Below are 144,179 nucleotides of genomic sequence, written 5' to 3' on the forward strand. Positions count from 1 at the left end.
TTCTCAAATTTGCGGCTTGTTAAAGTTAATTAATTAATTAGTTCATCTTGTACACAATTCATAGACCGATTCTCAAGATCAGGCTAGCTAGCTAGCTAGGGTTTGGTCGTGCAATTTGTGCATGCATGAATTGCTGTAAAGGGAAAAGAATATATCATAAAAGAAAGAAAGAATCATATAAAGAAAATATTCATATAAAAATAAATTAACGAATAACACCAGAGGACCGTACATCTGGTCGAGGATAATTTCATACACCTCATGATGCAAATTAGACAGCTTGGTTCGAATTATCTTTCTATCCATCCATACGTCCACTTATCAAAAGATCATATATAAAAAGTAAATTACTAATATAAATAAATAAAGAAACATATTATTTACGTGTTAGAATATCATGTATGCATGCATGTGATTTAAATTATTAAATTTATCTCTTCACATTATAAACTAAAATGATCGAGATCAGGGAATTTGGTTCTAATACTTTTTTAAATTAGCATATTATAAACTTGTCTAGCTAGGAATTAATGGATATTAATAATACTGTTTGAACCAATAGATGAGTACCGATGATTGACTGATTTTTGTTTTTGTTGTTTTTTTTTTCCTTAAATTTCTTAGTGATTAAGTAAGAAGGGAATATTATTGAGTTTATGTATTTTTTGTAAAAAAAGTATATTTAAAGATGTTAAAAAAAGAATAAAAAAAAAGCAAAAAAACAATTTTGAAATGTACTTATCGGTTGGATTGGTGGTAGGGACATCGGTCACAATAGCATCATCCATATATTAATACTTTCAACATTGAAAGCATTCCTAACCAACTTATGAGCTACTATATCCCCCTCCCAATATACATGTGAAAAGTTACTAGACCCAAAACAAGAAGACAATTTTTTAATTTCCTGGTATAACACACCCAGCATAGAGTTATTCATATTATCAACCTATAGAGCTTCAACAATGATCAAGCAATCACTCTCCACCACAAGTTTTGAAATTCCCATTGTAGCACATAATTGCATACCTCGGAATATAACCAAAAGTTCTATAGCCTCTATATCTTCAACCTCACACTCAGATTTGCTTGTTGCCATTAGAACCATTCCTGTTGCATCCCGTAGAACAGCACCAACTCCAGTCCGCCCCAGCTCAGTAAATACTGCACCATCAACATTAAGTTTCAGCCAATTCATAGGAGGGTGTTGCCATTTATAATGTGTTTGAAGTTGGGAGCAATTTTTCTGCCGTACTTTATCAAAACTGTGTAGCAAAGTCAAAGCCTTGCCTACAACTTGCTTTGGAGTGAGGAGTATCTTCTCATGCACAAACTTATTTTTGCTGAACCAGAACTCCACATCATACCAAAGAAAATTGCCAACTTATCATGTAGTTTTCTATCACATAACTGCAAGGCCATGTCTAGAGCAGACTGTTGAGGATCAATAGAAACTTCTGGTAAATACATACCCCACATATGTTGAATGGAGCTGCAGCTCATCACAACATGTGTAAGTGTTTCAACTTCTAAGAGACAAAGACTACATATGTCATCAAATAAAACATGTTTTTGCACTAACTTCTGTCTAGTTGGTAAACCATCCTTACAGGCACACCAAACAAATATTTTAACCTTATTGGGAACTCTCATCTTCCACAAATGCTTCTAAAAAACATGTTAAGTCTGCCGATTAGAAGCATCTGCAATCTGGATACCAAACTGAGAGTAAATATATCTATAGCAACTTCTTACACTGAACTGACCACTCCTTTCATGAGACAACCATTCTAGCTTCCATGTCAGTAGCACTTTCAGAATGTCAGCCACTGTACTTGGATTGAAGGGAGATCTAAGCTTATTGATATCCCACACCTTCTCATTATCCACAAAGAGTGAGTCAACTGTATCAGTCCTTGAGCCTTCCACCATCCCAACCCCTTCTGACAATAAAGAGAGATGACTTGGAATTCATTGATCATGCGAAATACTCACTGATCTGCCATTTCTAATTCTCCACTTACACCCTGCCCCTAGCCATTTTCGAGCCTCCCAAATGCCCCCTCCAAGTGTAAGAGAGACTTCTACCCAACCCTGCTTTCATGAAGCTAGTATGAGGAAAATATTTTGCCTTTAGTACCCTATGCAGTAGAGAACTCTCATCATGAGACATCCGCAAACCTTGTTTTGCAAGTAGTGCTAAATTGAAACTCCTAATATCCTTAAACCCCATCCCACCAAGGACCTTCCTCTGACACATCTTAGCCCAACTAACCCAACAGATTAATTACTTGTAATTAGCGAGAGTACTTGCCACTCATAAGTATTTATGTATAATAACTAATATAGTTTCATTGTTTAAAACCTAATTTATAGATAGATTACTCCCGATGTATTCAAATTAGAGTAATGTTAGATACAATGATCTTAAGATGTTCAAGTACTCTTGTGTACTCATTTTAAAAAAAGTAGGATCCATTATTAAATAATAGATTTATTCATGTAGGTCTCAAAACTTTTTTTATAAGAAATGCGCGGGCTGCTTGCATACGTATATATGTAAAAATCATTTTCTAACAAATTATCTAATCGCATTATTAACTATTGGTGTATACCTTTGCCGTCAAATGCTTATGTAGGATCATGTACAGTACTAGTAGCTGTATTCAAATATCTTCTATGGATAATATAAAATGCATCATGTATTTATTTCTTTCAAATTGAATCGTTAAAAGAAAGAAAGAAAGAAAGAGATGATCTCGATGATCTATTCCTACAACATTATCTTAGATTTGGTTGATCTAATTAATTATTAATTAGATTTGATTATTGACGTTTAGGTTTTGACATAATTATAAGTAACTTATTGATCTGATCATCCTCAAAAGGCCGTCTGGATTTGTACAGCATAAATGCATGTATGCTGGGTGAATGGGGTCCGCAGTACGACTCTTCATGTTCATGAGATGGATGGAGTTATATTTTTTGACGTTATCCATAAGAGTTTGTGCTGTTTGACGATATCCATGCCATCGCTCTGATGATCTGGAATAATTAGCTGCGCACCCCAAAGACTGTAATATTAGCAATTAAAATACATGGGTCAGATCAGACCACCTCGTTCGTGGACTTGAATGCATGCAGGGATATATATATATATATACATATATATGACCATGGAACGTCACCACTTACCTCTGCGCCACCATTGGTTCTCGATATATGGACCATATAATTGCCTTTTCAAAATGGCCTGAAATCACATTGCTAGCTACCCTAGCTACCCTAAGATCTCTTATCCTATCCTTATTTATTGTTAATATTGTGGAGGGATAAAAGGCATAAAGTCTATAATTTGGATCAGCCCACTAAACTGTCACTAAAGATGAGAGGGAGACAATAAGAGACCATGAATAGCAAGTCAGATACACCAAAAGGCATATAAAGCGCACAGCCAGAAAAAGGGACGACGGCTACTTCTCACACTGACTCAACGCTCCCTCAATCAGATCATATTCTTCTTCAGCAGCCTCTCGAGGAAAACAGCGTCTCTAACAGGAAGAGTTCTAACCTTCTTTATACAGTAAGATATGAGGATCCATGAGTGACTGTAAACAGATATATTATAGTGGAGACTCCCCTTCCCAAACCCCCGTGTACGTAGGTCGGTTGCCGAACCACGTAAATCTTGGTATACATCTCTCTTTACTTTCTCTGTACTTATTTTTCATTCACCACAATGGATGTACGAACCGTCACGTATAGTCCCATCGGAACACTGCCGAGGGCTCCAAATAACACATATCGTAGCACTGTCAACATAGAGTTGCCTAGGCCCGCAAAATACGATATCAACAGTGGCACCGTCTGTGGGATCTCTGTTGTCACATAACAAGCATGTCCTTTGTATACTGGCAACAACACACTCTCACAGCTCGCGATGTGAAGAAGAACAAACTGAAGGGATGTTGTGCCCCCAGAGCCGGAGGTCTCTGGCTCCAAAGTCACAGCCCCCACCAGGGGATCGTGAACAGTGTGTCCCATGCACGCCGTGCGCACGGAGACCAGGCCGTAACCTAGAAGCGACGCGGCAGGTAAGGGGGCCGGCCCCCACCATGTGGCTCGCCGGCCCCGTCTGTCTTGTCGGAGCATCACCGGCAGCCCCTCATCCCCAAGAAGTGGCCCCGTCGAAAACAGCCACATACGCAACCTTGCGTGCAGAGGAAAACTCTAGAGCCCAGTCCCAACGACTCTTTGTAGGGCTGCTTGCAACCACCTGGCAACTCGTTGGCATAGTTTGCTGCCTGTAGGGTGGTTCCCGAACACCAACCAACGACAGAAGTTGGTCATGCATACCAGGAGCACGCTGTGCGGGTTGGCGCACGTTGTGTGCACCGTGTTTCCGTCGGCGACCACCACATGGGCCGCCAATACCTTTGGCACCCTAGAGGTGGTGCCCCGAATGCCTTGGTAGGCGTAGGGTGGCTCCCCCTCCAGCAACAAGCTTGCATGAGACAGCGTGGGAAACTCTTAGCTCGGTAAAACTACGTGCATGGAGGTAACCACATGCACAAACTCTTCAGCTCGGCGACTACATGTATGGGGTCCCTCAACTCGGTAAAACTACACGCACAGAGGTAACCATATGCACGGACTCCTTGGCTCGGCAACTACATGCACGGGGTCCCTCAGCTCGGTAAGTATCTACACAGAGTTCCTTAGGAAACCACTGCACGTGAAGCACTTGCAAGTGAAGCACTAGCTCGCTACGCTTTTGTGTTCTACTCTTCCACTATGCTCTGTTATGCGTTGTTCTGCTCTGCCGCTTTACTATGTTGCTATGCTTTGTTGCGCTGCGCTACCCTGCTACTGCGCTAGTCTGCTGCTGCGCTAGTCAGCTCTACTCCGCTGCTCTGCTTTGTTAAGTTTCCCTGCTCTACTACTATGCTGCTTTGATTTGCTCTGCTCTGCTCTGCTACTCTACTCTGCTCTGTTGCTCTACTCTGATGTTCTGCTCTGCTGCTCTCTCTGTTGTGCTACTCTACTCTATTGTTTTGCTCTGCAGCTCTGCTCTACTGTTCTGCTCTGCCACTCTGCTTTGCACTATTTTGCTCTGCACTACTACACAGGCAAGCACGGACTCCCCCTAACTAAACAATAACTCTCGATTTGTCACTCTCAAAATTTATGTGAATTTTATTTCTACTAACAAAATTATTTCTTATGGCTCGAAATGGCAAACACCGGCAATATGGGTCATCTGGGCACCGCTTAGTACCTAATATAGATTCATTGGAACGAATTTTTCGAGAGCGAAAGGTCAAAGACCGCCCGACCTTCACCGGGTAAAAGCCCAGTCTCTAGATTGGCCACGAAGTATTAGCTAAGGACTAGAGTCATGAGCTCTGTCCTATTAATGGCTATTCGAAACACAAATCCCATGACTTGTCGAGCTTAGTGTAAGGTTACTGCCTGCAATACATTGGCTAGGGAACAAGGCCATCGGGCTCTGCCAACCTACAACAGCCAATCGGAATATAAGTCAGTCCCTAGATTGGACTTGCCAGCCTTCATAGGGTACAAGCCCAGTCATTTGACTGGCCACAAAGGAAATGAAGAGAAACAAAACAAAAAGTGGTAAAACAAAAAAGAAGTGCAGCTCGAAAAAGCACCATGTGCATGGACTACTCATAGCTCAAACTTGACAAGACTCAGTTCGAACCAATCACCAACGGTGCTCGGGCAAGGCTTGAACTATTATCCTTACAAGCTCTCCCAGCAGGCTCGCCCAGACTCCCTCAACGGGCTCTCCCTAGAGAGCACTCCCAGTGATTTATCTCTCTCAAAACTTATAAGAATTTTGTTTTGCTAGCGCCATTATTTTCTATGGTGCGGAAATTAACAAAATCTCCATCAACAAAATCACCATCAGCGGGATCTCCATCAAGGAAATCTCCATTAAATGGAATCTCCATCAACAAAATCTCCACCAACGGAATCTCCATCAAAATATCTATTAGCGAAATCTCCACCAACAGAATCTCCATCAAACGGAATCTCCATCAACAGGATCTCCATCAACTGATCTCCATCAAACAGAATCTCCATCAGTAGAATTTCTACCAATGGAATCTCCATCAAAATATTTATCAACAAAATCTCCACCAACGGAATCTCCATCAAACAGAATCTCCATCAGCGGAATCTCCATCAACAGAATTTCCATCAACGGCATCTCCATCAACGAAATCTCCATCAAACACAATCTCCAACAGCGGAATCTCCACCAACGAAATCTCCATCAACAAAACCGACTCCCTAGACTCTCGCGAGCATCGCCCTTGCACTCTCTACACGGTCAATTCCGTCTCTCGCCTTAGTCGAGCTCCGTGCTCGCCTCATACTCAATCGAGTACATCTCCTGCCACATTCGAGCTCCGTGCTCAAACCATACGCAGTCAAGTACATCTCCGCCACATTCGATCTCCGTACGCAGTCGAGTATATCTCTCACCCCATTCAAGCTCTGTGCTCGAATCATGCACGGTCGAATACATCTCCCGCCAACATTGGAGCTCCGTGCTCGCATCATACGCCATCGAGTACATCTTCGCCACATTCGAGCTCCACACTTGCACCATACGCGGTCGAGTATATCTCCCCCCACATTCGATCTCCGCGCTCGCACCATACATGGTCGAGTAAATTTCCAGCCACTTTCAAGCTCTGCGCTCGCAGCATACGCAATCGAGTACATCTCCCGTCCCATTCGAGCTCTGCGCTCGTATCATACGAAGTCGAGTACATCTCAGCCCCAAGCTCCACGCTCGCATCATACGAGGTCGAGTACATCTCCCGCCAACATTCGAACTCTGCGCTCGCAGCATACGCGGTAGAGTACATCTCCCGCCATATTCGAGCTCTGTACTCGTAGCGTATGTAGTCGAGTACATCTCCCGCGACATTTGAGCCCTGTGCTCGCATCATACATTGTTGAGTATCTCCTGCCAACATTCGAGCTCCGCGCTAGCACCATACGCCGTCAAGTACGTCTCCCACCACATTCGAGCTCCGCCGTCGCATCATACGCAATTGAGTACATCTCCCACCAGCATTCGTGCTCCGTGCTCGCAACATACGCGTACTCATTAATGCTGGATATCAGTTTGCAAACCCATTCACCTTCAACATGCCCGCCCAGGTCAGAAATCCTTATAAATTCTCTCAACCAAAAAATTAAAAACTCCAGCCCACAAGTGTGCTAAAAATTTTCGGGGTTCTGTGGAGGGATAAAATGCACATAACCCATAATTGGGCCCAACCCACCAAGCCACCACTAGAGACAAGAGGGAGACAATAAGAGACCAAGGAAAGCAAGTCAAATACACCAAGAGACAAGTCATATCATGGTAGGAAGTTTCAGAGTATGCAGATAGAAAGTAGGCCGAGAAATGAAGCTGACACACAACAAATGGATATATATATATATATATATATATATATATATATAAAGCACAAAGCTAGAAAAAGGGACAACAGCTACTTCTCACACCGACTCAACGCTCCCTCAATCAGATCATCTTCTTCTTCAGCAGCCTCTCGAGGAAGACAAAGTCTCCAACAGAAAGAGCTCCAACCTTCTCCCTATAGTGAGATATGAGGATCCATGAGTGAATATAAACAGATATATTATAGTGGAGACTCCCCTCCTCAAACCACCGTGGACGTAGTCCTATTGTCGAACCATGTAAATCTTGGTGTCTATCTCTCTTTACTTTCTCTGCACTTAGTTTGCATTCACCACCATAGACGTATGAACCGCCACCATACAGCTACATCGGAACACTGCCAAGGGCTTCTAATAACACATATCGTAGTACTGTCAACATAGAGTTGCCCAATTCCATGAAACATGACATCAACAAATATTGTTAGTACTGTGGTAAATAGTTATATATATGACACATGATCAGCAAGAAGGGACTTGGGGCTGTCACAAATGTATATCAGAATCGATCGTTAATTCCTTACAATATTTTTATCCAATACTTTAATTTTATAATTGGGAGAGAAATAATCATATATGTGGGGGTAAAATACATTAGGCCCAGCCCATCAAGGAGCCATAACTAGGAGACAAAATAAGCGAGATGGAAAGGGGACAAAAGGGTGAAGGTATCAGGAGAAAGTAGGAAAGGAAGAGACGGTCAGATATGCAAGACAGACATCTCTTGCCCCTACTGAGGCACACGTGTGAAGAAGGCCAGATAAAAGCAAGCAACCAAACGACTCAAAGGGGGCGGCTTCAACTTCTTCTTCAACCTCTACACAGAGAGCTCCACAGAGAACCTCTTCTCCAGCCAGTAAATCTTCAGCTCTCATTGTACAATGAGAAATGAGAGGCTATGAGAGATTATAAACAAGCATATTATAGTGAAATTTCCCCTCCTCTAACCCTATGGATGTAGGCCTAGTGCCGAACTACGTAAATCTGTATGTACATCCCTTCTTATTTTCTCTGCATTTAAATATTGTTCACCGCTATGGATGTATGCACAAACACCGTACAGCTGCACCAAATCACTGCTGGGGGCTCCACACCTCACCAATCAGGCCCTGCCCACCTTAGCACGTCCAGGAATGGATCTTTTCTCCCTTCCAGGCTGCGCCATTTTTGGGCGTTAATAGTGGTGTTGTCTATGGGATACGATTGTTTTTGCACCAGAAGCAGAAAAATGACGATTTCTTGGTGCGCTAAATAATCTCCAAATGAATAGATGAAACTCTTCCAGATAATTTGTCTCAAGCTTTCCTACGTATACTCTTATTTTTATTAATGACGCCTTCGCAAAAATCGAGCGAGTAAACTCTTCCTCGCCCCTATAGTTGATAATATTGTACACTTAAGTGCCTGCACATGGCACTTGCAGCTCAAGTGACTAGGTCACTCATCTTCCCGACCCAAGGGGTGTAGTTTATGCACGGGACACATGCACATAGCATATGCATTGGCGAGCAAATATGGTACACTTAAATGCAAAGTGCTTAAATCCTTAATGCAGTGCGTTATGCACAGTAAATACATAAACTGTGCATGGCACGCACAATGCCATGCACTATGCACAACGGGTGCACGTCGTCGTGCACCCAGGAGCCTCATGCCACCCCATCATGAGGCCCACTGACCCATCGGCGATCACCACACGGACCGCTGGTAGTTTCTGTCTCCACCACGTCGGTCTCTGACCATGAAGGTCGTGCTCACATTGACCTGTGGGTACATGTCCCTGTGCACCCTTGGCCCATCTGCAGAGACCAGAGGTCACCATGAAGGCCGCTGGCATTTTCTGTCGTGGCCATTGAGGTCCCCTACAAGGAAGATCATGCACGCCATGCATCATAGGTAATGGGTGCACGCTCCCCCGTGCACCCTAAAAAGGAAGCCCTAACTCTCGTGGCTCCAGCAAGTCGACAGGCAGTTGCCCGCCACCGCCATGTGTACTGCTAGCGAAGTTTGTCTCGGCCTGACTGCCTCTGGCACGCCCCAATGCAGGAGGGCGACAATGGCCTTCGGCCATGTACTTCGTGCACGTAGCAAGCTCACGGTGGACCTTCGTGAGCCTCTTAACCCTATCGGCGGTCACCACTTGGACCATCGGCATCCTCTAAGGGGTGGTCCCCGACCACCACGGCTGACCCTAGTGGCCCCTTGGCCATGCACCCAGTGCATTAAACTTGCATTGGACTCCTTGACCAACTCACGACCGAGGTCTCCCCTGGCCCTCCAAAAGACCTACACTCCTCGACCATGGAGCATGGTCGAGGTCTCCCCTCGGCCGATAACTTCCACAGCCATGGTCACCACGACCAATACATTTGTCGCCGAGCAACTCATCAGCCAAAGACCTCCACTCCACAGCCATGCACTCGTTGGCCATTCCACTCCATGGCCATGAGCTCATCACCTAGTCTCCTAGGCCAACCAGTCTCCTCAGCCGGTGACAACCCAGCCAGTGCCCATGGTCAGAGATCTCCTCGACCAGTGACGACTCATCATCCAGCTCCACGACCATGCATGCTCCTCGATCAAGATGCTCATCAACCACTTGCTCTTCACCCATGAACTCACCTCCTCTGCTCGGGACTCATATGCTCAAACTCACCTCCTCTGCTCGGGTTGTAAAAAATAAAAAAATAAAAAAAAAATAATGAAAATGAAAATAAGGAGTAGGAAAAAGCAGAAATGACAAACAGCAGTGGGCAATTTCGGTCAAGCAGCGGGCAACAACAGTGGGCAAAAATCAGCTATAATAGCTAAACACTATGATTTTTCTCCTTCAAAACTTATGTAGATTTTGTTTTCACTAACTTGATTGATCCCTGTAGCACGAAATCTTCATTGACTACTTACCTCCCCGTGAGACACCAAAGGGATGAGTGTAATGCCTAAAGATGCTCTATCCCTCTCGAGGAGGAGTGCGGGTCAGCTTTCAGCTACCCGAAGATAAAATCTCCACCAACGGAATCTCCACCAACGGAATCTCCATCAGCGAAATCTCCATTAGCAACTTACCTCACCGCAAGGAAAAGGGATAGGTGTAATGCCTAAGGCTGCTCTATCCCTCTTGTGGAGGAGTGTTGATCAGCCTTCAGCTACTCGAATAAAGAATATCAACCAACAGAATCTCCATCAATGAAATCTCCATCAGCAACTTTCCTCCCCACGAGGCAAAGGGAAGAGTGTAATGCCTAAGACTGCTCTATCCCTCTCGCAAAGGAGTGAGGGTCAGCCTTCGGCTACCCAAAGACAGAATCTCCACCAACAAAATCTCCATCAACAAAATCTCCATCAACAAAATCCCCACCAACGGAATCTCCTACAACAAAACACCATCTCCAGCAACAGAACTCCAAATGGATAGCGCCTCAGACCTTCCCCGCACCTCGGGAAGACAGCTCAGGTTTGCGAATTTCACGCTTGTGATCGGAAAATATTTGCACTAACATGTTTGACTTTTGCAACATCTCCTACTTACCTTCCTGTGTGGATCAACAGGTGGGTTTAGCCATGAGGCAGCCTAACCTCCCTCACGGCGAAGTGTGGGTTCAGCCTTTCGACTGCCCAACATTACTTTTGAGACCGCATCTCCACTAGTGAATACTGAGTATTTGTACTCGTGCCATAACTGCTGCCAGCAGATTACCTTCAAGAATGAGCCTTCAGAGTTAACGTGCCTCTGAGCTCCACAACCACCTAAAGTGGACCCAATAGGTCAACGGGCTCCTTGACCACTTCGCACGGGTTACAACAAACATACTCTAATATTAACCGTAATTTACATATGAAAAGGAAATTTCACCAACATCATCGAAAATAAAAATTCCAGAAGACCATAGCTTTTCGACAAGACTTAAGGTGAGTCCAGTCTTACAAGCTGCTCGACCCTTTTTTTTATCATTTTTATAAAAAGTCAATAGGCGGGAAAAGTCAGGGACCACCCGACCTCCCAGGTGCCCAGACAGGCGAGAAAGGTCCAACCACCGCTCCAACACCCTAGCATGGCGAGCTACTCAGCCATCGCCGCATGATCGAGAAAAAGAAGCTCCAGCCCTTCCCAATGCATGGACAACGTGAACTCATGCCGAGATTGTCCACACTAATAGCCTCTCCTCCATCATGAACAACCATGGGAACAACCAACGGCAAACCCACAAAAACCACCTCTGTTTTACACCACCAAAACAGAGCACCCACATGGTGCTTATGGATCCTTGAAAATTGTTTACCCTCTCACACCGTTATGCCCATCATGGAAAACCACCATGGCTCCACCTCAAAGCCACTGTGAAGAGATCTTGCATTGAGTGGAGTACAGGCCAGTGCCTCAAAATAATGAAACCATGAAGCTTTCTCTTGCTCCCAACATTAAAATCTCTCTCTCTCTCTCTCTCACCTCACAGCTCCACCGACACACAATGGAGGACACTACCAACAGGAAGCCCATCACCCTAGATCCGTTGATCTCCTCCCTCTCTATTGCGAGTTGCACTCTCTCTAGGTGACAGTTAATAATTGTTCGACACAGTTGCGAAAAATTTCTGAAAAGTTAAAAAGTCCAGGTAAGCGGGGTTCGTATGCTAGACTTTGCATAAAAAGAAAATGAACTGGGGTTGATTTTATGAAAAATGTGCATGATATGTTTTGGAAAAAAATGTGGAAACAACCTCAGTTATTTGTTCTGTATTACTCATGAAACTTGTATAAATGGGGAAAGTATTTTTTGGCATAACTGGTGTATACATGAGCAAAATTTTTGGCATTCTATTTTTGAACTATGTAAAAAGAGCGAATATGGAATTTATGAAAATTTGTGCATGTGATGCAAAGATTTTTTAATCTGTTTTTGAATATGTGAAATGATCTGAATCTGTTTCCGCACTCTGTTGTGATATGATGTGGCATCTAAAAACCTTTGGCATAACTTTTTGAATTTTTTTTTTTGGTTCTGTTCAGTTAAGGCCCCGCCATGGGTGATAATAGTAGTATACGATCCCGCCACGGGTGATAATAGTGGTATACGGCCTCATCACGGTATAATAGTGGTTTATAACCCTACCACGAGGGTTAAACATAGTCTCTGTCCCAATGTAATGCTCTGATATGATATGAAGATGACGTCTCAGATTATGATATGCCAAAAGATTTTATTTTTGAATAAGAATGTTTATGAAAGTTTTGCTCTGACATTTTTTATAACATGTTTTGATTATGCATTCTGAAAGAAAATGTTCTGATTCTGCATTTTGAAAGTAAATGTTTTATTCTGCATTCTGAACTCTGTAAATGCTCATGTTTACATACTAGTATATGTTCTTTGCTTACTGAGTTGTTGATAACTCTCCACTTATCTCCATAATATTTTTCAGATTATTTGATTGTTTCAGTTGAGAATCTAGAGTATGGAGCATGGACGTGATTTTTTTAAGCATAGAGGATTAAGCACAGAAAGATGACATGGTTATAGAAGAATGTTTTTCGTTAATTTTGTCATATTCTGATGATGCGGTAGTGAGAGGTTGACTTTTATTTTAAGACTTTGTGATGCCTTAGATTAATTATACTGGAGTAATTGATGTGAAATAATGAGCATTTTGGATAGAGAAATTTGGAGTATATACCATGTGGTTGGAAGATGATTTTAAGTGATAGGAGCTAACTCTCCGATCCATCCGGGACCGAGGCGTTACACCAATCGAGGCTCAACCCAACTCAGTGCGTTCAAAAACAAATGAGTACTTATTTTAAACGAAAAATATGGTCTAGTAACATTTCTTTTATATATAGTGACACCACGTAAATTTTACTATATTAAATGTTGCTTAGCTGCATTAAATGCTGTAGATATAGTGAAATCTACATACTGTATCTATCTTTCTGGATTATAAAAAGTGTAAATTGTAAGAAATCTTACTCTCCATGTATGGTTAGGCAATGTGAGATCGAGGTTACGTGAGCCTCACTCTCTACATGTCCCATCCTACGAATCAATTATCTACAAATTCACGTCCCATTAATAATATATATGTATACTTTATTCTTGGTATATAGTTAATTATAATTAGCCATGAAATTATCGGAAGAAAAATCTATTTATAACTGTCATTTGAAAAGATCTACACGGAGTACTACTCTTCATTAATATTAAATAATCATCCTCCATGCATATTTTCGGAGAGAATTTTGAACAAATCAACAGGTTGTTTTGTATTAGACAAAAGCAAAACGCATGCATGTAAATGATGATCATATATGTATAACTGTACGTACGTACATTAACGGTCAATTATCTTTCGTTTCTCTTCTTTTTAATGGTTATAATCTAGGAAATGATAGGCTAATAACTCATATTTTAAATATAATAATATTTGTTATTATATTTAAATGCATTAAATCAAAAGTAAAAGTTAAAATTAAATTTAAAATAATATTATTTTATTATACAAATTGTTATTTAGTAATAATTTTATCATTTTCCTATAATCTAACGCATGCATGTGATCTTGACAGCGAATGATCACTAGAAAGGAAAAAGCTCTAGCTGTCTCGTTGATGGGCGGCCGGGAAAGAAGTACAGCTAGCAAATGGGGGGGGCCAAAGTTGGTCGGCTGGCCAACTTGGTGATCGGAGCTAGTACGTACAACAGCAGATAGCACGTGGATCTTCTGCAATAGTACTGCAGGAATCTCGGCGGCACAGACACTTTTTGGGTTGGCTGGTGCATGGCTGTCAATCATCACTCGTCGACGTCGTGCCATGGTGCCGGTATCATGTCCTGATCTCTCGCATCAAGCGATCAGCGGCCTGCAGTTACAACGTCATCGAACATAATTACCAATTACGCAGGTTGCATTAATATTAAAGGCAAAATAAAACGAGATGGGAAAAAAAATGAGAAAGATGAGATGTCGGCCGTGTCCAAAACAGATCAGTTTGAGTAAGCCAATTGTGTATGCAGGTTATGTTCGTGTCGCGTTAAGTTACGAGCATTTGACTATATAAATTAATTTTAATTTGATCTGTTAAATTAAACGTATCAAATTTTTAGACTTAAATTCGACTCATTTAAATAACAAGTTGTATTGTGTCATTTATTTTAACTCGTTTAATAATTAAAAGATAAAAGTATTTTTTTATACATATGAATATCTTTTATATATATATATATATTATATATATATATATATAAGTGAATTTCTAACGAAAAATTTTGTGCATGCATGGAAGAGTCAATATTGGTTGAACAAAGAAGACCATTCTGGGTAAGATTACAAATTTGCAGGCAGCAGTGGGAGATCGAGCATGCATGCATCTCTCTCGGATTAATCGGGATATTGTTGTCGGACGCCAAACTTGATAGCCAGATGCAAGCATTAGTTACTATATCATTTTCCTTCCTAAATTCGATCCCCATGAGCTATTATTGGATTACCCATTTCCTGGCGTCATATATCTTTGAATTTAGCCTTAGCTTGATCAATAATTTATCTTTCCATCTCGAACAGCTTCTTGTCCTTTTCTTCTTTATTGATAGTCAATAAAGGCATGCAGTCACTTTGAGCAAGAAAATTTTAAAAAATCTATGGATTCTTGCAGAAATGGAGGTCAAAGATTTGGCAGGTGTTGTCAAATGATGTCAGTGGCTTTGTATGTTATGCCTGTATTTTTCCTCTTGTGCCATTATTCTTGAATTATTGGATAATCATGAGATGAAATTTTAAAAAGTTAATATAATAATCATTTTTTTACGATATTTTTTTAAAATAAAATAAAATAAAATAAAATAAAAAAACTTTGAGAAAAAAAGGAAACCAAAAGTTTTAGATATTTTACATATAATAAATATTTTAGACATAAAGAGATTTTTTAAAAATAAACTTACAAATTGATGTGATTAGATGCGGTACATCATATGGTAAAGTCACTTTTATTGTAAAGTAGATCTAACGTATCGTATGAAGTCACGTCAATTTTTTTATAAAATCTTTTTATAGTTGTAGCACTTTCTTTATATCAAATGAATTAAAAATATTTTAGAATAAAGACTGTGAATTTTCCTTTTAGAAAGCTTTTCTAAACTTTAGAAGTATGCTTCACTTCAGCATCACTTTGTCACCAACATCAAATTTCAGTGATGTTCTTCCTTTGTCAGCATGGATAATTCTCCATTCTTCTTTGGGCCATTGCAAGGTTTGTCTTGAGGCATCTTCAACAAACTCTTGCTTTATCCCTAGCAAAGAGCACTGACCCCCACACACCTTTGTATGTGCAGCTTTATCAAGGGGACTTTCTGGTGATTATAAAGTATTAGCTGTTGGTATTTTGATTTGTTGGCATATTTTGTAAGATAGTAAGGCTTAAGCCATGTCAATTATTGTGAAGATCAAAGATTCTACATGTAATGACAGTGAGAGTAAAGCCATGTAATGACAGATATCTTGAAGATTTCAAGCTCTCATCATTCCATGTAAATTAGCTTTGTGTGGCATATGCCGCTGGTCTCACACACCCCGGTCTAATGCCCAGTAAGGTGCAAGGTGCCACCGCCCAACACCACCTATGCCACCCACTCATTAGGCTTACTGCTATTCCCAAAACTATATTATGAAACCCTAAATTGGGACATGTACAAGTAAACTGAAATTATAAACTTAATATAGATAAAATCTATTTGCAAATTTGTCTCACTTGATTGATATTGAAACCTACCACATCAGCTCAAAAAAAAAAAAACCTAACATTTGTGTTTTGAGTTTTTTAATAATTGCAATAGGTTCCACAATAAATAGTGTTTATACATCAGTTTATAAATAACAGAACTCAAGAACATATTCGCTAACAAAATGGAAGAAATCACATAGGGATTACCGGTCCTTCAAACTATAAAAACTTATAAATGAAAGGTAGATTTTCTCTTAAAAAATTAGCCTTCTCTCTTAAAAAATTAGCCTTTGGGAAGATTTGTTTTCAATCTACAAACTTTCATCATTGTTTTCCTTTTTGGAGTTCTGGGGGTGTGCATCCAGACTAAATTTTTTTGGAGTCCGGTCCGGTCTGAAATCCGGTAATCCAGACAGTTATCCACCCGGATCTAGTTAATTTAATCGGTTATTCATAACCAGGTTTTTTTTTTTTTTTTTTTTTTAACAGAAGTTTGATTTCAAAACGATGTCATTTTTGTACATTGCATATACAAAACTAGAGTTAAAAAGAAAAACTAAAGTTAAAAATAAACGGCAGAGCTAAAACCGGACACCGATTACAATCCGAATATTCGGTTCTAAAACTGAATACCCACCCGGGTTGTAACCAAGTTTACCCGGGCGAATACCCCACCCGATCTTAAAATTCTGGGTACGGTTCGGATATCCAAATGCACACCCCTAGGACAAATTACGATTGGCATATGGGGAATATAACTTTCATAGATCTGTGTTCATCTCTTACCATGTAAAATTGCTAATAAATGATTTGGTATTTCCGTCTCTGATACCAAATAATTTTTGAAGCCTATCTCAATTAAATAACCTAATTGATGTCCATTCCTGTTGTTTTTTATTCTAATACTATGCCATCAAGAATGTGAACTGTTAGTTTACATCTACATTCCAACAACAATCGTGTGGCTGCTGCACAGAACAAAGACAACTAACATGCATAGAAAAGAAGCAGAACCATGAAATTTTGATTATTATAAAATGCTAGTCTGTACATATAGAACTAATACGTTCCATCTCTACAACAATTAAATTACCAACTCATTATCACCCTAACTTTTCACATTCAAAAAAGTGGTGACCTATATCACTCATCATCTAATTTGTAACTCACATGAGATTTTCCCTTGGCATAATGGATGAGAGCACCCTAGATTGGAAAATGCAGCAGATGTACCCAATACACAAACACAAGGTCTCCTTTGCGGTGCATCTTGAAATGTAATATAGAATTATAGACCACGCATTGTGTCCACTCGGTCGATGACATCCAAGGCCTTGATCCGGTCAATATCAAAGTCGATGATAGGAAGAGAAAATGGCCTCCTAATCGGGAATGGATCCTTTTTAATTTCACTTATTGGAGAGTGGTTGCTACTCTTGCTCAGCCTATGGTGCTTGCTTAACCTGGTTTTTGCAGTATCAAATTCCTGACTCTTGCTTATTCCAGGTGTCAATTTCCGCTTACTCACATCCCGGAGCATCTCTTGGTCTTCAACCGTCAACATAGGGGATTGAGAGTTGGGTGTGTATGTAGATAACTGAATTGTCTTCTGGCTGGGTGAGCGAACTGGGGATTTAACAGGAGACCTGATTCCACCATTGCCAGCCCTAGCTTGGCTGACCAGATGGTGAAGCCATACTACTAGTTCGAGAATGTAAGTTTCAGTTTTCTCCTTATCTGCATGGTGTAATGTTTCGATCCTGAGCAAGTCAGTCTGGCCAGCAGGTTTACGATTCATCTCAGACCTAAAAGTAATAGGGAACGCTTAGTGAATCATGGAGGAGACAAGATTAATGAAGAAAAAGCACCCTGTTAAGAACTCACCCTGTATTTGCCCATTCTCCAACCCACCCAAAGCCATGGTGAGCTCTAAGTAGACCAATATGCAAAAGCAAACCACATGATTAATCATTTACTTAAAAAAAGAACTAAAAAGAAAACATTTGGAAAGATGAAATTGTCACATATTTTTCCTAAAAAAAAAAACATATAGCAGACATTTAAAAATCAGCACAGTAGCCAGATCACAGTTTGGAAGGGCATCTCAGTTATATTTCTTAACAAGAAATAATATTACTGCTACAGTACCCATGCTCATACATAAGGTACGACAGTGTGCACTAAGTGTTTTTCTTAACAAGAAATAATATTACTGCTCTACTACCCATGCTCATGCTCATGCATAAGGTACATAACAGTCCACCATGTGAGGGTAGCAAAAATTACTTTGTTGTGTTAGTGGCAATAGGAACAAGCCACTGTAAAGTTTTCTCCATCTCAGCTTTAATTTGTGGGATAGTAAGCTGCAAGAACACCATTTGAAGAACTGTTAATAGAAGATATTCGAAATGAAAAAATCTGAAGCATACTTCGAAATAATTTTTGTACTTCAGCAAAATTTAGAGTCAAATATATAGATATTATATATATATATATATATATATGCTCCAATGTTTATGTACATAAATAATACAAAATCTTCCAGAGTCGGATTATTCCCTGTTGCAATGAGTATTTACAATACAAACCTCTTCCTTAACGTGAAATGATTGTAATTTTGACCGCAACGATGCCTTTATGCCAGGCGGTAGCCCTTGATATAAAGCATCCCTTGTATTTGGAGGTACAGAACTTGATCGAGACACCTGATTATAATTTGATGTTAAAAAAGCAAAGCGCCCATATTGAAAGTAAAATGAACATAAGCATCAGTTCATATTTGTTTAGTCGAAATATAACCTCCAGATTGCAAAGTGAGATTCTTGTGCAATAAAAACAACTTTTCTGCTTATAATCTGGATATATAGCAATCTATTACACCGACTGTTAGAAACATCCAAGCAAACAAAAAAAAAAATAGTATGCCAATATCCCAAATATCATCACCACAGCAAAATACGTCCAGTATATGATTTTCTTTCAAACATAGCTTTTCATTCCTCACATAGTCACATGCTTCTCATGACCAATGCATCCTAAAGTTACACGAAAGTGCCCAACAGTTCGATACATCCAATAACTACCCAAGTACCTAAGAAATTAAGAAATTCACAACAAAAAAATTAACCAACACACAAGTAAACTCCAGTGGGCCAACCGTTGGGTCCAGGCAGGTAATGGTCAGCCCAAAACTGCTCAAAAGTGGTCCAATATGCTTTTCAACTACCCAAAGACCCAAACTGAACTATTAGATTCTTAACTATAGTGGCTCGAATTTGGGTCTAAATATTTTAGAACCGAAAGGTTAGTGCAGTGATTTAACAGGACAAAATCCAAACTGCAAATTTTATATTGATATATTACATTTTGGGAAATTAGTTGAGTTGCATCGAAGAAATTACTTGAACTTATTAATGATTTGGATACATAAAGAGGTGTGTTAATTCTCTCTATACATAAAGGCACATTTCAATAGAACTCAAAAGAATGGGTACTTAAATATTTAAATTTTGTTTAAACCTTTATATATATATATATATATATATATATTTATAAGTATTGTTTAAACCTATATTACATAAAAGAAATCTCTTTATTAAAATTAGGCTTGCAATATATTTCCTAGACGCATTGGGCATTTTGCTGGTCATTCTATAGAGATGGTGCCGCACAGATCATTTAATGCATGTGCTGTCTATCAACACCATTCATAGTGATGATAACACTGCAGGGGTTGATGTCAAAATCACGCCTAATCCTCTGTAGTTAAGGCAGAGCAGAGTGATCAGTCACTGTTACCAATTACAAAAGGTATCACACATAAAGAGTATATAAATTGCATTTCTTTAGTATACTGAAGGACCAACATCAATTGACTATATTTCTCGAAGCTTCAACTATTTATTAAAGGACCAAGAACAGTTTAAGCAAAAGAGACTACTAGCCCATTACATCTACAAAAGTTTAGCAAAAAATGGAGCCTGAGCAATTGAACCTATGCACACAGTGTGCAGTTTAAGTGGGTTAGATGAATTGTGAAACAGGCAAGCCCACAAGCACTATGATCACTTTTTTCCTAATGACTGCGATAGCAAGAATATCTGGTTTGATAATAGAAGACGATATTTGAACTACATATTCTACCAACAGAGGTCTTTTTATGAAGTAGCACTAATCGAGGTATTTAAGTTGCTCTCAAAAAGAGAAAAAAAAAATGATTTTACATTTATGTTGAGCCAAACCATCATGTATCTAGGATCACCATACAAGGAGATATTGAGATGTGAGCCACAAGAATAAGCATTTCAACGAAGTTCCAAGAATACAGGTTAACACACCCATAAGCTCTCCTAGAAATTTTCTTCCTCTCAATTGGTTTACATGCATAAGAACATTCTTCTGACTCAATAGAAACTTTTGATTTGCCAACAAGAATATCATAATGACACTAAAAATGAAATAGGTAAAATAGGAAAGGCGAAGATGCTCATAATGACACTACACATGAAAAACAAAACATATAAAATAGGAAAGGTGAAGATGCGTCAAGACTGGATAAGTCATAAACTTACAATTGTATCAATTTGAGCAATAATACTGGCATAATGCAATGCAAGACCAGCAGACCCCAATTTTTTATGGTTGCTATGACAACCCTTCACTAGCTTGTCATCATCTGCAATGCAAAAGAGGACAGAACACAAGAAGTTTACTGAATTAATAAAAGCCAATTAATAGCTTGTAAATAAACTACTACATCAAAGTAAGATGCATTGAGTCAAGAAATAAACAAGTTGAATATAGCATCTATAGATGAATATAAGCAAAAGAAGTTTGTGAATAACTTCTTCAGAAGAAGCAATCAAGAAAAAAAGCTATCAGATAGATATGCAATCTAATATGGAAGTGCAGGCCTTCTCACAAGGTTCAGAAAGAAGAGCAAGACAAGCCTTGACATGGCCATAATCTAAATTTTCATTATTGTTTTCAATGCATACCAGCACTACCAAAGGCTTCATGAATCTCCGTGTGTAAGAAATGGACAACTTCTACAAGTTTCTCCATCACCTGCAAAAATAAGATACATTGATCTTTTGTTGAAAAGGAATACAACAATGAGAAAGAAGTTCAAAGATAAGTGGCAAAGAGATTCATTGAGCGAGTATTCTTCAGAATGATGGAATAAGAACACTGCATACTGTTTATTTTTTTAAGTAATAAGAATTTCATCAAAAAATGCAAAAGACACAATTCAAGTACAGAACGCTGCATACTGTGTATGCGGCTGCCAAGCACAGATAGTATGAGAAAACAAATAAAAAAACAAGATTTTATTATTAATATCTTGGAACACAATTCTATTGCTGCACATTCTCTCCATATGCACCTTTAAAGAACCTTATATAGAGCAGCAATGACTTACCTCTTCCAAGATCTTGGACCAGAGAGATTTTTTCTTTAAACTTTTTACATGCTTCTTTTGACTCTTCAACTCTCCCCTTAAAATTGCAAGGCTGTCCCCTACTTGTCAAAAATAAATAAATAAATAAATAGAAGTTAGACACACAAACAAAGTCAAACTGTCGAATAATGGTAATTTTGATAACAAAGAAAACATTTAAACAAAACTAATCCTCATAATCTATCAGGATTTATAATGAACAATTACTTTGAAACTGGGGCTGATCTGTATATTTCAATTCAAGAATAACCCATAGGCTAAATGTAAGCAAGTACAAGATCTGAAGATAAGAAGTAAAATGTTATGTTAGTTGTTACCATTGGACTAGCCACACAAAAGCATCAAAACTAAATCCTAATTAGATAGGGGTTTTCTATTTTTATTTTATGAGTTTATATTTTTATTTTATGGGTTTATAAGTTACAAACACCTAGTCTTTAGTATAAAACTACAATAAAAGTCATTGTAGTAGTAGAAAACTACTACAAAACTCATAACAATGAAAGTTAGTAAGGCTGGATATAAACAAAGCAAGAGAATTACCATGACCCATTTGAGTTAGAGAATCAACAGGACTAGACATCGAAACATCCGGGCACTATGGTACAGAAAAGTTTCTATCGTTTATGTATTGATAAGCTTACCCATCATGTAAGAATATTTTTTTCTAAACTAGAAATAAGCTGTGTTACCTTTTTGAGCAGCATTTGAGTTATCCTCTTCCTGAAGCTTACGCCGATAATCCTGCTCAAATCTGTCTAAGGCATGCAACTCATGATATAATTCCTGAAACAGAGAGAAGTTTGTGTTCCCTTCAGTAAAGTTCCAAGGTATAACATCAATACAGATTGGCCTTTTAGATCTAATCTGTCCATCTGAAATGTGAAAATATCAAAAAAAGCATAGAAGATAACAAAGCTACTATGAAACAAACAAACCCCAAACAGGAGCAATCAAATGTTATGGAACAAGAGAAATAATTAGAACTAGAAATTTGAAAATCAGGTTGTACATTAATTTCACCAGAGAAAGCAGTGAAATAATGCAATAATTATCATATCTGTACCCAGACACAAACACCAAAGAAAATAAAGAATAAAACTTGCACATGGCAGTAAAAATGAATATTTCCCAAACCAAAAGAAGAGAGGAAAAAACTCTCCTATTCATACCATTTTGATTCAAACTGTGACACAGGTTTATTATGCTATTATAAATTTACATTACTGGGACTTATCAAAAAAAAAATTTACATTACTGGGACTAGTGCAGTGATCTCTTTACAACAGTAATACTCACAGCCGTATTCTGAACCAAAGTCATCAATTGCTGCATCACAGTCTCTGCTTCATCCTTCAGTTGCGTTTGGGGGGTACGTTCTGAACCCAACCTAAAATATCATAAAGATAATACAGGCACAACATGAAAACCTCCATTGAGAGGTTTAAAGAACACATAGGAAGTATTATAGATAACTACTATATCAATTACTTTTCAAAATAGCGATCCAAATGGTGCCATTGAGGATCTTTGCAACGATTTCCAAAACGCACCACTTCTCCAGAGAAAACTTTCAATTCGTCTCTGCCCAAAATTGCAAAATAAAATTAGTAATTGTTTTGTTCTTGTAACAACTATAAGAATAATTAACCAGTAAAATGAAGGCAATAGCAAAAATGCATAAAAGCATTTGAACTCTTTCTGCCTATACACCTCTTGTCGACTGCAGCAATTCGCAGGAGCTCATCCATATCTCTCGAAATTAAGTTTTGCACCCCTTCAGATGGAAGTACCACCTCTTTTAAATGTTTGATGTTCTCCTTTGAAAGGGATTGCATTAGATTGGCACCCTTAACAATTGTGTTTGCAACTTCAAAAGCCAAAATTGAAATTTTATTCCCTTTTGTTGTCACCCCTGAGGTAAAACCACTGCTGAGATTCAAATTGGTCATGCTACTACCAAGTGTGTCCAAAACTTCTACTGCCTTCCCAAGCCCAGCAGTACCAGCTCTGCCCAAAAGTGAGCTCACCTCTGAAACCTATAAAGCATAATAATAATAAGCCTATTCAACATGCCACCGTAATATTTACAATATTTATATAATTATTGACAATTTTATATTTTATCATGCTAAAATTCACATTACAAAAAGTGAGGAAACCAACAATTGAGATTTCAGAAACCATGGTAAATACTAGAACACTACGTTGCCATTATATCACCGAAAGCACAATTTAGCATATTTGCCTCAATTTATTTGTGAAAAATCTCAAATAACTTCAAACATCTAGCAATAAATAATCAAGTGAGATAGCTAAAACATACAAGTTAGCTGCAACAAGAAGAAGCAACTGGTAAGAGTAATGATTGATTTGCAGCCACCAAAGTTTGAAATTAGCACAATTTTCCAGTCACAATTTACCAAGGTGATATATATACTCTTTCTTTAAGAGACCATTCCTTTCAGATAATTAGGTTTTATATATGCCATAATTTTCCTTTTCACATAGAACCTATCAAGGTGATATAGCTCATTTAATGGTCAAATAATACCCATTTAGAGTTAACAGCAACCAGCATTTAAATAATCCATCAAAGTATAGTTCATACTAGGAGTTTATTCTGTTACAGTTTCCTTGTAAACAACTTTGATTGGGCTGGACTATCAGCTTATGATGTGTAAGCCATAATTGCCATTGTCTTTAATACCTATCATCTGAAATATCCCAAAGTTATCCTTTGCATTGTGACAGGTGAACTGTGAAATTCATTGACAGGCCAAGGTCAGATCCCCCCCATGAGGTTTCTAAAAAACCCCTATCCTACCTGTGCTATCCGCCCCATCTATTTTTCCATTGAGAAAAGTTATATACAATGGTAGGTACCTTTCTCCATCCAAATCCCATCGTCCAAGGGTAACATCCAACAACTCCCTCCTTATGAAAGGAAGACAGGTAGCCCTATCCTTGATTGACCATAAATAAAACTCATCACATCACCTTCACGGCCGTGATGGCAGGAGGCAACCCAGAAAGGTCCAACGCACCCTTTTGTGCCTAAAAGAGCATCGGGTGGTGTTCTTATCATGTTCGACAAAGGGGTGGTGGAAAGGTTAGAAGAATGTGTGGGTCATTTTATCGTGGCTTGCTCCTTTGTAAATGTAGAAGATGGGTTCCAATGGGCATTTGCAGGAGTCTATGGCCCTAATATCGATGCAGAAAGAAGATCATTGTGGGAAGAATTGGCAGGACTTCTTAGTTGGTGGAAGTTACCAAGTTCTATAGGGGGTGATTTCAATGTATCTCGTTTCCCGACTGAAAGGTCAGGTATGTCCCACATCACACCCGCTATGAGGGAATTCTCTAACGTCATCTCAGAACAAGCGCTTATGGATATCCCATTAACAGGAGGTACGTTTACTTGATCCAACACCCACGAACTCCCATCTTGGTCGAGAATTGATAGATTTTTGCTAACTCCAAAATGGGAGTTACATTTTCCGGATGTAACTCAAAGACGACTACCTAGGGTATGCTCTGATCATTTCTCTATCCTCTTAGACTGTTGAGGCATCCATGGAGGCAGAAAGAATTTAAATTTGAAAATATGTGGCTTAAATCTGACGGTTTTGTAGACAGGGTCAGGCAATGGTGATCCTCTTATGATTTCCAAGGCTCTCCAAGATTCATAATGGCAAGAAGACTAAAAGCGTTGAAACACGATTTGAAGCAATGGAATGAACAAGTGTTTGGCAATGTGATTCTACAACAAGCTCCCTTCTAGAGGAGTTACGTGATTTGGAGGGTGAGGAGGAGGTGAGAACTCTCTCTGAATCCGAAAAAACTCGCAAGAGTCAGGTAGTCACAGAACTTGAACAAGTAATATTGATGGAAGAGATCTCTTGGAGATAAAAATCAAGGGCACTATGGCTCAAGGAGGGAGACAAATGCACAAAGTTCTTTCATAGGGTGGCTAATTCGCATTGGAGGAACAACACTATTGATACATTGATGGTAGATGGAGCAATTTCTTCGAATCAATCAATTATCAAGAACCATATTGTATAGTATTACGAACATCTCCTAGCTGAACAACAACAATGGAGACTAACAGTAGATGGTTTGACTTTTTCAGCACTAGATCAACAGTGTGTAGGGTGGCGCAAGAGGCCCTTTGAAGAAGAGCAGGTATGCAAAGTCGTTCGAGGTATGGCTAGTGACAAGGCCTCAGGCCCTAATAGTTTTACTATGGGTTTTTTCCAAACCTGTTGGGAAGTGATAAAGGGCGACCTTATGCGGGTATTTCAAGAGTTCCATAATAATGCCAGCTTTGAAAAAAGTCTCAATGCTACTTTTTTTTTATAGTTAATTAAGAGTCTCAATGCTACCTTTCTAACACTCATTCCCAAAATGGTGGGGTCAGTGGATGTTCGAGACTATCGTCCCATTAGCCTTGTGAATGGGGTCTACAAGATTTTTTCCAAAGTGCTAGCAAACCAATTGAGTACGGTGATGAAGAAGTTAATCTCGAAGCCGCAAAACGCATTTGTCAAAGGCAGACAAATTCTAGATTCGGTCCTAAAAATGAAGTGCTGGACGGATGACTCAAATCTTGAGAAACTAGGTTACTTTGCAAACTAGATACGGAGCCTATGATCATGTAAATTGGAAATTCTTGCTTTATTTACTTGCAAGATGCGGTTTTGGAGAGAAATGGCTGAATTGGGTAGAGTTTTGTATCTCAACAGTCCGCTTTTCTATCTTGGTGAATGGTTCACCAGTGGGTTTCTTTAACTCCCATGATTTGAGACAAGGGGATCCGCTCTCTCCCTTACTCTTTCTATTCTCTACGGTTTTTCAGTAGGGAATGGTAATTATGACTCTTGTGATAAAATCTCTTGGTAATAAAATCTCTTATTAATTATAAAAAAAAAAAATTATGACTCTTGTGATATTTCTCACCTGCTGTTTGTTGATGATACTCTCATATTCTGTGGAGCAAATCTTGGGCATATCCAATCTTTGAGGGCTCTACTTCTCTGTTTCGAAGCTGTTTCGAGTCTAAGAGTTAATCTCTCAAAGTCTGAACTAGTACCGGTGGGAATTGTTCCCAAAGCGGCGGCTCTAGCATCTCTCTTGGGATGTAAGGTATCTTCTCTACCCCTAAAATATCTTGGCTTACCTTTAGGTGCTTCCTTTAAATCAGAGCAAATTTGGAATGTTGTGATTGAAAAGATGGAGCGCAGATTGGCATCTTGGAAGAGGTTGTATTTATCTAAAGGTGGTAGGCTCACTTTGATTAAGAATACACTCTCTAACCTCCCCACCTATTTTTTGTCCCTGTTCCCGCTCCCAACAAAGATTGCCAACCGTATTGAGAAGCTACAACGCGATTTCTTGTGGAGTGGTTTGGGGGACGAGTTTAAATTCCATCTGGTCAATTGGTCCATGGTTTGTACTCCATTTTTTGGAGATGGATTGGGAATTCGTAATTTGATGAAGTTCAACCAAGCCCTATTGGATAAATGGTTGTGGTGATACCAACGTGAAAGGGGGGTTCTGTGCAAGTTGGTTATAGTCTTATAGATGCACAGGTTGGGGAGGCATGGGGTGGTTGGTGCTTGAATGAGGTATGAGCCACACATGGGGTGGGTTTGTGGAAATACATCAAGAAGGGTTGGGAGCTCTTCTAGAGACATACACATATTGTAATGGGTGATGGCTCTCGTGTCAAATTTTGGTAAAACAAATGGTGTGGTGAACGAAGTCTCGAAGACACTTTCCCCGCCATATTTGAGCTCACACGAGTAAAGAATGCAGCGATAGCGGATCTCTTAGCTTTTTCTAGTGGCTCCCCTCAATGGAATGTTCATTTTAGTAGGGCTAGGAGTTGAAGGTTATCACAGAGTTCTATGCGGCACTATACTTCTTATGTATGACCGAGGGTACCATGGACAGAATGATGTGGAGCCCTTCCAAGAAAGGTAAATTCATGGTCAGATCATTTCACAAAGTTTTAACGAGCCCAGGCATGCCCACATTCCCATAGAAGAGCATTTGGTAGACGACAGCTTCCTCAAAAGCAGCTTTTTTTGTTTGAACAGCAGCGTTGGGAAAAATTCTCACCACAAATAACCTAAGAAAACGTCAGGTAATGGTGTTGAACTGGTCTAGCATGTGTAAAAAAGATGGAGAATTAGTCGACCATCTATTTCTACATTGCGAGGTGGCCAGGACCATGTGGGATGAGTTTTTTACAAGACTTGGATTATCATGGGTCATGCCAGTTAGATTGGTGGATTTCCTAGCAAGCTGGAGAGGTCTTCAAGGTAATTCACAAGTTGCAACAATCTCGAAAATGGTCCCTATATGTATGTGTTGGTGTATTTGGTGGGAGCAAAATGATAGAAGCTTCGAAAACCACGAGAGAATGGAGGAGTTGAAAGTTTTTTTCTTTAAAACATTGTTTTCATGGGTGGGGCCATTGTTTGTAACGGACTAAATGTCCATGACTAAATGGCCATTGTTTTCATCAGTTGTAAACTCTAGGTAGGTACTTCTCATATATACGCTTTGTGTACTTGGACTTTGCCTATTCTTACGAATAAAATTGCTTGATTACTAGAGTATCTACATAGTTTATTGAGCTTAATAGGAAACATTGATTTAAGCCTTGTTTGTGTAACAATGTATTATAAGGTATTCTCAGATATTTTAAGATATTTCATTCCGAAACATCACTTAATCAATTTCAAATTTTAAAATTTTCAACTTTTTTATCTAGTTATTACTTAATTATTATCCAAACACAAAACCCAATATTGCCATGCAACTTTCCCAAATTTCCAAACAAAACACAAAAAACAATACAAAAAATTTAAAAAAAAATTATATTCAAACAATTTTTTAATTTTATCATATTTTATTCAACTTTTTCTCTATCTTTTCTCAAAATCCAATAAAACATCCTAACTCAAACCATTACACTACTATTTATAAATAATTTCACTACTATTCACAATTATTGTATCCAACAGCCCTTAAAGATTTCAAACTTGGATGTTACAAGTTATTGTTCTTACTTTCCTATCTTGGGAGTGGAGGCTTCTCCTTATGAACACCTCTTTAAAACCCTAATGTTCTTATAGTGGATCTTCATTTATGAATGTTATTACATTTTCAAATTCTCTCTTGTTTACTTTGAGGAACAAAATAAATAAGATGTAGGAAATTTGAACCCAATTACACGAATGCACAATAAAAATGAGAAAATAGATATGCATACCTTCAACTATATTTGTCTATATGTAATGATAAACATTGAATATAAAGAATTGACCTGAATTCTGAAATGAGTTTTATACTCTGTACATCTTTATAAGCTCTCATAGATGGAATACTGAGGCTTGTAATTATCATGCTAGGCTACAAACTCTCTCTCAATCTTTATTTATAATATAATAGTATCCGCACCCTATCATTGAGTAATGTCAAATACAATCTTATTTATGTAAATCTCGTATATTCCCTTGAAAAACTAGGAGAAATCTGGGACCCACAAAAACAAAAAACAAAAAAAAAAAAAAAAAAAAAACTTTTTATAGTGGATCCCTTTTTTTTTTAAGGGAGTGAGTGAAAATTGCACTCCCTAAACTGTATCTAGTATTACTCTGAAAAATGATATTTACAGTCAGACTGTGCAAGCACCGCACACTCGTTTTGAAAAAATTGAATAAATATGGGACCCACATGAAAAAAATAATTTTTTTAATGGTAGACTCCATTCTTTTATATATATATATATATATACAAAATAAAAAATAAAAATAAATAAATAAATAAAAAGTATACGGCGCTTGCACAATCCATGATTGTATTTAGTATTACTCTTACTCATCCCACCTTTCTAGGGGAGGAGGGGTTGAGGGAGAAGAGGTGTTGTGACCCCTCACCACCTCTAGGTGGTTAGGATTGACAATATTAGATGGTCCGAACCACCCTAGAGGTCGGCTGCCATAGTTCGTTGAGGTGCGTAGGGGGTCCATTCCCCTCCCTGCACAAGATGGGTTTTTTCTTTAAAAAAAATAAAAAAAAAATTCTGTTAATTTTGAAATTTAATCTTTTTCCTAAAATATTTTTATTACATTTTTTTAGAAAATGGACTTTTAAAATAGTTTTTGGATTGTTATGCGGGTTTTATTTTATTTTAGTTGTTTTTTAACAATATGACTAACACGATTAGCTTATTATTAGGCAGCGTTTGGATGTTGAGCTGAGTTGAAATCTCTATGAATAACAGCGAATTTAGATGGTAAAGTGAGTTCTATGGGGTCCATCTAAGATGAGTTTCAATGTGTTTAGATGTTAAGATAAGTTAAAATGTATTTATGGGAAGTTGAAAAAAGTTGTGGGCCCCGCGTGTAAATATGTGTTAAGTTGAAAAAATGTTATGGGTCCCACGTCTAAAGAAGTTTTGAGTTGAGATGAGTTTAGTGATTTGAGAGTTGGGTATTTAAATATTATAAGAGGTCTAAATCTGAACCGAACTCAACTGAGTTGAGTGCAGTTAAGGAACCAAACGAGCCTTAAAGTTGACAAGTGACTCTAATGCCATGTGGTAAGTGAGTAACTTGAAATTTTAAAAAAAAAAAAAATTGATGAAATGATTTAATTATTTGAGCTCGCACGATTAAAGGATGCAGCGATAGCGGATCTCTTAACTTTTTCTAGTGGCTCTCCTCAATGGAATGTTCATTTTAGTAGGGCAGCCCAAGACTAGGAGTTGAAGGCTATCACAGATTTCTATGCGGCACTATACTTCGTATGTATGACCGAGGGTACAATGGACAAGATAATGTGGAGCCTTCCAAGAAAGGTAAATTTACGGCCAGATCATTTCACAAAGTTTTAACGAGCTCAGGCATGCCCACATTCCCATGGAAAAGCATTTGACGAAAGCTCCCTCGAAAGCAGCTTTTTTTGTTTGGACGACAGCATTAGGCAAAATTCTCACCACAAATAACCTAAGAAAACATTGGGTAATGGTGTTGGACTGGTCTAGCATGTGTAAGAAAGATGGAGAATCAGTCGACCATCTATTTCTATATTATGAGGTGGTCAGGACCATGTGGGATATTTTTTTACAGGACTTGGATTATCATGGGTCATGCCTTCCTAGCAAGCTAGAGAGGTCTTCAAGGTAATTCACAAGTTGCAGCAACCTGAAAAATGGTCCCTATATGTATGTGTTGGTGTATTTGGTGAGAGCAAAATGATAGAAGCTTCTAAAACCACGAGAGAACAACGGAGGAGTTGAAAGTTTTTTTCTTTAAAACATTGTTTTCATGGATGGGGCCATTGTTTGTAACGGACTAAATGTCCATGACTAAATGGCCATTGTTTTCATCAGTTGTAAACTCTAGTTAGGTACTTCTCATGTATACTCCTTGTGTACTTGGGCTTTGCCTATTCTTACGAATAAAATTTCTTGATAACAATTAAAAAAAAAAAAATTATGCAAACTATATATGGAGAAGGCATATGATCATGTAAACTTGGACTTCTTGTATTATTTACTTGGGAGATGTGATTTTGGGGAGAGATGATGTTCTTTAATTGAGCATTGTATTTTAACAATCTGTTTCTCAGGTGAATGGATCTCCAGTGGGTTTCTTTACCAGTTCTTGGGGGCTGAGACAAGTGGGTCCTCTCTCTCCTGTTATCTTTGTCATTGTTACGGATGCTCTCAATCATATGCTGGATGTTGCTGTTGGTGGTGGATTTCTTTTAGGCTTCTCAGTGGGAGGTACTAATCTTGGTCATGTCAATATTTCTCACCTTCTTTTTGCAGATGATGAGTCACTCTTCTATGAGCTAGACCATGGTCACATTCATTATTTAAGGGCACTCTGTTTTGAAGTTGTCTCGAGATTGAAGTCTGAGAAGGCACATGTGGATCCTGTGAGTAATATTCAGAGTTTGGCAAGCATTCTGGGTTGTAAGGTTGCTTCATAACCTATGAAATATCTTGGTCTTCCTTTGGGGGCTGCTTTTAAGGCAAAGGAGGATGGTGTGTTAGAAAAGATTGAAAGAAGGTTGGCATGATGGATAAGACACTACTTGTCAAAATGGGGCAGAATCACTTTAATCAAAAGCACACTCTCTAATCTCCCAAAATATTTTCTCTTTTTCCTTTAACTGCAGGTGTGGCAACTTGCATTGAAAAAGTGATCCGTGCTTTTCTTTGGGGATGAATTGGGGATGAAGCCAAGTTCCACATTGTTAGTTGGGACAAACTTTGCTCCCCAATCTCTTGTGGACAATTGGGGGTTCGAAACTTGAGGAGCTTTAATTAAGGCCCTTCTTGGGAAGCGGTTGTGAAGATAACATCAGGAGGAGGAGGCTTTGTGGGGGGTTGTTGTATATTCTAAGTATGGGTGCATTAGGGGGAGATGGTATTCTAATGAAGTTAGGGGTGCTCATGAGCGGGGTTGTGGAAAAATATCTGAAACGGATGGGGGGTTTTCAAGTACTTCAAATTTGAGGTAGGAATGGGCTCTAGAGTTTGTTTCTAGCACAATTCTTGGTGTGGTGCTAGGGCCTTCAGAGTGCATTCTCTACGCTCTTTCAGATTGCACGTGATAAGGAGGCTACAGTGACAGATTTGCTGGATAGCCCCAATGACTCATCATGGTGGAACATCTATTTTCCTAAAGCGGCTCAGGATTGGGAACTAGGAACGATTTTTTCAGCTTCTTGTATGCTATGAATATTGGTGATGTTGTGGAGGATAGGATGATCAGGACTCAGGCTGGGAGTAGGAGATTCACAGCTCGATCTTTTTAAAACGCTTTATCAGTTCAACATAGTAACCATTTTACTTGGAAGACCATATGGAGATGTAAGGTACCTCCCAAGGTAGCTTTTATTTTTGTTCAACTGCTTCTCTTGGGAAAATCCTTACAACTAACAGCCTGAGAAAGTGTGGTCTTCTTGTATGGGCTGGTGTTATTTGTTTAAGAAAAATGGGCAAACTATGGATCATTTACTATTACATTGAGCGGTGTCCAGGTTTTGTGGGATGACATATTTAGCCTGACTAGAGTGGCATGAGTAATGCCTAGAAGGGTAGTGGATGTTTTTGTGTGCTAGAGAGGTCTTCAGGGTAACACCCATATTGCTGCTGTGTGGAAATTGATAGTGTTCCTTGGATGAGCTTAAGAAATTCTTCTTCAGCATGACTTCAGCGGGGCTAGTTTTCATAATTTCCTTGTATCTATTACTAGTTCTTAGTTGTAGCTAGGTGTTCTCCTTGTATACCTCTTGTGTACTTGGGCTACGCCTACTTTTCTATCAATAAAATATTATCTTACCTGCCAAGTTACTGCTCTATTTGAATTCACAATAACGAAATCTAATTTGCAGCAATTAAAGTTTAATGGTCATGTCATGGAAGAACACCATCAAATGTTGTGAAATCTGATATATCATATCATTTATAAAGTAGGACAAGACAAGTGCAGCTAAATTCAATTAGAAATGGTAAAAATAGCAACCAACAAGGCAAACAAGAGAGAACAGAATAAAAAAAATACCTCAGAATATAACCAACCATGAACATTTGGATTCCATGCCAATGAACTCTAATGCAAATGACAACTCGTCACTTTATAAGAACAAGGCAAAGGTTGAGGTTGTAGGTTCAAGATACACAAATTATGAGTGATTTACCAATATTCTTTGGCATTTCACTTAGTTTTGTTTTGACTGGTTTTGAATTTCATTACTGTTTCGACCGAATTGGCAGATGAGCTCTTAATTGGTTAAAGTACTCTCCATGGAAGCCCAAGTCTAAGGGAATGAGTCCACGCCCATATCTAGGCCCAAACTAATGAAGTAATTCTTTTACGTCTAAGGTCAAGTGTCCATGACAATTAGTTCTTTAGTTATGCATAAAAGTGGATTAGGAATTTTTTTTAAAAGAAAAACAAAATACGCAAATCAGGCAGGACTAACTATGTCTAAGGGTTAAAATCAGTTTTTTTATGAAGGTCTTGAAATTTATAAATTATTTTTTTTATATAAGGGATTTTTTATTTTCACTTTTTTCATGTCAATTTTATAAAAAACGAAGGGGGGGGGAGGGGGGTGCAAGTTGGCAACCTAAGTACACAAGGTGTATACAAGAGAAAGCACCAGACTAGGAAGGAGAAGGAAAGCATTCCTTAACATTACTATCCTATAGTTCTAATCATCACATGGCAAGAACGTTTACAAATATTCAGTGATTAGTACTTCTGCTCAAAATGGGAATGGGCACAGGTGGTAATCAAGTAAATTCAGTGATTATACATTCATCACACGCTGAGACTGAAAGGAACAGGATTAGGATGTGTTATATGCTTCCAAATATTAACCCTCAAACGTTTACACCACTTTTACTAGTAATATATGGCACTTGCTTGATGATTGTATTTTTTTGTTCCTATAACATGTTTCCAAAATGTTTATTCAACAAAAAGCAACCACACTGCACAAATCCAGGAATTGAAAAGAGCTCTGGAATTTCCGAATCTCCTTCTAAACAATGGAGTTCACAACATTGGAAGGAAAATTTTCAATCTTAGTTCCCGATCACAAAGTCCCGCAAAACAAGGTGATTCCCAATGGGCTTTGGTGTTCAAACTCCACTGACAAAGAAATTTACGATATGAACAAGCTCGGGGTCTTAGACTATTTAACATTGCATCTCGAAATTTTATTCCAAGTTAACTATGATTAAGGTGGGTTCAATTTCTAGTAATGGGCTCCTTCCAAAGGAATAGTCTAGCTCCAAATGCTTGAAAGCAAGCATAAATAAATGAAACCTTCCTCTACTAACCTATCATACCAAATACTGTTCAATCTAAAGAAATATTATCAATTACACCAAAATCATAAAGCAAAAGCATGCCAAGAACAAATCCAGCTCAAACTTACCTTTGCCACTGCTGCCTGCTTAGACTTGGTCGATCTAGATTTGTGTGATAACACCCTAGACAAGCGTGGTATGCCGTCATTGATATCATCCGGATCCAGTCCATATGTAACTACATGCGTGTCCTGATACGAAAAAGGTCCTCCTAACTGTTTATCCACGCTTTCACCAACAGGTGATGGGGTCAAATGGCCATTTATTTTTGAGGGGAAAAAGACTCCAGCCCCATTATTAGAATGACCATTAGCGTGTGGAAAGCTTCCTCTAGGAGCATTATCTACAGTCAGATCCTCCACGGTGGATCTTCCCGGCCTCGAGCAAATCCCACCCATCGTATTGATGAGCACAAACTATAACTCACTTGTTATTCACAAATTCCATACAAAAGCCAGGAAATTGGGCTATTTACAAGAACTAAGAGTAGCCCTTGCGTCCAGAAATTCAAAACCGGAAGTATTAGAGGAAAACCAGAAGCTCCTTCAGTTCCCACAGCTAGGAATTTAATCACACTGGTTTGAAACTATTAATGAAATATCCTAGTTAATTCCACTGATACATCCACAGCACCAATACCGATTACTACTGAAGCTCCAGCCCATTTAAGTCCTAGATCACCAAACTGTGAATCAACAAAAATCCAAACCGCAAATCAGAACCTGCAAATCATAGAGAAAGTAAGAATCATTAATTCTATACGAAAAATTATGACAGAATCGTCTAAATTGATTTTTTTTTTAAATTAAAAATAAAATAAAATAAAATAAACAGTTTGATTGAAGGGGAGATCAAAATAAAGAAACCCATAAATTTTATTACATTAAAGAAACAAAATTTAAGGCCAATCGCTATTACCAAGAAACAGAATAACGCTGCGGATAGATGCATAAAAAAAATAGAAAAATAAAAAATAAAATAATAATAAAAAGGAAAAGAGAAGAGATAACAAGGTAGAGAGACGGAGAGGGAGAGAAGTTCACCAGCTTGATAGAAAGAGAAGGGTGGGTGAGTTGGAGTTGGATCTGTTAGAAAAACGGAGGATATGAAGATGATGGCGAAAGGCAAAGGTAGGAGCAGATAAAGAAAGTAAGAACCCAAAGCCCAAAAGGCAGAACAGAGAAAGGGAGGCACAACTGAGGAGTCAGTCAAGACCAACAAAACCTTCTGTTCCTCTCTCTCTCTCTCTCTCTCTCTCTCTTCTCTGGGGCTGGATTTTGATTATGGCAGTAATACTTGCAAGCTACCAAAGCCACAGCCCCAACGAAAAAGGACAGACTTGGCTTGCTGCTGTGGTCAAAACCTCTCTAGTCACCACACTCTCACCCTTTTACCATTCTCCTTCCCTCGCGCGTGCTCTCCCTATCTCTCCCTTCCCCTTAATAGCAGTCCGCTCAACAAACTTTAATTAAAATTTGACTAAAAAATTTACTTTTATAAATTTAATTAATTATTTTTCAATAACATCAAATAATAAACTCAATAAATCTTTCACTATTATATTAAAATATTAATTTTGAACTGTTTATTTATTTTAATTCTAATTATAATTTATTCTTGTAAATTTTTTATTTTAATTCTAGTGGATATTCTTTATTTATTTTACTTATAAATTTTTGTTATTTGGAAAACTAATAGAAATTTTATCTATAGCATATATTCTATTATATTAATTGAGCTAACAAGTGTTGCGAAATTGAAAATCGTAGTAAAAATTTTAATATAATATATATATAGAGAAATTATCTTAAAAGTTCATATTCAAAAAGTTATCACAGTGGCTAAGATGAAGCAAGCAGTAGAAAATAATACATTTCTATTTGCACGGGAGAGAAGCAAGCAGCGGAAACATAATATTTTAGTCCAAAAATAATATTTGGCCAGTCCCTTTGTCTCAACAAATTTAGTTAGTGATATAATCTGAAGTTAAAATTATTGTTCATTTGTTAAGCCCATTGTTGCACTTTAGTTAATGTTTAACTAAAATTTAACTTTGTTGAGCCCACTACTAATACTCTTATTAGCCCAAATATAAATTCAAAATTGGCCAAATTATTACTAATTTAGTAATTTATACCTTTTAATTATTGATTTTATTGAAGATAAATGATATTTATAGTCATAGATTGTGTAAGTGTCACATATTTTAAAAAAAATGAGTAAATATGAGATCCACCTAAAAAAATTTATTTTTTAATGGTGAATTTAACTCTTTTTTAAAATAAATGCACGGTACTTACACAATTCATAACTATATATAATATTATTCTTCTTTTTACTTTAAAATTGACATAAAATTTTAATATACGTCGACCTTTTGTCTTAATTTAGAGAAGAGTAATACTACTCATTATCTCAATTCTCATCATCATTTAATTATCTCATGATGTGGTCTTATATGATTGGAGACTATTTATTATATTTCACTTGTGAATCTATCATCTAATATCACATTATTAGATGATGAGAAAATAGATGATAAATAGATTTTTTCTTTAGATAAATATGTGATAAAATTCACATAAACCGCAATACGAATTTATAAAGGAAGATGATTACTACATTCACAAAAGAATTACACAAAAATAATTTCACAAATTGAGATGACTTCATATGATTCGTTAGATCTATTTTATAATAAAAATAATTTTATAATCTAATAAATCACATCAAATCACATTAATTTATAAAATTATTTTTATATAATTACTTTGTAGCCAGAATATTTCTCATAAAGGAACGTATTAGAATTTGCAATATCCCACACAACAATGCTGTAGTTTTAAAAGACCAACAAATTGCATGAATCAAAGCTTAATAAAACCAGTTTGACAATAATCAGTCAAACTTTGACAAAAAGAAAAAAAAAAAGGCTTCTCGTACGTATCATTTTATATTATTTATTGAAACGGAAGAAGAAAATTTAAGATGGTAATGACAAACTGAAAATAATCAAATAAAATCTTTTGACTTCAATAAAATAATTTTGCCCCAAATGAAAATATTGAATTATTTTTTGTGTTTTATATAGAAGTTTGAAAAAGTTGTAATGATCAAATAAAAAAATATGAAAGAAAAATTGAAAAATGTTTATATTTGAGTTGTGTTTGAATGTTTAAATGAGATGAAACGAACTGTGTATCCAAACGGAGCATTTCGCTCACTTTCCTTGAAAAATATAGAAAAATCTGAATACACATAAAAAATTTATTTTTTATTGTGAATTTTACTTTTTTTTAGAAAATACAAAAAAAAAATCTATTTTTATGTGCCTCAAAAGACTGTATCTAACATTACTCAAGTTTGAATACATGGATGGCCTCCATTTTTGAAAAATCAATAAATTTTAATCAATTCCATTTTTGAAAAATCAATAAATTTTAGTTTCCCTAAGCTTAATCAATTTTTTTTTAATGTGGTTGTTATTAGTGATTAAAAAATAGGATCGAGATCTCTATAGATCACACCGTATTTAACAAGTATTTATTTATTACCTGTATGCATTTATTGAACAATGTTAATAATTATAGGGCTTTGAATTTTAGATATTGATCAAGAAAAAAAAAAATATATATATATATATATATTTATATATATTGCCTTCCCTCTTAGCTATTTTTTCATGATATCATGTAGAGGTGATTATAATTTCATGGGGGTAAATGCGAATAATCACTCAACATTCACCAAAAGAGAATTCCGAAAATTTTAATTTTCATATAGTACTTCTTGAATTTTTCAGAATTTATAATTAAATCATTTGGTCAAAATCTTTTTTAAAATTTCAAGTTACTCACTCACCACGTGGCATTAATGTCATTTGTCAACTTTAGGCCTCGTTTGATTTCTTAACGGCTTAATTAAGTTCGTTTCAAATTTAGATTTTTTTAATATTAGAATACTTAACTCTTAAATTATTAAATTTATCTCAATTTAAAACCTCTTTACATATAAGATTTACAATTTTTTTCAACTCAGCACATATTTACATGCGAGATTCATAATCTTTTCTAACTTTCGATAAATACATCTAAATTCATCTTAATATCTAAACATATCTAAACTCATTTTAGATGGACTCTACAGAACTCACTTCACCATCTCAACTCACTATTATTTATAGAAAATTCAATTCAGCTCAATATTCAAACGTAATCTAATAATAAGCTAATCGTGTTAGACATATTGTTAAAAAAATAACTAAAATAAAATAAAATCAGCATAACAATCCAAAAACTATTTTAAAAGTCATTTTTTAAAAAAATGTAATAAAAATACTTTAGGAAAAAGATTAAATTTCAAAATTAAAAGAATTTTCTCCCATTTTTTTTCTTTTTCTTTTTTTTTTTTTTAAAAGAAAAAACCCATCTTGTGCGGCGAGGGAATGGACCGCTTACCCACCTCAGCGAACTATGGCAGCCGACCTAGGGTGGTTCGAACTTCGAACTAGCCTTCGAACCATCTAATATTGTCAATCCTAACCACCTAGAGGTGGTAAGGGGTCAAAACACCTCCTCTCACTCAACGGCTCCAACCCTAGTGAGTGGGAATGAGTAAGAGTAATATTAGATTCAATTATAAGTTGTGCAAGTATCGTGCATTTTTTTAAAATAGAGTCGATTATCATTAAAAAAATATTTTTTTTACGTGAATCTTATATATATTTATTCAATTTTTCTCAAAATGCGTATACAGTACTTGTATAGTCAATGATTATAAATATCATTTTTTAAAGTAATACTAGATACAGTTTTAGGATATACAAATTTCGCGTATTTTTTTTGAAAAAAAAAAGATTCACTATAAAAAGTTTTTTTTTTTTTTTTTCCTTTTATATGGGTCCTAGGTTTCTCCTATTTTTTTAAATGAAAATATACAAATTTACATATATAAGATTCTATCTAACGTTACGGGCGTCGATACTATTATATTATAAATAGAGATTGAGAGTGTGTTTGAATGTTAAACTGAATTGAGTTGAGATGATAAAATATTGTTAGAATATTATTTATTATTATTATTATTATTTTAAGATTTAAAAAAGTTGAATTGTTTATTATATTTTGTATTGAAATTTAAAAAAATTGTAATGATGAATTGAGATAAGTTTACTTTCTAAACGAAGCCTGAGAGAGTTTGTAGCCTAGCATGATTACAAGCCTCAGTATTCCATCTATGAGAACTTATAAAGATGTAGAGAGCATAAAACTCATTTCAGAATTCAGTCAATTCTCTATATTCAATGTTTATCGTTACATATTGACAAATTCTATATTCAATGTTTATCGTTACATAGGAAAATTTTATACACCGTACTATCATCTCACTTTCATCTCACTAAATAAGATCTGATACATTTATCACCATTAAATGATCATTTATTACATATTTTTTTATCATATAATGGTGATAAATATGCCACATATTATTTAGTATGATTAAAATAAAATAAAAGTGTGGTGCATAGAATTACATTCATAAATGAAGATCCACTATAAGAATATTAGGGTTTTAAAGAGGTGGTCATAAGGAGAAGCCTCCACTACAACTAGGAAAGTAATAACAATAACATGTAACATTCAAGTTCGAGATCTTTACGGGCTGTTTGGATATAATATTTGTGAATAATAATGAAATTATTTATAAATAGTAGTGTAATGATTTAAGTTAGGATGATTTATTAGATTTTGAGAAAAGATAGAAAAAAAGTTGAATAAAAATCTTATAAAATTAAAAATTTGTTTGAATATAGTTTTTTTCTTAATTTGACTTTTTTTTTTTTTTAAAGTTTGAGAATGTTGCATTGGTCATATCGGGTTTTATCTTTGGAATAATAACTAGATAAAAAAGTTAAAAATTAAAAAATTTGAAATTGAAAAAAGTTTTGCATATAAGTGATGTTTCAGAATGAAATATCTTAAAATATTTGAGAATACCTCGTAATACAATAAACTATGTAGATACTCTGGTTATTTTCTCCATTGACTTCAAAATGATAAGAAAATATCTAGAAACATATGGTATTTACCAAAAAAATAATAATTAATAACTTTTATGTTGATTGGAATATAATGATTATGAGAAATGATAAACACACATAACTTTTTACAACATTTTACATAAAAATATTTTATGACGATTATCTTATAAAAATAATATTATTTTATAATATATATTGTGAAATATATTGTATAGATATCATTACTATATGACTCATATAATGATACAAGAACAACTATATTACAATCTAATTACAACCAAGTATAAAAAATATTTTTTCATTTACTTTGAGCAGTTGCAAGGATAGAATTTCTTAATTAAAGTAGAAAAAAATTAATATTTTAATATGATTTAGTAGTTGAGTTGGGATGTAGTAGATGTTGTATGATTGTCCTGCTCTCGTACCTTGCAGGTTAGAGTAAATGGCTACACCAATACGCTTAACCTATAGAAAAAAATTTATTTATTATCATTTTATCATCATCCACTCAACATTTCTTAATGTAACATTAAATGATAAGTCCAGAAATGAATCATAATAAATAGTTATAATTATTTAACAATACATCATCAAAAGGATGATAATAAAAGAGATGATGATTAGCCTTACTCTAATATCTAAGTTAGTTTATAATAATAATAATAATAATAATGCTAGTGAATAGCTAGAAAATTGTCATGTAAAATATACTATACACTTTTGGATTATTGATTAAGATCTGATCGCCAAGTTGATCCATAATGAACTATTTTACGTCCACAAATAAAATTAGACAGAAATATCATATTTGAAAGCAGATTAATATGCCAATATCTCAAAAGTGATAGTTTAGATATAAAAGAAGAGGCCAAGAGTCTGATAGGCGATACATATGGCCCGGTTCTCTAAATGAAAAATTTGAAACTCTCCAACTCTTTGTATATACAAAAATAAAAAATAAAAAGATACAATAAGGAGATGCAAAATATAAGATTCTATCTCAAGCGTGATTTGCGGGTAATATTATCATGATCAGATACTTGCATTGCTGATGGTACCACTCAACAGAAAAGGTTTAATCGAACAACTTGACAAATGCTTGTGTGCTTTGTATCCTTCGCTGTTTTTGTGTGGTATCCATTGTCCCATTACCCAATTTCTCAATAACATCTTCACAATCTTTGTTCCTAATATTTATGTTCAACATCGCTCTCAATATTTATGTTCTTTGGTTGAAAAATGTCTTGTTTTTTGTTGCAATGCATCTAAAGGTTGTTTCATTGTCTGTCCTTTGAACTGTTTTTTCTTTTCTTTTCTTTTTCTTTTTCTTTTTCTTTTTTCTTTTTTATCTAGTCATGTTACATTATGTTGATGTCAAATTTTGGCTTCATCAATCAACAATTGGTCGGAGAATTCAAAGATGATGTCGACGAAAGAGATGTGTAGTCATGACATGATAAAATAAAATAAAATAGCAAAAAACAAAAGAAATACCAAGATTTACGTGATTTGACGAATCGATACTGAAATCTAAGATAAGCGAGAGAAAACCCACTATTAAGACTTTTGCATATTACAAGATATAATGTATTTCTCTTTGTTTACATAATCTCATAGAGAATGGGAGTAGAAAAGTAAAGGAAAAGAAGAAAAGAAGAGTCAAATGAATTGAAGTGTTCACGAACTCCTCTAAGGTGGGGTTTGGATAGTGAAATGAGATGAAATAATTTTAGATGAAAGTTGAAACTTAAATAAAATATTGTTAGAATATTATTATTATTATTATTATTTTGAGATTTGAAAAAGTGAAATTATTTATTGTATTTTATGTAAAAATTGTAATGATAAGATGAGATGAGATGGGTTGAGATGATTTTGATATCCAAACTCAACCTTAGAGATGTGGTAATTCTTTTTTGCTTTCATCTTTTGTTTGTTTTTCCCCATTATTAGTATACGTGCATATTCTGTTCCATCACTTCTTTTGCAAGTTATAGATTAGAGTGTGTTACCCTTTAAGCTTTCACAAGAGACTTATTCAAGTCTTAAGATTAACATGATTAACATGATCCTTTGCAAATTCCATGCATCTTCCAAACTCAGAAGGAGTCAAATAGTTCATACAACCAAACCTAATATCAATTAATTTAAGTCCATATTTCTCATAGACTAACAAACTATATATTATTGTCTTAATCAATTCGAGTAGAGTCAAAACCAAAGAATTTTCAGGGTCAGCAATGAACAACAGAAGGCGTTCTATTATTCTCCAAATTCCCACTATTTATCTTGAAAACAATGTCAAACATGGCAATCATTTGCATTCTGTATGAACACTAAGAAATTCCTCATAGCAATTTGAGACCAAGAAAACAAACAGATATGCAATGAATACTCAAACAAGAATATGTTTGTTTTTTTCTTTTCTTTTTTTAAGGAATTTGACCAGCAAATATGTATGTGTAAACAACATGATTGGTCTCTGCCTACCAAAAAAAAAAAAAAAAAAAACATGATTGGTCTCTGAATTAGTTGAATTAATCCTATGATGAGCTCTTTTTTGGTCAACTTATAAGTCATGAGAAGTAGGGCCCAATTTTTTTTATGATGATCACAAAGTTCACATCCCATAAAATTTAAAAAATATATATATATATAAATAAATAAATATATATATATATATCAACAGATTTTTTGATCCAATGGTCAGTGTTGGGCTAAGCATTTGTGGCAAAGAAACCTCAGAATATTGCAGAAAGAACAAAAGATGGTATTTCCTCTTGTGATAGGGATGTGATCCTCTGAAAAAAATTAAAATTTAAGGTAAAGGAGACCAAGTCAAGGATGACTGTTTTGACGATATGCACAAGACTTTTAGAGCTTTTGTTTTTATCCAAACAAAAGCATTGAGATTATCTATCCATAAAAAATATATATATATATATATATATATATATATTTATCTAAGCTTTAAAAAATGTGGGAATGCAGATGTTTTACTGAAATGTGAATTTACTGTTTTGGCCTTCACTTAAGTGTTATTACATGTAATATTCTGTCTGATGTTGGATAATTTCATCTTTTCGATAAAAAAATAGAGAAATATTTTATTCACAAAGTGATTACACAAAAGTAATCTTATAAATTGACATGACTTGATGTGATTTGTCAGATTATAAAATTACTTTTATTATAAAATATATATAATAGATTAGATGAAAGTATATCAGTTCGTAAAATTGTTTTGCGTAATTTTTTATAGATGTAGCAGTTCTAAAAAAAAAAAAAAAATGGCCAGGATAAGCCGAAATGCAACCAGCAGGATTCTACTTGATAGTGAATATACTTTTGGATACCGCTACACTGCCAAGCGTTAAATGCTAGGCATATCGTTAGTGTAATTGTTTTTAAATATTTAAAAAAAATATAAATTTAGTAATAATTATTTTTCATAATTAAATAAAAAAATAAAATATATGAACAATCAAAATACAGAGATAAAATCACAGAGGATGTTAGCATTTTCCGTACGTTTTTGTTCGGTGCTCTTTTGTTTTGGGCCGTTTGTATCGTGTGATATTTTACGTGAGATTGGGTATTCTATCTTGGGATCAAAATGGTAAGGGGGACTTGTAGTTTTGTTAGGACTCGTATGAACAGTAAAATGAGATGAGATGAAATGATTTTAAATTAGTTGAATAAAATATTATTATAATAATATTATTTTAAGATTTAAAAAAATTGAATTGTTTATTATATTTTGTGTAAAAATTTAAAAAAATTGTAACGATGAGATGAGATGATTTCTATATAAAAACGAGGTAGTGTCTAGAATTTTATGAAAAATAATATTATATTTAAATTAGAAATGGGAATTTTAATTTTCCAAAATTTTTTGATCGCCAGAGAGCAGCCCAATTCATAGTATACACTGAGTTGGCAAAATAGAACAATGATTGAGAAGATGACACTTCTTGCTCTTACATGCAATGTTTTAAATTTTCCGCCGCTCATCAATTTGGTTTAAGCAGTGAAACAGAATATTTACAGTTTCGGGATTAAGTGTGTGTAAGTGTGTATATGTAAGTGTGTGTCATGTATTTTTTATGCGTATGTCTATATAGATAGATATGCATGTGGAAGAATTGACTATTTATAAAAATGAATATATGTTTAAAACATTAAAAAAAAAAAAAGTAGATATAATGGTTTTAATAGATATATTAAAAAAATCACAAAACTCGGTTTGTATTCGCAAGTCATCTCAACTCATTTCAATTAATCTCAACTCATCTCACTACTATTTATTACTATTCATCAACTTTAACTCACAAATCTCACTACTATTTATTACTATTCATCAACTTTAACTCACAAATCTCACTACTATTCACAATCTATCTCAACTCATCTTCGAATCCAAAACGACAAGTTGAAACATACAAGAAAAACAAAGAAAAAAAATTTAAAAGAGTCGAGAATTATTAAAAATAGTGAGATTTAAAAAAAATAGAGAATGCGAAGACATATTTAGGCTTGACTTGAATAGTGAGTTGAGATGATTTGAGTTGAGATTATTTGTGAATAATAGTGAGATATTTAAGTTGAGATGAGATGAATTAGAAATGATTTGAGTTAAAATATTTTTTGAGAGTTTGAGAAATGAGAGAAAAAGTTGAATAATAAAGTTAAAATATTGTTAGAATATAATTTTTTAATATAATTTTTGTTTTGGTATTTGAAAAAATTGAATTATTTTTTGTATTTTATTTGAAAGTTTATAAAAATTGTAATAATTGGATAATGATTAAATGAAAAAGTTAAAAATTTGAAATAGAAAAGTATTTGTGTTTGTAGTGTTTTGGATATTGAGATGAGATAAGATGGGATGAAGCATTTCTCTATCCAAACAAGACCTTAAAGTTACAAAAAAAATTAAAATTATATAAATGACTTTTAGATTTTAAAATTAATTGAATATCATCTAGATTTGAAATTTATAAATATGCCATCCAAACTCAAGAAAACCACAAATTCATCATTAAAAAAAAAAGCTTTTAGAGGTTTTGTTTGTTAAATGTTCAAATTTTTAAATAAAAATATCTTTTTATAAAAATATTATTTGTTACTTACTTGAAATTTTAATTTATTTTTGCAAGAAAAATTAAAATTGACACGTCGTAACTCGTGAGTCAGTCATGAAATTTTTTTATTAACGTTGAAAGATAGGAAAATTAATCGAGTTTATTTTTAAATAATTCATACCCTAGAGCTAATTCAAAAAAAAAAAAAAAATTGCATAAAGTGATGAACCCAAGTAACCTCATAGGGTGTTTGACCAAAATTTCCTCATTTTTTTTAACATTGAAGTACTTGATTTAAAATTTTCACACCAAATTCAATAAATCCATCTTTGCTAAATTCCCAATCCAATTCCCATTTTTCTAACTTATGGCATTGATTTAAGAATAATGCTACATATAATCATAGAATACGCAAGTGCCGTGTAGTCGCTTTGAAAAAGAGTGAAGCTTACTATTAAAAAATTAATTTTTTTATATAGGTCTTATATTTATTTACTTTTTTCAAAATAATTATGCGATGCTTGTATATTCACGATTACAACTATCATTTCTCTTTATTTAAAAGTATCACAAATCTCAAGTTAGTTGGGCCCGTGAAAATGCAAATAACACCTGACAATCATACTTGGTGTCAAGCACAAACCCCGCTAATTGAGCCACGAAAAAGAAAATATTGGAATGATGCAGAGGTATATGAGAATAGAAGAACCACAGTACTTTTCATATGAACAAAAGCTCCTCGAAACAAGATCAATAAAGAATTGGAATCAAGAAGACAACATTGTGTTTAGTTTGTAGTCAAACACAGAGAGAGAATACAACTTGTTACTCATTGAAGTTCAACAGCATATACATACTACATTCAAATGACAATTATACCCTCATAAGTTACACTAATTACAACCCTGTACTCTTAACAGTTCAATTACAAATGGCCATGGCCCATTGTCAACATAGAGGAACTTGCAAATCATTCCAGTTTTGCTATTAATGACCATTTGAACATGCATATTATTCATAGTTATCTAAGCATTCAATGGACTTAGTTGGCCTCAAAGGACAACAACCATTTTGAACCTGTCCATGATGAATGAATCAGAATCTTGCAATGGCTACAAGTCAGTTATTTTTTCTAGCAGTCTGTGGGAAACCGATATAAAGATGAAATAGAGGCCATTTGAATCATTCATCTCCTCAGTTCCCTCTATGGGGAGAGAACCGGTCGATTTGAGGAGAAATTCATTATTCAGCAATGTTCTGGGTTCTGGGTTCCACCATTATTGTGGGAACCAGACAGCTGAAGAACTAAAACATACAGGGAGAAGCAGGAAGCTGGTCTTCTCGTCTTCTCTCTCTCTCTCTCTCTCTCTCTCTCTCAGCCTTATTCAGCATTGGTATTAATGATGAGCAATAGCTATTAATCTATCTGCCAAAGCATAAAACAAAAGACATCTGGATTGAGAGATATCCTACAAAACAATAAAACTATAAGCTAAAATATATTTAAAAAGAAAAAAAAAGTGAATCTATCATTTTGGCAAACGAATTTTCTATGAGTAATTTTAGTTAAAGCATTTTACACCAAGGTGGTGCAAAATCTATATGCAAAGCCAAAAAAACTTCAAAACTATGGACATACCATTTTGAGGTTCGAGAATTGAACTCCGAGATTAGGTCTTCTAATTCGTCAATGATAGCCTTATAGCAGAAAAGATATTGATCCTACCAAACAGAAAATTAACAGAAAAGGCACATTAGAAGTAGAGAAGGCTGGGCTTGGTTTTTAAGAAAAAAGAGAAAGGAAAGGGAGAGTGGGCAGGTGTGGAATGAGAATCACATTAATCTATCCTGCATTCTTGGCACAAAATTTAAAGCTATCTCTCTGAAGAAGAGGGCTTGGACAAAAACTAAAACAAATACTGAATCCCGACAATTTTAGTGTGAAACCTTTTTAGCCAGAGAATCAACCAATCCAAACATCGTTGGTTTGACCTTTTTTTTTCTGAGTCCTTTGTTTAGTTCTGGCATTTAATAGTGAGAATTGGTTTTACTTGGTTCAAACCCGGGATTAGTAGAGACTTTGTTCTCGGACACCCGGTGCCAATAAAAAAATCTGCGGTTAGGAGTCAGTTCAAACACGCAAGCTGTCATCTAACCTGAGCCATAATGCAAGGAATAAAAAAAAAAAAAAAAGGAATTCACGAGGGGCGAGGAAAAACTTAATCCCCAGTACACAAAGACAACTTGCTACATTTGTATCAAATAAAATGGGGATAACATTTCTGCTGGTCCTCTGAGCTTGCACAAGTCCAAAATCAATATTTGCACCCAACCCTGATCCTGTGCCATGATAGAAATCTTTTTGGGCCAGCAGAAGTCTATTAGTATTATAATGGAGTAAGTTAAAAAAACATTACCATGCCAATTATTTACATATCATTGGAAATTAGCAACTTTACCTGGGTTTGGACCATTCCAATTCTCTGAGACCTGAACATAGTTACGGTATTAACAAGATCTAAAGCAGACATATCTCCATCAAGGATTCTTTGGATTGTGTTATGGATGGCGCAATATGTTCCAGTTCTCCCAATACCTGCACTGAGAAAGAGAATGCACGCTTGTATTTCAGACAAAAGTCTATAAAATATTTTTAAGCATCATCATGGAACATTTAGATAAACGAGAGCTTAACCTGCAGTGCACCACTATGGGACCAATATTAGGTGGTACATGGTATATCCTTTTCAAAATTTCACGCACAGCAAATGTGTCCTTTGGAACTCCATGATCAGGCCATTCAGGGTACAGAATATGCAGAACATATATGGGTGCCTCCTCCGACTGCAAAATAAATGACATGGCCAAGAGGAAAACACAATCAGACACGTTTCCATCTCAAAGGCAAGACACAAACTACAAATGACACCAAGAACACCAAATACTTGACAAAGCTTCCTTGTGAGCTATACATGAATAGTATAGCTAACACCATAGAGGATGACCTCCACATATATATATGACAAGTACAAGGACCTAGAAGTATGTCAAGAAAGCTAGACACTCCTAAGCACAAATACTCCGTTTAATAGTGATAAAAGGAGGAAGTGGGTGTGAGAGGAGTTAGAATCCGTGGCCTCCATTGATTAAAAAACCCTAGAACACGTGGATCTTACGATCAGCTTTTCACACCTAAAACATGAAGAAAAAAAAAGAGTAATCAAAGATCATATATATATGCATAAAGCATGGGAGAAGCATGCATTCTCATCTTTTTCATATAATCTGTCCACACCCATATCTTGGCGGATCTTCCCCATATATGGCATGCCAAAAAATTGATAAAGCATCATTTGCACAATGTAAGAGTTATTCTCAGAACAATCATCTTACCTCCCTATTGTTTACCTCCAGAAGGCGTAACACTAATGAAGTTTCAGTAGTTCTTATCCATTTAGTGGCTATATATATATTACCAAATTCTCTGGGACCATCCTCTGCCTGGAAGTAATCCCCACATTTTACCATCTGCATATAAAGTTCAAACCCAGAAACAATCTAATGAATAAGTGTGTTGTAAATGTAAAGTTACATTAAGATGTTGCACAAGAATTATTAATTGTTTTTTCTCTTTCTAATTTCTAATAAGGTATCTCTTGTATGCAACCCATGGACATATTCTTCCATCATCATCATCATCATCATTATCATCATCATCATTATTATTATTATTATTATTATTATTATTATTATGTTTAACTTTTTTATTTATATTTTTATTAGTATTTCCTTTTAAATTATAATATATATTTTCTTTTTAAATTATTTATATAATTTTTTTCTTATTTGGTTATATCTAATTTATTATTATATTTGGTTCTTATTTTATTTTATTTTTGTTACTTTTGGGGGTTTCTAATAATTTCTGGTTCTTAAAAAATATTATTATATTATTTATTTTATAATACTTGGTTCTTAGTTTTATTTTTACTTTTATATCTTATTTGTTTGGTTTTGAAAAAACTTGGGATTTTAAAATAATTTTTTATGCTTATAAACTTATATTATTCATTTTATTTATAATATCTGGTTCTTATTTTCTTATTATTTTGTTTTAATTGTCTGCTACTCTTCTTTTTACTTTCTGGGGATTTTTTAATAACTTTTGGCTTATAAAATCTCTTTAATGCGCTCCTTTTTTTTAATGGATTTTCAATGTTGTGGCTAACGCGGAATTGATAATATACCACGTATTAGTTTTTGATTGGTATACACGTTTATTAAATAGACTTAGAGATTAAGGCTAGATTTGGATAATAAAGCATTAATCTCATCTCATCTAATTATTATAATTTTATTAATTTTTCACACAAAATATAATATACAATTAAACCTTTTCAAATCTAAAAAAAAATAATATTAAAAAAATAATATTATAATAATATTTTATTTAACTTTTAATTTTCATCACAACTCATCTCATCTTAACTCATTATCCAAACCTGCTCTTATTATTGACTTTCTTAAGATTATGTTTGGATAGTGAGCTGATCTCAAATAACCTATGAATAATAGTGAAAAAATAATAAAAAATAATAATAAAACATTAAATAATAGTAGAGTGATCGACTACCTAAACACAACCCAAGTCTTAGGATTGTGTTAGAGAAAAATAAAAAAAGTTATTGTTAAGAGGTGGCTTGAATTCAGATTGAACAGTGCATGTGTCGTAGGTTCGCTCGAGCGAAGTCAGACAGAGCTTCGCTCGACATTCACTCGACACTCAGCTCGAGCGAATTTAGACAGAGAGCTCCGCTCGACATTCAGCTCGAGCGATATGAAGACAGAGAGCTTCGCTCGACATTCGTTTGACACTCAGCTCGAGCGAATTCAGATAGAGAGCTTCGCTCAAGCATTGCTCGTATGTTGGCTTGAGCGAAGTATGCAAAACCTACGCTCGCTCGACACTCGCTCGACGTTCGCTCGAGCCAATGTTCACAAAAGTGAATTCTCACTTTTCTTATAAATATCAAACGGCGCCTCCTCTTCTTTGTACAGACTTCAGAAATCATTTTTCTCTTGTTTTAAGTGTTTTCTTGAGAGAGAAGTCTAGAGTGAGTTTGAGAGATAACTTCCTTCTGAAGTTTTGTTGTATTCATCTGTACTCCATCTCTATTGATAGTGAAATCTTCGATACCGACCCCACCAGTGGACGTAGGCTCATTTTGAGTCGAACCACTTAATTCTTGGTGTTCTTTCTGTGTGATTGTCATCAATTTCTTTCGTTTAGTTCCGTTACTATACTTTGACTTAGTCTTAGATGTACAGTTATTCCCAACAGTTATGCAGCTTTTTTCCCAAATGTGATCTTAAAGAATTGATTTTGTAATGGGGATGGCCTGATTAAGGACACGTGTTGATCTTTATATGGAATTGAACTTTGACATGATACTTCGATGGATTTTTGGATGGTGAATCGCTGATAAAGGAAAGACCATTTTTTTTAAAGTTTAGTTCTACTACATACTGTTTGATATTGTTGAAACCAAACTCTTTGGTAATCATTAGGAAATGGAATTAATTCTTGATAAAATGTTTATCTTTCTGAATTGATACAACAATTTGTTTCAAGTCAGTGTTTGTTTTGGCTGCATTCTTAGAAAGGAAAATAGAAAACAGATGGACATCTTTCCCTGCTTGGTGGATGTTAAGCTCTGTTGGAGTATGTGAAAAAGAGATTATTTGCATGGTGGAAGAAACATGCAAATGGAATCAAGGTGACCACATACGTGTTTGGGCCTTTGGGTGGAGCCTGGTTGTGTTTGTGGCGGCCTGGTTTATGATTCGACCCGACAAGGTTCTGTTGCAGTTTTTTGGTGGATTCTCAATGAGGCTTCGACCATGGAGTGGAAGCTTGAGCCGATAGGTCCAAGTCGGTGACTAGGGTTTACTATATTTTGTATATTCACTTGTACGTCCACTGCACTGTATTTGCTTATCATCTGAAATAAAATTATTTGCAACTCCGTGGACGTAGACACACTGCCGAACCAAGTAAAACTTGTGTCGTGTGCGATTGATTATACTTTTTATTTTACTTTTTCTCTTGTGGTTTCTAACAATACAGAAGAGCTAACAATACAGAAGAGCAAAACACAGATATTGTTGGTAACTACTGTATATGCACTATGTTCATGTTACATTCTGAATGTTCTGTTTTGCAGTTGACATCTCTATTATACATCTAACTTCTAACCCATGAAAGTTAAACTTCCCATTTATATATATACTAAGATTGGATTATGTCAAATTAGTAATATCCCAATGTTCTGTGAAACCTAGGATTGCCAAACCTTCTAAAGATTCTCTGCCTTATTCAGACTTGGTAAGTTAGCACAGACCTTAACAATACCCATCATCAACAACAATTAGCCACCAGCAGTGCCATTTCCCTGTCCTTGTTCGTTGCCGTCTGCGTTGAACTCTTGAATTTCCAGAATTCCGACTCTACGCTTCATCTTCTTTTGTATCTTTCTTGCCACATCCGATGGTTTAAATATCCCACACACACACACCCTGCACTGCTGCTGCTCTATCAAATTTGAATCTATTTCTGCAGTATGAAAGAAAGGTTCATAAAAGGTGGGATTATGCATGGAACTTGCATTTTAATAAAATAATAAAAAGAGAACTAGCCTTTCATGTTTAGAATGATTCTCCTTAATTTCCTGCAGCAAGCATTGCAGTCAACATTGATCCTCATCAGCATGCAATAATACTGCAAATTGTGCAAAGAAAATAGAAGCTTTATTAAAAGCTTTTGTTTTTTTTCCTAGGATTTAGCATTGAAAAAGCATTCCAAGAAAGAGAAAGGGAGTTTATAAAGATGCTAAAGCACTTGCCTTTCCTGGCGTGAACATGGAATTGACAGGATTTGATAGAGGTGTACACAGGAAAGAAAAAAAAATTTATTTTGATGGAAGTTGATGATATGGAAGAGCATCATGGACCAGCTGCTGCTCATATTTCAACTTTTGGAATTGTCTTTGGGAAATTCTTCTCCTTCATTTTGGAATCTGATTCTTTGCAAGGTGCGAGGAAAGAGGATTTTATTTCTTAGCTACTAGCTTGTTATCCCTAACTTCATGTTCAAGCTTTGTTTATTTCATATCATAGTGACAAGGGCAAGCATTACTTTCTTCATTTGCTTTGGTTTTGCCTTAACTTATGCAACACAATGAAGCATCTCTTTCTTGTTTCTAAAGGTTTTATGTTGCACAAAACAAACTCATCTCTCCCTCTCTCTTTCGTCGCAAGCAAACGCAGAAACCAACGAAACCAACTGCATAATTGACTCAATCATCCAAGAAAAAAATACATATTCGATTTATTCGACATCAATGTACATTGAAGCTTGTATATACATGGCCTTCTCAATCTCAGGAGTATTATGAAATATAGGTTTTCCTTGGCTTGTTGGATCCTCTCTGTTTGTAATCACCGAGAAGAGCGGAATATCCGCTTGATCATGGCAACTTTGCCAAGAGGTTTTCTGTAGATGGTAGCAATTTGTTGTGTGGATGCTTTACCAACACTAGCATACCTACATGTTAGTGTCACCTTCTTCTCCAATAAACTCACCACCACTGACTGTATCTCTGCAAAAAAATGAGCACATTATGATGATTTCTATACTTCTTGAAAGAAGATTTCATTATCGCATTCAAGATCTTCGATTTTTGAAGCCATAAACTTAAATTTCAGTTACTCCACCCAACAAAAAAATATCATATGTTCTTAAGACAAAAAGGAAGAATGATCAGTGTCACATTTCTGCATTCAAAACTTCCAACCGGCAACCAGTCACTGTACTCAATGAAATACTTAATTCCAATGCATAAATTAATGCTCAATCATATAAAAATATTTCATTTTTTTTTCTCAATGCTGGAAAATATCCGCCAACCAAATTGAGAAACACATGTTTAAATGAGGATATGATAAGACTAAAACAGATGCTTCCTGCAGAAACAGTTCTTGTTACCTCATGCCTAATCATACGTTAATATATTAGAGGCAACAGTAGATTTAGGAAAAGGTTAAAGGTTTTGTTACTCCCATAAACAATAACATGTCTAATCATAACCTTTTGCTTTTGATATTCCCTTAAACAGGGAAAAAGTAAAAAAAAAAAAAGACAACGAAAATCCTCTTAATTAAAGAGCAATATCTCAAATGTAGAAGAACTTGTTGGAATTTACCATTCATTCTAGACATTATGTCAGCTACTCTCTTTTGACATTCTGCACATCCAATATCTGCTGAGAGAACAACATCTTGGACCTGTTCTGAACAAATCACCAAACACCTAAGACCATGCATTCATCTGTAAAACCTATGCAGCAAACGAGAGAGAAAGGGAAAGAGAAGAAGAGTACGAACAAGAGGCAAGGATAAAGATTCAACAGAGGCAAGACTGTTTCCCGAAAGAAGTAAGTTGCTCTCTGACTTTCTGATTCCAATTCCTGGAATCATCTCTTTTTTAGGCCGATCAACAACAACAACAGCCATGTCTTTGTTATGAAACCATTCGAACAAAGAAGGGATAGCATATAAGGCAATAAGGTGAAAAGTTCAATCCCAAATCATAACCGAAGTAAGAAGTGGAAAAGGATCTAGGAACCACTCTTGCTGTGCTGAAAGAGCAACCCCATCTTTTGAGATGCTTCAGCTTTTTGAGTTGTTGGAGAACAAGATGGAGATAGAACATGGCAATAAACAGCATAGAAAAGTGAAAAAGGTCTTATGCCTAGTGTTGACAAAGATGCTTCATTCACACACGCATGCAGGCCCCACATATATATCAGTGTGTTAGGTAATATTCTTGTATGGAATTATTCCCAAGAGGTTGCTTATATGACCAACTCTTGAGTTCAATGAATCCACCATGTCAAAGAACGCCTCAAGTAGGACACTGACATTGACAATAGTTCCACTACTAGGCATGGAATTTTAAGTTTTAACCACTTTGCATGTGTAGTGAAATTATTATAATTTGTCTAAAAAATTTATAATGATAAAAGAAGTAAATTTAATCTTTTATATTTGTCTTGACACTATTCATGTGTGGTTTGACTCTTCAATAAGTAGACTCAACACGCGAAATATTTAATTAAATAGAATAAAATCTAGAGTCAAAATTTGAAAAGATACATTTAAGACTCGTTTGGTTATACAGATGAGATGAAAGTTAAAAGTTAAATAAAATATTGTTAGAATATAATTTTTATAATAATTTTTATTTTGAGTTTTGAAAAAGTTAAATTATTTTTTATATTTTATTTGAGAGTTTGAAAAAATTGTAATAGTTATATAAGATGAGATGATTTGTAAAAATAAATTAGGCCTTAAGTTTTATATATATATATATATATATATATATATATATATATATATATATCTTCAAAGTAAGAACATTTTGTGTCAAGGGTGACAATTTAATTTCATTGAATTAAATAAAAACTATTTTCTTTTTCAGATTTTCTAGATTTTATTAAGGTCTGGTTTGGATATCAAAACCTCACATCTCAATATTCAAACACTATAAATACAAACACTTTTCAATTTTAAATTTTTAACTTTTTCATCTAATCATTACCTAATTATTACAATTTTTCCAAATTTTCAAACAAAATACAAAAAAAAAAAAAATCAATTTTTTTTTTAAATCACAAAACAAAAATTATATTTTAACGATATTTTAAATTTATAATATTTTTATTCAAATTTTTTTTCTCTCATTTTCTAAAATCTCATAAAACATCCCAACTCAAAAAATTTTACTACTATTTATAAATAATTTTACTACTATTTACAGATCATCTAATCTCATCTCACTATTCAAACTAGATCTAAATGAAAATGGCATATCTAACTACTTTCCTATGAAAAAAATTCTAAAACTTATTAAAATAATCGATCAAATTGGGTTGTCAAATTGTATGCTTCCTACAAAGATCATTTGGAACAAAGCTTGTTTCTAAGGGCCACTTTGCAACCCAACTATTCCCATATTCTTAGATATTTTCAAATATTTCCTTTTCACACATCATTTAAAATAAAATATTTTTTAATTTCAAATTTTTAATTTTTTTATCTAATCATCACAACTTTTCTAAATTTTAAAAGAAAACACAAAAAATAATATTACTTTTTTAAATTTTAAAATAAAAATTATTCAAATAATTTTTTAATTTTAATAATATTTTTATTCAATATTTTCTCTCTCATGTTCTAAAAATTCAATAAAACATATGAACTCAAATTATTTCAATGCTATTTACATATATGATATGATATTCTAAGTATCTAATCGGGCTCTAAGTGTTTACAAGTTACCAATAATCATCATACCTAAACAATGAAAATTTTAGCAAATTATAATTAGTTTCTTATAATTACAGTTAATACCCTTAATTTTTTTAATAGGCAGATAATACCCTTAATTACTTTTTTTTTTTTTTTTTTATGATAACAGACCGCATTTCATTCATAAAGAGGACATACAACTATGACTTAAAAAAGTCAGTTACAGACGATAAAAGCTCCCCAGCATACTTTTGTGGCTGACAAGGTCTAGTCCAGATGGCAGATATCTGAAGATCTAAGTCCAAGAGATCTGTCGTGCACAGTAACAGTAACCGAGCGACAAAACCCATACCCCGACTAATCGGAATAGGGTGCACCAAATCCTATACAACGCCTAAGCGGAGAGGGGAGAACACACTGTTCGGACCGAGGTCCGAAGGGACATATTTTTAAATTTTTATTTTCTAAAAAGTAAAAACAGGACACGAAATAAATACAAGAAGACACAGTAAAAGCAGGAAGAATAGTGCTCCAATGAGGCTGCTGTGGTGCGTGCAGTACACGCGCCGCTCTGGAAAGAGACCGATAGTCGATCTTGGAGACTCCGGACTCACAGACCCCGTAGGCGCGGCCGTGACGTTGGTAGAGGGCCTTCTGGTGGAGCGTGAGAGCCACTCGCTGGACGTCTCCGAGAGCTTTAGGCCGCGTGTGCGAGCGACTCGCCACTCCGATTGGCGCCACATTCGGTGGACTTGAAGATCGGCAACTGGGCATCACCATGGAGGGCGCGTGCTGGTCTATGGTCGCCGGTAAATCCAGATCTGCGAACTCACCCTTATTTAGCCTGCAAACACACAAAATACAAAAATGGAACACTAACCAGAGGAGAAGGGAGTGGGAAGGGAGGGAGGGGTAAGGGAGCCGAAGCTCCCACCCCCTCGAGTCAGATCTGTGTAAAGGTTTGGGAGAGGTTTGGAAAAGCTTAGTATGAGCCCTTATTTTCAATCCATTATTTCCAAAGTTTCGGATTTGGACAACCATAAGCGTAATTACTATACCATAAGCGTAATTCACGGACTCGGAGTTCCTTCCACTTATCTCTTATGCTAAGTCAAAACCAATAGACTTTCGACACATGTCCACTAAGCCCTTAATTGTAAAAAACTGACCATTTAAGAGCACTGGCCAAGGCTAGGTTTAAATTGTAGACAAGAATGTAAAAAATTAAGGAAGATAAATAAACTGAACAATATTATAAAATATTGTCAAGCCTTGAGTCTTTGAGGGGAGAAGTCAACAAAATGTTAAGACCTCATTTATTTTTACAATTATTTTCATCTAATTATTACAACTTTATCAAATTCTCATACAAAATAAAATAAATAATTCAATCTTTTCTAAATTCTAAAATAAAAATAATATTAAATAAATATATTATAATAATATTTTATTCAACTTTTAATTTTTATCTCATCGAATAAAATATCATCGTTTGCATTCAAAACTCACATCAACTCATCTCAACTCATCATTACAACTTTTCTAAATTTCCACATAAAATATAATAAATAATTCAACTTTTTTAAATTTTAAAATAATTTTTTTAAATTTACACATAAAATATAATAAATAATTTAACTTTTATTATACTATTCACAATCTATCTCAACTCATTTCTGAATCCAAACTCATTTACGCTTAAAGATAGAGCGAGGTTGTGTCCCCATAAGCCTCAATATCGGCTCAGGTCGGGGAGACAATCAAGAGTGGTTTTATGCTCTGGACTCCACCTTGAGAAGCCTCCAAAAATTGAAATGTCGACAAAAATTATTTTCTGCTCTTTTCATTGGATGAATCATAATACTACTTGTTATTATGATGACTCCAAGTTTAAATTGCTTATCATCAAATCTCCAGGTTCTATTTTTCTGAAGAGTAGAAAAATGTTGTCTAGTTGAAAATATAAATACGAGTATGAAAAGTTTAAGAAAAAACGAAGTATAGAAAAATTAATTCAATATAAAAAGGAGCTCTTGAGAAACTTGTTATTAATAATAGACAATCAAATCCAAACAAAAATTTAACGACCGAGAAATCAAGCTTAATAATAAAATTAGAATATGATATTAATATAGCAAAGAAAATGTTAAATGTATTTAAGAAAAACTTATAAAAAACTTACTTCTGTACATGTATGTTATTGATATGTTAAAATCATGAAATTTGAATTTTTTTAAAAAAAACTAACAAAATGAGTCTGATAAGTAAAATTATAAGCACAAAATGATATTAAGATTGTATTCCTAATGGTACTAATTAGATGTGTAATTCAACAATTAAAGCCTTGTTTGGGAATCCATTTCATCTTATCCCATTTCCAAATACCACTCAAATACAGACGTTATTCAATTTCAAGTTTTTAACTTTTATCTAATTATTATCTAATCATCACAATTTTTCCCTTAAACACCACAAATACAAGCACTTTTCAATTTTAAATTTTCAAAATTTTTATCTAATTATTACCTATTCATTATAACTTTTTCAAACTTCCAAACAAAACATAAAAAATAATTCAATTTTTTCAAATCTCAAAACAAAAATAACATTAAAAATTATATTCTAATAATATTTTAATTTAACATTTTATCTTTCATTTTCTAAAACCCCATAAAATATATTAACTCAAATCATTTCACAACTATTCATAAACTATTTCATTACTATTCACAGATAATCTCATCTCACCTCACTATTCAAACGAGGCCTAAGTAAAATGCACTATTGGGAGTTCATAAAATAATGCAAGGAAGTGCTGTAGTTGGCAAGGAACCTTACCCGACAAGACTTATTTTGTGAGGGTTCACATCAACAAAATAGGTCCCTTAGAGATACATCCACTGGTGGGACACTATCATCTTCAGTGTTGTATCCACAAGGAAGACTCCACCATATGAGGCACCTTGAACCTTATAAACACACCTCCAAGTATGCATTGCAAAGATTATTATGAGACTGATTACAAGATTCTAACTTCTCTCTAACTTAACCATCGAAGGCATCCCCCACTAGGATCACTCGATATTGATTATTATGAGAGTTGCAGGTAGTGCTAAGAATTGCATCAACCTCTCATATTTTCTCACTTCTCTCTCTCATAAACACCTACACTTAAAAGTGCCAAACTACAACAACTCAAGTTAGCTGCAAGAAAAGGAACATGTAGTGCTTGATTGGTCTAGTTTATATAAGTTTCTCTAAACCTTGATTTAAAGTAGGATTGAGGTTTATAATATTAAATCTTTGAGCTAAACTGAGTTCTGTAATGCAAATGATGATAGGAAAGCATCTACGTACGGCCAAGAAAGTAAATTTAGAAGCAAAAATGAAAATCAACAACCAAATTTTGACAAAGAATCAACTTCCAAGGAAGGGAAGACGTAAATAAAAGATCAATAATGGAAATATGTCAGTCTTTCTCTCGAGTGTGGGGCTAAAGTTTTTCTTCTTCCTGCCAAGTGAAGGTTTCAGTTTGCTACATGCAACGTGATCTTTCTCTTTTGAGATCTGGTGTCTTTGATTCATTGTTTGATCACCTCTAGCCACTGATGGTGGAGGACATTACTACTTTGTGGGATAGACTGTCTTTAATGGAAGAGGAGGCTAAGGATGTAGTTGTAAGGAAAGATGACATACATGCAACATTGGAAAAAAGGTAGATTCTGTTTGATTGACAAGATTATAACAAACAAGAGAGTGAATCGTGAGGCTTTTAAGGTTACTATATATGTTGAAGATATGGAAAGTGGATACTACTGTAAACATTATTGACGTGGGTTTCAATATGTTTCTTTTTGAAATTGCCAATGAGACTGCACTGCAAAAGGTGTGGGATGGTCAACCTTGGTCATTCGATCAGTGTCTTCTTTGCTTCAAATATTTTGATGGCCTTACTCCTCCCTTTGCTATGTCATTCACGCATACTTATTTTTGGGTTTAGTTGCAAATTTGCCATTTGCGTGCATGAATACTGAGATTGGTGTTCAACTGGGTAGTTTAATTGGGAGGGTGTTTCATGTGGAGGCTAATGATATGGGTACTAGTTGAGGTCGTTTCTTACGTGTGCTTACTGAATGGACTTTACTAAGCCTTTGATTCGAGGGAAAATACTTAATATACAAGGGAAGAGGTCTTTCATACAGTTTAAATATGACAGGGTACTGAGGTTCTATTTCTATTGTGGTATGCTCTCACATGGCATGAATGGATGTTCTCATAAGCTTGGGGTTGGTTCTGACTGGGATGTTTTTGGACTGTAGTATGGAAGTTGGTTGAGAGCTTATGCTTCAGTTCCATTCATAGGACCGAGTCAATTTGTTTATGCTATTCCACAAGGATCTTGTTCTTCTGCAGATGTTGGGAAGATGACAGTTACTAAGAACTTGCATGAAAATGATAACTGATCTAGATAGTTACATAGTGTTTTTGAAAAAACGCCTCAAGGATTGGTTGAGAAGGTAGTTATGTCCACGTGTCCAGATAAGAACATTATGGTATCCTCAAAGATTATAACTAACAAAATTGTAGCCATAACCCCTACTGCTATAATTTCACTTTTAGCTTCAATAAGTGCAACAGATGTTGATATGGCAAAGGAGAGGGAAGGGTTGTGTTTTAATGCTTCTCCTTTAACTCAGATGGATAGTATGGGCAGTGGCATTTCAGGATCAGATACAACTTCTGGTAATTCACTATTGAAATGAAAAAGGTAGATAACGGAGGGTGGTAGGCTGGGTGTTGCTAACTCTTCAACTCTCAAGGGTGGTCAAAAGAGGAAGTCCTCTCTCAAAGGTTCTGATTTGCCCTCTAATTTTCCTTCCAAAACTCTTAGAAAAACTAGAGCACATAGTCAAAATGAGAATGTATCAACAGAGGCTGTGGTTCAGTCCCACCGAGACAAATGAAACTCTTAAATTGGAACTGTCGAGAGACTGACAACCCTTGAATAGTTTGTGATCTTGATTGCATGATCAAGACTCATAAGTCGACTATTGTTTTTCTAATGGAAACTAAGGTGCTGAAATTTAAACTGGATATTTTAAAAGTTAAATTTGGATTTCAGAATTTATTTTCTCTGGATGGGGTTGGGCAGAGTGGAGGTTTGGCAATTTTTTGGAAGGAAGAGTTATCTCTTTCTATTCAATCTTTTTCACATAGACATATCAATGCTTGGGTGATTTCTGAGGAGAACACTAAGTGGATGCTGACTTATTTTTATGGACATCTCGTGACTGACTTAAAACGGTTGGGTTACAATATTTTAAGAGCTTTGAATGATTTGACTCCAAGTATGTGGCTTTTTATTGGTGATTTTAACGAGATTTTGTATAATCATGAGAAATGCAGTGGTGCTGAGAGGCAATAAAGTCAAATGCAGCCTTTTTCCCACGTTGCAGGATTGTAATTTGTATGATTTGGACTTTGGTTCGGGATTCTTTACTTGGTCCAATAATAGACAGGATGCTAGTTTTACTAAAGAAAAATTAGACAGAGCAATGACTTCAAAACAATGGTGTGAAGTTTTTGGAGATGGAAACATTTAAGTCCTGCCTATACTATCATCAGATCACTGTCCTATCATGATTTCTATATTGCCATAATTGCAACAGCAAGTGCCTCACTGCAAAATTGCAAGATATGAAGCAAATTGGTCTTCTTATGATGATTGTGGAGATGTGGTTAAAAGAATGTGGCAATGTTCTAATAATTTCCAAGCTTCCTTTTCTTCAATCATGCACAAGCTCAAATAAGGCATGTCTATTCTAAGAAGGTGAAGCAAAGGCAATGAGCCTCTTACCTAATTCCTTTCTGTAGGCCAAATTGGATAGATTGCATTTTCTACAGTAGTCTATAACTGTTGCTTCTATTGGAGAAATTAATCAATTATAGAGAGAGATTAATGACTTATTGGAGAGAATCAACATTAGATGGCAACAAAGAACAAAGGTGCATTTGCTTTAGAAGGGAGATCAAAATACAAAATATTTTCACTTTTGTGATACACAAAGGAAGAGAAAGAATCATATTATGAGTATTACTGATGAGAGGGGGAATGTGAATACCAAATCTGAGGATATTGGGCAAGTTTTCACTAGCAATTATCAGTCACTTTTCACTTCATCTAATCCATCTAACATTGACTTATGTCTTGCTCATTTAACAGAGAAGGTTTCTGTTGAGATGAATGCCAAGTTAAATCAACCTTTTATTGCAAAGAAGTTGAAAGTGCCATTTGTCAAATGGGTCCTCATAAAGCCCCTAGCCTTGATAAATATGGTGCATTATTTTTAAGATCATTGGCCAACAGTAAAAGAGGACGTTTGTCAAGCTGTTTTATCTTTTCTAAACTCAAAGCAATCAATAACTGAGATTAATTTCACATATCTTGTTATGATACCAAAGAAGTTCAACCCCCAATTTTTAACTGAATATTGACCAATTAGTCTTTGTAATGTGATTTACAAGATAACTGCAAAGGTTTTAGCTAATAGATTGAGGTGTATTCTATCAAGCTTAATCTCTCCAACTCAATGTGCTTTTGTGCCTGAGCGTTTTAATCTCTGACAATATATTAGCAGCATATGAAACCCTTCATACAATGAATAGTAAAATGTATGGCAATAAGGGTTATATGGCATTGAAACTTGACATGAGTAAAGCCTATGATCTTGTGGAATGAGTGTTTCTCAAGGCTGTTTTGACTAAGTTAGGCTTTGCACAAAACTGGATTCAATTGATCATTTAATATGTATCATCTTCCAGTTTTTCAATATTAGTGAATAGCTCCCCTCAGTAAATTTTCAGACCATCAAGAGATTTAAGACAAGGCTGCCTTCTCTCACCATACCTCTTCATTCTATGTGCTGAAACTTTGAGTTCGCAACTCTATGCTACTGAAAATCAAGGATTAATTTCTGGTGTGCCTATTGCTAGGTGTGCTGTCCATGAATTATCTGTTCTTTGTAGATAATAGTTTGACATTTTGTCAAGCAAATATGATGGAATGGGGAAGACTGAATCACATTTTAAGCATATATGAAAAGGCCTAAGGGCAGCTGCTTAATAGAGATTCTCTATTTTTCAGTAGAAATAAAAAATCCTCAACAAGGGAATATATTAAGGAGATTGCTGGTTTAAATGACTCATCCAACATGGAGAAATACTTGAGACTTCCTAGTTTGGTGGGTACATCTCAATTGAGCACTTTTCAGAATATTGTGAACAAAGTGCATAGCAAGATTGAGAATTGAAAAAATAGATTTCTATCTCAAACTGGAAGGGAAGTTCTTATTAAGGCAGTGCTCCAATCAATCCCAACATACTGCATGAGTGTGTTTCTTTTGCCTAAAACCTTATGTCAGAATTTAAACTCCTTAATTTCAAATTTCTAGTGGAGGGGCATGGAAGATAGATATAAAATGCATTGGAAATCTTGGCATGTATTATATACTGGTAAGCAGAAAGGAGGGTGTGAATTCTGGGATCTAACTGGTTTTAATATGACCTTATTAGCTAAATAGGCATGGAGATTTCTTACAGCCCCAAATTCCCTAGCTAGCAGAATTTTTAAGGCTAAGTATTTTCCTTCATCCTCAGTGCTGCAAACCAATTTGGGGTCAATACCATCTTTTGTGTGGAGAAGTATATGGCAAGCTATAAGGCTTCTTAAGGATGGTCTTATTTGGAGAGTGGGTAGTGGTAGACAGATTCATATCCGGTAGGATAGATGGATTGCAAGGGAGAGTTCGTGTATGATTCAATCTCCAATGCAGACTCTAGGGCCTAATGCTTTGGTTGAGGATTTAATTGATAAACAAATTGCTAGGTGGAATGTTCAATTGGTTCAGTCTGTTTTTAGTGAAGTTGACTTTGCTGCAATATTACAGATACCTATTAGTGTGTTGGGTAACCCTGATAAACTAGTCTGGAAAGGGACTCATAATGGCATCTTTTCTGTTAGAAGTGCCTATCACATGTATATGGAGACAATCTAGAGTCTTAATGGCGAGACATCTAAAAGAGCCAAGTATGATTCCTATTGGAAAGAATTGTGGGCTCTACCTGCTACTAATTATGTTAAGAATTTTATATGGAGAGCATGTTCAGATTCCCTCCTAACTAAACTGAATCTTTACAATAGAAATGTGATTGTTGATGCTTTATGTCCTATCTGTTTGCTGGAACTTGAATCTACTGGGCATATCCTATGGTTATGTCCTGTTGCTATGGATGTTTGGATGATGAGAGATAAGAATATGTAGAAAATGACATTTACTAATCTTGATTTTGCTCAAATTTTTAAATAGATGGTTGACATATTGCAAGCAAGGGAGGTAGCTTGTTTTGCTTATGTGGCTCGATCTTTATGGCACAGAAGGAATTCCTTAATTCATGAACAAAAATTTACTCATCCCTCATTTTTATTTCAGCATGCTGTAAATGAATGTAATTCATATCAGCAAGCTATGGAGGCCATTTCTCATCAGTAGAATTCAGTTCCAAATGCTGCAGTTAAATGGGAGTTTCCACCAGATGGATATATAAAGATCAATTGGGATATCGTTGTACAGAAACAAGCAAATAGGATTGGAATTGGCATTGTGCTTCGAGATTGGAAAGGGGTTGTGTTAGTGAGTTTGATGAAACCCATGCATTTTTGTTCAGATGCTGATATGGCTGAAGCAATGAACTTATTTGAAGCTGTAAAGTTGTGTAAAGATCTTGGCCTGCTTAACTGCATGTTTGAAGGTGACTCTTTACATGTTGTGATTGCCATACACAATCAGAAAGAAGAAGTGGACAACTACAATCCTATTATTGCAGATATCAAACAGATGATGCACGGAATTGACTAGAGGGTAGGACATGTCAAAAGGGATGCAAACTGGGTTGTACATGGGCTTGCAAGGGAAGCAGTGTTGTTAGATGAAGAGAATATTGATATTGACCTTGTTATGCCTTGTAATGGTTGAATGCCAACATTATCCTTAATATATTACAAGTATTTCTATTTCAAAAAAATAATAACACAAATGATGATGAAAAGTTAGGGTTAATGTTTAATTTGATAAATCATGGATTTTATTTAAGTTTTTGTGATGTTATGAAGTGTATTAAGTTAGATTAATCATTTACTGATGATGAAAATTGAGGAAAAATGGAGTTAGGGTTTTGGTTTAGCTTGGAAGCTAGGGTTAGATTACTAATTGAATTTATTGTGTTTTGACAAATATATTATATGATTTAAGGTTAATTAAATAGATTGAACATGATTTGATGAAGAAACCGAGAAGCAAAAAGCAGGCCTCATTTGGTTACATAAATGAGATGAGATAAGAAATTTGTAAATATTAGTGAGATAATTTGTTAATAGTAGTTGAGTGATTTGAGTTAAGATTTTTATGGAGTTTTGAGAAATAAGAGATATAAAATTGAATAAAAAAATTATAAAGTTAAACGAGGATTAGAATATAGTTTTTTAATATAAATTGTGTTTTATTTGAAAGTTTGGAAAAATTGTAATAATGATCAGGTAATAATTATATGAAAAAGTTAAAAATTTAAAAATTTGAAATTGAAAAATGTTTTTGTTTGAAAGGTATTTGGATGTTGAGATAAGATAGTCTGAAATGTTTGTGAAACCAAACCAGGCCTGAAGGTTCAATTTTGAGCTTAAAGTTTAGGGTTACGTATTAACTTTATATGATTATGTAGAGTGATGAGATTTATGCCTAGATTTGGAGTGAATTGTGAAAATTGATCTTAAATTGTGCTATTAGACATTTGGGTTCAAGAAGGGAAGCAAAGAATTTGAATATAATTGGTTTCGGTTAAGGTATTATACAAAACCTAAATTATGGAAAACACTAAGATTAAGTGGACTAAGTGAAGTTGTTGATAAACTTCTGAAGATTGAGTGGTGATAGGACTTGACCATTATAGATTTTGACGGGTTAAATGTATTAAATAAAAATAAGAGCAAACTTTGAGGCAGGTTGGGTGTGAATATTAATTTCGCACCGGCCAATCAACAAATGCCATGTAGGCATCCTAAAAAGAATTGAAATGGACCAGCATACACCCAAAACCTCTCCCTCTCTTTCTCTCTCTCCCTCTCCCTCCCTCATCTGCACTTAAGAAGCTGACTGTCCCTCTCCTTCTTTCTCTCCTTCTCTCTCCACCCCCATCTACACTCAAGATGTGGCTAGCAGATATTTCTACCACCATTACCATATTCTTCTCCAACCTTTTCTTGCTAATTTATTTTTTTCTCAATGTCAATGATTCATTTTATTCTGATTACATTGATCCGCTTTGTCTTTGGATTCAGATTCTATATAATAGAAAGGTCGAAACAGAGCAAGACATGGTCGCAATGGAATTACAGGGGATCCAGGATTGTATTTGGCGTCGTCGAAACAAAATTTTCTTGCATATGGAGGAGGTGAGTGAGAATCCAACAGATAATCTCTATCCCTCTCCCAAGGCTTACTGGTTTGACACATAAGCTTGAATGGTTGTTTGAGCTCTCAATTTCACATAGTAGCAAAATTCTTGGATAATATTCCTGTTCCTTATGTACTGGTTAAGAAATTTATTCAATCCAATTGACTTTATACTGGGTTGAGAGGGAGAGATAGAAGGAGAGGGACAGTCGACGTCTTGGTGCAGATAGGGGAGGGAGAGGGAGAGAAAGAAGGAAAGGGAGAGTTTTCGAGTGTATGTAGGTCTATTTCAATTCCTTTTGGGATGCCTACATGGCACTTATTGATTGGCCGGTGTGAAATTAATCTTCACACCCAACCAGCCTGGAGCGCCACTCTAAAAATAAATATAAGAATGGGTAAGAAATGGAAAGAAAATGAAGCGTAAGAAAACTGGTAGAAAACGGAGTTAGAATGCATTTTTTATAAAGTTTATGAGTCAAAATTTAAATAATACAAGTTTAATAGAAAAATCATAAATAATAAAAAAAGAAGTGCGGAATTGCAATTTAAAAGAAGTTATAAGGTTTAGAAAGTAAATATTAAATTAAATTGTATACAAAGAAATCACACATTGAATGGAACTGAGAAATGAAAATATAAAGCTAAAGGAGTTATCTAAGTAAAATTTTTAAATTAGACATGATTTTTTTTTTTTAACCAAAGGACTACTGGCCTTAAAATTGATTGCATTTGGAATGATTGTTTCCTTACAATTTATAAAATGATTTTGGAATACACATCGTGTCTTTCTGAGAAATGATGAATTGAGTTATGAAAAGGAAAAAGAAAAATTTTTGTTGACCCTACAAGTTAGGAAGGGAAGAATCCCAGTAAAACTATCTTTGAACAATCTGGGATCAATAAGATTGGAGTTGTTGATGCTGAAAAACTTGCATAACAGGTTGGAGGGGGAGAAAGAGTTATTTCCCGCCCGCTATGACGACTCAGACCTCGATCAATGTGGTCTAGAGCCCCCGGCAGTGGTCCGGTGCTGCTGTACGGTGTTGGTGCGTATATCTATGACATTGAAAGGAAAATAAGTGTAGAGAAAATAAAGAGAGAGACATACATATTTACGTAATTCGACATATTGCCTATGTCCACAGGGTGTTAGAGGAGGAAAAATCCATTATAGTATTCTTGTTTTACAATCTCTCTTAGTCTCTCATCTTCTTTGTACAATGGAGATTTAAAATCTATTTGATGGATGAAGTCTTTTCTCTGGAGCCTCAGTTGAGAGGTTGAAGAAGTTACTAAAGAAGAAGTCCCTTTAGAGTCGTTTGACCATCCTCTTTTATTTGATCTCTCTTTCCGCATGCCCCTATAGTTATGAGAAATGGCCAACCTTCCCTTTGCGTGTCTGAGATCTTCTCCTCCTTTTTGCTTTCTCTCATTTTTTTTCTGACACGTTCTCTTCCTTTGTCTCCTCTTCCTCTTTCTTCTTTTGTCTTATAGTGAGGGCCCTTTAGTGGACCGGGCTTGGGATATTTTATCCTCTTCAAGAGTGATATTCTTCGGGTTAATGACTAACAATCAACGAAATCGGACAATGGGTATAAGTTTGGAGCTAGGAGAATTGACCTTAAGCTCAAAATGGTATTACTCGGATGGGGCGCACAAATCTCAAGCTGATAGCCAAAATAGTATTATTAGAGTGGGATGTAAGGGCCTTGGGTCAATTAACAAAATTAGTAACCCTTGAGAAACCATGGCAAGAAGACTTTAAAAAATGATGCGAACAACTAAGACTTCGTTTGGATACAAAAATAACTTTTTTAAATCCCTATGAATATCTGATTTGAAAGACTACTTGTAGCTTTTTGCCATCTAAATCCCTATCGTCTAGTTCATAAAAGGTAAGATGCTATTATGGTCGCAGTCAGATAGAAAAAATACTTCCAATCCCATTTGGATAGTGAAACCGTTTCATATTATCTCATCATTACAATTTTCTTAAATTTCTACACAAAATATAATAAACAATTCAATTTTTTCAAATTTTAAAATAATAATATCAAAAAATAATATTCTAATAATATTTTATTCAACTTTTATTTAAAATTATTTCATCTTATCTCACTATCTAAACTGCACCCCAGCCTCTCCTACCCTTAATAAAAAAAAAAAATTCCATAACCATCTCTCTCTCTCTCTCTCTCTCTCTCTCTCTCTCTCTTGAAGCGAAGCCATCTCCTTGATAGGTAGGTACAAATTCAAAAAAAAAAAAAAAAAAAGGTTCAAAAACCATAAGAATACATAAATATTCTAGTGCGGGGATTGAATTCTTTATAATGAACTTTGAAGTTTCTTCGTATAGGTTCTTGAGGAGAAAGTTTGTTTGTGCCTTCACTTTTGGGTGGTAGGCGGAATGTTTTTAGTTTGTAATTGTTTGTTATCCTTTCAGTTTGTAATCATTTGTCAACATGGCTAAGGATTTTATTTCGCATTGGAATAAACTAAGCCTTACAACCATTGAAAGGGAGGGTGTTGTTGTCTTGGACAATGAAGTGGAACATACTATTAAAAAAGGTCAATTTTGTCTTGTGGGAAGATCATTTATGAAAGGAAAATCAATTGTGAGGTCTTCAAGTCAACGATGTTTATGTGGCTCCCCCAATCCCCCTTATATAAATACACAGGGATCGAGACGCCAGGATGGTGACAACACGGTCACACATCCCAACGAAGTGCCAGTGTGTGTACATGCAACAGTGTAAAATAACGCAGCGGATAGTATAAATAAGTCAACTAAGTACCAGAAATTTAAATACAAATATTCAACACAATTTATCTTTAAAAATTATACAGTCATCCCAAATATAATACAAAAGGTAAATACAGTAATTGATAAAAATATAACTCACTAAATAGGAGCAATCCCAGATCACTCCTCCAACGGAGCCAAGCTAAGGCTCGTCATCATCATCTGCATCAAAATCTGCGATACCATAAAATGGTACCACAGGTAAGTATAAACCAAACAACTCTCGGGATAAAAATACATTAATACAACCAACAATATAGCAAAATACATTTAGCCATAAAATACCATTTTTTTCCCAAAAAATGATTATTTCCAATACACGCCAAAAATCCCATTTTGGCCCAAAATATCCGTAAAACATTTTCCCATAAAATGATTCACACAAACAACCCATTTATCGGACACTGTAGGCGGGAATCACAGGCGGGATTCTACCACCGTCCCTGCTTACCACCATCCCTACCGCGTGCACCGTAGGCGGGAATCACAGGCGAGACTCTACCACCGTCCCTGCTTACCACCATCCCTATCGCGTGCACCGTAGGCGGGAATCGCAGGCTGGACTCTACCACCATCCCTGCTTACCACCATCCCTACAGTTCCTTTACACATACTTAACAGAGCACTGTAGGCGGGAATCACAGGCGGGACACAACTACCATCCCTGCTTACCACCATCCCTACAATCTCTTTTCCTTTTACTCACATGAGAATCCAATTCCAATAAACACATGAACATGTATGCAATCATGCGAAAACTCAGTTTTCTTTACAAACATGATCATGCATGCAATATGCGATGTACATGAACAAGCCATAACCAACAACCAACAACCACAATTCACAATGCAAACAAACACACAACTCCGTCCACAATCCATCCGACCCCCGAAACTCCTCGGACTCAGTCCGGCAAAACAAACCAATTCACAGATAATATGTGTTAGTGCAAAAATATATTTAAATCATGAAAGTTCTTTAAGGAAAATACTTACAGTGCAATATAACAATTTCTGAAGGATCACGAAGTTGCAAGTGGTGATGTCTGAGCAACACCACAGTGTAAAATACACTGTGGCCGTGGGTCACAGATACCCACTTTTCAACGAGGACAAACGAAGACCCAAAAATGATAGGGTAGGGCCTAGAGAGGTCGGTGAAGCCAATGGTGGTGGTGGTTTGCCGTGGGTGGCGGCGCAAGGGGTGGTTTTAGGCTAAAAATGCACAAATCGGATATAGGCTTGGTGGGGCTTCACCGGTGACGGATCGGAGCTAGGGTTGGGTCCAATGGGTTGCCAAGAGGTCGGGGATGAAGTGGTAGGAAGATGGTGGCCAATGGCGGTACGACGGCGGCGCAACGGTGGAAAGAGTGCCGCGGCTTCATGGGCTTCGTGGGCTTCGTGGGGGCTAACGGCGGCACGAACTGAGGTGATATTGGTGGGGTGAGGTCGCCGGCGGCTGGGGAAGCTAGCGGGCTGGGCGGTGAAGGCCACCGCCGGCTCACGGCGGCGCTGGCGTGAAAGTGGCCCGAGGCTTCGTGGGGTGCGTGTGGGCTACCGGCGGCGAGGTAGGGGCTGAGATTTGGGGGGTGAGGTCGCCGGAGGGAGGGGGAGCTGGTCGGCCGGGCGGTGTCGTGCACGGCGGCGCGACGGCGGCGGGCTGGGGGAGAGGAAGAACGGACGGAGAGAGAGGGAGGGAGAGGGAGTTGCGCGCACGGGGGAGGGGAGAAATAAGGAAGAAGAAAAAAAAAAGAAAAGAAAGAAAAGAAAAGAAAAGGAGAGGAAGAAAAATAGAGGGAAAAGAAATGAGGTCCAATCCTCATAACTTGGGTCACAAAAATGATCCAACGGAGATGATTTTAAAACCACAAGTTAAATAAAATAATTTAAACGTAATGGTAAAGTCAAATTGAAATAATTAAATCCCACAGTAATTAATTTAAATATTAAAAGCAATTTAAATGCATAACAATAAATAAATATTTGGAAAGCACATAAAAATAATTTTCACCAAATTAAAATCATAGAAATAAAATTACTAAAAATCCAACCAATTTTAAAATAAAAGGATAAATTTTTGAACAATAAAAAATAATCATTCAGTAAAAATACACTAAGATAATGGGTGTTACAGTTTAAAGTTTGGAAAGTTGGTGATGTCACTCGTATTGTTGAAGTGGGTCTGAATTTGTTTCTCTTGGAGTTTAGTTCTAAACTTGATATGCAGAGAAAATGGGATGGTCAGCCATGGCTCTTTGATCATAATCTAATTTGTTTTAAGTTCTGTGATGGACTTATTCCTCCCACTGAATTAGTATTCTCTCATGCCTACCTTTGGGTGCAACTACATCACATACCTCTTGGGTGCATAAATTATAATGTGGCTTTCAGAATTGGTAGAATAATTGGGAATTTGATTCATGTGGAGATAGATGAACATAGAACTGGTTGGGGACAATACATGCGGGTTCTTCTTGAGAGTGATCTCTTCAAACCACTTGCAAGAGGTACTATGTTATTACTGAAGGAACATCAAGTTTTTGTGCATTTTAAGTAGGAAGGATTGCCTCGTTTTTGCTTTTCTTGTGGTGTTAATATGCATGGCAATGTTGGTTGTTTGTCTAAGTCAGAAGGCACTTCTACCATGCAATATGGTACATGGATGCATGCTGCCTCCACTGCTGCAAGAGGAGGGGTGGGGAAATTCATTGCTGGTTCTTTGAGTCTATTTGCTTCCTCTGATTCAACCAACCATTTTTCTCCTTCATCTCCTTCTTGTAACTGTACTGATAGTTATGAGATAGTTGGGGATATGGATGAAATGAGACATTCTAAGAAGATTGTAAAAGATGTGTTGATTGGCTGCCCTTCTGTGATTACCAGTCCTGCAACTGTAACTACCCCAACTGCTAAACTGCCACAACTGTCACCTCCACAATGCTTGATCCTGCACTGCATCCTGTGATCCCTTCCCAATCTATTGATGAATCTCCTGATAAAGTCCTCATTCTTGATGATGGGGAAGGTACTGGTTGAGTGGAAACCTCTGAACAGGATGACCCCTCTAGTCCATCTTATTTAGTACTTCATCTCAAGAATAAGGTCAGAAATGCTAAATCTAAGTCTACTTTTAATTCTGATAACTTTTTGGGTACTAGAAAGAGGAAATTCTTGCCTTTTGGTAACTGTACTACCGATGACAAAATGATGTTTAAAAGAAAATTGAGAAATGTGAAAACATTGGCGGAGGTTGTTTCCCAGCACTGCCAAGAGAAATGAGGCTTTTAAGTTGGAACTACTGAGGGCTTGGCAACCCTCAGACAGTTCACGACCTTAACCTTATGGTTAAGGATTAAATGCCAAACATCTTATTTCTTATGGAAACTAGATTATGTAAGAATAAGATGGACTGTTTGAAGTATTTTCTTGGTTTTACTAGTATGCTTCTGGTTGAGGGGTTGGGTCGTGGTGGGGGACTGGCTTTGTTTTGGAAGTCAGATTGTGATGTAGAGATTCAGAACTATTCTCAAAGGCATATTAATTGTTGGGTTGACATCATATCTCTAAAACCTCCATGGATGCTCACATGTTTCTATGGTCATCTCATTACTGAAAAAAGAATAGAGGGTTATAACATTTTAAGGCATCTCAATTCTCTGAATTCTGATATGTGGCTTTGGAGATTTCAATGAAATCTTTTTCAAGGTGATAAGGAGGGGGTGCTGTAAGAAGTGAGAAACAGATTGCCCTTTTCAAAGATGCTTTAGATGATTGTCAACTTCATAATTTGCAGTTTACTAGAGGGAGGTTCACATGGTCTAACAACAGGTCAGACTCTTCTTTCACTAAGGAGAAATTGGATAGGGTAATGACATTTTCTGCTTGGTGTGAAGAATTTGGAATGGTTGACATAAGAATTCAATCTTCTGTCTCTTCTGATCATTGCCCTCTTCTCATGACCTTTCTTAACAATCATGAGCCTTCTCATCCATTGAAGAGGCCAATCAGATTTGAGGCCAGATGGGCTTTTTATGAGGACTATAGTACTGCTATAAAATCTACTTGGTTGCAGGCTGGTGGTGTCTCTGATAGTTTCTCTGAGCAATAATCTAGTTTGTTGCACGAAATCTATAAGAAGATGGACTTACTCAAAAGATCCAGTCTCTGATAAGCACCTAAGGGAGAAGATGAGCCAACTTGAAAGGATTCAAACTACTCTCACAACAACTTCAGTACCAGAAGTTAGTAAATTGCAGAAAGAGATTTCTGTTCTTCAAAAATCTTTACATTAAAAATGGAAACAAAGGGCCAAAGTTCACTGGTTACAGAATGGGGATAAAAACACTAAATTTTTCCAATTGAGTACTAGCCAAAGACAAGTAAGGAATAAAATTGTGCAAGTGGAAGATGAGGATGGTGTTCAATGTAGTACTGCAACATAGATTAGTTTTGCTTTTACTCATTTTCATCAAAACCTGCTTACTTCCTCTGATCCTTCTCGAATTGATGTTTACCTTCATAATCTAACACCTAAAGTATCTCCTGCTATGAATGATGATTTACTTCAAGCCTTTATAATGGAGGTTAAGACTGCAGTTTTTCAAATGGGACCATTTAAAACCCCTGGACCAGATGGTTATAGTGCCTGCTTCTATCAAGACAATTGGGATGTGGTGGGGAATGAGGTTTGTCATACAATTCTGCCATTTCTTAACTCTCATGTATGTGTAAGAGCCATTAATCACACTTATCTGGTTTTAATTCCCAAGTCCAAAAATCCAAAGAACGTTTCTGAGTATAGACCCATAAGCTTATACAATGTCATTTATAAGATCATTACAAAGATGCTCACAAACAGATTGAAATCCATTATGCCTTTACTCATTTTACCAAACCAGTGTGCTTTTGTGCTTGGTAGGCAGATCACTAACAACATTACAACTGCCTATAAAACTCTCCACACCATGAATACAAAACTCCATGGTCATAAGGGTTTTATGGCTTTGAAATTAGATATGAGTAAGGCTTATGACAGGGTGGAATGAGGGTTCATTTAAGTGGTTTTGTTAAAATTGGGATTCAATGACAAATGGGTTGAGTTGATCATGTCATGTATTTCTACCTCTACATTTTCTATTTTGGTTAATGGTGTTCCTCAACACTGCTTCAAACCAGGAAAGGGGCTCAGGCAAGGTTGTCCTTTATCCGCATATCTTTTTATCCTTTGTGCTGAAGCCTTGAGTTCCCAACTGTCTGCTGCAGAACAACAAAAGGTCTTAACTGGTGTACCTATTGCTCGAGGCCAAATCAGATTAAATCATCTATTCTTTGCAGATGACAACCTCTTATTTAGTAAAGCTAATATGCAGGAGTGGGTCCACTTGAATCATATTCTTAGTGTGTATGAAGTTGCATCTGGCCAAAAGCTTAACAAAGATAAAACCTCATTATTCTTTAGTAGAAACACAAGAGTAGCAACAAAGAAACATATTATGGAGGTAGCTGGGTTATAGGCCTCGACCAATCTAGACAAGTATTTGGGTCTTCATTCTATTGTGGGGAAATAAAAAATAAGGGCTTTTAATGGTATTGTAGAAAGGGTGATTAAGAGGCTTGACAACTGGAAGAACAAGTTCCTTTCAAAAGTAGGGAATGAGATTCTTATTAAGGCAGTATTGCAAGCACTGCCTACCTATAGTATGAGTGTTTTTCTGCTCCCAAGAGTTCTTTGTAAGAAATTACATTTAGCTTTTGCAAAATTCTGGTAGGGTCATAAGGAAAATTAGTCTAAAATACACTGGTCAACCTGGGAATTCTTTTGTGCAGGCAAATCTTGTGGAGGTTTCAGAGACTTACATAGTTTCAATATAGCCCCTTTTAGCAAAGCAGATATGAAGGTTGAAAATATTTCCTAACTCTTTGGCTAGCAAGATTCTTAAAGCTAAATACTTCCCTTATACAGACTTTTACATGCTGCTTTAGGTCCAAGGCCTTCTTATTTATGGAGAAGTATGTTTCATTCTATTCCTCTAATTGAGGCAGGTAGTATGTGGAGAGTGGGTGATGGTACCCTGGTCAAAATATGGAAGGACAAATGGTTGCAGAGAGACTCTACATGTAGGATCCTATCTCCTGTGTTTATTCTTCATGAGAATGCCATGGATGCTGATCTTATTGATATTAACACGAGGTGGTGGAACATGAATCTTCTCCAAACAATTTTTCAAGAGGAAGATCTGAAGGAGATATTGAAGCTGCCTGTCAGTATTCTGCCTTCTGTTGATAAGCTGATATGGAAATATTTGTCTAGCCATTTTTCAGTAAGAAGTGCTTATCACTTGCATAAGCAACTCCAAGTAAGGAATAATAGTGAATCTTCAACTAATGGAGCACATGGGGTGTAATGGAAGAGGATTTGGGTTTTGCAAACAACTAATGCTCTTAAACAGTTCATTTGGAGTGCATGCACAGATTCACTGCTCACTCGAGTTAATTTGTGTAAGAGAAAAGTTATTACTGATTCTTGTTGTCTTATTTGCATGTTGGAAGATGAAACACCAACTCATATTCTATGGACTTGTCCCTCTTCAAAAGATGTATGGCTTCTGTGCTCTAAGCCTATTCAAAAGGCAAACTTTCCAGCACCTAGTTTCTCCTATGTGTTTGAACAATTGGTTAACAGATTACCAATGCAAGATCTTGTGCTTTTTGCCACCATAGCTCGTTTGCTTTGGTTTAGAAGAAACACAATAATCCATGATCGTTCTTTTCAATCTCCTAACATGCTTCATGGAAATGCAGCTAAGGCTGTTGAAGAGCATTGAAATGCAAGATTACAACCGATAGGGTCAATCACTCAGAATCCTTTGTTTGCTACTCGATGGGAAAAACTATCATCACATTGAGTGAAAGTTAATTAAGATGTAACAATAAGAATTGCTCTTAATAAGATTGGTGTTGGTGTGGTGATAAGGGATGCTGATGGTTCTGTTTTGGCAAGTTTAATGTAACCAAAATTTTATTGCACAGATCTTGTGTTGGCAAAAGGAAGAGGCTTACTCTCTACTGTGTTATTTTGCCAAGAGTTAGGACTTGATTCTATCATCTTTGAAGGATATTCTTGTCAAGTTTTTCATGCAGTTCAAAGGTTTGATTCTTCTGTTGGAAGTCTTCAATGCATTACCTCAAATATCCTTAAGCTTCTGCATACTATTCAATGGAAAATTCAGCATGTTAAGAGGAACTTAAATGGTGTTGCTCATCCACTTGCTCAAGTTACAGTGACTTTAGAACATGAGTTACTGGATATTGATTGTATTGCTAAATGTATTGAACTTGTTGTATTGGCTGATTGCCATATTTCACTTCAATAAAATTGACTATTATGTGGATTTTTTAAAAAATAAAAAATATAACGAACTTTGAAAACATTGGGCGATGTTACCAGAGTGGAAAGGGCAGGTTAGCTCCGACGCTCCCACCATCCCCAACCAACTCCTCACCTCGTCTTCTCCGTCCTCCCCCTACTCTTATTTCCTGTCTCTCTTCCCCTCAGTCCTCGCCACTCCAAAGCACACGCATTTTCTGATTCTGTTTCTCTTCCGGCAATGGCCTCCTCCTCCTTCCTCTCTCGGCCTCCTCTCTCCAGCTCTTCCATTTCCTTCTCCTCCTCTCTCTCCTCTGGCTCCCTCCCACAGTTGTTTCTACCCTCCTCCTCCTCCTCCTCCTCCTTCTCCTACTCGCCCTTTCCCTCCAAGAATTCTGCGCGGAGGATTCTCACTGTCCGTTCCAAGATCAGGGAAATCTTCATGCCGGCCCTCAGCTCTACTATGACCGAGGGCAAGATCGTCTCCTGGGTGAAGTCCGAGGGCGACCGGCTCTCCAAGGGCGAGAGCGTCGTCGTCGTCGAGTCCGACAAGGCTGACATGGACGTCGAGACCTTCTATGATGGAATCCTCGCCGCCATCGTCGTACCCGAGGGTGAGTCCGCCCCGTCGGTGCCCCCATCGGCCTGTTGGCCGAAACCGAGGAGGAAATTGCTGAAGCAAGAGCCAAAGCTGCCTCCAAGTCCCCTCCTTCTACTCCCAAAGCCGTTACTTCCAGCCCCCCGCCTCCCATTTCCAGTCCAGCTCCTGCAATTGCTCAGCCTCCGCCTTCGCCAGCTAAGCCAGTCTCGGACGGCCCGATGAAGATCGTAGCAACGCCGTTTGCGAAGAAGCTGGCTAAGCAGCACAAGGTCGACATCGACTCGGTGGTGGGGACTGGGCCGTTTGGCCGAATCACACCGGCTGATGTGGAGGCCGCTGCGGGAATTACGCCTTCGAAGAGTATTGGAACCAATGCCGGTTCGAAAATCGCCGAGCCTGTTCCATCGAAACCCGCCTCTCCTGTGACCACTCCGCCTCCGATTCCCGGCTCTACGGTCGTGCCCTTCACGACGATGCAAGCGGCAGTGTCGAAGAACATGTTGGACAGCCTCTCCGTACCAACTTTCCGCGTTGGTTATCCAGTGACGACCGATGCTTTCGATGCTCTATATGAGAAGGTACTTTGGGTCCCAATCATTATTTGATTCAATTGCGTGATCGGTGTCGGAAATTAATTTTGAATTGAGGACATGAGATTCAATTTTCAGGTGAAACCAAAAGGTGTTACCATGACTGCGCTGTTGGCCAAGGCTGCAGCAATGGCACTGGTTCAGCACCCAGTTGTCAATGCGACCAGTAAAGAAGGAAAGAGTTTTACGTACAATAGTAGCATAAACATTGCCGTTGCTGTGGCTATCGATGGTGGGTTGATAACCCCTGTTCTTCAGGACGCGGATAAGGTAGGTGATGGGCGTCCCCGGTTTTAATAAATCTGATTAGCTTAATTGGTATTAGCTTTCAGGCTTTTTCAAGTTTGGGTTAGCGTGTTTGTTGATTTCATTTGTTTGATTTGGCAGTTGGATTTATATCTGTTATCTGAAAAATGGAAAGAGCTGCTGAAGAAGGCCAGAGCGAAGCTACTTCAGCCTAATGAGTATAATTCAGGTAGGTACTTCTTGTCATTTTTTTAATAGAATCTTGACTTTAGGTTGTTCTTAATAATTTTAAGAAGCAAATACCACAAATTTATACTCGAATGCCATGCAGGGACTTTCACTTTATCCAATTTGGGCATGTTTGGAGTGGACAGGTTTGATGCTATTCTTCCTCCAGGCCAGGTGGGTGATGACAAATCACAGCTAGACTATTTTGTTTGGCCTCCATGAAATGATGAGAAATTTCTACCTGTTATAATTATTTTCCTTTTACTCAATATTTGGAATGATGTTCAGGGGGCTATCATGGCTGTTGGAGCATCGAAGCCAACTGTCGTGGCCGATGCAGATGGATTTTTCAGTGTAAAAAGTAAAATGCTGGTGAGTTTACTCCTCATATATTTCTAAGTTACTAATTTGTTTCATACTCAGAAGCTTATCATTTGGAAGGCTATATGAGGATCGAAGTCAGATGTCTATCACTTAACCCTCTGCAATGGAAGTTTAATAAAGGGAAAAGTACACATTCTACCCTCCAACTGCCAGGCATTTTACACTTTATATATCCCAAACTACTAAAACTTACACATTTCACCTTCTAGAGAAAGTTGCAATATTCACCCTATGTTAACATTCAGCAGTCAAGATTGTAGCAAATCATCATTTTTTCATCCACCTCAATTGCTAGAATTGGTAGTTTGTTGTGACGTATCAGGTTTGATAGTTTGGTGTGCACAAAGGTTAAACTGCACAAAGTAATATGTAGGATGTCATGATCTTAATGGTTGGATCTTAACGGAGGGAGTAAAGTGTAACATTTGTTTCAACTATGTGACAACTCTAGTTTAGAGGTTATGTTGCCATAGTAGCCATAGTTTGGGGGTTAAAGTATGTTCATATAGATTTCTCTAGTTCCAAGTTCCAACAAATATCTTGAGCATCCTTCATAAATTCAGTAGAAAAAAGAAAAGGGATTAGTATTAAGGCTGGCCCCTCTTCTTCTCACTCTCCTTTCCCTGTTTTGAACCTTGAGTCATAGCTTTACATCGATGGGGCTCAGTTAATTTTGGAGCCTTTTCAAGCTAAAAACCACTTGAAAACCGACCGCCCATATTAGGCTAAAACGTGTCTTGAAGCAAGAATGCTGACAGTATTGGCACCCCTTTTTTGTGAGGTCCAGTTTAAAGAAGTAGCTGTTGGGCCTAGGCTCAAGTGGTAATGGGTGGACCAGCTGAGTTTTGGGTAAAACCATACCAACACCGAAAATTGTCCAATATAAAGAAGAAATATGTGTGCTACTGTGATTCTAATACTGAAACGTGGCAAAAACCAGTTTGTGAGCATACTCCCAATAATTTATACCATGATAAGAACTTGTACCTGTTAGAAATCTTTGTAGTGGTAAGTTGTACCATGATTCATGTTACGGAAACAGTATCCCGTTCTGGACTACAAGAGCAATTGGTGTAATATAGATACATCTTTGGCAGTTTACAATGCTAACTGTTTTTTTTCTTAATTTGGTCTAATCCATCTTGTGAAATTTCAAAAATATGTTTTATAAGTAATGAAAATTTTATTGAAGAACACAAGAGGCACAGCCAAAGTACACTAGAGGTATACTAGAGAAACACCTAATTGGAAATAGTTGAAAAAAAAAAATCTACCAGATGCATTGCCTATCCTGTCTTGCTTGTGAGACTGAAATAATGGAAGAGAGCGTGTTCTTGAAGATACGCCATTTTCATCTTCCTGCATTTCAGAAAAAAAGGTGATTTTTTTCAAAACCCCTCTCTTTTATAAGAGAACAGCAGACAGACAAGTGATAACCATCTCATATTGGAACCTTGCTCAGCATATTAGGAGAAGTAGCTTCACCTTTTTCTGTTTGGAGCATGTCACTAGCATGCTGATCTAAATTAGGTGTTGAAAAAAATAGGTCTTTCACTTTCACTATAGAAATATTACATGAATTTCTTGTATCACTAGGTCATCAAGCATAGGCGATGCTCTTGTATATGTCTTGTGTACTTGGGCTATTGCTTATCCCTATAATCAATAAAATTTTGTTTACCGATAAAAAAAAAAAAGATCTTTCACAAATAATTTCTTAAATAGAATAACCCATTGCATCAAGAGTCTTATCATCTTCCATCAGGACTCAAAGGGAAAGTAAACAACTCAGAGGATTTAGGGGATGCGGGTTTTGGGAATATCTTTCTCATTCGTGTTACGTTAGGACTACATTCACTTTAATCAATGGTTTTTTTTTTTTTTTTTTATTAATTTAGAAAGAAACCAGAGGAACCAATGAAGAGCTTGCCACAGGAGTTGAAGGCAAAACAATAGTGTAAATCAAAGTTTTAAAAATCGTTTCGTACCGGCCGGTATGGCCGATATTTGCCCTACCGGCCACTGGGCCGGTACAGATACTACCTGTATTTCGTACCGGCTTAAATACCGGCCGTACCGGCAGGTACCGGCCGTTTCGGCCTGTACCGGCTTAAATTTTGGCCTGTACCGGCCGATATTTCGGCTTTCATTTTTTTTTTTCTCATTTTTTTAAACTACAAGTTCATTTTTTGACCCCCAATTTAGACTAGACTATTTATAATTTATATATATGTATGTATTTATATATAATTTATTCATATATAAACTATTATTTTAGAATATAATTGTTATATATATTTATATATATAATTTATTCATATATCGACTATCCCGAAACGGTACATGAAACGGTACCGGTACTGAAATATTTCGTTCCAGTGTCTTGACCGGTATGCCATCCGGTACGGTATTCAAAACATTGGTGTAAATTATTTGATAAACAAGGAAAATCATTTTTGTGAGTAAAATAAGTTTTATTAGTGATTAATAAAAGATTAAATATATAATAAGTATACAGGGGAGGGGGTATAAAACAGATACACCTAGTGGAAGAAAGAGGATATCAAGAAAACTCTGGAAAGCAAAACTAAAGGCGGCAATTTTGCTGCTATTCATTGGTAAAGTACATTGAAGAAGAAAGTCATGATGTCTTTGGTGATTCTAGAAATATTTTTGAAGCTTTGGATGTTTCTTTCCCTTTACATACAGCACATCGAGCAACTGGAATAATTTTCCACAAGGTCTTCCTATGATGGCTGTCAAACTTCCCCGTCCAACACGCTAACAGGTCTACCACTCGCCTAGACATCACCAAACTCAACACAGAGACTAAAAACAACATGCCACAATGTGGTAGTTACAGCTTACCTCACATGGAGTAGGGGAGAATTCACGGATTCTTCATCCTGCTTGCACATACAACAACACCGTTCTATCATTGTCAAGTGTCTTGTTCTTAGATTGTCAAGAATGCAGATCTTCTCTAGTGACGCTGTCCAAACATAGAAAGCTCACTGTCAGGGGAGATTTCCTTCTCCAAATAGTCTTTCACAAAAAAGTAATTCTGTCATGTGGGACTAGTTCATTATAAAATGACTTGACCTTCCCCCTCTTGGTTATGATCTAACACATCCTGTCTTCCTTACCCTGACCTACTCTGAGAGAGTATAGCCAAGCATAGAAGGAAATAAAGCAATCCATCTCCAAATCTTGTACTGCTCTGTCAAACACCACTTCCCATTGAGGAGATCCAGTGAAGAGTTGTCAGTTATCAGCCAATGATGCTTCCTTCTCCCTAGGAATGTTGAAATTTAAAAGGATCGGGAAGGCCAAATCCTTCTCCCTATTAAGAGGTTGATTGCACACCATACTTCATTATAGTACTTTATTTTTTTTTAGTCGCCCAAATCATATTTGAGGTCCTGGAAAATTGCCCCACAGTTTCTTCAGATGTTCTTCCAAAGCCCAAACCCACAACAACCATTCACATCATTTGAGCTCCTACTGCCCCAATTGTTGTTGCACTTTATTTTTATTGCCACCCTCCCATGTCATTTGAGCTCCGACCACCCCAATTGCTGTCATACTTTATCTTTATTACTGCTGTCCATGAGCTACCTCTTTCATTAGCATAGCGCCAGAGCCACTTCACCGAAAGGGCTTTATTGAATGTAATCAGTCCCCTGATACCCAATATGCTTCAGACTGGGTAGCACATCTTGGATAAAATCACTAGTTGAAATTTCACCTCCTCCCCCTAACTGTCCCATAAACAATCTCTCTGAAGCTTTTCGATATGGTCTACAACAACTGCCAAGAGGGGAAATAATGACATAGAAAAGGTGGAAATATTTTGGAGGGTGCTCTTCTTCAAGGTAACTCCACCTGCCCTAGACAGATACTGCCTCTTACATCCAACTTGACATTCCCTGTTTTCCACTCTTAGATTGACTTAGCCTTAAAGTGAGCTCCCAATGGCGGGCCTAAATATGTCATCAACTTGACTTCCATCACCTTGCCAACTGGAAGTAATTCATACTTAGCCAGGTTAACTGCTTCAAAGCACATGAACAAGCATTATACAGAACGCAAGTGCTCATGGTTTGCCTCAAAAAAAAAAAAAAAAAAAAAAAAAAAGAAAAGAAAAATGCATGTGTCATTGGCAAATAATAGATATGAGATAGGGAGCTCTCCCTCGTTGTGGTCCCCACTGAAACCTAAATGAAGTCCCCCATTAACGATGCTGAGATCATTCTACTAACAGCTTCCATAATGCTAACAAACGAGAGAGAGAAGGGATGCCCTTGTTCCAACCGGTTGGCTAGGATCATTCTATTTTTGTTCCAAGTTTTTTTACGAGTTAACTTTTTGTTGTGGGATAAAGACATGTTTGGGCTTTTGAAATGGACATGATTTGAATAACACGAGAGGGTTATTTTTTCTCTATCCATGTAAAGGGTGACAATAATTCTCCAGAACAGTCACTAAGAATTACTGGGATTCGAGAATGGAGTGGGGTCGTAGCAGGGCTGCACCTGATGTTGGGGCAGAGAGTAAATTTCGAACAGACCCACACCCTTCACAGTTGCTGTCATCCCATTATGTTAGGGATTGGGTGGGTTACAAAGGCAGGCATAATGTTCAGAGACGTGAAGTTTGTGTCTCTGGCATTTGGTGAATATATATTTTTATTAATCTACTTTGTATTACTTGGCATTTTATTACCGAAAGGAGCTAATCTCTGTGAGTGACAAAATTAATTATGCAAGTATGTTATTTGTTTTTTCCTGAAGTATCCGAGTTTGTTATTCAATTGTACAGGATTGGACATTTTAAAGAACTATAACTAAACGTTCTACCTGAACCTCATCCCAATGCACCCATTTGAAACTACACTTACTCTGGGTTTGTAATACAATGTCTTGGAATTTGAATTGTCAGCTTAAGTTTGACTTGGTGTTTGGAGATACTTCTTTTAATCACAGACTGGATTGTCCCTATTCCTTTCATGAATGTTTTAATAAAGTTTCTTCATTTAATTTTGTCAATGAAACATGAAACAGCTTCTCTGCTGAATAGAAGAGTCAACTGAGTTGGCATGTGAATTGTTTTACAGGTGAATGTAACGGCTGATCACCGGATTGTTTATGGAGCCGATTTGGCTGCCTTTCTTCAGACATTTGCAAAGATTGTTGAGAACCCAGAAAGCCTGACATTGTAGGTGACGTATCAGGTTACAAAAAATTGAAACCTGTTGACTTTCAGTATCTACTTCCTTAGTGGTGATTTATGATAGTGGTGTCTACTGGATACAAAGTCTCCCTAGCACTTCTGTTAACGTACTTTGTCAACTATTTCATTGTGTTTTCAAAGGTTTCCGGCACTTGCAGACATTGTTGAGTAGATTTTGATAGAGGGGAATGACCTAGAAGTTTTTGATGATATGATTCACCAGTTTTGTTAGGAATTGAGTGATCTTATAAGTTCATTTTCTCAGCATTGTGGGATCATGAAATATACATGTGCAATGGAAGTTAATAAAACCAGTCAAGGTGGTGTTGGAGCTAGTATATGGATTCTGCTTTGTCATTCGAGTACTTGTGCAAACCTCTAGCAGTTTATTAGGTGTCAGTTATGATACCTAAACATTGAAGATGATTTTATTGCCATTTACCATCATGCATTTTCTGGGTGAGTGAAAAAAATTCTTTTGGATTGTAATTAATTGCATGTGGATGATAGAAGAGGTTAGGTCTAGTTATTCGAGATCTCATGGAGATTATGGAAGCAAAGGTCAAGACTGCGGAAGGAAAAGGTTTAGGAAACTGTCCATTTCACCATTAGATACTGCAGCAAGAAAAAAAGAACCCACCTTAACTGCCCTTATGATAGGAACCTAAATGATAATTGGCGGTTCTTTAATTTGACTGCTCTGCTTTATAGCAAGAATTAGCATTCAACCAATTAATAGATATATGTTCTATATATCTTTACTATTGCCTTGTGACAACGTTTTATGTACAGATCACTAGATTTTATTGTTCTCCGAATAAACTAAAAACTTGAGAATGATTGCCAACAAAGATAGCAAAACTGCTAAGGTGCCGTTTGGATAATGAGTTGAGATGAGATCAAAGTTGAAAGTTAAATAAAATATTGTTAGAATATTATTTTTTAATATTATTATTGTTTTGAGATTTGAAAAAGTTGAATCGTTTATTATAGTTTGTGTAAGAATTTGAGACAGTTGTAATGATGAGATAAAATAAGATGAAACACTTTTTGTATCCAAACGAGGCGTATAATCAAGGTGGAAAAAGAACATTAGAAACTGTTATTGTTGAATGGGAAATGCTTCGACAGAGGCTTCATGGATCTCTTAGACTCTTAAGATGCATTAGAACAGCAAGATGAAAGACAGGTTTTCCTTGCAGCCAGAACAAGAAATCTCTGCATTTCTGAAGTCTCACACAAATGTGGAGTCACCAGTCCAAGCTGATATTCCTGGAGAGGTAAAGCTTGTCAATGTACTCTATAACTGGTAGCGATGCATCGATATACCTTCTCATCTTCTTCCCTGCTGACTGCTCTGCATCAACATTGATGATATAAGTTAGGTCCATTGGAAGGCTGCATTTCTAACATAAATTTGAACAAGTATATCATTATCAGTGTGCCATTAGATTAGGCTGAAAATTACTTGGAAGGATGAAGTGTGAGAAACTTTTTCTTAGCAAACTTCAAACAAAGAAGACAAGGAAAGAAAATGAAGTATAAAGGTTGGAATACAATTAGTTTTTATATGATTAGGTTGTGAAAACATTGAACCTTTTCTCTCTGCCAATTAATACTGTCAAAGGTTTATGGAGGAACCAATGTGTTTAAATTGACTACAGTCTCGTTCACTTTTACAAAACTTTTCATCTCATCTCATTTCATCTTATCTAATCATTACAACTTTCTTAAATTTCTATACAAAATATAATAAATAATTCAATTTTTTCAAATCTCAAAACGAAAATAATATTAAAAATATATATTCTAACAATATTTTATTCAATTTTTTATCTCAACTTATCTTATATGTGAAAACAAACGAGGCTTACATGTTTCATGAGTATGAGAGAAGCATATTTTTACTATTTATTATCATTAAGGGTTGGAGGAAGTTCTTACAAACTCAATTTAATTGAGGAAACCTATGTTCTTACCAAAATGTGGTATGGTATCTGGTTTTGGGTCGCCATACCTCTACTTATCAAAATCACTGTTCTCAAAATCTCAAGGTTCAAACTCACCAGTTTCATTGAGCTTCAACAGAAGTTGGTTTCTTGTAGGAAGAGCACACATTCCAGCAACAACCGCTGTCCGGACTGCCCATGAGTGGTATGGTGCACAAACTTGCCGATAAGCTCTTGAAGCTGCTTCCTTTAAATAGCAATCTCTGATATTGAGAAAAAGAAAACTGTTAGATGCTAAATATAATTATAAGAGAGGACGTAAGAGGATATAGTGTTCTTTATGGAAATTTTATCATTTCCAATCACATCAGCTGATATGTCAAATTGTAAACGATTGACCTATGAAATCATTTAAATTGTGACAGGAGATAATAAAATCCAAGATAAAGAGTAGCATTGATCGAGAGTAAAATACTAAAAGCATCTCATCTGTATCTCATTTGGGCTATACGGTCCCAGAGTTTTGCATATCCAAATATTGTGTTTCGTCTCTAAGTCTTAAAAACATCCACTTAAATAAACATTAAATAAACAGTGTAAAACTGGTAATGAACAGTTCAAAACAGTAAATGAACAGTACAACCTGACGTGAATAGTAGAAAATCTCAAAGATTCGGGTACTCTGTAAATAGCGTGGGACCCACACCTTTTTTAAATTTCAAAAAGTCAAAACTATTTCATCTCATCTTATTATCCAAACATACATTTTTTTACAAACTATCTCATTTCATTTCATCTTAACTAAAAAAATCTTACTACTATTTAAAATATCTCATCTGATTTAATCTGAAGTGTGAATCCAAACCGGGCCTAAGATTTTTTGTTTCGGACCACTGTCATTTGCTTGTAGTTGAACCAAGATTGAATAAGAGGTTTATTTTGTATCGTAAAATCAATGTGTTGCAGCTCCTATCCAATAACTTGGATATTAAATGAATCTATACCAAAAGGCTAAAGATAATGTGTCTCATCCAATTACATATATAAAAAGGAACCTTTTCTGTTTCCAAACAATGTAATGATTAATAAAATAAATTACCAAAAAAATCAGAAAAACTCTCTCTCTATCTTCAGGCTAGCTATTGATAAACTGAATTCAAAGGCTACCACTAAAAATAGCTCAAGATCCAAATAAAGTCTTCCAAACAGATTGTCATGAGGAAATGAGTTATCATTAAATGAGTACTGTTTCGAACATTGAACAGATAGATAGATAGATAGATAGATAGATGCTGCATCTTATACAAACCAAATTACTACGCTGAAAGACGAAAACAGATGGAAGTATGAAGGGTTTGAACATACTGATCGTTAGTCAAAAATTGTTCAAATAAAGCTCTGACGAGGTCAAGACCCTGTCTGACTCGTCGTAGATTTCGCGAAAGACTTCCTTGTATCTTTACTGTATCATTTGCAACATCAAGATCAAGTATGTCTTGTAAAGTGTTAGATGTTCTTGATGCTTCCTTTAGATCACGTACCTGAATGAATCAAAAAGAGCATTAGATTCCGTGAAGTCCATCTGAATGCAGCCATGATGAACTTCAGAAGGCAAGTTTAATCTATAGTTCTCTCTCTCTATATATATATATATAATATTTGCATATGGAAATGTAACAACTGAATTAAGAGACCCCTTATTCTCTCTCTAGTGGCTTGAAACTGGTGCAAGGTCCTAACGCCTACTTTATAATTTTATTTTACATGACAAGATTTCATTTGAATTTAAACTTCTGATTCAAATAAGGGAAAATCTTCATTGCCCACTTGATTTGCCCACTTGTTTTGATCACTGGTCATTTTTTATTTTTTATTATTTTTTACTTAGTGATTAAGAAAGTGATTTTAAATGTATTGGTGTATTTTTTTAGTTTTTTTAAAAAATAAAAATGTATTAAAAAAGTGTGAAAAGAAAAAAAAAAAAAAACAGACTGGGCGACACGCCCAGCGGTAAATGCTGGGCGGCAGAGTAGCATTGCCCTTCAAATAAAATAATGTCATATTAACAGTGTGGAAGATGTGTCAACCACTCCGACTTGAAAATAGAATTTTTTCGTAGTTACGTTTGGGTAGTGAGATATTTTCAGGTATTCTGTGAATAGTAGTGAAAAAGTAATGATAGAATATTGAATAGAAGTGAAAAGTATGTGAAAATTAATAATAAAATAATAAATAGTAGTAAGATATTTTGATAATAGTACCCAAACTAGGCCAACACGTGAAAGTCCAACTCATATCTTCAATAGTCACTAGTACCAGAACTTAAAACGCTCTCTCTAAAAAATTTATTTAACCAAAGTGAATTTACTAAGAAATATTTCTTAAATTTACCAAATAAAATAAATAAAAATCTTTGAATTGTATTTTTCTCGTTTTCTTTTTCATGCAAATTAAGGAACCATGGCGCTAAAACATATATCTTGATCACAAGGCAAACCAATGTAAATCTGAAGTATCCAAGGTGTTATCCCAATCAATGATGACCAACCCATCCAATTCATGACCATTCTAACCAAAGAATACAATCTCAACCGAGAAGAACCATCCAATCAAGGAATACCATTTTCATCATTCAAGTCCATCTCAATTGAGCTAGTCCATCTTGGCTTAAGTCAAGCGAATAACACTAATCCACATTATATGCCTCTAAATTGTACATAACTTTGACTACAAATATCACAATCGATCGTACATAAAACGTTAATTAAAAAGCTGGCACTTGTTGGTGTCGACGTCATAGTTACATTTGTATTTATGCTTCATAGCCATCGATCGTTACCATATTCATCTTTCAATCATTATTTCAAATTAGTTTAATTACCCTTTTTCACTATATGTTTGTTTCTGGTTTGGGTTAGTGATTTTAATTTCGATCTTTGATATTAATTTGTGACAAGTTTTTCCTAGTTTGGTTGTTATGAATTAATGAAATAATTAGACTTTTGTATTTTTGGAAAGAATTAAAAAAAAAACGTTTTGCCTGTTATTCAAAGTTATTAATTAGAGAAATATTTTAACCATAAAGAGATTTTACAAAAGTAAATTCACAAAACTAACTTGTCTTGATATAGTACGTTAGATTGTAAAACTACTTTTATTATAAGAAATCATACATGAAATAACGTCAATTTATGAATTTATTTTTGTGAAATTTTTTTGTAGTCGTAACATTTCGGAGAAATCTTGGACTAAAATTAGTTGATAATAATTATTTCATTATCTTTAATTTGAATCTTATGATCTTCGATCTAATAAGAATATTTTACTAATAACTTATCTTTTCTCTTTATTGGTGAAGAGAATGAACCTTGGAGACGTAGTCGACCTCGGCGAACTTGAAAGCGAAACCGAGGCATCCAAAAAGAACGGACACCAAAGAGCAGGCTTCGCAGAAGGTGTCCAAGCGGAGCTGCTGATCGTCCTCCCTCGATCTCAACATCTTGTCCAGCTCCTCGAAGGCCTCCGCCATGGCTGACAAAGGTGTCATCATCATCGCGTTGTGCTCCTCCAAACTCTCCCCATCCATGTCATTTAATCTCTCTCTCTCTCTCTCTCTCTCTCTCTTCAATATAGATTACGAATGCTTTTTTATTTTTATTCGTTCCACAAGTTCGGCCATATTTGATGAGTCCGTAGAAGAAATGTGTAATTTTTGTTGAAAAAGAGACGGAGAAGTGATGGTTATTGGGAGCAACACATGACAGGAATAAGCGTTTTTGCGTGCAATTATGGGTTTGTATTGGAAAGACGTGGGGGTTGTGTATTTTTTAGGAATGTAAGGTGGATCGAATGTTTGCTACAGATGCGCTCCGCCTAACACACACAACCTTATTTTCTTCCCAACTTAAAAATATATTTACAATAAACAGTGAGAGAGAGAGAGAGATCACATGGATTTGGAACAGTCAAATTCTTAATCTCATTTTTCCATATATGCTACGTCTTTCGCTTTGTCTCGTCAATGATATGGATGATGTATTAATCCGAAATAGACTTGTTAGCACCTAAAAATAGCTCATCAGGTTCGAATGAGAGAAATTCATTACAAAAAAAGTAAGAATTGCTGGTGTTTATATTATCGGCAGTTGTTTATACGCCAATAAAAATATATTATTGCTGGTGTTTATTATTTACACCGGTAAATAATTAAATTTTCCGGCATTTATATTGTTATGCCAGTAATATCTAGCTTTGGCGGTGTTTAAAAAAAGGCCGAAAATATATCAATTTTACGCCGGTAAATTAGCTGTTTCCTAGCGTTTTTATTTTTACGCCGGTAATAATATATAGTTTTGGCAGCATTAAAAAAATGCAGAAGAGTGATCAAATTTACGCCGGTAAATTATTGAGTTTTCTGGCGTTTATATTGTTACGTCGGAAATAATATATAGCTTTTTCGGTGTTTAACAAAACGCTGACAATTGATCAATTTTACGCAGATAAATTATTAAGTTTTTTGGCGTTTATATTGTTTAAAAAAACGCCTACAATTGATCAATTTTACGCCAGTAAATTAGTAGTGTTTCAGCGTTTATATTGTTACGCTAGTAATAATATATAGCTTTGACGGCATTTAAAAATATGCCAACAATTGATCAACAAACTTAAATAATAATTTTTCTTTATAAATCACTAATTGTTCATTCAAAGAAGTCATGAACCAAACTAGTAAAATGCATCTCACTAAGATTCACAACTTCCAAAAAGAGTAATAAAATTAATGCATAATCCACCACTTCACCTAATACCTGACTTCAAAACTTTTACAATCTATTCCAATTCCAACTTAGCAAAATGGAGCAAACGTCAATATATGACATGACCATAAATATCATTTCAATTAAGGAAAGTTACAAATACCATTAAACTAAAATATTAATATAATATGAGATTCTTCATTTATAATCCCCTCAATCCTCATCCTCGTCATTCTCTTCCTTTTCTTCATCTTCCTCTTCATCAGTCCTCTCTTCGTCATCTTTCTCTTCCTCTTTATTCTCTATTTGATTTTGTCCTGCAACCTGAAAATAAATTCAAATGAAGGTCCAAAAATTTCAAAATAAGGTTGATTGATATCAACTAAACATATGTGGGATACTCACATGTGCATGTACGAATGTGTTTACTAAGTTTTGCAACTCAGTTAATTCGTTTCGCATTTTATCAAGCTCTTCCTTGAATGCACCATCTTCTTGCGTAGAAGTTGGTAGTGAATGTGACCAAGTTTGCCTTGTAGGGGTTGGCCCAAATCCCAAACTGCGCACATGTCCAGGCCGTTCTGGGCCTATAACTTTAGAATAAATATTATCTGATACCCAAGTCATGGTTCCTCCAGACCCCATTTCTATTGGACTTGTGTCCTATGTTAAAAGTTCCTCCATCTCAGCCTGTAATAGATAATAAAAAATAAACATTTTTCATCTTATAAATCCATTAAAATTAAAACGTAATAAATTTGAAAATAAACATATCATTTTCTTCCTCGTCTCATCATTGTAGTGGGTGCCATCATTTCTCTTATGGATCGTGACAAACAACTGGGCTCGATTTGGCAATGTCCCAGTTAATTTTTGCTGCATCCAAAATTCTAGATTAAACACAGATATCGAAAACAAAGAACTAACAAATATTTAACAGTAAATAAATACTAATGAAATAAATACCTCATCATGGGTATATGTTGCATAATTTTTGATCCTCCGCTGTAAACAACCACCTGCTTCTTACGGTACTCCTTATTTTTATTATATTTTGACTCGAACATCACAAAGATGATGAGAATTATGATTAAAATAACTAGTTGGTTGACTTTCTAAATTAATAAGAGAAATGTGTGCTTTGTTACCTTATATTCTGGATCGAACCAAAGATTGGCCAACTCCGCTAGTTGCGATAAGTCCACCATATCGGGACTTGCCTTTGCCACAACTTGTGCTGCAGAGATGTCTTTTTCATGAAGTAACTTTTTATTCAATTCATGCTTGTAGTCTTTCCATTTCTTTCCCAGGTCCTTCAATATCAATTTTTTGAATGCATCCAATTTGTCATCAGGAACTTTAAACTTGCCCTACAGTCAAAATAATTTACACAAGCATATGTCTTGATTTCTAACAACATTTTCAAAATATACCTATAATTAATAATAATGGTTTAATACAAGTTCTATACCATTATAAGACCCCACGCTTCCCCCGTTATGGTTTTAGGCACTGATCTCCAATCCTTGTAAATTATTGGAATCAACTTATTAGTTCTTGCTATTAGGCCACCAAACCTTACCACCTTTGAGTCTTGCTTTTTAATGGGTTGACCAAGATTATTGAGTTCCATATCAATTCACCCCTCTTCTGGAAGATAACAAATGTCAAGAATCGAGTGCAATGGTCTCTTTACTCTGCCTCCATTACTATATGCAAAAATGGATTTAGTAACATTGTTACTATTTTGTAAATGTGCATTCATAGTAAAATAAATAAGAAATAAGAAATAAGAAATAAGAAAAACAAAAACATACCAACAATGACAACAAAACGATCTCCAATGTCAGAACACAAGTCGACATTTTCTGCTTCCGAATGTGGCTCTACTGGTACATGTGTGCATGACTGGGTCTCTCTGCTGATCTCTATATGTCTGGGTAGTTGGCCTCCCATTTGTATCGATGTAGAAGGTTTGGTTCCTTTCTGTGAAGGTAATGATGGTTGGGAAGGACAATCTACAGAAAGTGATGACTCCACTTATGATTTCTTGGCAAGAATCGTCTATGCCCCATATAGGAAATTTTTTTTCCATGTTTCGGCCATCTAGATCGTGTATTAGTCATATAACAAGGACATGTTAAACGACCTTTCGTACTCCATCCAGACAAATCACCATATGCAGGAAAATCATTTATCGTTCACATTAAAGCTGCACGCATTGTAAATATCTCTCTACAGCAAACATTATAGGTTGGTGCTCCAACCTCCCATAATTCCTTTAATTTTGATATTAGAGGCTCTAAGTATATATCTATATTCATTGAAGGTGATGATGGTCTCGGTATAATCAAGATAGCATGAAAGTCGATTGTTTCATGCACATCAAGTTTTGGGCTGATGTTTAATTTTTTTTTAAAAAAAAAGAGTAAATACATATAGGGGCAGATTCATAGAGTAAATACATAGAGAGGCAGAAACATAGAGTAAATATATAGAAATCAGTATAATGCGAAGAGTAAATACATGGAGATCATTTTAATGTGAGACTTATGTAGGGGGGTGTTTGATCGGTGGAAAACACTCGGTTTACACTGCTATTTCTTGCTGTGTAAATACATAGAGGGGCAGATTCATAGAGTAAATATATAGAGAGACAAAAACATAGAGTAACTATATAGAGATCAGTATAATGCAAAGAGTAAATACATGGAGATCAGTTTAACGTGAGACTTATGTACGAGGGTTGTTTGATCAGTGGAAAATCTTGGTTTGCACTGCTATTTCTTGCTTTGTAAATACATAGAGGGGCAGATTCATAGAGTAAATACATAGAGAGACAGAAACATAGAATAAATATATAGAGATCAGTATAATGCAAAGAGTAAATACATGGAGATCAGTTTAACATGAGACTTAGGTACGAGGGGTGTTTGATCGGTGGAAAACTCTTGGTTTGCACTGCTATTTCTTGCTCTGTAAATACATAGAGGGGTAGATTTATAGAGTAAATACAGAGAGGCAGAAACATAGAGTAAATATATAGAGATCGGTATAACATGAAGAGTAAATACATGGAGATCAGTTTAACGTGAGACTTATGTACGGGGCGTGTTTGATCAGTGGAAAACTCTCGGTTTGCACTGCTATTTCTTACTCTGTTTTGAGGGTCCAAAATAGAGGAAGCCAACGTGTATCGGTGGAGGAAAGGCCATGGTTTGCCATTACAACAAATTTGAGCTTTTGGGACGAAATTATTTAGGGACGAAAAAATTTTTGTCCCTAAAAGTCATTTTTTGGGACAAAATTTAAATTTCATCTCAAAAAATTGATGACTTTGCAAAATCGTTCGAACGGTCAAATAACCGTTTGAACAGTATTTTCTATGATGAATTTAATCATCTCAAAAAGTTTTTACCATTCGAACGAGAAAAAATACGTTCGAATAGTAAAATCTTGGTAGGGAAGTAATTTATTATGGCGGGAAAAGTTCACAACCGTTCGAACGATGATTTATTGTGTTCGAACGGAAAATATTTGGTGGCAAAATCTGGCGGGAAGGTTTCTAAACCGTTCGAATGGAATATATTTAGTTAGAACATATTCAAGCACCCCATTTATACATTCGAAGGTTTAATATTAATCTCGGTACGAAACTCAAAATATAAAAAATATATATATCATATATACAAATTCATTAATTATTAATTTAAAAATATTTAATGATTTCTTTTATGTTAAATAAGATTTTTAATTAAATAAATATTATCAACCATACATCACATAATATAAATAAATAATTACTCCAGAAAAGACAAAATATTTAATTTACAAATAAAGCAAATTATCAAAACACCATATATACTGTCCATAACTATAACAAAAAAAAATATAAATAAAAAATAGAAACTACTGTGATGCGAGGTCTCTACACACATTCTTGACTGCAGCTAATTGTCTCTCTACTTATGCCAATCGAGTATTGAGCGTGACCTGAGTTGCATTATTGACATTCATCTCTGTACGTAACTCATTAACCTCTGTATGTAACCCAGATACGGTAGTCATAATCTTTGTACACAACTCAGACATGGCAGTATGCACTGCATCAATAACTGCTGATGTGTGTACGCCGATCTCAGCACGCAATATGTCGGCCATCTCCTCACGAGTAGATGTGCGTGATGCCTCAGCCTGTGTAGATGTCTGACCAGCCGATACTCAAGTATCTCCCGGCTTTGCATCTCTCTAAATCTCAACCCTGTCAGGAACAACTCTACGAAAATGAAATCTCAAGTGTCCCGTGCTCCGTGACAGGATGGTGCTGTTGATCGGTCCTATCGGCTCTCGGGAACGCTCAGTAGGTTCGGGCATGACCCCGACATGTAGCAAAAATTGAGCGATGAGAATCCCAAACGGTAATATATCTATCGTAATGAACCGTGCCTTTGATTGGATCCTCTCAAATATATAACCCACGAGGTCGATCGGGATGCCACGAGCGACCTGTATCATAAATCTCGCTCGATCTATGCCGACCTCGATCTTGTGCTGCCGATGGTCAATATTGTTGGCGATGATCAAATTCATGATGTTGAAAAAAAAAGATAAATCTGCCTGCCTAATACTCTTCGTCTCATCGTACACTGGAGCATCTGGACCAACAATCAAGTCTCTGACCTCATGATTAGCAAGTGTATCGGTCTCATCTGTGTAAACTGGTCCCTCGTTCTGAGACATCTCTACATTACCTGAAGGATCAGACTCTCTAGGCGGCAGGTTCGGATAGGCATCAAGAAGCCTAGGAATACCCAGATATGCAGCGAGTCCGTCAGCTGAAAATATAACAGGAACTCCTCGGACACAGATCTTGTATGCACTTCCATCATCTGGGCTGGCACCACCGAACTCTTTATAGAACTCAGTAACGATCTCAATGTAGGAAATGAGCTTCATTCATTCTTCTCGCTGATCTAAGATTGGTGTCTAACCACGATCATTGAATACTGATGGAAGGGAATGACCCTCCCATATAAGAGCCACAAAATCAGATAGTTTTACCTGTCGCTCAGGTAAAATAGTCCACTCTCGAACTGTTTGGATGGAAGATTCTCCTGATCTACCATGTTTACGGCCCTTATAAGATATTATTATGAACCTGAAATTTTAAAAATAAAATATATATTCAATACTAGTGATAAAATCTAATTACGATGAAAATATTTACAAAATTATATATTAATAATAATTTAATAAATTAATTGATAGAACAATTCAATGAAATGATGAAAATAATTTAATAAGCTAATACAATGTAAACGGTTTGAATTTAATATAAAGCATTCGAATGATAAAATATATGATGAAACGGACATTGAAAACCGTTCGAACGTTTTAAAACTGTTTGAACGTAAGGGTTAAATAGATGGGCGTGAGTGTTGTCCAAGTTGACTGCACTGGTCATGATGAGCTGCAGGCCGTGTAAAGACGATTCAATGGCCAGGTCGGGACGCAGGGGCGAGTCCGTGGTGGTTGGGCGAGTGAGAAGCTGAGATAGATCTTGGACTGATAAAGGCGAGTCTGCGGCCTGCTGGGTGAGTTCGCGACGTCCTTGGTGAGTCGGGATGCATGTAGTGACGAGTCTGCGGCGTGCTTGGCAAGTTGGGACCTGTTGGGGTGCCGAGTCGAGACCTGCTGTGGTGTTGAGTCAGGACTTGTTGTGGTGCCGAGTCGAGACCTGCTGTGGTGCTGAGTCAGGACCTGCTGTGGTGCCGAGTCCCCCCAAAAATAAATTTCTGAACTCTTCATTATCCATACAAACATTTCTCTTTTAATTTTAATTTTTAATTATTTCATCAGTCTCGTTTTATATATTAAAATTTTTGTTTAGCCTACTGCTCAAAATTACCCTCAGTGTATTTTAATTTTTTAAATGTTTAAATAAATTACAAATAGTGCATTTATGTGTATTTTTTCACATTTTAAAAAAATAAAACAAAAACAAAATGTACTAGGGTACACTTGAGGGGCTTAAGTGAGGAGCACCACTTTTTTTTTTCTTTCAAAATTTTCAAAATATCTTTAAATATTTAAAATAAATACATAAATTTATTAATAGTCATTTTTATAATTATTAAGAAAAAAATTAAAATATATAAACAGTTAAACCTAAATAAAACCGGAGACAATTTAGTATGGGCTTTGCTATCCAGCTGCCTACAACACACATCACATCTATTTTATTTATTTAATTTTTAATTTTTGTTAAATTAATTAAATTTTTTTACTCATTATCTTTAAATTACATTAAAAAAAATAACAATAAAAATAGTATAGCTTTTCGTTCTAATATTTTCTATATTTCTATTGCCGGGTGGGGCTACTTTGTTGCCCTACCTTTACTGCTGAGCATACCGTTCAGTTATTTTTTTTTCATATTTTTTTAATACATTTAAATATTTTTAAAAAATAAAAAAATACATCAATATATTTAAAATCACTTCTTTAAACACTAAATAAAAAAAAAAATCAAACAATCACTTTAAACGGTCAAAATAAGAGATAAAATAGTGTTTTCCTTCTATTGCCAAATACAAAAAACTGTATCGTTGTACCGTACTCTGTCGTCCTTATACGTCTTTAGACGGTATTGCAAGGCATATCTGGATCGTTAGAATCATGAAAATTCACGTGTTTTGTCTTTTCTCCCCTATGATTCATTATTGCATGACAGATAGAGTCGTGTCATTCACGATTTTTAAAAGATGTGACGTCACAAAGAATAATGGACGACAATTTTTGTAATAAAAGCTGGATTTTAAATTAATTATGAATAAGATTTATTATTTTTTAAAATTTTTTTATAAAAAAATTAAATTCATCTCAATTTATTTTATACATTTTAATTTAAAAAATTAGATTCATTTCAATTTAAAAGAATTAAACTCATCTCAATGAGACCCATAAAATTATATTATTATTTACAACTCAACTAAACTTAATTTAATATCTAAACGTAGTCTAAATTAATAGAAAAATATATTATTCATATTGTTGATGTTGTACATTTTAATTTATGCATAATATTTTAAATTATAATTTAAAAAAAAATCAAATTATGTTGTATAGTAATATAGAATGTATATCTTATATACGACTTATGAATAGAATTTAAAGGGAAAAAAAATCTTATAATTTTTTATAATAAGTTTATTTTTATTTATTTTTTAATTCCTTCTATTATTATTCTACATTTCCATTATTCAAATACATATTCCTTCATGATTTTGTTATCTACCGGCACCATCCTTTCAAAGAAAATAAACTACAAAGTACAAACTAAGGGCTTGCAACTAACTGCTCCTAAAACTGCAACTAAACCCTGTTAGCTAGCTCCATCCCTCCTTCTTCAGAGCTTCCACCTTCTTTGCTTTCGATCTGAATGGGCTTAAATGTGTACAGTTTCGTACAACAAAGGTAATATATAAAGTTAACAACTTGCAATAACGTGATCAACCAGTAAAAGTACTCCAACTTTCCCTTACTCAGGTTGTCATCCTTCAGCCAGTTTGATCCGTTTGGACCTGCACTGTACTTATGAACCATGCAAACCAGAAGCGAGCTCACATAATTCCCAAAAGAAATGGCCAACCAAAACAGTGCCATAGCTGTGCTCCTCATGCTTTCTGGTGCCTGGTCGTAGAAAAACTCCAGATGTCCAATTGACATGAAAGCTTCTGCCATCCCATGCAGGCTGTACTGTGGCACAAGCCAAAACGCTGATATGGGAATGATGGAATGAGGATGATCAATGAGGCCGCTTGCGATGGCTGCGTTTTTGCGCTTCACTTCGATGAAACCTGCAACTAGAGTGGCCAAGATGGAGATGACGAACCCAATTCCCATCCGGTGGAGGAAGCTGATGCCGCGGTCGAGGCCGGAGAAGTGGCGGGCTACGGGGATGAAGATGCTGTCGTAGAATACGATGGTGAGGAGCATGGTGCTGTAGGTGAAGACAGACATTGATCCAGCAGGGATTTCGAAGGATTTTGAGAGGTGCCTGTCCATGGTTTTGGCTTGCTGCAGTGAGAATGTGCCCTGTTGTGCGTAGGCTGTGATGAGGAGGATTCCTGCAGCCCATATTGGCCCCATTCGGATCACTGATTTTAGTTCTTCCACTCGATGAACTGTGTTTAGTCTCCATAGGTTGGGTGCTTCCCCATATTTGAGTTGCTTGTCTTCTTCTGTCACTATGGCTGCCTTGTCAAAAAACCTGCATTCATTTCATTACATTTCAGTAAATGCTTTTCACATATTCAAGAACTTGAGAAGATCTTGATCTCGTAAAAACTATAATCTATATTGTTTTTAGGGATAAAAATCTTCATCAAAATCTTGCGGAACTCAAGTCACCTGAAATAAGTAGTACAACATGATGTGAATTTTTAAGATAACATTAAGATTCGTTTGGATATTAAGAGTATCTCACATCATCTGTGAATAATAATAATAAACTATTTGTGAATAATAATGAAGTAATCTGAAAATGTGTGAGAATAGTTATATTACTAAACACAGCCTAAATTGTAAGGTTCATTTCTTGTCTTTATCTCATATTTGAGATCTTTAATTTATGCATGAACTTTTTTTTTTATCTAACTCCAACAAATTAAAGCGTCATCACTACAAGAAAAAATAGGCATTTGTGATTAATTTATTGCAATCAAAAGACTATTCGCAACTAATTTAATTATAAATAGTCATTTTGCTGGAATTAACTGATCATAAATAAATAATTTTCTTGTAGTGCGTGTCCTAATAAAATAACTCCATTCAAAGACTTTTACACATCACAATATCTATATGAATATCTATATGGTATATATAAATTAATTCAAAAAATAAATTTTAAAAATAAAATGTTATAAATCAAATTATGTCATATATGTGAATGATGTGTGGAGTAGAGATATTTAAATAGCATTTCTGGTCTAAGTATATTAAGTAGTTGTTGGGCCCAATTATGGCCGCGAAATGCCATTTGGGCCACTATATAAGCTGAAAGAAAACCTTATAAAGGCTACCTTTTATGCGGTTCAGAAATAGGATTCAAAATCAAGACCAACCGAAAAAGATAGGGAAGGGGGAAATAATAGAGAAAGAAGGAGACAAGTAACTTGTTCTGTTGTCCATGGGTCTCACGGGTAAGTGGGCCTGGGATGACTCGGATTACAGGCAAAAGGACAAGAGAGCCTTTTGTTGCTTAGCTAAAAGGCTATCAAAGAAGGATAGAAATCAAGACTGCGGTGCTGCCTGCATGCATGCATGCTCACCAAGATCCATGCAGGTTATGGGGTCCCTCCCCCTCATATATGTATACCAAGACAAATAGTATTAAGTCATGATCTGTCTGCTTCCAGCTAATGACAAGCAGCTAGCAGGATATCTAATTTCTTCCACAAAAATAATAGATGATGATAATGGATACCCGGCCGGGAATGCCCAACTCACATCTCTCCGATATTTGTCTCACCCATCATCGGTTTGACTGGTTGGTTCAATACAAACAGACATAGACACGACGCGGAGTCTACACTGTCCAACAATTTTACACGAATTAAAGTGTCAATATATGATGGCATACAGCTTGTCAGCTCTACGTGACGATGTTTTTATCTTCCTTTAGAATTGGACCATTCAATTATCAAAGTTCTCTACCGATTCCAATGATCACACACATCAGAGAGAAACCAAAACAACTACTACGCATGTTGAGCCGCGTGGCAGTCTTATTTATTTTTACAAATGAGATAAGATGAGTTAAGATCGATTAAAATTAAAAATTGAAAAAAATATTGTTAGAATATATATTTTTTAATATTATTTTTATTTTGAGATTTAAAAAAATTAAATTATTTATTTTATTTTATATAAAAATTTGATAAAAATTATAATAATTAGATATAATGAATATTTATATAAGATAATACGAGATAAAATGAACTATAATAACAAACAAAGGTAATTTCTCGATGCCCGGTTCCAGAACGTTTATATTCATCTTCTTGGGAAAAACAAAACTTTTTTAAATACTGTTTTTTTTTTTAAAAAAAATTCTATTTTAATACACCATTATTGTGCAGGACATAAGCTAATTTACCATGCATGCATGTCGGTACCATTGTGTGTGTACGTATACGTTTACCGACACAATTGTACATCAGAACCAGCGATAGGTACTGATGTGTGATTGCAAATTAATCATATAAAATGCATCGGCAATAATATTGATGTTACAGTTACAGATCAATAAACATTTTCTGAATTGAATGAGATAGTTTGAGTTAAATATTTATTGAGTTTGAAAAAGAAAAAAGAAAAAAATTAAATAAAAAAATATTATAAAATTAAAATATTGTTAAAATATAATTTTTTAATATAATTTTTATTTTAGAATTTAAAAAAGTTAAATTTTTTTTTATATTTTATTTAGAAGTTTGTAAAAGTTGTAATGATTAGTTTGGAAAAATTATAATGATTAGTTTTAAATTATTTGTATTTGAGTGATGATGTTTGAAAAAAAAGATTAGATGAGATGAAATAAAAATTATTTCCAAACATACCCCTAAATCCACCTATGAAACCTGTGCTGTGCCTTATAATATTATAAGGTCATGCTTATAAACTTTGCACGCATGCAGAACATCAATATCCTTGCACGCATGACATATATGGTTTTTTCAAAAGTTTCAATATGAAATATTTTATTAAATTAGAAAAAAATGTAGAGTCGGGATTCAAATTCAGAATCTTTGTTCTGATACCATATTAAATCAAGACTTATCACGAAATCTTAAACCTAAAGAAAGAAATTACTTACTTCATGTGCTTAGTGTGGAGAAGCTTCCCACCCAGGGAAATGGAGGCATCAAGCTCATCATTCTGGTACAGTAATTTAGGATCAGAAACCATGGGCAACTTTCTCTTCCTGTATGCTGCCACCATCACCTGCACCAACCGGGTAAATGGACTTCCAGCCGGATCCAAGTTCCGGTAAAGTGGGTACCCACCAATAAAGGTAACAATTGAAATAAGCATGGCAATGGTTGGAACTCCAAGGCCCCAACCCCATCCAACATTATCCTGAATATAGACAAGCACTGTCACAGCCACTAATATGGATACCCCCATGACAAAGTAGTACCAGTTGAAATATTTCCATGTCTTTGTGTTTTGCTTAGGATCCGTCTCATCAAACTGGTCCGCCCCGAATGCCACAACGCAGGGTCGGATCCCACCAGATCCCAGGGCTCCAAGTAAGAGAGATATGTAGAGAATTGCCACCTGTCCGAAGTCAGCTTCTTGACATACTTGAGTACCAACTTGACATGGGGGTGGCCTTAGTTTTGGAAGTACTGCCGATAGTGTTAAGAGAATCATTCCCTGAATATATATATGTTTATGATCAAAAGAAGAAAACGCAAAAAGAGAGAGAAAGGAATAAAAACATGAGAACTTGGATTGTGTATAAATGATTATGGGAGTATTATATCACTATAAGAAAATTACTTATTTGTAGCCAATTATTCCTTACGAAAATGACTATTTCTTATTAAAATGAGTATGTTTTTGTCGGTAAATATTTATTCTTATCATGAATAATCCGTCATAAATACTCGTTTTTCTTTACAGTGTATAATGTTATAAGCAATACTAGATATATATTAACTATACGTACGACACAAAGCTGATGCAAACTAGAGATACTAGCTAGGTTGTAATGGAACGTTTGTATAAATTAATTTGAGTTGTTTTTAAATAATCTTTAGTGGAAGCTAGCCGCCGGCCACTTAGTTCTAATTCAACCAAGTAAACCCATGATCATCATCTGTCTGTTTTCTTCTAGCTATTTGGTTCTCATAAAAAGTGAAAAAGAAGATCACTCAAAGTTGTCACGTGGATGTTCTTGAAGGTTTTAGAGAGAGAGATGCTTAACAATTTGGTAAATGATGGAAGCAACAGTTACAGTCCAGAAGCGGCCGACATAGGCATCAGAGAGGAAGGCTCCGAGCAAAGGTGTCAAGCTAGCAGTGCCTCCAATGTTGGTAACGGTGTTAGCTGCTTTGGTCAGTGGCATATGCAGCTGTGTTGTTAAATAGCTAATCATATTTGCATTAAATCCCACCACAGCCAACTTCTCAGAAACCTCATTTGCTGCACAGATCAAACAAGAACATGAGTAGTACCATCATCGATCATCGATCATCAAAACCAATAAATCCTCAAAAACCCAAAAAAAAAAAAAAAAAAAAGAAAAAAGAAAAAACTTCGTTAACAATATCTAAGGGTACTACTACTATGAAAGCTTATAAATTAATTAATTACCAAAAATGAAGGGCATTGTGACAAGCCCTCCCTTTTTCCTCGTGCCATGGCTCCCTTTCTTCTCCATCATGATCTTCTTCTTGGATTTCTAGTTTTTCTAGTAGTACTGATTCCCAGAAGTTCCCCTATTTATAGGCTACATGTGTGGCTGGCCTTTGAATGGATTATATAGAAGGTTAGAAATGGATGCATGCAACTTGTCTGCACACCATTCACCAGCCATCGTAAACTCTCTTTTTACATTTTACTATTGTGTTAATCGGACATTTAGGTGTAGTTTGTATTTACATATCATTTTATCTTATTTAATCATTATAATTTTTTTAAACTTCTAAATAACATATGAAAAATTATTTAATTTAAAATCTCAAAAAAAAAAAAAATTAAAAAAAAGATTATACTAATATTTTATTTAATTTTCAACTTTTATCTCATCTCATCTCATTTTATCAATAAAGTACTGCTAGAATGCCGTCCAGCAATAATTACTGGGTATACCCCTAGGCAAAATTTTTCTTTTCAATTTTTTTTCATTTTTTTCATTCATATTGTTTTAATATTTTTAAAAAATATAAAAAAAAATCATTACACTAATAGTCATTTTTTTAATTAATATATAATAAAAAAATATAAAATAAAATAAAATATATAAACAATCAAAATAAAGAAACAAAATAAGACGGATGTAATAGCATCATTGCTCATCTTTATAACCATATATACGAGCGTACTGTGAGTCTGTGACATCTGTGGCCATAATTAATGAGATGTTTTCGTCTAGTGGTTTTGATGAAAATGCGCAATCCTTCGATGAAAATGATAGATAGTGATAGGTGATTGTCTCGACAGAGAAGTTTAACTTTTTTCTCAACTTGTAATATGATAATGATCATGTGCATTGGAGATGTGGGATGTGGGGCCAAGCATGGACCGAACTCCCTTATCTTTGATCTTCTTAGTTCTTATCATTATTAGTGAATAATATTTAGATTATGTTTAGTTATTCAATCAAACTTAATTTATTTCAAATTAATTATTAATGAAATTTATTATCTTTTTAACTTATTATAAAAAAGTTAAATTCATTTCAACCTATTTCATATATTTTTATCTAAAAAATTAAATTCATCTTAACAAAAAAAAATTTAATCTATCTCAATGGGACCATAAAACATTATTATTCACAACGTAATTTAACTCATCTCAACATCTAAATGTAGTCTTAAATAAAACAATGGCATCACGATTCAAATTAATATGGGACGTTTTAATTAATTAAATATTAAAAAATAAATAATTTAATCACAAACAGATTTTATAAAAATAAATTTATAAATTAATGTAATTTAATATGGTACGTTAGATGTAAAATTACTTATATTATAAAATAAATCTAACATATTATATAAAGTTAAATCAATTTATAAATTTATTTTTATATATTTAGAAGATTCACAAGTTTTGAACCGATACATTTAAATCAAATGAGACTAAGTTTGTAAAATCAACTGTTGGAAAGACTATCGCAGTCATGATTATTATTGGCTCTTATATATATATATATATAATCTTTTTCATATCCCTTTGATAAATCAACATTTACATTGTCATATATCAATGTTTTTATGCATATTGTTTAGAGTTATATAATGGACAAGAAAGAATGCATGGAAGGATGATGGAGAGATCCAAGTAAGTAGGGGTGTAATCGGTCCAGTTCGGTCTGGTTTTAGACATATTTTAGATCTGAACTGGTATGTACCGGTTTTGAGATTTAAAGAACCAATACTGCATCGGTTATACCCATAAACTGATACTTCTGATTTTATAGGTTTCGATCCGATTCTATTCGATTTTTTCAGTAGTATATATAATATAGTATATAATAATATAGTGATAATATATTGTAGTATATTATAATATATATTATAATTTTATTATAGACTATAGTGATATATTATAATATATAATATAATGATATATTATAGTATATTTTAATTATAATATATAGTAATATAGTATTAGTATAACTACTAACACAATAGGCTATAGTGATAATATAGTTATTTATATATGATTTTAAAATTTAATATTATATTAACTAGTAATTTATCATATAATACAAAAGTATTTTATATATAATAATATATATTATATATAATATAAAAAATTAAAATATATATAGGAACTGGTCCGATCTGATTCTCTCTGGTGCTAGAAAAAATGAAAATCGAAACCGGAATGATTTCGACCGATTTTGAGAAAAATAGAACCGAACCTGATACTGGACCAAACCCACCGGTCCGATCCAGTTTACCAGTTCAACAATTTGTTTTTTCATCCCTACAAATAAGGAAGTGCAATGAACCAATGTTATGGACGATCCTTTAGTCGAAGCATTATCATGGCAAATTGATATAGGTACAAGAGTTAATTATACAAGTTTGACTTCTAGAGCATGGTTTGGTGGAGGAACTAATTGCAAAATTTGACAGACATCAACAAGAATAAAATCAATCGTCGACAAACTACTATTCATATATAATATATACTTTCATATAAAATATTGTACGTTATATATAGCTATATATATATATATATGCATTTATGTATTACAACATATAAAATATTTGCTTCTTCAATATATTTATACTTTCCTTTTACTTTGTAAACTATTATAAATATCGTTGTACAATCATGATTCGGTGAGTTGAAATAAAATAAAATATCATTTATATATATATATATATATATTTTTTTTTCCTATGGTATCATAGCTGCAAGGCTAACCCCATTTTCTTCGATCCTACCCTTTTTTTTCATGGCTTCTGCGACCCATCAATGGTTGGCTGCTACTCTTAGACTCGAACAAGATTATTATTCTCTTTGGCATGAATAAATATTAGTCTTGGCCGAGAGCCAAGAACAAGTCGGTTTGCTTATTGCAACAACTTCCATACCAGCACAATATATATTCCACATCTTGAAGCATTTGACACCAACTCTAAATATTTGCAATGGCAAAAATCTTATCATCTTCTACGTGGGTGGATAATTAGAACACTCACTCAAGAGGCTTTTGTTCTGGTTATTTGACTAGAAACATCTACACAAATTTGGGCAGCCCTCAAGGAGGTTTACGCGCAGGCTTCAAAATAGTGAGAGTTTCAGTTGCAACTAGGGGTGTCAATCGGTCTGGTCCGGTCCAGTCCGGTCCGGGGGGTGATCCATCATTTTCCTTGAATCAGACCGAACATCCCTAGGGACCGGACATGTAGATTTTGGTCCGATCTAGTCCAGTCGGTCCGATCCAATTATTATTTATTATTTTTTTTCCTTTTTTTTTTAAAAAAATATTTAAAATACTAAATTAAAATTAAGTGAATTATTAATGTGGATTATGTAACTAACCCAATAAAAAAATTATTTTATATGGTCAATAATAAATTAGATGAAAATTACATTCTTAACTTATATAATTATTATATAATTAATTATTTGATATCGTACATTAGTTAATTGATAGAATATTAATTTGTTAATAACATATTTAAAATTTTATATTTTTAATGGTGATAGGTTAGATCAAAATTACATAATTAATTATACAATTATTATATAAATAATCACTACAAGAAAATAAGCCTTTTCCAGCGATTTCCAAGTCGCCGCTCAATTCCATCGCAAAAAGTGGGAAATGCTGAGGGATTTACTGTTCATTTTTTGCCGCATTTTTTACGTCTATTGCAGCGATTTTTTTGTCACAACAAAGTATTGTAACTGTAGCGGCATGTTATTTCCGTCGAATTTTAGAATCGCCGCAATAGATACTTTTTGCAGCGAATATTATCACCGTAAAGGTCTTTTTTGAGAATTAATACTATTAGCGGCGAATTAATATTGCCGAAATCTAATAAAAATTAAAACCCCCGCGTTTTCCCTTCGTTCCATTAAAATCCCTCTAGCGTCTCTCCTCCCCTCCCCTCTCTCCCGAATCCCTCTTCTCCCTCGATCCCCACTCTTCATGTCGCCATGCAGCAGCCACTGCACGCCGCCGTTTACCCACCGTCACAGTCCACCTCCACCGTCGCTGGCCAACCCAGCCAAGTCCCTCCCTCTTGGCTTCTCTCTCTCCCGCAGATCTCCCTCTCTTCTCCCTCGAATTCCTTTCTCCCTCGGATTCCCAGTGCCGCCATGTCCGCAGCCGCCGCACCACCTCCAGCTACCGGCTAGCTACCCCCCAACGGTCCCCAGCCCCTCCACCGAAGCTCTCCGTCTCTCTCACCGTCGATCTACTCTCTCCCTTACGGATCTTGCTCAAGCTCCTATACCCACCATGCGCCACCTTCCTCCACGGCACAACACCATAGAAACCGCAACCCATTGTATTTCAGAATCTAGAGATTTCCAAAACAGAGACTTGCGGTGCCCAGAGCTTCTCTCTTTTCCGAAAGTATTGTCCTTTTATTTTTTTATTTTTACAAATAAAAAAAGTAAAAAATGTATTGTCTTTGTTTGGTTTCTGAGAAAATTAAATTTAAAAAATTGGAACTCTAGTAAGATTTTACTTTTGATTCCTCAAGCGGTGTTTGGTAACGAAAATAAGACGATGAAAGACTCGGATTTGATTTGGATTAAGTGTTGCAGATAAGTAAGTTGGGGTTTAAGTAAGTAAATTTAGTTTTGTTGTTGTTGCTGCGAATGAGAGAATTTTGACATATGGAAATAGAAGGTTTTGTTCATATATGCCTTTTGTTTCAGAGAAACTAACAGAGAACTAATTGAACATATCAATTTCGATGAGTTTTTTGCATTTGGGTTTGGACAGGGACATACGTTGACTGAAAAGGAAGTTGTCAATGTGCTGGTAGAGGTTTTTCTGCATCCAAACTATACAATTGCTAGTGTAATTTATTACCAATTCTTTTAATCATTGGCTTTTTTTTCCCTCCTTGTTTGTAAATACTTAACCGTTGGACTGAGATAATTTTTCCCTTCCCCTTTATGGCCATCTTAATGGCTCCTTGAATTTTTTTTTAGGAATTTTATATTCTATAAGTTGTATTGTGTACATGATAATGTGGGGTCATGTGTTATTTATGCATTTCTAAACTTTATGCATTGTTGGAGGCTGCAGTAGTTGAAAGTTAAATTAGAATCTGATTTCTCTGGTGCTCTAGCTGGGAATAATGATGTAAATATTTTTTTTCCAAAACATGGTGAGATATATTCCTTGAATATCTTGATGGTCAATCACATGTTGGTTCATAAGTTTGGTTCGACATGTCAATCCAACAGAATTTGATTTTTACCTTAACAGCCATGCTGGAATTCAGGTAAAGCTAGGGTCATCTGGTTGCATTAACTTAAAACACAGCCGATATTTTGAATTTGTTTTGATGCATATACATAGACTTTTGTTTATCGGAAATGAATTGTTTGAGTTTTCATTCTTATTGCATTTGCAGGGAACTAGTAGGCCCACTCATTTCATGTTTTTCCTTTCATATTCTCATCAAGACTCCACACCTTTTTCCATAGTTTAGCAAGTTAATTGCTCATAACAGGGTTCTTCCAAGATAGGTATCTGTGAGAACTTTCTCAAATTAGATTGTAATCTTTTGTTTTATTCTTTGGCGGTCTATGCATAGAATTATGAATTCAAGACTAATTGATTTCTTGATACTCTTCTTTGGCTTTAATTCATTTCTCTGCCAATGTATCATGCATGCTTGGATATAGATTTTCTATTTGCTGCTGGACTTGACATGATGAATGCTTTGTTTAAAATATATCACTGATTCTTACTTTGAGAATATTTCCCCCTTTTAGCTAGTTTATTGGGATTATACTGCCACATACAAAGGTGTTGACATTGGAGTATGTTCAAGGTTTATATCTAAAAAAATGTGTTTATTTTGCTTCACGTTTCTAAGTGTTCTACATTATTAAGCCACCTCATTTATTTTATTTTGGTAGTAAAATACACATTCATTCCTAGATGTATTGGCATTCACAATGCCATTAATCTATAGCAGTATCATTTTTAATGTGTGCTGTACAAATATTCTGTTTCTTGCATTATCTCTTTGGTGCACATGTCCATCAATTTGCCATGTATGTGTTTAAGGAACATGCATATAATGCATGCAGTTTCATAATTAGGTTTCATATTTTGTTAAAGCTGGAAACATTACTTTTCATTATGTAATTTGTATTAGAAACATGATTTTTCTCCTAGTTAGGCCAGACATTCCTTTTTTTGGTAACATGCAGAAACCTTGTTAAAACTAACCGTGCACATGATGATCTCATTACTTATAAAGTGTTAAACTCACCATCATATATGGTTTATTCTTTTGTCAAGCATGACCAAGTGTCATCCTCATGACCATTGTATAAGCTTTTCTAGCACATCGGTCATGGAAGTCATTCATGTACTCATTATATATAGGCTTGGATTTTCTACTTCCTGATTCCTTCTTGTGTCAATCAACATATTTTTTATATCATCAAGCTGAAGCATTTAATTGATTTCAGGCAATATATATAACTAAAGTCCTCGAGATTGTGTTGGATGCAAGGCCAGGGGCTATCAATTTTATTTTATTTTAGAATTTGGGTTTTGCGAACTTTTGGTTGAAATTGACTTGAACTTTATAATTCTTTTTGTTATTTGTTTTGCTTGCTGTTTTTATGCTATGTCTACCCAAAAATCATGCTTATTTCCAATTTTTAATTTGAAATGTTTGAGTTTGTCATTTGTATTTATTTGTTTGCTTTTTTGGGTCGATGAATTTATGCTTTTTTATTTATTTATTTTGTTAGTTTGTCATTTATATTTATTTGTTTGTTGTTTCCTATTTCAAGTTTGATGTGAGAAACAAAATAAATTTATGAGTCTGTGTTGAAGTTGGTGTGATGATTGTGAACACCAAATGTTATGTTGTCATGTGTTAGTATAGCTGAAGTTGAAGTTAGTGTCACGAAATTCTGCTAATGAAATTCAGTTTGTTCTTGCATGCATAGCTGAAGTTGGTGTGATGATTGTGAGCACCATCTTGGTGACACTTGTTATTGGTTTTGTGTTTCTGCTTTTGTAGACTAACAGTGATTTTGATGCTAAACCCATGGTCATGCTTAGATGCAACTATCCAGGTTAGTTAAGTTCATTTATTACCAACGCAGATTCACATCTGTCATTATTGTGATGTATTAGGACTGAATCTCAGTCCTTGTTCTGTTTGCTTAATTTTTGTATTTTCTTTTCAATTAGTCACTGCTAACAAAAGTGTGAATAATTTTGTGGGAGTTCTATGAGATGTTGCAGGTGCATTCATGAAATCAAATGTTCACTCTGCTTAACATTCAACTTATAGAAAATGGGTTTTAATGGGGCACAAGATGGGAGACAACGGAGCAAATGAAAGGCCTCAACAATGAAGTCTTTGTAATCACAGTTTTCAAACGGATCTATGCAACTAAGATGTTGTTTTATATACCTTAAAATATCATTCTCCAAACAAGCTTATATTTTTCTATGCTTCATTATGACTACTTTCTAGATTGTTTCTCTCTTTTAAAAAAATAAAAGCATTATTAACATGAGAATTATGTATGTTAACAACGTTACTAACATTTCTAATTTTTGTTCACAGGAAGGATAAGGATCCATTGAAACCTAAGCATCCAATGTCAGCATTCTTCTTGTTCACAAACAGTAGCCAAGTTGCACTGCTTGCGGAGAAGAAGAGTGTTTTAGAGGTATTTTATTATCACAATTCTCATTTTTAATATTATTCCAGTTCTAGCTTTGTAATGATCTTCTCTAAAAAAACTGGACTACCTATAGATATATAACTCATATATCCAACCATTGCCATAAGCTATTCCCTTTAGTATTGGATAATTTTTTGCATTTCTGCCCTTAGATGACCATCATCGATTTAACTTTTTTGCTTGTGAATGGTTCAGGAAGTACTTGATTTTGCTTTTTTCTCTTTTAAATACCTGCTTGACTATATAACTAATTTAAGATTTGAAGTAATGATAGTACTCTAGCACTCCCAAATACGTGGTGTTGCTGCATCCATTATCAATTATTTTTGGATGTTGTATAGCTATATATCATTAAGAAACCAAAGGAGAAGGGTTGAAAACTTGAAGAACCCGAGAGAGAAAAGAACTAGCTGCAGTCTATTATAGTTTTTACTGCTGTATGTTTCAATTTTCTGTGATGTCTGTTTTGGTTTTCTGTTGCCTGCTATTTGAAGCCTTTTGTGTGGCTTATTTGACTTGCAGCTTTCATGGAAGAGAAAAGAAGAAAACCATGAAGAGATCTGGAGGTTTGGACTGTCATTGGACTGAAAAGGAAGTGAGAGGAGCAAAGGAAATTGGGTTCTATTTATAGTTCATATATATAAATAAAATTAACATATATATTTTCTTATCTTCTGGTTAATAACTTAAAGTACTGAATTAGAGTTAAGTGACCGCCAAGTCATTTTATCTACTGGTTGTATTAGAATTAATCTCCCAATGTTTGCGTTAATATCAACATATATACAGTACTTCAACCTTAAGATAATGGGAAAATGTCAAGACTACTATATATATATATATATATATATAAATTGAAATGCATGCACATTATATATATATATATATATACAATGTGTTCATGTAGTAGTACTCCTATATACAGAGCATCAATCCCCGATGAACGGGGGATGTTATCCAATATATATAACCTGCAGTGAAACGAATGGTTCTCCAATGTATTTTATAACCATTATATTAAGGGTTTTGATTTCTGACATTTTGTCTAATTTCTTCCTTTTTTAATGACAAAAATTCAGATTAGCAACTACGAGAAAGAGTTGGAAGAAATGAAGCACATGACCAGCCAAGAGTATATTGCGTCTTTGCCAAGGTAATTAATTTTAATTCATGATGAATTCAATTTCTCTACACTTTACACTATATATGATAAATTTTAATTTATGAATTGACCAATCAATATGAGTTTTTCTTGGTGCAGGAAAAATAGTGGGTTTTCACGGGGTGCATCTATTTATAGAGGAGTGACAAGGTAATAAGAGTTTAATGTATTTAATAATAATAATAATAATAATATGATATGTCTAGAAATTATAGCTTGGGTATAGTTCATCAGGATTAATTTTGTTAATTTTGTGGACCTTTTTTTTTTAATTTTGTGAAATATCTTTTAATCGCCGGAAATATTTTGTTTGTACATTAAACTTATTTCCGGCGATCATATATCGCAGGAAATACTTTTACCTTCATTTTAGGTTATTTGCCGCGAATATAACTCACCGCAAAAAGTTTTTCACAGCAATTTAATTAAGCCATTAGAATGGATCTCAGCATTAGCGGCGATTTATTTTATTTTTCGTGACAACTATATTTCGCCATAATTGATAAATTATCAGCGATGTTATGATCGCTACAACTGAGTTCACAAAACCAATAACTCAATTGTAGTGATTTTAAAAACTCGCTGGAAAAGTATATTTCCGGCGACTTTCTCACTTTTAGCGACAGTATTAAATCGCTATAATTAATCTTTCCCAACAATTAACAACTGAATCTTATCTTGTAATTGCGGCGATAAAATGTACTATTTGCGGTGAATAAAAATCGCTGGTAAAGAAATCTTTCCCGGCGATTTTTTGCTTCCGTTGGAGTAGATCAAAAGTGGGGCTTTAATACCGGCGAACCTCCAACGATTTATAAATCGCTGTGAAAGGTTATAGGCGGCGATTTTATTAGTTTTTCCAGCGAATATGAATCGTCGAGAAAGGTGATTCCTCTTGTAGTGAATATATATATTTTTTAAAATTTGGTCAATTTGGTTTGGTCCGGGTGGGAAACCCCTAGACCAAGACCGGACTGAAAAGTCTTGGTCCTCTATTTTAGGGACGGAGACCGACCGGTCCGGTCCAGTTCAGACCGAACCAACCAATCCAGTCGATATCTCTCGTCCAGACCGGCCAACTTTCACCCCTAATTGCAACAGCAGCTCACTTTCATCCACAAAGACTCCTCCACTTCTCTCAGTGACTACCTTCAACAGTTTAAAGGTATATGTGACAATATTCATTGGTAGTCCTGTTAGTGACAAAAGAAAGGTACCTTCTCTTCTCAATAATTTGGGCACTAGATATGAACCATTTACTTGAAACCTCGTATGCCAACGATTCGTGAGATAATACATTTACTCGAAAGCTACGAGACTCTTTTCATGCTACAGAAAATAGTTTTTGTACTGCCTTTTCTAACCATAAAAATCGAGGTTCCAACACTAACTATTCTCGTAGAGGACGTTCCTTCTCTTCTAAAGGTAAAGGCTTCCAACCCAACTCCCAAATAAGTCTCTCTGCCCCTCCTACCTCGAATTCTCAGCAACAACCAAACAAGGACCACAAGATAGATCTCATCTGCCACATTTGTGAGAAATGTGGACACGTTACATTGTAGTGTTGGCACCGTCTCAATCATATGACTTGTTCCTCATGACCTTGACGTGAATTTATTATCAGTCGGACAGTTAACTACTGACTATCGTCTAAATTATGAGTTTTTTTTATTTTTAATTATGGTTTCACTATTAAGGATTGGAACACCAATCGGGTCCTGCTGCATAGGAACAAGGAGGGTAATCTCGCCACCATTTCTACCGCCCTAGAAACAAACTTCTCTATACGATTTTGAGCCATTAACAGTGATGTTTGGCATCAACGCTTGGGGCTTCCTCATGCTGATTCCATTCAAATTCTACATTGTAAATGTTTCTTTAAAATTGTTGACAAATAAAATTATACATCTCATTGTTATTGTTGGCAAATAAAAGTATACATTCATCCATTAATAATAATATCCATATGTAATTATTATTTCACAAATATTATTATACATTCATCCATTAAAAATAATAATATCCATATGTCAGTATTATTTTCCAAATAATATTTTATATCACCAATTGTTCATTGCTTACATCCAGGTACAATGGAAGGACTGATCCCGCCCGAATCCTAGAAACAGAGGCTTTTGCGAATAGTTTTTTGGTTACAATAAATTAGTCACAAAAATCCATTTTTCTTGTAGGCGCTTGGTCTACATCTGCATCAAAATCTAAAGTTTTGATAAACAAAATCACAGGTAGGATCACCACAATGAGACTTCTAAGAAATCCCAGTAGGCTAAACATCATGACACTACTTGTAACGACCTGAAACTAGAGCTAAGGAAGTTTGTGAAATTTCAAAATGATTTCACAAATCGAACGATCGATTAAGTTTTAGTCTTTTAGTATAATCAGATCTTGATCCACTATGGAGACAGAAATTGCCTTTCTATTTAATTAAAGAACTTAGGAGTATAATTTTGCAAAACTAGACTAGTATAAATATTTAAGATTTTATGGTGCAATAAAAAGTTTCGAATTTTTTGGATGAATAGTAACCCTTTAGGAGAGTGTCCCATGGTATTTGGTTCAAAAACTGCTGTCAAATCATATCATGTAGAATGTCCAAATTCACTTAGTATCACTATAAAAAATTTTATTTGGATACATGAAATAATCCTAACTATCCACTTGGAAACCCTAGGACAACTTTTCAAGAGGAGGACAAAGTGTTTAAGCGATTAATCAAGCTTTTCATCATGTTCTCTTACACCAATCACTATTCCATCTAACCAAATCCTATTTCGTTTTTGACCAAATAGGATTTCAAACTTAATGAAACCCCAAATCCTTGAAGGCCAACCGAAACCCCAAAATCCTTGAGGATAATCGAAACTCTAAATGGATCCTAAACCCTAAACATACTTGGTTTATAACTAAGTTATACCCTCACCCACTCCCTCGTCTTGGTAATTCTATTTGACGAAGAAAAGTTACATTTGAAACAAACCCTAACTGAAACCCTAATTATACCCCAAATGAAACCCAATTCGGTTAGCCCCTTTTTAGTCCCATTGAAACCACCTTTTGTCCCAACCTTCTTCAACAAGTTTTTCCACCCTTAAAAGGCCATACCATGGCTATCATGCCACCTCATGACTAGCCCCAAATAGTTACTTGATGGCAAGTCAAACAAGCCACACATCAACCTCACCTAGTTGATAGTAGCAACAACAGGAAATTAGTTGCACACTTAAGCTTTTCCTCCTCCATTTTCACAAGCCAACCTCACCTCACATGTCACTCACTCAACCACCAAGTCATCCCTTCATATATCTTCCACGGCCCTTACATTTGCCTCCACGCTTAGTCTCTTTTCCACCCTTTTTCCAAGAGCAAAACCGAGAGAGAAAGCTAAGGAGAATTTCTAACAGCTTTGTGTTCTTGCATTTCAAGCTCTTGTAAGTTATTTTATATGGCTTAAATGGTCAAATGCATTCTTCGTTATGTTCAAGGCACATTTAACATGGGCATTCAACTATATTCCAATACCAAGCCTAATCTATGCATTTGTTGACGCTAGTTGGGTTGGCTGGCTCACATTGCAACTGAATTAACTTGGAGTACTTCCATTCTGTGATATCTTTGTGTTCTACTTGACTACCCTCCTACCATCATTTGTGGTCATCTAAGGACTATATACATGACTATGTTTGAGAACGTGTTACACTTAGTCTTCTCCAGACTCGCCATGCCTCACCAATCTTCTCAATTAGCCAATATTTTCACTAAACCATTGTCCCGATTTGATATTGATAAATTATGAACCAAACTCATCCTTACTATTCAACATAGTTTGCGGGGCCATATTAAACATAAAATTGATGACGACTCTTCTACTAGTGTAAAAGATAAAATAGAGCAAGTCATCAATGGCACTAATGGCAACAAATCACTCCATCTCTACAAAAGAATAAATGAATCAAGTCAATGACAATGATAACTTTTCAAATGAGGAAGGCACCATTACAGTAAGATAAAAAGCTAATATATCGTTGGAAAAACCTTCTGGAAGGGATAAAATATATCGGGCCCAAAGCGATTTTTCAAGCCCAGCCCAATGTGAGGAGACTCATTAGGAGAGAAGAAAGAGAAAATGAAAGAGGGGACAAAGAGCTGAGGAAGGAAACAAGTGTCAGCAGGAAAAGTTGGGATGTAATGTAAAGAAAAAATGATGGGACATAAAGTAAGCAAGGGGCAGAGGACAAAGAAAAGGGACCCACTTCAAAGGGGGCTTCTTCGACTTCAACTTCTTGGACTTCTTCAACCTCTCGACAAGGACTTTAGTGGGGAAATCTCCACTGTACAAGGAGGAAGAGAGACCATGAAAAACTATAAATAAACATATTATAGTGGATCTTCCCCTCCCCAAACCCTTGTGGGCGTAGGCTTTATGCTGAACCACATAAATCTATGTGTCCCTGTCTCTTATTTTTCCTGCATTTATTTACTGCTCATCTCCATGTATGTATGCCATCGTACAGCCATATCAGACCACCGCTGAGGACTCCACACTACACCGATCAAGGCCCAAATAGTCTCAGCGGGCAGGAAATGAATTTTTCTCCCCTTCCAGCTTGTTGTGCCTTTTTGTTAATAGTTGGCATCATCTATAAGATCTGAGTAACTTTCTACACCGAATGTGGGAGAAGGATGATTTTTTGGCGTGCTAAATAATTGAAGTTTTTCATATAAGTATTCTCAGCCCTCCAACTTTTATTTTTATGAGCATTTTGCAAAAAATGGCGAGTGGAACTTTTCTTGACAGGGCAAAAAAGCCAAGTTACTCGCCAATTGAACTACAAATACTCAGTGCACTTTCAGGGCACTGTACAAAAAGGGCAGGATACACTAACTGTCCATGAAGGACACAGCAGCCGAGGACTATTGAAGTGCACTGTGCACTTAAATGCACAGTGCACGTGAAGCACACATGTTGTGCATGGCATGCAGTGTGCCATGCACAGCGGGGTGTGGGTGCACCTTAAGTGAAGCTAGGGACACTCGATAGTGGCTGGCTTCTTGCCACCCCTCACGAGCGGCCCTGTTGCCAGGGACCGCAATGGTGGACGGCCAGGTGGGACCGGCAGCATAAGACCCACGAGCTAGCGAGATCCATCTCAGCAGCCACCATTGGGGTCGCCTACAGTTTCTGACAACGGTGGAGCCTTCCCATTCACGAAGCAACGACGGCCGCTGGATCCGCACATCTAAGACAAACATCGCACGAGGAAAGCACGAACTCACGGGATCTATCCCACCAGCCATAAGTGGGGCCAAGGACAACCACCTGCCGCCACCACTGGTGTCACTGTCGATTTCTGTCTCCAGTGGAGCCTCCCCCATCCCAGAGTAACTGTCGCAAGAGCACCCACATACGAGACACGCTGCTCCACAGTAAGATCACGGTGTAAAGCCCGCCACCACCATTGTGGTGCACGACGCGCCCTCGCAGTCATACCAAACTCCCAGAGGAAGCCACGGGTAGTGAGATACGACTGGATACTTATCGTCGGACCCTAGGAGGCTGGCGGGTCACAACCTACTAGTTGCCGGCGAGCTGGTAACACCACAGTTGGGCACGTAGGTACTAGCCATCGACGACAGAGAATGCCAGTGGGACCATTCCCACCTGCCCCACCACATCAATGTTCTAGCAAGAAACTACACCATGCCATACACATTTTGGCCTCAAAGTCGCAGCACCATCTCGGCTCGCCAGCAAGCACTGTCCTGACTCACCCATGCACGGCAAGTGGAGTCCTAAACTCGCCTATGCATGGCCAGAAGAGTCCAGGACTCGCCCATGCACAGCCAGAGGAGTCTCGACTCGGCACAATAGCAGGTCCTGACGCGCCCATATGCATCTCATACTTGCCCTGCAAGTCACGAGCCTCCCGTCCTCGGTCCGAGATTTGTCTCAACTCTCGACTCGACCATGAACGGCCAAAGGCATCCCACCTCAGTAGACAGTTTCTCCAGAGAACTCCCTCACCATGGGTGATGAAAAACAATGAGATTTCCACAGTGGCAAAAAAAAAAAGAAAAACAAAAAGAAAAAGAAAGAGAAAGGTCTTTCAAGGAAGAGAATAAATGACAACTAATAGCAGGCAATTTTTAGTCAAGGAAAATTTGGCTACAGCAGCTAAAACAATCTGGTTCATCACTCTCTAAATTTATGTGAATTCTATTTTTACTTAGAAAATTGGTTCATGTGGCGCGAGACACCGGATACGTGGCCCCACTCTGACACCACTCGGACATCCCAGTATGTCTCCATTGAGAGAAAGATGAAAACGAAAATCAGTGATGGAAAAACTCGATCAAGCGGAAATCAGAAACAGCAGCCTCGACGCCCTAGCTCTTCCCACCAAAACTTGCCGAGGTTCTCCGAGAATCCCACGGTCAAAACACCTCAGGAACATACTTTGCCAGAGCTCACCAGTGCAATGCTCAACATCAGATACACAGACCTGCTCAATATCGCGAGCAGCCCGGACCTTCGTCATCACCGAAACGTGATTGCCCACAGGCCTCACCGGTGCACCTCAAACCTTCATCACACTCCAACGAGACAAATCAGGTTCGCAAATCTCATACTTGTGTATGGGAATTATCCACGCTAACCTACTTGGTTTATGTATCATGGTTAAGCGCCCCAACTATTTACCTCCCTCACATCTACGAGGGCCAATGAAGCGAGTCCAACCTAAATGTGCTGCTGGACCTCTTCCAAAGACTTAAGGTGACTCTAGACTGAATTTGTTGCTCAACCCCCCTCATGACAGCGAGGGCTAACAAGGCGAGTCCAGTCTTACGAACTGCTCGACCTCCCTGACAACAACCAGGCACGTCTAGTCTTATGAACTATTCAACCTCCCTCACGGCAACCAACCGAGTTCAATCTTACGAAATGCTCGATCACCCTCATGGCAACCAAGCGAGTTCGGTCTGACGTATTTTTCAACCTCCTTCACGACAACTAGGCAAGTACCATCTTGCAAACTGCTCGACCTTCCTCACAACAACCAAGCGATTCTATTCTTACGAATTACTTAACCTCTCTCATGGCAACCAGTCGAGACCAATCTTACGAACTGCTTAACCTTCCTCACGGCAACAAGGCGAGTCTCTTGTTCGACCTCCGTCAGGCCAAAGGAGTAGGTTCAATCTTTCGGTTGCCCGGCTTATCACCATTTTCAGAACAAGTCAACAGGTGGGAAAGGTTAGGGACTGCCCGATCTCCCAGGCACTCGTGCACATCTCCCACAAAAGCTTAGCTCTGTGCTCCCACCTTACACGATTGAGCACATCTCGCACACATAAAAGTTGAGCTTCGCGCTTGCACCTTATGCGGTCAAGCACATCTCCCACCTAAAGCCAAGCTTCGCGCTTGCACCTTACGTGGTCAAGCCCATCTCCCGCCAAAGTCGAGCTTCGCGCTCGCACCTTATGTGGTCGAGCCCATCTCCAGCCATAGCCGAGCTCCGCAGACGCACCTTACACGGTCGAGCATATCTCCCACAAAAGCCTAGCTTTGCTCTCGCCCTTTACGCGTTCGAGCCTACCTCCTGCTTATCCTACCAAAGCCCTTGCACCCACACGTCAAGCCTTTCTCCCATCTAGTCTCACGTTTGGAAATCTTTATCGCCTAACAAAAGCGAAAAGTAAGGGATCCACTCTTGAATTTAATTTTGCTACAGATATTTGCATTTATGTTGCATTTTTATCTTAAATATTTTTAAGGTCTTTTTTAGAATAAATTGTCCTTACAAATGGTGGGCAACTTGAAGGCATAAAATATACCAAGCCCAAAGCGGTTTTCCAAGCCCAGCCCAATGTGAGGGGACTCATCGAAAAGGAAGAGAGAGAAAATGAAGGAGGGGACAAAGAGCTGAGGAAGGAAAATGATGTCAGGAGGAAGAGTGGGGATGTGACGTAAAGAAGAGAAGATGAAACGTAAAGAAGGCAAAAGCAGAGGATAAAGAAAAAGAACCAGACCAATTCTAAGGGGCTTCTTTGACTTCAACTTCTTGGGTACCTCTCGACAAGGACTTTAGCAGGGAGATTTACATTGTACATCGAGGACGAGAGAATATGAGAAACTATAAATAAGCATATTATAGTAGATCATCCCCTCTCCAAACTCCCATGGACGTAGGCTTTACTCCTAACCATGTAAATCTGTGTCCCTGTCTCTTATTTTTTCTACATTTATTTACTGCTCACTGCCAAGAATATAAGCACCAACGCTATACAACCACACCAGACCACTGCTGGAGGCTCCATACTATATCAATCGAGGCCCGAATAATCTTAGCGGGCTAAGAATAAGGTTGCGTTTGGGTAGTGAGGTATTCTAAAGTATTATGTAAATAGTAGTGAAAAAATAATGATAGAATATTGAATAGTAATAAATAATAGTGAAAAGTAGATACAAAATAATTATAAAAAAATAAATAGCAGTGAGATATTCACGACAAAAATAAACGAAGCCCTTATACCTAAAAATACCTTAATACTCGATCTAGGCCTAAATATTTTTCCTATTGCGCCATTTTTAAGAGTTAACACCTTCATAATCCAAACTGAGCGGCCAATATTTGCTTCTTCAGTATATTTATACTTTCTTTTTAGGTTGCTTACAACTTTTAAACTATTAAAAATATCCTTTTACAGTCATGATTCGGTGAGTTGAAATAAAATAAAATAAAATATAGTTACTTTCTTTTCTTTACCTAAAACCTTGGGCTCCAACATGAATCCAGCCTCGTATTAAATAACCGAGTCCACATTCGTTGATTAAAGTTGATTTAACATTTCGACTTTATATCTAATTTGTGACCGCCCCTATATCGAACAATCGTCATGCCACCATGCTCTGCCGAAACCCAGCGAAGATATGCACCCTGCCTACTTTACTTATCTTTGTCTAGTCTCCCTCTCACTCTACCACCACTAAAATTGAATACCACTCTCTCTCTCTCTCTCTCTCTCTCTCTCTCTCCACCGCATTGTCGAGCTTTTCATTGGGTTTGGGAATTAAGCACTCTAGTGTTAAATTGTATTATATTTTTTACTTTTTTTTGTGTTGTATTTCTATTTTATCTTTACATAGTTCAAATCATGATTTTTTCGCGGTATTATATAATATATAGTCCAAACTAGCAGCCAAGAAGTGGATGATAGCAATTATATCCAACTATATATTTTAAGGAGGTAAATTAAACCATTGAAATTAAAAGATGGAGCATGCAACAGGTATTGATGCTCAAACTCTAAAGAAAAGATGTGTAAAATATGCTACCTCGAACACAGCTGATGATATTGATATACGTACGATGGTTTCCAAAATGATCAGGATAGTTTGGAGTATGTGCAAATTAAAAGTGATCAAATGATGTCAGCTTATAGTTCTCAAGCACCTTGACAAGAAATAAGTTCTTCTAGAAGTTAAAAAAGAGAAGTGCCATCAAATGATGACAAAAATAATAATACAATTGATAAGGAGTCATGGTCATCATGTCATTCTTGAAAACATTTGGAACTAATTTTTTTACAGCAATATTACAGAAAGTAGATCGACTTGTTTACATCATGATCATGGTGTAATGACTATTTGTAAAAGACAAGGCTGAGGTTGTGATTTTGCCCCCCATATAATTTGGGAGAGTTAATTTGTAATTCACCTTTATTAAAATCACAAAAACTCTATGTGTAATCATTTTTGTATATTGTTTGTGCACTCCACTAATATGATTGGTTGCGTCACTTTTTTTAATATAAAATAACTATTTTAGCCAATCACATCAGTGGAATATACAAGAAGTACGCGAAAATGACTATATGTAGCAAAACTCATTAAATCGATTCTCCATGCAGGTGATTTAAAGTAAATAAATTTGCCGAGATCAAGATCTCCCCATACATATATATATATATATATATATATATATATATATATTGGATACGAGAAATATTTATTAAGCAATTAATATAAATAATGGTCTGGATATTCCAGTAGTACTACTTAGTTCATCAAGTATTTATAAATTTGGAGCCATTTACAAATCAAGGAATCTAGGTATAATATATGACACTTGGAATAATATTATAAGTTTTATATAATATTGAGAGAAATTAATCACACTCCAAATAGATTTCATGATCGGTACTTTTCACTTTGAGTACTGCGAGGGATGTAGCCCGAGAACCCAACGAAAATGTAAAGTTGGTTTTTTTTTTTTCTTTTTTTTTGTGTATTTTTTTAATCACCATAAATATTTTTTAAAAAAATAAATAATTTACAATATCATTAAAAATTACTTCCTTAATCACTAAGTTAATTAAAAAAAATCTCATTCGAGACAAAAATCCGGGACCCAAATTTGGGTCCTAAAGCATTTTTGTTTCAGTTTTCGTGATTTCATAATTAATTATGTTTGTACGTATTAGAAAACCCTCTTGTCATGCATGCTTCACTTGCATGGATTGGATATGTTATATATAAGCATGTAGATACATACATATCTACATATATATATATATATATATATTTATATAGCTGCTTTCGTTTCCAAAATATATATGTAGTATCAGCATGCAGGGCTTTTGGTCAGGAAAAAACAAAAGTATTAATCTAACGTGTCCAAAATATATGCATGCATGAGGCTAGCTAGCTAAGTAAATTGAGCAAAGCCGAACCTTCGAGATATATGTCATGTTTTATCGCACTTTTCTGCATGCGAACTAAGAATAATGGCCGACAAACATATATACATACATATATATGTATATATATATCAAAACAAAAACGTACGGCAAAGATGATCATGATCATCGATCGCTCGCTCGCTCATGGACAGCAACAAAACTACAAAGTGCACCGAAACCCAATATATAACAAAAGCTCCATCCGTAGTGCATTCTTTGGGAATATTGACGTGAGGGATGATGCAAGCAAGCATGCATGCATGCATGTAGAATCTTGAGAATTCAAATGGCAAACAATCCCATTTACAGGTCAGACAGTATGATTCTTTTATGGATCGTTCTACTCAGAATTCCTATATATCTTGTCTCGTCTCTAGACTCTAGTCAAGTAATGCTAGCTTCCAATATTGCAGTAAAGCTGGCGGTATATGCAGCCGGCCAACCATGCACGCGTCTAAACTTATCCTGGCATTCCATTATTTGAACCTGGTGATCATGAGTAGATCATTGTCTTCTTATTGACCGCGTGACTCTTGTTCGTAGAAATAATATTGTGTTTACATATGATCAATACCCAAGAAACCAAGTGGGGTGGGTAAAGGTAGGGCCAGGCAAGGAAAAGGACCCAAGTGGTCCTTGCATAATTTGAAAATTGAAATAGATCCCAGAAAACCCATGACACTTCGACAGTTCCACTCGAACGTTTAGATTCTTTTTTTATTGATCTTAATTTGAACTTTACAGATAGATTTTCTAAGCATATGAGTGGTATTAATTCAAAACAACATCAACACCCATCGTTCGCTGAGTGGTAGTCTAATTAATGATCTTGGGTCGTCATTTTCTACGGATTTGGAGATTGATAAATTAATATATATGTGTATGTATAGGTCCTCCATTCAAACCTTGTATATATAGCGACAACAGTTTCTTAATTATTGTGGTATATATTATAGAGTAACGCTATATGCAGTCATGGAGTGCTTAAGCACCGTGCAGTCTCTTTGAAAAAGAGTGAGGTCTACTATTAAAAAAATATTTTTTTTTATGTGGATTCCATATTTATTCATTTTTTTCAAAATGATTGCATGGCGCTTACGTATTCATGACTGCAACTATCATTTCTCTATTTTATATCATGTGCTACCTCTGTTTTTTCGACACGTGAAAAATTATATGGTTGAGAAATGCTAAGTGTATTTAAGAAAAAGTTATAAAAAAAATTTAATTGTCCACGTGACAACGTCTATTGATATGCTAAAAATTATAAAATTTAAAATTCAAAATTTGAGTTTGAAAAGAAAAATAATAAAATGAGTCTTGTAAGTAAAGTTGTAAGTATTGCATGTATCATTATTACTCTATATGGTTTGTTTTTTTATTATTTGGGGGAGAGGATTTCGAACTCCAGACCTCTATTTTGGAGGTTGAGGGTTATGTCAATCAAGGCACAGGCCTTTGACAATTACTCTATATGGTTTGAGTCATTATGATATGAAATAATATTAGGCCTACCTTTTTTTTTTTTGAATCAAACATTGAAACTTGTATTCATTCTTTTTCAACTGTTACAACTTTATCCTTTTGAACATAGTATTGTATACCAATAGGGCATTCTTCTATCCAGATTCTTTCCTCATGTACAAGTAAAGAAGATTTTGCTAGAAAGTGAGCTACACAATTACATTCCCTATACGTATGTATGGCTATCCAGTTAGATCTATTCTTCAAAACCCCTTTAATGTCATCTACCATTTGACCATGCCATTCCCAGCTAGCTTCAATACCATTCACTACTTTAATAACACTCAGAGCATCCACTTCAAAGACCACTTAAGTTCAACTCTGCATACACCTGCATAGCACGCCAAAGAGCTTGAAACTCTGCTACTAGAGGAGAAGTTGCAATCCCCTCCTGAGCACACAATGAGACCAACACATCTCCCTGCACATCCCTTATCACTACACCAATCCCCATCCTTCCTTCATTAACCTTTTGGGCAGCATCCCAACTAACCTTCACTTGGCTTTCTATAGGAGCCTTCCTTCTGCATAACCTTCTTGCCTGAGCTCTATTAATCTGGTTCTTGGATTCTTTTTGTTGAGTTTGCTAAACCTGAAGCAAACAGTCAGTAGCTTGCCTAAAAATCACATCAGGCCCTTCAAATTTATTTTCAAAAACAAAGCTATTACGCCTCAACCAAATTCTTCTCAGTACTACTGCCATTAACTCCAATTCTTCTCTTTCAGTTTATTACACCAGTCTGCCCATAGCTCCTACATATCCCTCTCAGTAGATGTCCATTTCTGCATAGGACAAAGATTATCTGCCCAAACATCCATAGCTCCACCACAGCTCCATAGAGCATGAGAAACTGTTTCCTTCTGCATTTTACAAACTGGGCATTGGTAATCTTTAACAACCTTCCTGCAAGACAAGTTAAACTTTGTAGGGAGACAATTATTCATTGCTTTCCATAGAAACATTTTCACTACACCAGGAACATTTAAATTTCACAACACCTTCCATTTCTTTGGGAACATTTAAATTTCACAACACCTTCCATTTCTTTGTACCAACTTTCGATACCTCTCCATATTCTCTATTTTTCCTGCACAACTCCAAATGATATGCACTTTTGACATCAAACTGACCAGTATTAGTATGAGCCCAAAATAATTTATTAGGTAGACCTGAAGAACTCATAGGTAAGCTGCAGACAAGTGTTGCCTCTTCTTCATTTAAAATGTCTTTTACCATCTCTGTTTTCCAAGTCTTAGTGTCCCCATCAATAAGTTCTTTGACCTTTGCTTCAGCTGCTAGTAAAATTCTAGGAGTTTGAATCCTGAAAATAGACAGTTTTGGTATCCACTTGTCCCTCCAGATGTTGATACTCTCCCCATCGCTTACTCTCCACACCAGCCCCTCCTTTAACAAATCCAAAGAATCCCATAAACTCCTCCTAATAACTGAAGGCCTATGACTCAGCTTTGAAACCAAAATTTCATAATGCCTAAAGTATTTGTCCTTCAGGACCTTTGCAGCCAAGGAGTGAGAAGTTGTCAACAATCTCCAACATTGCTTTGCTGGTAAAGCCTTGTTGAAGCTAACAAGTTCTCTAAAACCCAATCCTCCACCAGATTTTGCAACCCCCATTTTTGACCAGCTCCTCCATTGAATTTTATTCTCTTCCTTCTTGAAGCCCCACCAGAATTTAGCCATTTGAGCAGCTATTTCCTTGCATAATTTCTTTGGAAGCTTGAAGACATTCATATGATATGTTGGGATGGCTTGAATTACAGCCTTTAACAGCACCTCCTTACCCGAGGGTGACTAAAATTGATTTTTCCAATTACTAATCTTCTTCCACACTCGATCCTTTATGACTCTAAAAGAGTTGTATTTTGATCTACCAACCATACTTGGCAAACCCAAATATTTTTCACAATTATTCTGCTGTCTTGCTCCCATCTCTTTCATCATTCTTTCTCTCATAGAAACATGGACTATGGGACTGAAGAAAATTGTAGTTTTATGCTTGTTTAAACTCTGACCTGAGGCAGCTTCATAAAGCTCAAGAATGTCATTAATCTTCTTCCATTCCAACCAACTTTCCTTCTAAAAAATAATGCAATCATCTGCAAAGAGTAAGTGAGTGACCCTTATACCTCCTCTAACTATTGACACCCCTTTCAGTTCTGATCTTGTTTCAGCACTGTTGAGCATTGCACTTAGACCTTCAGCACACAAAAGAAAAAGATAGGGAGATAAGGGATCTCCTTGTCTCAGTCCCCTTGTGGGGAAGATAGTCTCTCCTGGTCTACCATTAACTAAAACTGTATAAGACACTGAGGATATACGCTCCATCATCAAACTAGTCCACCTATCCCCAAATCCCAACTTCTTCATCACTACTTCAAGGTAAGACCATTCTACTCTATCATATGCCTTTGAAATATCCAACTTTAAAGTCATGCTGCCATCCTTACTCCTTTGCCTTGTTTGCATAGAATGCAGTACTTCATAGGCTGCTATAATCTTGTCAGAAATCAACCTCCCAGGAATGAAAGCACTCTGATTTTTAGAAATGATAACATCTATAACTTTCTTCAATCTGTTGGCAAGAGTTTTTGCTGCAAGCTTATACACAACATTGCATAAGCTTATTGGTCTAAACTCATTGACATTTTTGGGGTCACTCGCTTTAGGAATTAAAGCTATATAGGTGTGGTTTAAAGTAGAAACCATCCTTCCACCATTGAGGAACTGAAGCACTGCCCCACACACATCATCACCAACAATATGCCAAAAAGATTGAAAAAAGCAAGCCCCAAAACCATATGGTCCTAGGGATTTTAATGGCCCCATCATCTTCAAAGCCTCCTCTACTTCCTCCCTCTTAAAAATCTTCTCCAAGGATTCATTCATTTCATCAGTTACCCTTCTCTCTACTTCTTCAAGGCACTTTTCAATCATTTCAACTCTCAAACTAGCAGTTTTATACACCTCATCAAAATGGTCTTTAAAAGCTTCTGCAACTCCATCTTGTTCTAACCTCAAGGTTCCTTTTCTGTCTACAATTGAAGAAATTTTACTTCTTCTCTTCCTTTGATTTGCACACTCATGAAATAATCTTGTGTTTCTATCACCAAGGTAGGGCTGAGCACCGACTGTTTCGGAGTCGAAATGCCCAACCTCAGACTCCAACTCCGACTTTGTTGGAGGTCGAATCCGACCTCCAACTCCGACTCTGAGACGTACAGAATCCTCTTCGACTCCGACTCCGACTTGTCGGAGCAGAGTCAGATTTTTTGATTTTTTTTTTTTTTTTGTCTTTTTTAACTTCATATTTGACCCACTTTTTTAATAATAAAAAAAAAATTTGTGGGCTTTCAAATTTTAATTTTCTCAACATTACAATCTAAACTAATTAAAATTTTGATTATAACAAAAAATCCAACTAAATAAAACAAGTATCATACTAACTTTTGATTAAACTTTTGTTATAGTGATTTTAATTTAGTATAACTATATCACTAATAGTATTAGTATACTAATACTAGTATATCACTATAGTTAATAGTACCCTATAATAATATAACTATATTAGTATTACTTATAGTGATTTAAATTTTAGTATAACTATACTAGTATAAGTTATAGTGATTTAGTATAGTTATAATACTATAAGTTATAACTATAGTCTATATTAGTATTAGTATTAGTTATAGTGATTAGCATAATTATATATTAGTATTTGCTATAGTGATTTTAATTTAGTATAACTATATTATAGTATTAGTATAAATATTATGCTAACTATATCACTGATTGTATTAGTATACTAATGTCTAATACTAGTATATCACTATAGTTAATAATATCATATAGTAATATAGTATTAGTAATTAATACTATAGTAATTTATATAGTAATTTGTATATAGGCTTAAAGTGGTTTACTAATTTATATATAGTAATTAATACTATTAGTAATTTATATGAATAATACTTTAGTTATTATACATTAGTATTATATGTTATTATAAATTTATAGAATAGTGTTTACCATTAGTACTACAATATTACATGTTGATGTTAGTATGCATCTTAGTGTTTATAGTATATTATATATACATTAGTATTACATGCTATTATATTTATACATTAGTAATTTAGTGTTACATGGTAGTAATGTTGTAAATTTGTAATAGTATGATATTTACATATAGTCATATACTAAACTATTATTAGTCAATTTAGTCTATATATTATAGTATAAATATATTATTTAACTAATATATTATTGAGTTTAACTAACTATATAAGATTATAGTTGTATAAAATTTAAATAATTAATATATAGAAAAACACATCTTTTTATAAAATATGTGTAAAATCGGAGACGGAGGCGGAGTCGGAGGACTACGTTGGAGGCGGAGGCGGAGTTGGAGGGTCGGAGTCAGATCGGAGCAGAGCCGGAGTCGGTTCATCAATGACTCCGACTCTGACTCCGACTCTAACTTCCAAGAGGAAAAAACCTCCGACTTTCCTCTTGGAGGAAAAAAACCTCCGACGGAGTCGGATTTTTGCTCAGCCCTATACCAAGGTTGTACCAGTTTCTCTTGGCCCTTTGTTTCCCACATAATACCCTCCTGTTCCATCAATTCTCCCACCTGCTTCTGTAAGCTTTTCAGCTCCTCTACATTATGAGTCCCCAACTCTTCCTGCACTTCTCTAATCCTTCTTGTAATCTGTTCAATCTCTTTAGCTCTCCTTTTATCTTTGCTTTTAAAACATGTCATCAGAGTCCTGCTACAACAGTTCAATCGAGCTTGCACCCTTTTCACATGGTCATTTATCTGTTGTCCTCTATCCCATTTTGTCTTTATTATGTCCTCACAATCCTCCTCATTAATCCAACTGGCCTCAAACCTAAACAGAGCCTGCCATCTTCCTTGCCTATTGACAGACCCTTCTATTGACATCAAAATAGGCAAATGATCTGAACTTCTTACTGGCAAGCCTTCCACTCTTACTCTGAACAATTCCTTCCACTTACTGTTTGCCAAACACCTATCTAACCTCTCTTTCGTAAAGGAGAAGTCAGCATGCCTATTGCTCCATGTAAAGAAACCACCGCAGCAGCCTAAGTCAAAAAGTTGATTATCTTCTAACACTTCTCTGAATTGACTCAATTGTGTTTCAGCTCTTGTCCTTCCTCCCACCTTTTCATTTTGGAAGAGAATCTCATTGAAATCCCCTACTACACACCAAGGCTCCTGCTCTCTTGGCCTCAACCTTCGTAATAAGTCCCAAGACCACTTCCTTTTCCCTGTCTCAGCATACCCATAGAAACCAGTAAATAGCCATTTCTTGCCTTTCCTTCTATACTGACCTCATCATTAATGTGCCAAGTAGAATAGTTTTTTATTTCCACTTCCTCATTACTACTCCAGAACAATGCCAAACCCCCCTTCCTTCCAACAAAATCAAAACATCCCTCCATCCCAAGTCTTCTCTTCAGAATTTCTACTCTCCCAACTGTAAGCAGGGTTTCAATCAAGAATACCATGTTGGCCTTCTTTTCCTTCGCCATTAGACAAAGGTCTACTGTCCGAGGGTTGCCAAGCCCTCAACAGTTCCAACTTGTAATATTCAGCAGCCACCGCCCCTAAATTTCCTTCCTCAACAGCTACCTCCTCCATTCTAGCTTTTTTCATTACACCCTCCCCCTTATCCCCTTTCATACTATCAGCATCTCTTTTGTTCAAAAGAAGAGAATTAGAAAGTTTACCAGTATTTGATCTACCTCTGGCTCTTCTCTTCCAACTGCCCTTTCTTCCACCACGAGAGCTCTCCTTATTCTATATTTCCTCCATAGCCATCACCAAAGTTACATTTCTGTCATTTGAGAAAATGTACAGATCACCATTGTTCATTTGAGAATTCTTTTCAGCTTCCTGATTAACATCACCTTCATCAGTCCCACCTATTTTGCACACCACATCAATCTCCCCTTCGATCCCAACTCCCACTCCTCCCTTCTCCCCTTCACCCTCAACTTCCACTCCTTTCTCCATCCTCTCCCCATCTCCAAAAGAGTCCTCCCCATCCTTTGACCCTGTAAAAGAGCCCTGCGAAGCTTCATTCCCTGATTCCTTATTCTTATGTTATTCCCTTCTCTCAAACCATCTTCGATTCCTTGATGGAGCTCCCAGCCAAGCACCATATTGTAATTCCCCACCCTTCATTCCCTGTTTACTCATCTTCTCATCCCCACATCCTTCCTTGTCATGTACAATTCTACCACAATCATAGCAAAATTTTGGCAGTTTTTCATATTAAAAGGGAACCCACATTCTCTTCCCCTCTACTTCTATAGTTCGTCCCCTTGCCAGAGGTTTCTTTAAGTCACAAGAAATTTGAACCCTTAAAACTCTACCCCAAGCCAACCCATCCTCATGAACATCAACAACCTTCATAGTCCCAATAGAACCACCTATCTGTTTTGACCTTCATAGTCCCAATAGAACCACCAATCTGTTCTCCCATCCCCTGCATCATACAGCTTAGCGGCAAGCTTAGCATCTGTTTCCAGAAGCACTCTTGATAACTTTCTCCTTATCATTCACCGAGGCAAAGGTAGTGATAAAACATTTGGCCCCAAACTCCTGAAATTCCATCGGTCTCCCTACCCTCCATATTTTCTCCATTGTTGATCTCACAATTTCCTTCCCTATCTTCCTCTCCGAACAAATTTTTCCAACTACACTTCTCTTCCCTTTATTTTTTATTTTTTCCGAATACCTACAGTTCACCCTATGGGCATATTTTCTTCCTCGCTCAGCTTCAATCGTTCCCAGATTCTTGTCACTTCCTCCATACCTTCACCTCTACCTGCCATAGAGCGCAGATACGAACCTCGCCTCCTTCTGCAGCCGCACGGAGCAACAACAGAAGCAGAAACGGACTAACAAAACTCCTCTCAATCGTTTTCAGAGAAAACGGTTAGAGAGAGAGACTGAAATTTTAGTTTATTTATTTGTCCACTTACTAGTCTTGACGTCTATTGGGCCTACCTAATTAGAGCAATTCCAATTACTCGCATCCGTAAATTTCTGTCTAAAATAAATAATTTAAAAGTTAATTTTTCTATATAATTTAACTTATAAATGACTTTTCAAATGAAATTCATATCGATTTATAATCTACTCCCTCTTATAATCTACTCTTTCTCTATATTATTTTAGACATATTTATGAAATATGATCAAGAAAGTATATAATAGAAGAGAGAGCGGGAGGTGAGGGGTGGGGAGAAAATAACATAAAGAAAGAGAGAGGGGATAGAGAGGAATTTATAATATATATATATATATATATATATATATATATATATATATAAACACACCATTATTGATGAATAGTGCCAATTCAAATGCGGGTTGGTACTCTAGCATTAATGTATTTTGGATTTCCTTTGCATTATATATATATATATAGAGGTGGTGGAGATATTTTGAGGAATTGTTGGCATTTACATATAAATGTGCAAAATGCACAATCTGGGAATGAAATGCTAGCATCTTAATTAAGAGGATTATTCTCGTTCAGGATTATGATCAGCTCCAAAGTACGTACTAACCCTCCACTTTTTTCGGATAGCAAAAACAAAGAAGAAATTAATGAACACCTTACATGCACCTTTGAGAACAGGAACAAGGTTAAGTATATATCCCACAATATCTTTTGAGTCGTTGGAGACATTTTTAACACTGGTACAAACCTAACAATATTAATAGTAAGTATGTATTAGGCCTGGGCTTCGACTCCGACGGAGTCGGAGTTGTCTTTTCCGAACTCCGACTCCGACAGGTATTGGAGCCAAAATACGACTCCGACTCCGACTCCGATCGGAGGTTAGAGCTCCGATTTCCGATAGAAGCTCCGAGTTCCAATCGGAGTTTCGACCTCCGATCGGAGTTCGACTCCGATCGGAAATCGGACCTCCGACCTCCGAATGGAAGTTTCGACCTCTGTTCGGAGTCAGACCGTTTATTTTTCTAGATTTCTAACAGATCGAAATGTATTTGGACGGATGAATCAATTTGGACGGCAAAATTATATGGTGGAGAATATATAATAAATTACTTGTTAATGTTTTGTATTGTTGAAATCGAAGGAAAAGCTCAAAGGTAGTACTTCGAGCTAATTAATCTGGATTAACTTCATCACCAGATCATATAGATGTACGTAAATGAGTGGGAATAATATTCATGCATGTATGATGTATGTATATATAGAGAAGAATGATGGTACGAATCTGTATAATTCAATTAATTTCTGTTGGATAATAAATTATAAACGTTTGAGAGATGATGGATAAATACTAATAGAATTAAGAGTACTTGCCCACGTCTTTGCTCGGGATATAACTACATAAATATAACTACATAAATATGATCACCAAAGCCCAAGTCCAAATCTGTAAAAAAAAAAAAAAAAAAAAAAAAAAAAAAAAAAAAAAAAAAAAAAAAAAAAACGATAGTTTAAAAAGTAAATAACATGTATGATATAGCCATAAGTTATAACAGTCTTATTTATAACGTAATAACAACATTGACTTAGCCTTGAAATATAACTACATAAAAATTAAATACGGATTTAACTCAAATGCTTTTTTGTTCCTTGCTAATAAATGTTTTAAGTTTTAACCTAATATGATCAGTACGTAGCTGCAAATTATATACACTTGCGAATTATCACGTAGTAGTACCACTTCCCACGTTTTGGTTTGATCCTAAACGTTACAAGCCACATCAAATCTTCAATAATATATATTATAGCCACATCAATAATCTTCAATACAAGCCACGTCAAATTTTCCATTATAGCAGACCTCTTCAACATACCTTATACTAGTACGTACTGCTTTAATTTAGATTATTACAGTGAAGACATCGATGAGGTTTGAAAAGAGCTAGGGATCGAGAATATTTATTATTGGACGTAAACAGAACTTGATTCGTTATTTACATTCCAGTACTGTCTGTTCGAAAGCTTTCTCACCAATCAAAGCTTGGACAACGTGGTGTTTTGACTCAAAAACAGAAATAATTACTCCTAAACTGCTTTTTGCAAGACATCCTCCAACAATTAGCTAATGAGTGACAGTGGTAAGACAATTATTAGATAAAAATTACATTGCCCTCTGTCTAAACTCCGACTCTAAAGGTAAATGTGGAATGCTCAAATGACCCAAGAGACAGGGGGAGTGGTCTGGGAGTGGGGACAGCATAGATAATTCAGACTGGGAACAAACACATTGACAGTTTCTCATATTCGATAATTTTGCACACCCGTAATACAAACTGCCCTCATGTTTGTAAGAGAATATATTCTCAATATTACAATCAATATCTTTCATGTTGGTTGGACTAGCAAAGGCTCCTCCCCCACTTAGAAACATCTCTTACACATTTTATCAAACACATTGCATGCATACAACAAAACTTACAAACACATTACACACTTTACCAAACACATTTCCTTACTATAAATTTACAAAAAAAATCATCTCAATCACAACAAAATACCCAGAATTGGAATCAGGCTCAGAATCGGATTAAGGAATTTATGAATCGGATTAATCTTAGGGCTCGGGATCGGGTTCTCATTGTAGGGGTCAGCTCGGATTGAAGTCGCGCACTACGGAGGAGCAAGGACTCACGGTGGCAACAGAGAGGGATTGGATTGTTGCGGCGAGGTGGAGGTTCAGCCGTTCAAACTTCAGAGTTCAGACGTGAGACTTGAGAGTTGAGAGAGAATGAGGAAAAATGAAGAAGCCGAGAAGGGAGAAGGAAAGGGAAGGGAAGGGGGGTCCTGCATTTTGGACCCCCCATATGATCAAAAGAAGCCGTTCCACTTTAAGTGGAACGGCATCGTTTGATTTTTTTTGTTTGGAAAAAATCCAGGTGTAAAACGACGTCGTTTTACACCAGATTTTTTTTCAAAAAAAAAATCGGTGTCGGAGTTGGAGCTCCAATGAACTCCGACTCACATCAGGAGTCGGAGCCATTCCGCCCTCCGACACAGTTTTCCAACCACTCCGACTCCGGAGTCGGAGTCGGATCGGATGTCAGACAGAGTCGGAAATCTCGAAATTTTGCACACCCCTAGTATGTATAATCCTGTAGAAAGAAATGAGATCATGTGTCTGAAATAACATATATAAATGGAGTCACACATGTTGATGATCACCTTTTAACCTAATTATATATAAATCGATCAAAAGATTTTAGAGAAAACATCAATACTTAATCTGTAACTTTTTGGGAATGCTTTATGATCAGTTCTAGCTTTTGGTTTGTCTGTATGACAAATTGATCTGATATGGATACAAAATTTTTAGATGTTCTCTCTTAGCCTAGATAACGTCAGATGTATATAATATGCTAAATTAATAGTTTTATTCACATTTTCAATAAAAAAAAAATGGCACGTGTCCTAAGTTCATATTTATCTGGCCACATAAACCTTAAAATCTAACTACAACTCCGATTTTGTCAGGGTTTAAATTTGAACTCCGACTTTTATAGTCTCCGATTCGACTCCAACTTGTTAGAGCAATGTTTGATTTGGACTTTTTTTTAGCTTCATATTTAGCCAATGTTTAAAAAAAAAAATCGTGTGGGCTTCAAATTTTATTTTTTCCAAAAATTAAAAACTAAAACTAAACCATTCACTACTAATTTACTTCTATACTAATATCTAACTTATTTTTATAGTATAGTTTCTAATTATATGTTATCGTACTATAGTATTATATATTATTTCTAGTGTCTAATTACATGTTTTATACTATAGTATTATGTGTTATTAACTTATTATATTAGACTTATTTCTATACTAGACTTATATTCTAGTGTTTAATTACGTTTTATTATATTATACTACTACATGTTATTATATTATTATATTAGTATCTAACTTATTTATAACTTATTTCTACACTAAACTTATTTCTATTGTCTAATTATATGTTATTATATTTTAGTAAATTAGTATGATGAGTTATTAATTTATCATAATAGATTTATTAGTTAGTTTTATACTAGTATCTAATCTATACTAGTGTCTAATTATATGTTATTATACTATTGTCTAACTTTTTTCTAACATAACTACATTTTCTAATATCTAATTACATGTTATTATATTTTAGTAAATTAGTATTATGTGTTATTAACTTATTATACTAGGCTTATTTTAATATTAGTGTCTAACTTATTTCTATACTTGATTATGTATGGTAGTAATACTTATATGATGTTTACATATATATACTACATTATTATTAGTTTATTTATATTATCGTATAAGTACATTATTTTATAATAATTAGCTCATACTAATATATTATTGAGTTTAACTATATAAATATACTAATTTATATGTTAAATATATAAATAAATACATTACTTAAATAAATATATAATTATTTTCGTCATGTTTGTGGAGGAGTCGTGAATTAGTTTCTTATACCTATTATTTATTATGATGTGTATGTATATTACATGTTAGTGACTTATTAGTATTCCAGTACAATTAATCTTAGCATCAGCCCACTGTTCGCATTAGCCATAACACACCTGACATGTGGGCTAGGTTCACTAACCAGTGGACCCGTTTTTTCGATTTTTCGCTTCGCGCCTCTCAGCCCTCAAATTCAAATTCCCTCAACCCCCAAATTCGAATTCCCCGTCCCAAACCTCCTCATCCCTTCGTCTTCTTCAATCTCAGCCCTTGAAGCCAAGCAACCACCGACCTCAACCCTCCCCACCATGACCTCAACCCTCCCGAGGAAATCAATCACCAAGCCCTCGATCCCTAAGTCTGCCAACATGAAGCCCTCGGTCCCTAAGTCCACCAACGCAAAGCCCTTAGTCCATTCGACGCGAAGTCACCCTCAGTCCACCGATGCGAGCCCGCCCTCGGTCCACTGACGCAAAGCCACCCTCAGTCCATCGATGTGAAGCCCTCAAATCTGGGAGAGGGTAAATAATCTATGATTCTAGGGTTTCGGCATACATTTTTTTTTCTCTGTTTACTCCATTCTTTTTTCTCTTTGTATTTGCAAGAAACTAATGGTGCGGGGTTGTAGATGTTGCCGATGTTACCTCTCATGGCATACATTTCTCTTTTTTCTCTCTGTGACAACTAATGTTAAATTATTTATCTACCATGTCAATGATAACAGAGGTTCTTCTGTCAACATTTTCTTTTCAAGAACTACAAATGCTTCAAATAGAATAAACATGAAGAATTTATTACCCGCCATCCAGGTTATAAGTCCAAGCTCCTTCATCACATACTGAAATTCTTAGGTTAGGCTTGATATTTAATGTTTCTTATATTCATATGTAATTCATGGTAAATTGCTACTTTATTAATAAAATACAAGACATATGGCACTTGATATGTGTAATTCTCATATATCATAATGTTTCATTTTTTTGTCTAATTTCTAACTGTTCTTTCATAATACGTCAAATAGTTTAGCTCTTATGGTGTGTGTATGTGTCTAAAACTATATACATAGTTTTATATCTTTATGGGATTAAGTAAAATTCAGCATCAAAACATCACAACATTTGACATGCAGCGATGTAATTCAAGACTTAAACAACTAAAAGGTTTTATCTCAAAAATCTTGAAAGGCATTTGGGACAACTCTCATTCAGTTCATTCATTGTTAATGGTACATTTTTTCCTCAGGGAAACGTAAAATCAGAGGAGAAATTGTTATGAGTGAGCAAATTCAGATAATTTCTTTGCTTTGATGATAAAAAACTATAGCTTTAAAAATAACATTACTCTTTTTTGAACATGTAATGCTATATTTTAGGAAATAACATAAATGCTTTTGTCTTCACGTCAGCATTTGGGAGATTTTGCTAGAGATAACTTTACACTAAAGCTGCACTAAAATGCTAAGAAAACAGACAAATTATCTCTCTCTCACTCTCTCTCTCTTTCTCTCTCCACCTTCTATAAGCTTTCATACATAAAAAGTATTCACAAACTATTGGTTTGAGATCTTACTTGGGATATCTCATCCATGTTATTGTACCTTTTCATTTATATTAATCTAATTTTCCTATACAAAAACAAAAATTCATCATGTTATCAAAAGAGATGATGCCAAATAGGTGGTATATTTTGGAGCCTTTTAATGATAGTTTCATTTTTATTTCAAGCGCTGACTTTTTTACGTGCTTAATTTCTATACAAGTCTTGTCATACTTTTACTCTTAATTTTATGCTAGTTTGTGTTTAATTTTCTTATTTATTGGAGTTTTTAATTATATTTTTTATTTTTATTTAGGAATAAATAAATTGAATGAGTCATTGAAATTGAATGAGTCGTCAAGAGAATATCAAACATTTATTTCTCAAAATTCCTGAAGTACCCTTCGATATTTGGAGGATAACTTTTTCTAGAAAACTCCAATAAGGGAATTTCAGTGTGTATGAAAGCCAAGAGCAAACCCTAGAACTTGTGTGTAAAGCCTTGGCCGAAAATGAACATCTAGAAGGCAGAAAGGGCGCATCAAGTCAAAAGTCGCAAAACTATCGAATTCCTGAAATACCCTTCAGTATTTAGAGCATAACTTCCTGTAGAAAACTCCAATAAGGGCAATCTTAGTGTCTAGGGAAAGCTGAGATAAAAACCTACAACTTTCGTGTTTAAGCCAGAGCTGAAAACAAACATCTTCAAGGAGAAAGTGGTGCTTCAATTAGGAGGTCGAAAATCTAAAAAATTGGAGTTCATCAACGATAGAGATTCTCAATCTACATAGAGTTTCCTTCTTAACTTTTTAATCTTCTCTTTGTATAATTTTCATTATAAATTCCAGAATTATTATGGTTTGTTTTGATTAGATTATGAACTAATTTCTATTGCTAAGGCTACGATGTAGCCTCTCCATGACAATCCTGAATCTTATTTCTATGTGATCATAATTTTATCATTCCTTCTAAATATACATCATTGAGTTTAATGCTTTCAATTATTTGGTCAATAGTTGAATGATTTGTTGTGCATGTTAATTCGAGAGATGATGCATGTACTTTAGCTTCGTATGATGTATGTTATGAATTGAACGAAAGACAAGAATGTGCCAACGTGATTTGTGCAGCTTTTATGTGAAATATTATTAATATTAATGTACTCAAATGCTTTTAAATTCACATAGACATATCGCGAATTATCGTATGTTGAGTAATCTAATTCTACTCGAGCGAGGGTCTTAGATAAGTTTGAATATTTCGTCGTCAAATAGGATGATAATTGATTGATTGTATGGTTAGGATTTGGAATTTGATTGGTTAGATGAGTCGGATGCTAGTGTTTTCTTCTTGGGTGAAATCTTCTTCTTTTCAAGTGTTAGGTCAATTCTTCATTTGTTGATTTAATTTAATTTGTTGCTGTTTTTCAAATTCAAAATCCACCACTTTTCTTGATTTCCAAATAACTTAGAATTAGAACAATTTCAACAGTTAATAGGTAAATAGTCATCGTGGGTTCGACATCTTTCTTATCATTATATTACTTGGTACGATTTTGTGCACTTGTGAAATTTCACGACACTCTTTCTTGAAGGTTATTGATTGTTCTGAATGATTATTGGACTTTCTCAGTTTCTACCTTGTATTTCTCTACAGTAACTAGTAACATCTTTATCATTTGTAGGATTTAATCTGTTTGGATGATGCCCAGGGTTTGAAGGTATTGAAGATTATAGACTCTTTTATGATATGTTTCTGATTGGCCGTGAATTGTCATTTTGAAACGTATACTCTCATTTCCAAATGCTCCTCAAGCTTATAGACTCTCAATTTGTTATTTGAGGGCGCATGGGTATTTTAATTTAATCTAATTGGGTGATGCTCTCTCTCTCTCTCTCTCTAAATGATGATATGAGATAATGACATGCATTGATGTCTCGTTGGCTTCCTTACTAAAGTTTAAAGTTCTGATATAGCAACAGAAAAGCCATTACAGTTGATTGGGGATCATGAATAATGAACATTGGGAATTGTCTAAGGGGTGACAGCTTGCTTGAGTATAGTTACAGTTAAACCTTCTCCGAACTTGTTTAGTGTAGTTTGACATATAATATAGAACAAAATCTAAAGGGCGTTTATTTGGTTTTACTGGTCACATATGCCTGTTTCACTGGTTTTTGAAAGGATTTATCTCAATTTGGCATGATAATGAGCTGCTGGTATTGCCTTCCTTGAAATCCGATTATGTTTAAATTTTATGATGGTTAGGCTTAATTAGACATTGACTAGGCTATATTACTATGTATTCAATAATGTAAATCAGACAGACTCGTGTTTGAACTTGTCTTTGATTTTTCAGAATAACGCATGACATCATCCCAATCATCATCTTTAGTTAATGATATTTTAATGGAATCACAAACGTGTTGATGTGGTTTGAAAATACTACTAAAGACGTCCTACACTAAGAAAAACCTTGGAAGAAGATTTTTTATCTGCCCAAAGTATAATATGGTAAAGCAACTTTATATTTGTCATATTTGCAATTCAATTTCCTGGTTGCAGGGTGTACTTTGTTATGTTAATTGGGAGTTCGTATTGTGTGCAGGGAGAGGCAAGGTGTGAATTCTTTGTATGGGCGGATATACTTCAGTTGCTAGAAGAGAATATTTTATTAAGAGAGAATAAGGATTGGAAGACATAGGATGATATATTACAACGCGAGTATGCCATTCGGAAAATGGAAGATAAAGTTAGAGAGATAGCAAAAAATCTTAAAAAGGAAAATCGAAAGTTATTGTGTTTATATAGGTTGTTACTTTTGTAAATAGTGTTTGCTTGGTTGGGATAAATTCCATGTAAAGAGCAATTTGTATGGATTAGATAATTTTTTAATAGAAACGGCTTGTGCACATGGTTTGATGAAAACCATGTATGTAAGTATTTTTTTGATACATCAACCTAGCTAATGAAAACAGCTTGTGCCTATTATATGTTTTTATTTTTTGAGTAGCATATTCTATATATATTCAGATGTCATAGTTTTATTGAAGTTTGAATGGATTGTTTTTTTTTTCCTATGATTGTGCAAATGAGCCAACCTAGAGAGAATCAAAGGACAATGGTTTTTGAGAAGCAACAACATAACAAAAAACTGAGACATTCCTTTTGAGAGATCAACAATTCAAACACCAAAAATGACTTTGGAGTGGTTTGGATTCATAGATGAGTTGAGGTGGTTTGTGAATAGTAGAATAAAAGTTGAATTATTTATTATATTTTGTGTGAAAATTTGGAAAAATTGTTTTGGAATTTGAAAAAGTTGAATTGTTTATTATATTTTGTGTGGGAATTTAGAAAAGTTGTAATGATAAGATGAGATGAGTTGAGGTGGGTTTTGAATGCAAACGAGGCCTCAAAGCTTATTAACATCACAACATCACATTGGTTCCATAATCTTTCTCCAACTTCTATTGTCCTTGTATATCTTTGGCAACACTAGTTTAAAATTATGTTTTATAAACCTTTCATAAATACAATTCATGCCACAAAAAAAGATTACTAGACAAGTCTCTTCTCTTCAGTGCATGTTATGATAGGATTTGCATTTGGAAAATATGAAGATAGGCAAACAAGAAATTACAAACGTGATTTTACTCCTTTGCTTTTTTTCATGAGAATGATCAACACACATTAAATCAATACAAAACAAAAACAATTCTACGAATGGGTCTAAATTAGTTGCATTTATATGGACCAAATTGTAAAGTTAACATCGACTCTGCTTTTTGATGACAATGTTGTAGCATTTTCTTTGCACTTCCAAAATGTTTTCTCAGAGTCCACTTAACCAATTTACTGCTTGGCTGGTAGTCCGATATCTTTTGTTCTTCCTCATCTATCAACCACCTTTTGGATGTTGTTGTAAAGTTGAACTATTTCAAAAACAACTTAACACATCGTGGAAGCAACTCATGCTCTAATACAGATAGCATAAGATACATTAACATAAAAAATAAAATAAAATAAAATAAAATAAAATAAAATAAAAAAAGAAAAAAACTTGTAATAACACCAGAAAATAATACTGTAATAACTTTTTCAAGCAAAAATATACACTTTAATGAAAAATACACTTTAATAACACTGAAATGAAATATAACACCAGAAATATACACTTTAATGAAATATACACTATTATAACACTTTAATAACACCATCTGATATACATTATAATAACAATATACAACAAAACTCATCCACAAATATTGTTTGCAAAACCCATGATAGAACTTTTTTTGGAGGCACCATCCAATCTTGAAATGAACCAATACTGCCTATTCCACAGAACCAAAAGATTTTACAACAACGAAAACTCAATGCATGCAGGCATTTTAGAAGATTATGGCCCTATCGATAAATGATGATATAGTTTGTGCTGCAGCAAAATTAGGCTTTTAAATCTTCTCAGCCTCATGCCCTTTTTCATGGGATCCTCCACACAAGTATTCAACCATGACCATGAACCATAAAGATGGTGAGAGTTTATTATACTATCAAACAAATTATTACCAGTTACAGGGAAAAAAAAACATTATCAGAAAATTAATTACTGGACCTCCTTATTTGTCTGTTCTACTAGGTCATGACTAATGATGTCAATAATGTTTGAATAATAAAGAACAGTATCATCGTCTTTTAGAACAAATGTTCGACAAGTGTTATTCCAAGCCTTAAAGTCTCCAAATTAAATATGTATACATCTTCAAACCAGTTGACAACAGCTAGCCACTGCCCATCAAAGCTGGTAAACATTCTTATGATTGGAGGCTCCCTTGGAGGTAGTTGCTCATCATGCAATTCGGGCTATGGTGTGAAGCTATGTACTAGTTGTGAGCCGCCCACATCCACAACCTGTAGCATAAGGAAAAGGTCATGAAACAAAAGCGATAAACTAGGAATATGGAGGCTGAACCTCTCTACAGTATGATCATTATGGCTCTTAGTTTCCTCTTTTATTCAAAAAGGAAAATTGTTGGCCAATCTTTCCATCCAAAAAGAGTCAACGAAATTCCTCCAACTTGGTAGATTAAATTACCATGTGTTTCTTGAGCATGTGAGAAACACATGCTTTTCTCACATGCTTTTTTAATAAGATTAAAGAGCCCAAAATAAGTAATGGTTCAATTAAGCACCAACCCCGCAAGTCATTAAAAATATTTCTTACCAATACTGCTAATCTCTGCAAAAATAAATATGATGTTCCAGCAAGGGCAACCGATGAACAGAATCATAGGAACCACGCAAGTAAATGTACATCATTAAATCAATAATCTGGGCAACTTTCAAGTACTAGCATTAATCTATGGGGAGGAAAAAGCTGTAACCTAGAAGGCATTACCTAATAAAGGGGGGATAGGAAGAAAATTGAGTATAAAATCTGCACATATGGCCATTACCTAAGAAAGGTAATGAGAGGAAGTATACATTCCAAATAAAAAGTGAGAATTTTTGAAAAGTCACATACTCCGAAGAATGAAATAAGATATAATTAAAAAAATATATAGATATATATATAAACACATAGCTTTCTTCGTTATTGCCACAACAAAAGGGATCGATGCCCAATCTTTCCTTACCCTTTTTTACTCAAATATTCATACAATAAATTTTGAAATGAGAACGGAAAGAAACCAAAACTCTGCATGTTGCTTGTATCAAAGACGGTTAACCAACGTACACAAGCATGCTACCAAAAACCCTTTGCATGTAGACTAGTGGGCTCATGGTACCAAAACACCCCACCTTTCTAAGAGATATAAAAATAAGCCGTTGCATCTTCGCAAACAACTTTACCTTTGGCATATTCACAAAGTACACCAAAACTACACCAAGAGGTACAAAAATTACACCGGAAGCATACTGACAAACTACACCCTACCCTCTCCAACAGACACAACATTTTATCACGTTTTGCAAATTCACAAACTACACCCTACCCTCTCCAAGAGGAACAAAAATGAAACACTTTGCACATTCGCAAACTACACCCAACCCTCTCTAAGTGGAACAAAAAAGAAATAGTTTGCATATTTTCAAACTAAACACAACCCTTTCCAAGAGGAACAAAAATGAAACACATCAACAAACACAAATTACACCATGGTCATTACCAACAGACACAAAAACAACAACTCAATGATGGCGGCACATCTGAAAGAAAACAACTATAATGTAAACAACTTTTAAATTATGCATGCAATCTTTAATTGAAAAAAATATATTCAAAGACACATTTAACCAATAGCTTAATACCTCCTGATTTCCTGATGGCATCGATTGTGTGACAATGCTATTTTGTGTCCCAGCACCAACCCCATCATCAAATTGGTGGTGTTGAGATCCTGGGTTGTCACCCAATTGTGTTTCATCATCCAATATTTTCTTACAAGCCTAAGTTAAAAAACAAGAAATAGACATAGATTAGAAAAAGAATACTAACTAGTAACGAAAATTTGGAAAGTGTACTACTTTTCTCTTTCTTGCCATATTTTCTATAGGCGGAACATTTCTCTTACTTAGGGGTCTCCCTTTCCCTCAAACCACGTGGGGGCTTAATATCTTCTTACCATTATCTGTGACTACATTCGGTCCAACTTTCGTTGATTCAAATCTCGATCCAAATGTTACATCATCACATTTTGAATCAAAGTCATCGACATAAAGCAGGAATGCATTGACAAGCTCATCACTTGGGGATATTTTAGTTGCTA

General features: G+C 35.6%; 7 protein-coding genes and 1 long non-coding RNA gene across 10 annotated transcripts in view; 1 reads left to right on the forward strand and 7 right to left on the reverse strand.

Moving 5' to 3' along the window:
- Window positions 1-17,222: 17,222 nt before the first annotated feature.
- LOC121242666 (protein PSK SIMULATOR 1-like) lies at window positions 17,223-36,004 on the reverse strand. Its single transcript, XM_041140582.1, has 13 exons — window positions 35,633-36,004; window positions 34,658-35,311; window positions 23,393-23,718; window positions 23,171-23,263; window positions 22,979-23,069; window positions 22,372-22,465; window positions 21,641-21,738; window positions 21,216-21,285; window positions 20,790-20,893; window positions 18,807-18,923; window positions 18,505-18,581; window positions 18,103-18,147; window positions 17,223-18,023 (listed from the first exon to the last, which is right to left on the reverse strand). The coding sequence occupies exons 2-13, from the start codon at window positions 34,985-34,987 to the stop codon at window positions 17,507-17,509; spliced, it is 1,962 nt and encodes a 653-aa protein (XP_040996516.1). The 5' UTR covers window positions 34,988-35,311; window positions 35,633-36,004; the 3' UTR covers window positions 17,223-17,506.
- A 10,516-nt stretch (window positions 36,005-46,520) lies between these two features.
- LOC121242912 (protein-tyrosine-phosphatase PTP1-like) lies at window positions 46,521-49,363 on the reverse strand. The gene is made up of 5 exons (XM_041140916.1): window positions 49,107-49,363; window positions 48,409-48,557; window positions 48,173-48,314; window positions 47,353-47,435; window positions 46,521-47,139 (listed from the first exon to the last, which is right to left on the reverse strand). Coding segments are annotated over exons 1-5 (516 nt in total). The 5' UTR covers window positions 49,248-49,363; the 3' UTR covers window positions 46,521-47,138.
- A 2,512-nt stretch (window positions 49,364-51,875) lies between these two features.
- LOC121242914 lies at window positions 51,876-52,803 on the reverse strand. The gene is made up of 3 exons (XM_041140920.1): window positions 52,616-52,803; window positions 52,410-52,491; window positions 51,876-52,326 (listed from the first exon to the last, which is right to left on the reverse strand). Exons 1-3 carry the CDS (start codon window positions 52,631-52,633, stop codon window positions 52,142-52,144), a joined length of 285 nt encoding a protein of 94 aa, XP_040996854.1. The 5' UTR covers window positions 52,634-52,803; the 3' UTR covers window positions 51,876-52,141.
- Window positions 52,804-53,075: 272 nt separating this feature from the next.
- LOC121242913 lies at window positions 53,076-54,498 on the reverse strand. Of its 2 annotated transcripts, none has more exons than XM_041140918.1 (3): window positions 54,156-54,498; window positions 53,975-54,056; window positions 53,076-53,363 (listed from the first exon to the last, which is right to left on the reverse strand). In XM_041140918.1, the coding sequence occupies exons 1-3, from the start codon at window positions 54,282-54,284 to the stop codon at window positions 53,317-53,319; spliced, it is 258 nt and encodes an 85-aa protein (XP_040996852.1). In that variant the 5' UTR covers window positions 54,285-54,498; the 3' UTR covers window positions 53,076-53,316. The 2 variants fall into 2 exon arrangements, with proteins under 2 accessions (XP_040996852.1, XP_040996851.1); XM_041140917.1 differs by having other exon boundaries at window positions 53,076-53,371; window positions 54,156-54,493.
- Window positions 54,499-76,807: 22,309 nt separating this feature from the next.
- On the forward strand, window positions 76,808-84,373 carry LOC121242921 (dihydrolipoyllysine-residue acetyltransferase component 4 of pyruvate dehydrogenase complex, chloroplastic-like). The gene is given in 7 exon segments (XM_041140926.1): window positions 76,808-77,377; window positions 77,380-77,936; window positions 78,027-78,218; window positions 78,336-78,423; window positions 78,526-78,596; window positions 78,711-78,794; window positions 83,923-84,373. Coding segments are annotated over 7 exon segments (1,476 nt in total). The 5' UTR covers window positions 76,808-76,998; the 3' UTR covers window positions 84,028-84,373.
- Window positions 84,374-85,003: 630 nt separating this feature from the next.
- Window positions 85,004-89,862, reverse strand: LOC121242922 (ACD11 homolog protein). 2 transcript variants are annotated; one of them, XM_041140927.1, is made up of 4 exons: window positions 89,355-89,862; window positions 87,353-87,528; window positions 86,105-86,250; window positions 85,004-85,395 (listed from the first exon to the last, which is right to left on the reverse strand). In XM_041140927.1, exons 1-4 carry the CDS (start codon window positions 89,571-89,573, stop codon window positions 85,289-85,291), a joined length of 648 nt encoding a protein of 215 aa, XP_040996861.1. In that variant the 5' UTR covers window positions 89,574-89,862; the 3' UTR covers window positions 85,004-85,288. The 2 variants fall into 2 exon arrangements, with proteins under 2 accessions (XP_040996861.1, XP_040996862.1); XM_041140928.1 differs by having other exon boundaries at window positions 85,073-85,390.
- An 8,076-nt stretch (window positions 89,863-97,938) lies between these two features.
- Window positions 97,939-103,292, reverse strand: LOC121242126 (protein NRT1/ PTR FAMILY 3.1). Its single transcript, XM_041140032.1, has 4 exons — window positions 103,129-103,292; window positions 102,740-102,957; window positions 101,624-102,186; window positions 97,939-99,016 (listed from the first exon to the last, which is right to left on the reverse strand). Exons 1-4 carry the CDS (start codon window positions 103,196-103,198, stop codon window positions 98,119-98,121), a joined length of 1,749 nt encoding a protein of 582 aa, XP_040995966.1. The 5' UTR covers window positions 103,199-103,292; the 3' UTR covers window positions 97,939-98,118.
- Window positions 103,293-143,390: 40,098 nt separating this feature from the next.
- The window catches only part of LOC121243527, a 1,137-nt gene continuing 348 nt past the window's right edge, over window positions 143,391-144,179 (reverse strand). The window contains exons 1-2 of the long non-coding RNA XR_005936170.1: window positions 143,938-144,179; window positions 143,391-143,859 (exon numbers count right to left, since the gene is read on the reverse strand). The exon at window positions 143,938-144,179 is cut by the window's right edge and continues 348 nt beyond it. This is a non-coding gene — a long non-coding RNA (uncharacterized LOC121243527). The remainder of the gene's footprint in view (window positions 143,860-143,937) is intronic.

This window comes from Juglans microcarpa x Juglans regia, chromosome 8D (assembly GCF_004785595.1).
Source record: "Juglans microcarpa x Juglans regia isolate MS1-56 chromosome 8D, Jm3101_v1.0, whole genome shotgun sequence".
NCBI classification, from domain to species: domain Eukaryota; kingdom Viridiplantae; phylum Streptophyta; class Magnoliopsida; order Fagales; family Juglandaceae; genus Juglans; species Juglans microcarpa x Juglans regia.

What these genes read in the sequence shown, in the direction of transcription:
- LOC121242666 (XM_041140582.1), bottom strand. Translation starts at nt 34,987, where the DNA reads ATGGGTGGGATTTGCTCGAGGCCGGGAAGATCCACCGTGGAGGATCTG. An exon ending in TTGGATCGCTATTTTGAAAA is followed by an intron (nt 23,070 to 23,170) that starts GTAATTGATATA and finishes ATGATATTTTAG; the next exon opens with GTTGGGTTCAGAACGTACCC. An exon ending in ATTGCCACTAACACAACAAA is followed by an intron (nt 18,148 to 18,504) that starts GTAATTTTTGCT and finishes TGGTCTACTTAG; the next exon opens with AGCTCACCATGGCTTTGGGT.
- LOC121242912 (XM_041140916.1), bottom strand. Translation starts at nt 49,247, where the DNA reads ATGCAGATGGTAAAATGTGGGGATTACTTCCAGGCAGAGGATGGTCCC. An exon ending in CCCATAGTGGTGCACTGCAG is followed by an intron (nt 48,315 to 48,408) that starts GTTAAGCTCTCG and finishes TCTCTTTCTCAG; the next exon opens with TGCAGGTATTGGGAGAACTG. An exon ending in TTGGAATGGTCCAAACCCAG is followed by an intron (nt 47,436 to 48,172) that starts GTAAAGTTGCTA and finishes TCTGTTTGGTAG; the next exon opens with GATCAATATCTTTTCTGCTA.
- LOC121242914 (XM_041140920.1), bottom strand. An exon ending in AATCATTCTAAACATGAAAG is followed by an intron (nt 52,327 to 52,409) that starts GCTAGTTCTCTT and finishes TTCATACTGCAG; the next exon opens with AAATAGATTCAAATTTGATA.
- LOC121242913 (XM_041140917.1), bottom strand. Translation starts at nt 54,284, where the DNA reads ATGGCTGTTGTTGTTGTTGATCGGCCTAAAAAAGAGATGATTCCAGGA. An exon ending in AATCTTTATCCTTGCCTCTT is followed by an intron (nt 54,057 to 54,155) that starts GTTCGTACTCTT and finishes TGTTCAGAACAG; the next exon opens with GTCCAAGATGTTGTTCTCTC. An exon ending in CATAATGTCTAGAATGAATG is followed by an intron (nt 53,372 to 53,974) that starts GTAAATTCCAAC and finishes ATTTTTTTGCAG; the next exon opens with AGATACAGTCAGTGGTGGTG.
- LOC121242922 (XM_041140927.1), bottom strand. Translation starts at nt 89,573, where the DNA reads ATGGATGGGGAGAGTTTGGAGGAGCACAACGCGATGATGATGACACCT. An exon ending in CAATTTTTGACTAACGATCA is followed by an intron (nt 86,251 to 87,352) that starts GTATGTTCAAAC and finishes TCTCAATATCAG; the next exon opens with AGATTGCTATTTAAAGGAAG. An exon ending in GTTGAAGCTCAATGAAACTG is followed by an intron (nt 85,396 to 86,104) that starts GTGAGTTTGAAC and finishes ATGTTGATGCAG; the next exon opens with AGCAGTCAGCAGGGAAGAAG.
- LOC121242126 (XM_041140032.1), bottom strand. Translation starts at nt 103,198, where the DNA reads ATGATGGAGAAGAAAGGGAGCCATGGCACGAGGAAAAAGGGAGGGCTT. An exon ending in CTTCCATCATTTACCAAATT is followed by an intron (nt 102,187 to 102,739) that starts GTTAAGCATCTC and finishes ATATATATTCAG; the next exon opens with GGAATGATTCTCTTAACACT. An exon ending in CTCCACACTAAGCACATGAA is followed by an intron (nt 99,017 to 101,623) that starts GTAAGTAATTTC and finishes AAATGAATGCAG; the next exon opens with GTTTTTTGACAAGGCAGCCA.